The sequence below is a fragment of the Ciconia boyciana genome, chromosome 1 (assembly GCF_034638445.1).
Source record: "Ciconia boyciana chromosome 1, ASM3463844v1, whole genome shotgun sequence".
In the NCBI taxonomy this organism is placed as follows: Eukaryota; Metazoa; Chordata; class Aves; order Ciconiiformes; family Ciconiidae; genus Ciconia; species Ciconia boyciana.
Genome location: NC_132934.1, coordinates 103,230,418 through 103,373,966, shown reverse-complemented (window position 1 = coordinate 103,373,966; position 143,549 = coordinate 103,230,418). Strand labels below are relative to the sequence as shown.

At 47.5% G+C, this 143,549-nt stretch overlaps 3 protein-coding genes across 12 annotated transcripts; 2 read left to right on the top strand and 1 right to left on the bottom strand.

Moving 5' to 3' along the window:
- The first annotated feature begins 40,704 nt into the window (after nucleotides 1-40,704).
- On the top strand, nucleotides 40,705-41,814 carry GJA5 (gap junction protein alpha 5). Its single transcript, XM_072851622.1, has one exon. It carries the CDS (start codon nucleotides 40,705-40,707, stop codon nucleotides 41,812-41,814), a length of 1,110 nt encoding a protein of 369 aa, XP_072707723.1.
- Nucleotides 41,815-60,382: 18,568 nt separating this feature from the next.
- ACP6 (acid phosphatase 6, lysophosphatidic) lies at nucleotides 60,383-68,299 on the top strand. Of its 3 annotated transcripts, none has more exons than XR_012046075.1 (10): nucleotides 60,383-60,629; nucleotides 61,428-61,556; nucleotides 61,643-61,773; nucleotides 62,426-62,505; nucleotides 63,313-63,400; nucleotides 65,020-65,152; nucleotides 65,886-65,986; nucleotides 67,348-67,443; nucleotides 67,652-67,813; nucleotides 68,135-68,213. XR_012046075.1 is itself a non-coding variant. In XM_072885843.1 (10 exons), exons 1-10 carry the CDS (start codon nucleotides 60,438-60,440, stop codon nucleotides 68,273-68,275), a joined length of 1,200 nt encoding a protein of 399 aa, XP_072741944.1. In that variant the 5' UTR covers nucleotides 60,383-60,437; the 3' UTR covers nucleotides 68,276-68,299. The 3 variants fall into 3 exon arrangements, 2 of the variants coding, with proteins under 2 accessions (XP_072741944.1, XP_072741936.1); XM_072885843.1 differs by having other exon boundaries at nucleotides 60,383-60,572; nucleotides 67,648-67,813; nucleotides 68,135-68,299; XM_072885835.1 differs by having other exon boundaries at nucleotides 67,648-67,813; nucleotides 68,135-68,299.
- Nucleotides 68,300-74,242: 5,943 nt separating this feature from the next.
- Nucleotides 74,243-135,186, bottom strand: BCL9 (BCL9 transcription coactivator). Of its 8 annotated transcripts, XM_072885792.1 has the most exons (10): nucleotides 134,925-135,185; nucleotides 107,573-107,711; nucleotides 89,557-89,639; nucleotides 86,258-86,564; nucleotides 84,370-84,686; nucleotides 83,260-83,449; nucleotides 82,676-82,775; nucleotides 80,012-82,241; nucleotides 77,781-78,041; nucleotides 74,243-76,411 (listed from the first exon to the last, which is right to left on the bottom strand). In XM_072885792.1, the coding sequence occupies exons 4-10, from the start codon at nucleotides 86,308-86,310 to the stop codon at nucleotides 75,294-75,296; spliced, it is 4,269 nt and encodes a 1,422-aa protein (XP_072741893.1). In that variant the 5' UTR covers nucleotides 86,311-86,564; nucleotides 89,557-89,639; nucleotides 107,573-107,711; nucleotides 134,925-135,185; the 3' UTR covers nucleotides 74,243-75,293. The 8 variants fall into 8 exon arrangements, with proteins under 8 accessions (XP_072741893.1, XP_072741929.1, XP_072741865.1 ...); XM_072885828.1 differs by lacking the exon at nucleotides 107,573-107,711 and having other exon boundaries at nucleotides 74,243-76,375; nucleotides 134,925-135,186; XM_072885764.1 differs by lacking the exon at nucleotides 107,573-107,711.
- Nucleotides 135,187-143,549: the final 8,363 nt, after the last annotated feature.

Sequence of the window (143,549 nt, the reverse complement as noted above, 5' to 3'; positions counted from 1 at the left end):
TTAGCTGCAGGCTGGGGTTAAACCACGACAGGATCACTGGTTATTCGAGCACTAACTAAAGAAAAAATAAACATAAGTTATTGCTTAGTTTAACACACGCTGATGTTGCTGACTCAAAAACAACCTTGGGGATTTTTAAATGTTCTAAACAGCTTCCTCATTTTGCAAATCTTAAATCCAAATTAACAAAACCTGTATTTCATCTCATCTGAATGGGTAAAGTGATGGTAGAAATGAGAGGCTGGTAGCAGGTTTACTGATCCCTAGTTAACTGCACTGTTACATGAAAGCAGAAGGTGGTCCAAAGTGGTAATGCCATGCTTTGAAAGACACAATGCTTTAAAAAGTCCTGTTTCCCAGCCCTGAGTAGAATTCTGGGCTAAATCAACACCAAGAAAGGATTTAAATAAAATATAAATAACCATTGAGAACTGCTTAAAAGTTTTTTACTAGGCACCAAAAATACACAACTGCCCAGTAAAGAAAGAATAGTATAATTAAAAAAACACAATCAGATTTAAAATGGAAATGTGAGTGGCTTTAAGTAAGTAAAACACATATAACAAATAGTAAGAGAGGAGAAGCTAAATATAAATTAGAAGACAGGAATTATAAAAAAATGATGATGGAAGTGAAAGGGAAAGAAAAAACTGACAAAGCTATGTTTTAAAAAAATAAATTAAGAACAAAATGAGTCCTAATCATGGTATTGATCTGTTATCGGATGGAAATGTTAGATTATTCAATAATAATGCAGAAAATAAAAATGAAATCAATAAATACTTCTATCCTACTGCTGGGAAAAGAGAAAGTAGATGATGAAGACATTGTTGATGACGTCTATTCTTGTAGTATCTCAGAGGAATTAAATACCACCTACTAAAATCAGGCATTTTAAATCAGCAGGACTGGATACCTTGCACTGAAACTTATTTAAAAGAAAAAAAAAAGCAAGCTGCACAAGATGTCTCTGCACTATTTATGCTGATTTTCTGTACTTCTTGGTGCAATGGGCGAGTCCTGGAGGAGAAGAAAAGCCATAGTCTGGCATTTTGTAAAGACTATGTAGAAGGGCATAATTATTTTATAATTATGTCATAACTGTAATTACTCACAGATAACTACAGACCTGTGATAGGATCTCAGTCCTGAACTAAATAAGGAAGTGGCTAACACAGAACACAGGGAATAAAAGGAGGGAAATATAACTAGGGGCAATCAACATGGGTTTACAGAAAATTCACCCCATTGAACTGCGTTAATACTTTTCTCTGAGGAAATTGCATATACCGTTGTTAAATATAACAAAGCTAGTACAATATACTTAAGATCCTGGAAGGCAGTTTCCCTTCTATCACATGGCAATTTGATTAAAGAACTTGCTTGACATAAAAATAAGATAGCAGTCATTAAACAGACCATAAATGACCTATCACACTGGTCCCAAAATACAACTGGGAACTAGAAGTGATTGTTTTGTTTATAGTGTGTTTGTACCAAGATCCTGGAGGGTGTTTGGCATCACGATATTTTTAGTCAATAACCTGGAAGAAAACATCAAACATTTTTCAGATGTCACTAAGTCCAGGAGAGGGATGAATCATGAAAAAGGGGACTGCTGATCTAGAGCACCCCTGATGGCACAGTGAGTTGGGCAAACACTTTAGCATAAGGAAGGTCATGTCTTGCACATCCACAAGGAGCTCAGCTGTAGCTCTGCTATGGGGAACTTTGTCTGAGGAAATAGTGACTCTGTGGAGGACTGAGCTCAGGGTAGCTGAGGAGCTTCATATGAGCTCACAATGCAACACTGTGCTTGATAGGGCTAACGTGATCCTTGGATGTACATGTAGAGGTAAGGTGTGTACATATATTACCTTAGTCCTGCCTGGTTTATTCTCCAATTTTCATGACAGTCCTCTGCTGTCAAAATCTCCCCATTATGTCTTCTACATGACCCCTAACTCGGCAAATTAGAAAAAGAGTGCTTATTTTCTGGTTCAAAAGTCAGCTTGCTTTAATGACTACCTGCCAGCTTGAATGAAGAAGGTACCTCCCAGGACTGTCTTCTCACCTTGTACTGATCATATGAGATCTTAGATCTACACATGTGCTGCTAGTATGTAATTTTAAAGGCTTAAATCTGCTCTAGTCCAGCTCCCAAAAATAATTTAGGATCTGTGAGGTAGCCCAGAAGGCAATGTCACGAGTGGTGATGTACAGCATCATCCTGGGAATTCTTGCTCACACGTTCTGAAAGCTGGTCCCATCTGCAAGCAATGTCTCGTGTCTCAGTCCTGGAAAGATAGCACCCATCTTTGCTGTCCATATAAGGGAAGCAGTTTGAAGGACACAGGCAAGACCACACAAGAAGCAAATGGGAAGCGAGAAGACTAGAATTACTGCAAAGCAGAATAAGAATAGCAAAGAACATTCAGCAGAAAAGAAAGCAATAAACACACTGCCAGAGCACAACCCATACGTGCTAAAGGACAGCTCACAGACAACTTGAACAGAGATCCTGCCTCCTTCAAGTTTAATACAGATGGTGCCTCACAAAGCACCTAGGTGCATTCGTATCAAAGGGTATCATGCATCAGCACCTGAGCTGCCTATAGCAGACTCGTATATGTCCAGCATGAGGGTGCCAGCAACCTCCTGTTTATTACTGTACTCTTTCAACTCTACTTATTGGAGTACAAATGCCAATCCTCACAAGCTGTCGGTGAACCTACAAAGACTTATGAACAACCAGCCACCGATCACGTACCCAGAACAGACCCAAAAAAAGAGACTCCTGCAAATTCTCTTGGATGCTATTTGCTGTATACATTGTCATGCCTGTCAAAAGCCATGGGACTGTCCTACAAGTAGATTTTAATTTAGCTGGAAATTGATATTTCCATTAACAGGTCTCCCTGATGGCAAGGACTTTAGTCACTGATGAATCTCAGATGTTGAAGGTTGGAACCACTTCATTTCCTCCAAACTAGTCCAGTGCTGTTACACTCTCTGAATGTATTGCCTATCCTGCCAAAGCATAGAAAACTTGGAACTGTCCTAGAAAACATCTGTCCTGGGAAAAGCAAAGGCTGCCAAGGAATTAAGGAATGGGTACTGATTTCTGACCTTCTTTTCAAGAAAGGATGCCTGGGCAAAAAGGCAAGCAAGATGCAATAAAAGTCTTATTCATGGAGCAACAGAACAAAATAAATAACATAGGTTTTCTGCTAGTGCAGGGAGGAGAGCAGGCTCAGGCTGGGACTTCTAGAGGCAGCATTTAATCTAGCTTGTGTCCCTTAGAGAGAAGATAAAACTTCCGTAGACTGCCATGGAAGGAGATCTGTGAAAATGCCAAGTGCTTCTGATGATCCAGGCTTGACTCCCTTTTAGGCAAGATATTTAACAGTGACAAAAATAAAAATGGTTGGACGCAGACTACCCATCCCTGACCTGTGGAGCCCACTGCCACAGACTGGGTCTGAGCCCCAAAGGACTACATTTATCCAAGAGTACTCATGGTTTCAACAGCTCTGTGTATGTCACAGAAGGGGGAATGGGCTTCTTGGGAAGGGTTTCTATCTGAGCAGCAAAGTCTTCATGCAGCAGGGACTGCGCGTTCCTTTCAAGTCATTAACTCAGCTGTTTTGCACAGCAATAAACCCTAGATAAGGAATCAGCCAAGAGCAGCGCAGATTGCCAGAGGGGTGGGGTAGAGCAGAGGTCCCTGCTTCAGTTCCTGAAAAAACCTTTCACTTGTACTCCCCACAACTAGATATCTGCCTTGGTGGCACAGGTCATCTGTGAGCAGAGGCAGCCCTGGTACCACTGGAAACAAACCCAGGGAATAGGGTCATGGCATGTTTCTGGCGAGAGCCATCAAAGCCAAAAGCTGTAAGGACTGGCGAAAGCCTCCTGGGGCCCGGCTGTGCGAGCACAACCGTCCCGACCGTGTGCTGGCTTGCAGTGATAACATTGTGTGCTGAGGTTGGCACTCAGTCCAGGTGAAATCAGAAGAGGAAAAGCTTCCCACCCTGTGCAGCCTCAGCAGTCACATCCACAGCTCCTCGCCTGCTCACCACCCCTCGCCACGCTCCACCCAGCTGGCCCTCCTGCGCCGCAGGGGACACGCTGCCCTGCCTGGCTTTCTTCCACTGTGTTGGGGTAGGGCTGGTTCACAAGTGGCCATTGTGTTTCCTAGGAAGTACTGTTACAGCAAGTACCTGCTCATACCAGCTGCGCGCGAAGGCTCAGAGCCTCTGCTGGCACGTATTAATATTGCTCCAACCTCCATCTGGTCAGCGCTCATCTTTCCAGCGCTGTTCTCACAAGTTTCTAATGGTACGTTGCACCACCGACACTTCCACATGCATGCTCTTGGACTCTGCCAAAGTTTAAGTCTGCAGGGAATAAGGTAAGAAATTAAGCAAAACCCTGGCATCATGGAAATATAGTTTTTCCACTTTCTTTTTCAGAGAAAAAAAATTAAAACGTCCATTGTGGGGAGGGAGGGAAAGAACTCATTGTTTGGCTCAGAAATATATGAGAATAACTGTTCAAGGTTTAACGTTTGAAACATACGACAAAGCCATAGGTGACTGTATGCAAAGAAATGCCTTGGCTTGGCCAGAGGAGAATTAAAGCAACACTGATAAATGATGATTAATACCTCTTATCACTGAGCACCTCAGCAGTCACTAATGAAGCCTCATTTACAGTGGGATATCACTGCAGCATAATCCAATAAGAAGGTGAACCAAACAGTCCGAGTTCAGGTGAGAGGCCTGCATCTAGCCCATGCCCTCTTCTCCCAAGCAAAGATGGTGCCTGGTTGCTCCCGCGGGGGACTCTGACTTCTCCCACCTTGTACAACCAGACAGCCAGACCCATGGGTGCCACCACGGACAGCGGAACAGCCCTCTGGGATGAGGGGCTGGTGGCAGCTCCTCTTCGAAACATTGGTGCTCACCTCCACCATCCTCAGTGGTCTTTCAGTGGTGGAGGTGGCTGCCAATGTCATGTAGATGGTTACGTGAGAAACAGGAATGAAGGGGGAGCAATGCTGCTTACTGGAGCAATAACATTTGAAAATTAAAGAGGGAGAGTGATGTAGTTTGGCTGTTTGCAGGCTGTTCGCACAGGGCAGGGTGAAAAGGAGTAATGCCTTGGGTCGAGAGGGGATGCCTTCTGCTCTTTCTGTGAGGTCCCAAATCTCAACCCCGTAGCTGCCAACAGTGAGCCAACCTCTGACTGTAATACCAGAAAGAACTGCTGTGATCATCTAGACCCACACCTTCAAAAACTTGGGTCAGAAGACCTGGCAGAAATCCTTCCCATCTCTGCAAGGGTCTACTTTCTGACAAGAATCCAGCCACAATTTAAAAGCCTCCTGTGGAGGATCCTCCACAACCCTCAGTGAGTTTTTCTAGTGGTTAATTACAGACAATGTTAAGAAATAGTGCTCTTTTTCATGACTTTTTTCCCCAGTTTCAATTCTGGTTTTTGGATCTTATTACCCTTCAGTCTGTTAGACCATAGAAAGTTTGTTCCCCATGTAAGTATATATAGACACTGAAAAAAGTTAGCCTTCAGCTTTCCCTCTTCCCTTCAACTCTTCGACCTCTTTCACTGGAAGGCACGCTTCCAATTCTTTAATACCCTCAGGCATTGTCCCTGAAACCTCTCCCATGCAGGAACCACCAACAAAAGCACTAAATAGAGTACATGGGAAGTGACCATGTTAGTGCTAAATGACACATGCACTCAGCCTCTCCTAGAGCTATTCATCTTGAAGTTATTTACCGAAAGCTGCATGAGTTCCCCCAGCTACAGCATCATCCTGGAATTTTGTCGTCAGCCAGTAAGCCACTCCAGCCCCCACTTCTTCCCTGTCACTGCTTCCCGAGACAAACTTGCCAGCTGATAAGCATAGCCTGTATTCCTTATTCTTTGACGTGACTTACAGCAGCTAATGTTATGCGCGGCCCCATCTTTCTGAGTGATCCAGACTACTGCAGTAATGTATTTTTTTTGCTAGCTTACTGATTTTTGAGTCATTCCTACTGATCAATGACTATTTTGCTGTCTTTCAGATCATTAATAGTAGAGTTCAATAGTATACAGCCACAAATGACCAACTTTACAATGCTTATTCCCCCTTACAATTACACTTCTCCATCCATTTGGAGGACTGACAGGTTTCCTGTAAAGTTCTAGTGTCTGTGTTGCCAGAAACAGCAACAACAAAAATCTCTAAAATCACTATACCAGCACTATCTATTCCTGGCTCAGTCTACCTAGTGTAATTTGATTGTAAATGCTTTAAGGTAAAGTTACCATTTGATACATGTTTCTGTAGGGCCTACCACAAGTGGGTCCCTAGTTAAGAAACAGTAGTCTTCCTCTCTGGCTGGGATGAAAGCAAGCTTACGCACATGCTTAGCTTCATCCTGTGTCAGAGGAGCTAGTCTCAATGCAGACTAAAATACAGGCTTTCTGTTTTTGCAGGATGGCACACCAGGCAGATGCATAGCATGCAACAGGGAAGGTGAAACAGAAGATTAGACAGTCAAAGCTTTTTTTATACTGTTGTAAATACAAACCTCTTCTCACATCTTCTTTCCAGTTCTTAAATACACAAATATGGGATTTTATTCCCATGCCTGGTTGCCTCAGGGGCAGTACACAAATTACAAATAAGGAAATGTACAGATTCTCTGACTTCCAAAGGATTTTTGAAGATTAACTACTTAACCCCTAATTATACTGACACCAGCTGGCTAATGAATGAGGTGAGGCAACACCCTTGGCTGGTAAGATTCATGATGAAAAAAGGTGCATTATTGCATCCCAGGGAGGAGAAGAGCTCATGGGACTGGCATCTCACTGAGCAGATTTCCCACCTGGGGCAGAGTCCCAGTAGTCTGTATCTACAGGAATGTCTGCTCTTTCCCATTTTATTGTAGGATCACTGTACGAGAAGGTATGAAATCCAATGGCTTTGCTCAGTGTAAACAGAGTCCAAGTGACACAGGTCTTTCCTGGAGAGGCACTTTGCCCCACTGTTATAACTGACTAATGTGAGAACAACCTACCTCCTAGAAGATTTCACTTTAGCTATGAGGGGCACTTTGGTTTCCTGCATCATCCAAGCGGTTTGTCCATCTGTGTCAGACCACACACCAGAGAGGAAGCTAGCACACTCCAGGCTGCTCAGGTTTGGTGTTTCTGACTGGGAGCAGAGATGTGGGTATAGGGTGAAACAGTAGTCACTGCTGTCAGGAAACACCAGCCCTTGCAACGTGCTACTGGATATTAAACTTTTAGTAACCTTCACTTTAGTCTCTTGACTAGGACCAGGAAATACAGAGCAGTGTCTTACAAGCACTTCCACCCTGCATACTCTGCACCCCAAGGTATACTGTGGCCTATGGTGACAGACCCATGAAGATTTTTAACACAAAGAGCCTACATGCCAAGAACGGCTTCAGAGACCCAAGCTGCAGTACCATTGCATTCAAGCTAGCAAGAGAGGTGGGGATGTACAGAGCATCCACAACTACTGCATATGGCACTTGCCCTGTGATCCACAAAGTAAAATAGCAATACATTCCTTTGGTCATATCTTCCTTCACATTACTTTTGGGAATACAGACTTACTCAGAAATCTGATACAGAGGATCCAGAACATGCTAGAGCCACAGCCCACCCAGATGAATTCAGGATAGTTATCCAGGGGATAAATTATGCTCTCACTAAATTTGGAGAGAGCAGCAGGACTTGGGGACCCATCATTTGTGTACTTGCCCCACAGAGGCCCTTAGCCTAGCTAGCTGAAAAAAATACAGTATTTATGGAGTGTATTCAATGGTTGGGATACTTCTCCATTGTACAAAACACTGCCAATACTTCTCCCACATTTCCCTAATTATTTTCTTCCTCTTTCCATCTTTCTTTGTTTTTGACTCCTTCCCCTTTCTGTCTCCCTCTGCTTCAGCTTGACTGGGCTTTCATTTCTTCTTTACCCCATGACTATCTTCAATACCATCTTCTTGGATGATCCACACCAGTAGCACCAGGCACTCCTGTCCCCCCTGACTGATGGGCTTCATCCGCCTACAACAGCATATCCCAGTAGTATTAGGCCTGTATGGAAAAGCAGACATCTCCTCATTACTGTTAGATCCTTATTGCTTCATACAGGAAGAGCCTGTTTATAGCCTGGAGCCTGCAAAGACTTCTGGAATCTGAAATGCTTTCTCCTTCCATTTTGAGGGCAAGCAGCTGAAGAGACCAGGAATCCTGCCTCACAAATATCTTGACCTTCCAGATATCAACCTTACCTTTAGATCCTGCAGCTCAGCAAATGTGCTATCATATATCCCAGTGTTTACCCAGCCTATGCAATCTGATAGGCCACCTATATTGAAGGGGGTGATTAACGTCTAAGAATGGATGAGAGGTGACCTTCCACACAGCCATGATATATTTTTGGAAGGGCAAGGGAAAGTCAGAAGGGCTTACTCAACTCTTCGATCATTTAAGCTTCTGGTTACCAAATAACCACCAGTATCCTTTCCATAAACCCATTTATTCTTAGCTACATGAATCCCCATCCCCATTTCTGCAACATTAGCATCTACTCCTAAGCTACATCTTTCCTCCCAGCTACACCATCCCTCAGCAGTTCCAGTAACCCATTCCCCAAGTGCTCTCCTTTTCATGATTGAAGACACATCATGCATCTTGCTTGCTGCACCCTTCTCTCACCCTCCACAGCATCTCAATCACTTGACATGAGCAACCAGTAGGCCAGAGTTTGAGAACTGCTACTTCTAAGCCCCCACAAAAAAATTGTAGGAGAATCTACTTAATTCATGGATTTCTCATAGCTTCTCTCATTCCCCTGTCAGTTGTTACATTCACATCTGCTGCTGCTAACTAGCCTCATTTTTAGCAAAGCACAGCAGGAGCTAAAGAAATCTGAGTCTGGTAGAGTTACAATATCAGAAGTACTCCCCCACTTTCATTATCTCCATGTCCTGCTTTTTATTTTCTCTTTTCCCTTTTTCTTCTCCTCCTTTCTTTTTTGCTGGCATGGTGAACTGTTACACTAGGTTTGCAGCAAACGTGAGCTGGTTAGTGCTGAGTGCAGGAGCAGCTCAGCTAGTAGTTCACATCCCCTCATTGCTGCACACTGGACAAAGAGTGAAGGTGGCTAGCGCTGGGTGCCTCAGAAGAGCACTAGCAAATACCAGCACCCTTAAGGGATGCCACATCGGATGTCCATGGGAAAACACTGATGGACGGCATGACTTCAGAAGGACATGGATATCTCACACCTATCTGTTGCATCCATCTCAAAATAGGACTCAGCGCCTTGTTGTCTTTCCTGGTCTAAGTACATAATGCAGAGTGTTTTTGTCAAAAAGCACTCCAGAAATAAAAGACAGTAAGCCAGGCTGGTGGTGACGTGGCCCAGTAGGCCACTAATTAGGACATTTTACTAGAATGTGGAAAAAAACCAAAAGAAGTAAAGGTCAACACTTCCTCCAGTTAACCTTAAGTGTCTTGGGCAAATGTCTCTGCCCTTCAGGCTGGAGCACATTCTAGGATGAAATTCACTCAAATCTGACAAGGAAGCTCCTTAAAATTTCAAAGAACAATAACCAGACAGTTAGATAAAGTGCAGATGTAAATCTTGGTCTTACATGGGCAGATTACCAGAGGGACATAAAGGAAGTGCAGTTCCACTTTTTACCACCATGACAGCTTAGTCTAACATTACGTACACTTCATTTCATATGCTCTGCTGATCCACTGAGCAAACTTCAACATCATAGCTGCCTCCTTCTCTACCAACAGTGGATTTCAGAGGTGAGGGGGCTACATGCTGTTTCCTGTCCTCCAAGAAAAGAAGGAAATTAAATCTGGTCATTTACCTCCTGGTCTTAGACACTGGCCACAACACTTACCTTCTCCACCAGCCCCGCATTGTGCGCCAATTAATCTGGTGTACCTTCTCTGAAAACCTGTATGAGATCAGGCCCTGACAGAGAGATAGGCAGAGGGAGAGCTTGCTTATGGATCCCAGTGGGCTGAAGCAAGAACTAAAAATCAAGTTCCTCAGGCTGTTACCAAATGCAGACTTTGGGGACATTACTGACAGATACCACAGACTTCCAGGGTGAGGTAGCATCAGCAGTGTAGGAAATCTAAGTACTGGTCTCAAAAGCTAACAGCAGGTGCCAGGTGGCACGCTGGTACACAAATACCTTAACAATATTCAGCTGCCTAACTCTTAGGTGGGCAGATAATCAGTATTCATTTCAAGGGGAATTAGGTGTTTACTGTCTTCAAGGTGTTGTGCTCCTGATCCTGCCTAGCATGAACAGGGTCAAGGGAAAAAAAAAAAGTTGAAGTGCAGGGAAAGAAATTTTGAAGGCTTGGAAAGAGGCATAAAGGTGAGCAAGCAGATGCAGAAAGAGTCAGTAAGTAGTTAAACACCACTCAGGAAGATGGCAAGTGTGAGGGGATAGCAGACAGCCATGAAATGGAGAGGCTGAAACCTGACAGAGAAGCCACAGAAGGAATATGAAGCTGAAGAATGTAAGAGGGTAAGGCAGCAGGACCTGGGAGGCAGGAGGCTCGGGACTGCAAGCAGCACTGCAGTAACTGAGGACAACTGAGCTTTTCACTTAGTGTAGGCAAAAAGTCAGGTTTTAGAGGAAAAACTGGTGAGATTTGACAGGTCCGTATACAAGACAGAGCTTGGATACAGTAAAATGTGCGGTAATCCGGATGTCACTGTCAAGGAGAACAGCGGAAGTGCTGGGGGTGATGAGGAGAGGTGGTCTTGGGAAAAGGCCCACGTTTCCCACACATCAAGTTCCAGATGTTGGTAGGGGATGATGGAAGACGGGAGAAGTGGGGAGACGCTGGAACAAAGAGATGGTAGTACAAGATGTTGGACAGAAACAAGAGAATAAGAGCAGAGGGGAAGAACACTTCAAAAGCAGAGGAAAGATCAAAGCTGGTAGGAAAAAAAATGAGAGACTCCTAAAGGTGGCTGGGGCAACACCAGATATTCCTGTGAGAACAACTTTGGGATTATGATATTGAAAATAAACTTCAAGGTATCCAAGCAAGTATTGGAGAGGAACTTGGCAAAGATAATGTGAATACAGGGAATGCAGGAGTTTGTTCCATTCTGCAAGTTTGCAGCATGTGGAAGTGATTACAGGGATGATTACAAGACTAGTGCTATATAAGAGATACAGGATAATAACATTCAATGAATAACATAGTACAGAGTAGAGCTGCAGCCCAAGAATAAAAAAATATGCTGAGCTGCATAAGCCTATTTTCTGAATAAGATGGAAAAGTAAAACAGCAAGTCAAACAAACTTTTCATTGATTTCACTGGAAGTTTCTGTTGTTAATGATAATTCCTTCCTCTAAAGAAGTCCTTTGTTTCACCTTTCATAATTTAAAATAGTTGGATCAGTGAAGCTGAAATCAAATCTTCAGCCATGAAAAAAGTGAAGGACTTTGGCCCCAACTTCTTTGATAAAATCTTCAGAAGTTTTTCTCCAGCAAGGAATTTTAGCATCAGGACTTTTCTCTCCAATTCAGGAAGAAGGACACTAAGTCTAGGATACTTTTAAAAAAAAAAAAGAAAAAAAGAAAGAGAAAAAAATGCATTCTTAAACATCCAAATTTCTCACTCAGAAGGAAAATTCTTCTTTCCAGCCAGTGCCATGACAGGTTTCGTTGTTCTCCTATAGTGGCGAGATACTGTACACCAATTTGGCACCAGTTACAGGTTCCAAAAATGACATACCTGCTCAGTAGTTGCTTATTGTTTTATATTCAGGGGTTCTTAGTTCAAACCCATAAAGAGGGCTCTCCCAAGTGTATCACTGCAAGTTTCTTGCCTGTTAAAAAAAAAATTAAAAATAGCTTAAAAAATTGCCATGGGCCTACAGGTAGCAGTTACACATTGAAAAATAATACCTTCTTTTAGTGATAATTAAGATTTGTACAAGAACTACTTACATGCTTAATACCCCAAGAGAGAGAAATAAGTTATTTCTGGAAAAAAAGAAGGACAACAAAAAAAACCCTGTGCATTCCTTGCCATTATCATAACTCTGTTGTTTATAGCTCTGGGTACTAACATACTGCAATCACTTCACATGGCTTACATTTCCAACTCCACTAGGTACTGAAAAGTAACAGCTATCCCAACTTCTGCAAACCCCTATTTTAACACAAAATTCATGTGCTGCCGTGCCAGTCATATTGGCACACCTGGTGCTCTGTAAACCTAGGAGATTATTCCACCCTCGCCTCGTATCACGTTAGGGCTGTTTCTTTGTTACCTTGCTCTGGACCGGAGTCCCACGCTGGTTGCTGGCTGCAGGCGATTCAGCCTCCCATGCTCTGCAACGTTTTCTGCAGAGCTGCTCAGGAGATTACACCGGCGATGGCATTTTATCAGTGCTGCTACAAGGTGAGTGCAGACACGATAAAGAAGCGTTAAAAGTCAACGAGGTGCCATTGACAAGGATTGAAGCTGGGCTCACGCTTCCCCACCGATCATGTGTGCGCTGACGCTGTGCAGCCCAGTCATCTTCTCACCAGCTGCTGCTTTGGCAGGCGGCACCTTTCACCCTCTCTTTTCGGTACGCAGCCTCCCATCTAGCCAGCCAGCTCATCTCCGCTGGAAGCTGTCACAGCATCAGGCCTGCAGGGAACAAATCTTTTCTTATGAACCCCCCCGCAGGTTCCCTGGTGAGCATTAAAAAGATTTTTCATTGCTCAAACACGCTGATGGAGGGGTAGCCTGGTTGCTTTAGTTCCTCCCCACCACTCCCTCCCCGAGAAGAAAGATCTGCTCCCTGAAGTGACTGCTTTCCAAGGCAAGAGTTCGCACATGCTGCCTGGAGCAGAGCAGAGCCCCCAGCAGCATGCCTGGCATACACCCCACAGAGATTAGCCCCCTGCGCAGGCAAGCCCCAAGGCTTGGGAAACTTACTGTGACTAACAGCTGTATTAGGACCTAAGTCTTTTTCCACCAAGTTTTCAGGGGTAGGTGAAGAAGCTCATAAGGAATTTATTTCTTTTGTGCAACCACAGTCCCTGAGCTGGAACCACACAAGCAGCCAGCAAGCCGTAGGCTTAACCACACCACAGGACAATACATGTTGTTAGAGCAAAAACATCCTGGCTCCGTCCTTGCCACAATGACCATTAACCCACATAGTAACAGCAGAGATAGCCTGAGTGGCTGCAGACTGATCAGAGTGTTTCAAAACAACCTGAAACTCAGGAATCTCTTCCATGACCTACATAACAAGGATCCACACACATACCAAGGACGCTCCCACTGCCTGAGCTACCACAGCTGAAGTCCAGTAGCTCAAGCAACACTGGTCTGGAGAGCAACCAACTCACAGAAGCACCACTAACAGCTCTGGCACACAGCAAACCCCCCACAACCATTGCAATGAGCTAAAGGACTCCATTATATTCCCATGAGGCAGGTGTGGTTGGCACAACTGCCCCCTTCCCAGCTGCTGCCAGTGAAGTCCTTACCAGCAGCCTCAGCCCAGAAGCCCAGGTCTGAAAGAAATTCTCAGTTCACCTCCAGCGATGCCCTGCCTGTGCAAGGTTGAGACGCACTGAGCAGTTAACTAGGCAAGCAGTATCTTGCCAGTCCTCTGGCACCCTGAATTTACATTCAGAGAGAGAGAGAAGAGAGAGCTGCTGCTTCTTGATGTGTGTTTGCTGGAAAACACCTTCTGAGATATCCATGCTTTCTGTTTCCTAGTCTTCCTAAAGACACTAGGGGCAAGAAGAGTCTCTCCCTGCTCCTTGAGGTTCGACACAAACACGCATCCCACCATGCAAGCGGTAGGCAGCACAGGCAGAGCCCCCCGCTCACTCCCGGGAGAGCAGGCATGGAGGGAGTAGTGCTGAGAGCACCGAGTCGGGGCCAGCCCTCACCACGCCGTACCATGCTTGCGTTGGCAGGCACCACTTCCCGTGCTGTGCAAAACAGATCTGAGGCTCCCAGGAGACCTAAAGACCCAGGAATATCATTAAAGGGGATCTTTCTTTCCCAGAAGAAAAAGATTTCCAGTACAGGAACTCCATCTAAGGTCACTTAGCTGTGGATGTTGCACGGGGGGAAGAGGCTGTGACAGTATCTGCAATGTGTATCACTGTAGGAATATCTGAAAGCAACAGTCACAGGCTATGTGCAGTAAAGGCCCCACTCAAATACCTAGCAGATGCTATTTCAGCTTAATCTGAAATGATTTCTCCATTGTCTGTAATTTCTGTTTCTCCCTCCACCCTTACCCCTCAGGACAAAGCCTTTGTCCAAAGACAGGACTGTGCCTCTGCCAAGTACCACACTGGGAACCTCAGGGGTTTGTCCTGCTTTGGATTAATTTCTTTTACATGATTTTATAAACACACCCAACAGGGCAAAAATGCAATCCCTGAACCAAAAGGTACTGGAGAATGATGGGCAGGTATACTGGTATACGTGGGGAGCGACAGACGGAAACCACGGGGGCCTTCGTGCCAGTACCTCCTCAGTGGCTCCGAGCAGCCACAGCTGGTCCAGCCTGCAGCGTGGGCAGCTGCCAGGTTCCCCAGTGCCCTCTCCACGGGGGACACAAATGCTGGGCCCTCCATCCTCCCTGTCTCTGGATGCAAGCAGGCCTGCGGGAGCGAGCAGAGCATCCCTCCCCATGAGACCCTGCTGCCAGCCAGGCTTCCTCCATCGCCTGACGATGCTCTGCAGCCTGTGAAACGAGCCTTTGATGCTAGAAATGCAGAATTCTTCCAGAACTTCAGCAGTTTTGGAAAGGAAAAGAAAAAAAAATCTGATGGAAAAAAAAAATATTGAGAATAGTTTCCTCTGCCCAGTGTCTTCCCCTGGCACCGTGGGCCTTGCGGCTAGGCTGGGTGTCCCCCTGCCAGGTTTTCGGCCTCGGCAGTGGTTGCATGGTGAGTCCCCGCCCAGGCAGCCAGGTCTGGCAGCCCCCAAAGCCTGCTGTCCCGGGGCATGGCTGTCCTCGCCCTGTCTCCCAGCAGGCACCCTCGGCTCCTGATTCCTCTGTGTCACCAGTCCTCAAGCGTTTTAGTTGGGGACCTAGCAAGCTCCTGAGAACGCACTGCCTTGCAGGTTTTGCCTGGAGCAGAAGCACCTCATGGATGGTCGTTCAATGTCTGCTCCCAGCCCCAGGCAAGAGCAGCAGGTTTGCTGGTCTGGCAGGCTTCCCCCTAGCATTTTCACAAGCAGTTGCCTTACCTTGTTTGAGCTTCAGGGAGTTCAGTGTGGGGTGAAGGGTAGGTCAGCTCTTATCTCATATCTACATGTGCAAATGGAACCCTACCAGTTCCCTTTCCAGCCCCCAGAGTTCCTGCCCGGCGGCACAGCGAGGACCGCGCTTTCCCCCTCTCCTGGGGCCTTTTAGCAGGAGACAAGCTGTGCCAAGGAGCCACAAAGATTTCCTAGGGGCCCCCCAGCTTTAAGAAAAATCCTGGGGGTGTCTCTGACCTTTCTCCTCTGCAGCCTTTGACGCAGGGCTCATGGCTAGGGGAAGGAGTGGAGCCACAGCCCCCCGCCCCAGGCTGGTGAGAGCAGCCCCAGGGTGATGCTCAGGGACAACAGGCGCTGAATGAAACCCACACACAGGACCCTGCAGGCCCTGTGAGATTCAGAGATTATGGAAAGCCACCCTGGCCCCCTTCTCCTTCTGGAAAATGTTTTTAGTGCAGCTGAGGTAGATGCAAGAGCTTGAGCTATGGGATCTTGCAGTTTGTTTAAGCAAATACTGCTTTTGTCAGTTTTCCAAATGTCTGTTCACACACAGACTGTCCTAGCATCCTGCCAGGGCTCCAAACATTCATCTATGGAGAAATTTTCTGGGAACCTGTGCCTGTATCCTTGCCTCGCCTTCTGACCATTTTAAGACCAGTCACATAAATACGAGCCCACGTGGAAATGTAGGTGTCAAAGACTGCGTTCTCCAAAGCCTTGCAGATGTATGTGACTTAGGGAGCCCTGCTCAGACCACCACCACCACCTTGCCCTAACCACAGCACATCACACTCAGCTCAAAGTCCAGACTAGCAAATCATATCTATATCCCTCACGGGCAGAGGCTACCACAGGACAAAGACACCAAAACTGAGTGGGGGTGGGTGGGAAAGGATTAGTGGAGCAGGCAGAGACAGTTGGTCCCGTGTGTTTTCTTTCCTTAAAGATAAAACTACCCCAGTCAAATGAAAAATCAGGAACAATGCAGGAATTTTAAAGAGGCCCAGGCTGCCACCTGACTCAGCGTCTAGGCAGGATATCGATTAGCAAGGCTATTCTTTATTCTTCTGCTATTGTTTAAGACTGGACTCCCTCATGACAGCAACAGGCGTGGGAACACAGCAGTTTTGGTGTTAAAAAGTGCTTTTATCCCTGAGCTGAGTAGAGGGGTCTCTGGGAACCAGAGATGGTGTGTCTGATAGTCAAGGAAAGGCTTTCAAACCGAGCGCCTTATTCTGAGCTCTCTAAGGCCTTGCTAACAAACCTGAAGCACACCAATGCGATGCAGCACACCCCCAGTCCAGCATTTCTTCTGAGTTGTGTTCAGGCTCCGACGAGTTCAGAGAGGTGCAGAAAGAAAACAACTCTGCCTGCCTAAAATTCTTGGATTTTTCCTTGAGACCCAGTAGCTGCTGTGACGGCAGCTCCTATAGACATACCCACCCTGGTTTTAAACGAGCCAGAGTGGGTTCTGTAAATGGTGTGGCACAGCACAGAGAATAGGCTCACCCCCCATGTCCTCATCCCTCCTCTTGAGCAGGTTTTGCTAGCCAGGTTGGGCTCCAGCCTGCAACGGCTGCCACAATAATGTCAATAATGTCAGTAGGCGAGGGCATCTCCTCCTTATTCAACGGAACCAAACAACTGTAGGGTGGCATGCATCGTTGCCACTTAAACTATCCAGGTGCCTGCAGCCCACCAACAAGCCACCACAAGTCCCTACCAAATGAACTGATGGACAGTTATACAGTTTCCTGGTAGTTCCAGGCAGGAATAAAGCAAAATCTTTGGTTTCCTGGTAATTCTCGATGCACTAAAAAGCAACATGCTTCAGTACTTGAACACAGCTGATTTGACTGAGTAGGGGGCAAACAGTGACCACCAACCCGGTTTTCAGCCAAAATATTTCTGGCTCCCCTCAGGGCTGTACAGCTGGCTCCTGATTTTATATTCTCTGTAGGTTTGTTCTTCATTTGCAACAGAATCTCACATGTACAAATGGGGGTCTTTGTTTTCACCTACCCTTAAGATAAAATAAAAAATGAAACTCCTTCAGGCACTGACTGGACAAACATCAACATACAAGTTCACTTCAAAGACACCCCAAATGAAAGCACACAATGCACTGCTGAGTGGATCTCCAGACATAGGGCATGCTCCCTGTAGACAATAAATATTTATTCCAGCATCTAGAAACACTCTGCAACATTGCTTCACATGTCTGTGTAAGAATACACAGTTTGGCAATAGTGTGACTGCACCAACTTTTTATGCAGGCTTTCATGCTTCAGTTTCATTCTTCCCATGCATTTTTCACCTTTCCAAAGTTTAAAACTAGTCAGGACTCAGCCAAGATTCTCCTCCTCCAGTCTGTGACAAATGGACAACCAAGCTAAACTTGGACTTTTTTTAATAGGTGATAGCCCCCCTTCTACAAGAACTGTGTTAGCCCACAAATACTTTTTTTCAAAGATGATGGACATCCTCTGATGTTATCTCAGGACTGGTTATTTATACTGCCTCCATGCCAGCTTGTACTCAGTGCCTAGCACAGAGCAAGCTACACTCCAGACTGGGAAGCTGAAACACAGAGCCTGGCTCGCTCTGCCCATACAGGCACCATAGACATGACAGGCTGGAGCCACTTGGCTCTACGAAAAGAAACCCTGCTCTAGCACTAACCTGCACATCAATCCAGAGATAAGCAAAGTAGCTACTGCATCAGCTCACGAGCTTAGCAAAGATGTTGATTATGTCCTTATCCACATATTTGGGCAGTCAGGAGTTGAGGAATCCATCATCTTACCCATTACTCCACAGTCCAAAAAGCAATCCAATAAATGCAGCACATTGCAATTTAAGGAACAGCTCCTCTCTCCTTGAGCTCAGTGGCATGGTCATATTTTCACTGCTTACTTTCTGACCTTCTTCCTCGTCCAAACTTAGCTTGCTCTCACACAGTGAAGGTGCATCTATAACTCACAAACTCCCAGGACCAAGGCACAGGTTCCAATATGATCCCGCTGTCATCAGTACTGTTGAACGGTCAGTGTGCTCCCTGACAATTTCGCTCTAAGCCAGTGATGCTCTCCCAGGATGGTTTGGGTGCTGGCCTGACTAATAACAGCTCCCACAAGGCAGCATGGACAAAAGTGCCCCATTTGGGGTCTGAGGGAGGGCAAGGTGAGCCAGACGGACATAAGCTATGCCATGTCATTTGCTCTCAAGATCAGCAGAGCAGTCTCTCATCAGTATTAAGACATTGTCTTTTGGCCCCATATTGATCAAACCCCAGAACCTCTGCCTGCAGCAATAAGGCCCACGTTTGGGCGATCATGCCTCTCTTGTCAGGGAGCTGGTCACCAGAATGCTTCCTACAACTTTTTCCATGAGGGGTTAAGTTTACTCAGGAGCCTGGAGTACTTAAAGATGGATGTGCTTCCTCTGCCAATGCAGCAGCTCGTACTCCTGTGAATTTCACCTGCTACCACGCTGCTTTGTCTCCTGGACATTTTGGATTACTCCATCACATGAGTCCAGGCTACAAGCCCCACAGGACTCAGGGCGTGGTGTCTCAGACCAGGAGACATGGCTCTTTAGAAATGCCTCAAAAATTCCCTGGCACATGAAAAGAAAGATGTCAATCTATGAACCACTTCAACAATTGTTCCCTAACTGGAACGGGGACTCAGAGGCAAGGATAGTCTATGTGAAACCTGGGGAGAAAGTATCCTCTGCCAAGGGAGTCCCAGTCATGGTACAATCTTCCAGAAGGACACAAGCAAATCCAGAATGCAGGCATCCATTTTTTAGGAGTCTTTCTTGTTGAGAAAAGCCTGCCATGAAAATAAGTCTTTATACACTTTTCTAACAAGGGAAACTCAAGCAACCAACACAAAAAAGCTACTCTGACAGAGCTGCCTACCTAGAAAAGCAAATAATATATATTTTTAAACATAGAAGACTCTTTCTTGGTGAGTAATCTGACCCCCCAGATTAGGAATGTTATGGATGCCATGGGGCATATGTGCCAATGTATAATATTACTCAGCAGATACATACATAGGTAGATAGATACATTTGAGCTAGTTGTGAATTTGGTCATGTTCTTGTCCCTATCCAGGTCACTACTATATATTTTAAACAGCATCTGTGCTACAATATGCTTTGGAACATGTCCCTTTATTAATTTTTTTCTGTGTTAGACTGGCAAACTACTTCAGTAATTTCCTTCTTTTTACTTGTTCATGATCTATAACAAAGCTTCCTCCTCAAACCAAGGCCACTTGGCCTCCTAAATAGCTTAATGTGAGGAATTTTTGGAAAATAGGATGAATAATTTCTCCTTTTACTACTTTTCTTGATATGCTGAAGAAATCCTGTACACTGATATGATTTACCTGTACAGAAGCTGCTGCACTGACCTCGACCTGCTACAGACCATCTGCTCCCAGCAACTTATAATCATAGCATAATTCAGGTGGGAAGGGACCTCAGGAGGTTTGAAGTTCTTGTTCTTTAACTTCATCAGCTGAGACCAGCCTTTCTTTTGGACACCAGTTTCCCCAGCAGTTCATCTTTACTACCAGCACTAGACAGACTAGGAGTCTACCCTGGATTCTGGCAAAGCTGAGGAGTGGTATAGCTCAGAGGGCAGCCTATTATCAGACAGAGCAATTTGGAGGCTGCTCCACGTAACGCAAGAAGCCTCAAACAGTCCCAGAGCCCAGAGGGCTTTAAGATGGCTTAAGGTACGCGAGGGGTGGGTTTTCTCTGCTGTGTCCCCATTCTCCTCACTGCAGCTTACAACCCAGTCCAGAATGAGTTCCTCCGTATTAACCACACTTACTATGTCACCACCCGTTCCAACAACTGGAAATGCTGCAGGGCATTTCTGACCACCACCAGCTGCGTTCAGCAACTTGGACAGGAGGTAACAGCAGAAAATTAAAGGAAGCAGGAGGCCCCAAAATTTCCATCTTTGGAGATCTCTGGCCATTACTAAGGCCAGATAATACTAATGTTGGCATCACAGTAAGTTTCTTCAGCTCCATCTTCTTCCTTTTTTATAGCTAAACCATCTCACAGCTTTGTTGCGCTTGGAAACAAAATGTGAGTTCTCATCCAGTTCAGCACCAAGCAGATTGCCTGCACAAAGCCAGACAGATACCAGTCCACAGATCACCATTGACCGCTGTGTGGATTCCTGTAATGCTGGTCTATTTGCTTACACAGCTGCAGACTACTATTTCACATCACATTGGTAGCTGAAAGATAATCTTGTGTCAGTCCTGTGCCGGAGTTTCTGTGTGGGTCCACTTTTCAGAGTGGAAAATAATTATTTTTAACTATATGAAGTAATTTCTCAAGGTATCTTTTTTAGTGCAAGGATGATGATACAGTTCTGAACAGAGGAGGAAAAACAGGAAGGATTGCTCAGGTGGAAGGAAAGTTGTGTGACCTGGATTGGAAGGAATTTGACTGGAAGACTGGAAGAATCTGGCTTGGATTTGCCCAGATCTATCAAATGGGAATGGGAGAAGAATTTCTCTCAAAGGTTTTTGGGATGGGGCTCTAGGGAATGCAAGAGAAAGCACCTCATGTGACCAGTATGGACAGCCACAGGAGCTCCAGGAGAAATGCTGAAGTCTGGTGTTAGATTTACTTTGGATTGTGGCACTTGGGGAGTTCTCCAGCTTTTAGGAATCCAGTGGCATTAAAGCACTAGCAACTACTCTCAAGGCAGCATTCCTCATGTTTTCCAAACAATTTGGGAACTGCAAATCAGTGCAGATTTCTCAGCTCAGTAATTGTGATGTTGCCTCAGCATTTTTCTATCAGCATATTTCAAAGCCCTTTAGATGTTCTCCCCAAATGTAGCCATCCATCCTCCTCCAACAAATCTCAGACTTCACTGATTATTACCAATAAAATTATTGATGTTAGAAATGCTGACGCAGGAAGATGAGGCTATTTAAGAACATTTTACCAGATGTTAGTTGAGTGATACTACATAATTTCATGCAGCACATTGCAAAACCTCTTTCTTCCCTGCTGTGTTAAATTGTTACTTTCCCTGAGAGAGAAACGTGGTTCTTCACAAAACTGGCCTGAGAGGAAAGTGGGGAAAGAGTGTGGGAACAGCAGACAACATCAAGGCTTCCCATTTCTCTATTCTCTGCTTCTTGTGAGCAATCTTGCATGGCTTTTAACCACTGCCATTCCTATTCTGAAGTGCTCTTTCAGTGGGTACATCCTGTGGTGTCCCTGGTTTGGTGACAACACTCCTAAATACTGAGTGCATTGTCAAAGAATCAGTCTTGGGTTCCGCTTGGTCTGAAAGAACCAATTCATTTTTCCCCTTCGAGAGGCATAAGTTAATTATAGGAAGCCCCCACATCATACCATGTGGGTGTCACATGCAAAAACCATCTATCCTACTAATGTGCATTGCTTAGGCATCTCTGTTTCTCATACACACAGAAAGCCAAAAACCGTCATCCCCAACCAGGAAAAAAATAACTAATTATTTTAATAGTTATTTTTATCATATCTCAATTGGGGGGGGTGGGGTGGAATTTTTTAAGGAAAATAAATTTTGTTTTTCTTACCAAGAAGCCAAACTCTGTATTTGAGTACAGAACTGCAAGATTCAGCTCAAAACCAGTGAATTTATAGCTACGTCAACTTCTTTCAATCAAGTTTAAATATCTCTTCCTTTTCTGCCATTTTAAGGAAAATAATAAATATCAGCAAAAAACCACAATCCTGTCTGACATCACTTACTGGTCAGATTTTATCACCAGGTTTCTGCACGAGCTCATATAGGGGTCTTAGCACAGTGCAAGCCCACTTTGACCATCTGTCCGTCACCAAATCAGAGAGATGAAAAAACAGCAACCCACAAATGAAACATTTCAGCACAGGCTAGCAATTTTGCATATAGTTTTCTGCTAGGTGTCCCATGATCACACTTCATCTTTGCCTCTGCTAGTATTAAAAAGAAGAAGCTACAGCGTGCAAAGAACCCAGTGAGAATGCAGTGCCTGGATTTATACGGAGCAGTCAGAGTTAGGACCAGAGCAGAGTGCATCACGCTATGTATGAGGAGCAAGGGGAGAGAATTTAAATGAAATTAAATGGGAAGCTAAGTGGGGAAGGCCCTACGTAAGGCCATCGGCAGGACTTCAGTGCTCAGAGAATTTCTTAGCCCCCTCCCCACCCCTCGCAGCTTTAAACATGAGCATTGCTTGTGGCCACCTGGAGAGCCAGCATGGCTCTCTGCGTGGCCTCAGCTGGCTGCTGCGGAGAAGCCAGGGCACTCGCTTCCTTGCCTTTGTGGCTGTAGGTGACTAACGTGCACACCTGCTTCCTCTGCAGGCTGTCACCTCTTCTGGGCAGGGGGGCTGTTACAAAAAGTCAAGCAGACGGTGTTTTACCAGGAAGCCCAGATGTCCAGAAACACAATTAAGGAGATTTGAATTGACGAAATCTTTCACCCTTCCAGAAAGCAAAACTGGATACAAACCTTTTCCAAGCTTTCCTCTAATAAATCCTCAGGACACCAGGCTGACAAGTATAGGCGCCTGGTGCATCCCTGTGAGCGTATTTACCTTTATGCAGCCACACAGAAGGTGCACCATGAAGGAGCAGGGCTGCCTGCTTCCCTCGCACTGCTCGAGTCGACCTCATGGCATGCTTTGGAAAGGAAAGCCCCTTGTAAGGCACCTCCCCTGCATGCTGTGCACCACAACACTGCTGGGAGTTAGCTTGTGAGCTCTTGCAAACAAAAGAAATATCATTTTATTCTATGTGCGCGTGTGTGTGTGTGTGCACATGCATGCTTAGCACATGGATATTTCATCTTCTAATATAAAATGTACCCTTCTAATCTGTTTGGGCCAGCAGTGTCCTCCTGCCCCCTCCATTTGCTGTAATTTGCATTGTTCACAGAAGGCTTCAGAATCCAGCCAACAAACATCACAAAATTGGTCGGAAGAACCATTACTCATAAATTTGTGCAATTAATTAAGTTCTTAATTTTACCCAAGAGGTCATGTCTTGAAATGCTTTCAGACCATCACAAAAGAGAACAAGCTGGCTGGGAGCAATAAGCACCATCTGAGAATCCTCCCATAACTCAGGCTGTTTACTTTTCAGTTTCGCTCACCACCGTCCAAGCACATGTCTCTTTTTCCTCAAATCCTTTTACTGTTTCTTCCTTTGAAGCTGACTTCCAGGGAAAGCTCTAGAGATCTTGGCCTTCAGAGCAGACTCAAGTCCTGATTTCTCTTCCCCCTGCGGAGAATGTATAGAGCAGGCTGAGGTCCTTCTACCCCACAGCAAAGCTAGCTTGCTTTGTGATGAGGTGTGTGCCTGTGATTCTTTCCACACTGGCAATATTGCTTAAGCAGCCTGTTTTCTAAATCCTCAGGCTTTAGAGCTGGGAGATCTCGCAGCAGCACAGCTATCTAACCCCACCTCAGGAGAGCACGTCCCAGGAACGGAATGCTGGAACTGGCACCACATGGCAGCATGTCACAGCCTTCTGGGGTGAGAGGTCCCCCGGCATTCAGCCGCCTAGTAACCTCTGTCATCCCAGAAGTTTCTGAGCAACCATATTGGCTCCTGGTAGAAAAAACAGGAGCCAATACAGGAGCCAAACAGGAGCTTCAACAATCTACAAGATTTTCCAGTCTATGACATTTGTACACAGAGGGACCTTTACCCACACGAATGGCCCCAAGCCGTAACTATATCAAGTTCCTCACATGACCAAGTCTTTGCAGGATCCCAGCCTCAGGGACTACCAAGAGTCCAACAGTCCAGAGTGACTGACAAAAAGACTCTCACAGCATACAGTCAGGGTTGAAACACTACTTACTAGAACAAATTAGTTCTGTACAAAAATAGTGCAATAGTGCGAATAGTGCGAAACAAAATAGTGCGAATTAAGTGATACCAGTCCAGATGACACAGATTCCAAATAAGTGCAAATAAAATATTTTCCATGGCCAGAACACCATCACGTGATTTGCACGTGGCATCCCTCACAGCAGAGGTGATGGAGAAGTATATCGACTAGCTGCTGTCTGCCTCGGAATTCCCCCAGCAAAGCTGGCCTGGCTGGCAATGTCGGGTGCTTAACTTCCAGGCTATTAAATCTCATTGAAGTCAATGCAACTCAAGAATGTACTTAAAATTAAGTAAACACTTATGGATTGTAATGAACTAAGATGCTGCACTGCCCCGTGTGCTTCTCTGGCTGATTTGTTTACCAAGGAAATATCTCAGAGGTACAGAAATTAGAGAAACCTTCCAAAAGCTGTAAGAATACTTTAAATAAATGCAAGATTGTTGCATTTACATTAAAACTACCAAGTTTAAGACCGAGTTCTTAGGCCCTTCCAGAGATTCATGCACTCACTTTGACCCTTTTATAAGCATCTAACCCGGATAAATTAAAAGGAACATATAAACCGAGATCTTCTACCACATGCCAATACAAGACGCATTATTGCCCTAGGCCTCAGAGAAAACTGTATCTTTGCATTCCTGCTTTTAGTTAAGCTAATGAGGAGAAGAAGGAAGAGAAATTTTGAGGTGGGCTCTTCTTCCTTTCATCTGAAAAGCGGTTACTGAGTTGTTCAAAGCTTGTGTGTATAGCTCTGCAGGCTCAGCACCTCTCAGCACCTGACTTTCTAGAGACTACTACTGCACCGTTGAAAGGAGAGGCGAGTTCTTCCTATATGCTCCCTGGAAGCAGGTTAAACACTCAGTTAGCAGAGAGCCCTCTGAAAAAGGGATATGGCTTTGCATTAAGCAGAGTTTGTAAACACTTCTCAGTTACTTGTTTTATTCTCTTCTTGTTTTCTTGCAAATGATGAAACTCCTTAGAAAGGCTCAGGCAGCACCAACACTTTCTGCTTGTGAGTCTAATAGTTTGGCTGTCCATTCTTCTCACCAGCCGCATGCCAGCGTGTTTTCAATGACTTAATGGCACTGCTACTTTGGGGTAGCTGAATGGGGAAGCAGACTGCAGCTGCTTCTGAAGGATATAAATATTTTTTACAGTCGGAGGGCTCCAGCAGTCCAACAGGATCAGGGACACCTGGGCTCTATTCCTGGCTCTTCTGCAGACCTGCCGTATTGTTTTGGTCCTTTCAGTAGCTCTAAATGAAGACCTTTTCCTGACAAATTTGTAATCTTATGTGTGAGGCTTCCATATGAAAATTTGAGCCACAATAAGGAATTTGAGGTGATGGGGCTAGCCTATGAATGCAAGCCCGGGCATTGATTCAATAACAAAATCCCCCAAAAGCCATTGCACTGGTGAACACCACAAATGCCTCACAGGCCAACCTTACTTGCACCTTTACCAGTTTGCCATCTGCTCCCTTCAGATATTATTTTATGGCTTTCCTTTTTGTTTTCACCAAGGCCTAAACAGGAATGAAACTGTGAGTCTTGTCGCTAGCCCTTTTAAATAAATAGCTCTGCCATCACTCTAATAAGTTTGACAAGTTGGTCCCAGGCCCTGGGCAGGAAGCTAATAAACTTCAAGTTGCTTTTCTATTGTTTTCCTAAAACAATTTGACTTCCTTTCTGATAGCCTCAAATTCCTTCAATAAAAATAGAGTAGCTGGGAGCCAGAGGAAGAGCTGAACTTGAGCCAAGTTGTGCTTACAATGCGGCCTGCGTAAGATCACATTTTTATCCTGATCCACGAAGACTCTTTAAAAGAATAGCAGGCAGACAGCTGCCAGTGCATGTCAGGAACAGCTCGGGAGCTAGTCTCCCCCAGCATCGGTCTTCCAGGCTTGAGGGAGTCTCCAGCCAGTGAGCCAGTGTCAGACCATAGGAGGACGTAAAAGCTCCTGGGAGCTGACTGGGTTTTGCTTATGCTGTCCAGAGTGTCCTCCGTCAGACACGGATCTCTTCTGGTAGCTGAACACTGACAGAGAGGTGGGCTCCAGCAAGACCAAGGGGCTGTGCTAAAGCTCACCCTTCAGTCAACTTCACCTGCTCCTGCTTCTACCTGTGCAGGCTCACCAAAAAGAGGTAAAGGTCTGTTCTTTCTTTTATTCTCACTTTGGGAAACATATATATGTATATATGTATACACACATATAGTTTTGTAAAGCAGCAATTCATCTAACTGGAAGTTTACAGGACAAGATGAATGTCTTGGTGGCTAGGTAGATGAGGACTCCTTGCTTGGAAATGACTTGCTGATCCTTTGGCCAGATCCTTTACGCTCTCCATGGTTTGGTTCCTCCACCTGTAAAGCAAGGAGAGTGTTTATAGGAGCGGTAATTACATTATCATTCGCAAAGCACTTCTCAACTGCTCAGAGATGCTGCAGAGTTGAGAAGTGGAAGCAATAGCTATGAGAGTGCCATGCTTTATTTCCAGTAACATAAAGCTGACACCTAAGCATTTACTTCGGGATATAGGGTCATTTCTCCTCAGTGAGATGAAATCCTCTCCAGTTTTTCTTGCTGAAAACTTTACTGGCAAATGAGACTGATACACCGTGACATTTCACACCTTGCTGTTTCTTGTTTCCTCTTTTCTCGCTCTGTGCTGGTTTGGTGCTCTGGGCTGGGAAGGGGGAAAGGTCCATCTATAATGGAATAATTTGGGATTTTTTACTAAATAAGGAACTGTGACTATGAAACTGTTCCCCCCTCATTCAGGGGCCCATCGTCACATGCTACTCCTGTTCCCTTGGGCCCAGCCTGTCCTTGGGAATTTGCCTCCTGCTGGAGGATGCCTTCAAGCTGTCTCCAGAGGTCTAGTGTGTAACAGAGAACTTCCCTCTCCCTCCTTCTCTTTCAATCGTATCCACACATGGGGATTTTAGATAAAATGTTTCAGCAGGAAGGAAGCATCCATTGGTGCTTTAGAGAAGGTACTAGAGGTGCCTGTCCAGCATGGGACAATATGAAGAATCAGAATAAGTGCAGTGCTGTGGCCAGGCATCAGAGATGAAGTACATACAAGAAGTTTCTATCTCAACCGCTGTTGGGTGGTGGTTTTTTCTGAAATTTCCCAATGCAGTAAATCTGATGTCCCTCTCCAAGCCCAAAGTTCTCGGTAATGGCAGGAAAGTACAAGACATTTTACCTTCAGATAGTCTCTTGAAGTTCTCAAATCTCAGGATAGCATCTACCCGCATTTGAAACAGCCTTCCAGCAAAGCCAGATGCTCCAAGAACATCTGTTTTATGTGAAGAAGCTCTTTCATATGTGAGCTCTCATCTATACGACTGCATCTTTGCAGACCTTGTCTATGCATTGTGTTGGCTTGCCTTTTTGTTTGTTTAAATTCCTGACACAGAATTAATCCTTCATTAAATATCCATGGGATCAATGCCAAAAAACTCATCACACAAACTCTGTTCAGGATTTTCCTGGCTTCTGCGTGAAAGGGAGCAGCTCTGATAAGGAAATAAGGGAAGTACAGGAAATAGAATGAAAAAGGGACCTCTTGGCTTATCAGGTTCAATCCCTTTGAATAACAGGCAAGTACAAAACAAATGGCCTTTTCTAAATTTACTAAGCTCTGTCCTAAATCTCATTAGGTTTCCGCCCTCACTCGTGCTACTAGAATGCTGTTCCAGCACCTCCTTCCCTGCTCTGTTGCTTAGAAACCTTCTGATTTCCAACCTAAATTCATTCATGGCCAATTTATATCTATTTATTCTTGTGCCACATTGTCCTTTAGCTTATGTAGCTCTCCTCTCTCCCTAGCACTTACTTTCCCAGCCCCCAATTCCTAAAAGTATTTATAGGCAGCAAATCTCTCCTCTCTTAACCTTTGTTCTGCCAGACTAAGTAACTAAGCTCCCTTACAGTATTCACCCTGCAGGCACATCACACCGTGTTTTAATTACTTCGGGTAGCTGCACTAGCATGAAGTTCAGTGCAAAATAATTAACAGAGAAAAGCTCAAACTGGTACCGCATCTATTTTCAAATCAGCTCAAATATCTCGCTGCAGTCACTTCTGTGACTGATAAGTAAACATACTCTTGGCCGAGAGACACCCTCTGTCCCTCTGATCACCCCGTTGCCTTTCTTTGCACCTGTTCCAGGCTGAATATCTTTCTTGAATGTGGGTGAGCAGCACTGCACACACTATTCTGGTGGGGTCTCACATCTTCTTGGACGACATTAATCTCACTCGCTGCAACTGGAAATACTGCTACATCCTGAAAGCTCACTTGCCTTTCACCCCTACACAGCATCGCTGGTTCCTCCTCCTTTGGTGACCTTCACCCAGGACTTTCCCCGCCTCGGTCCTGCCAACTAGGAACTCCCAATTGCTAAGAGAGATTCCTGTTACTCTCTGAGCAACAAGTTCCTAGTGTGTGACTTTGCACACTCCCATTTAACCTCACCTCAATCACTCCAGTCACAAAGAGCCTTCAGCTCTCCTAGTACTGGAATCCACCTCTGCCCTGCCGATACCTCCCAGCTTTGTTCCATCAGCAGATTTCATTAGCATTTCTACTCTCAGTGCCAAGGTAATTAACACAAATATTTAAAAAGATCAGTCCTAAGAGCAATCTTTGAGCAGCCTCACAGATAATTTCCCTTCAACCTATGAGGGAACTGGTGTCTCAATTCTGCCAGTCTCTTACCCACTTGAGGATTTCTCTAACAATCCCTGTCTTCTTCAGCTGAATCTTCTCCACTAATTTGCTTCTTCTGGGACACCATATCATATGCCTTACCCAAGTCCAGGTAGAGAAGGTCTGCTACGTTTCTTTTACCTATAGAGTCAGGAATCTTACCCCAAGAAAGCTGTTTACCTTTGATCAAAAGATGGTACATGTTGTCCTATTTTCCCCTTACCTCCTGGCTTTATTTCTCCTTTCCTTCAAAATCCGTTCCACAGCATCATAAACTGCTGAGATCTGCAAGCTGCACATGGCAAGCTGTCAGCTGTTCTCATTCCCACTGTCTGGGGGAGCATTCTCTTCCACTTGCTCTCCTCACTCAAGACATACAAGTTTTGCATAGCAGTCTCTTGGGGAGGGGAGGAAAAATCCTTCTTCCCAGCTTACCAGTGGGCAAAACAGCTATTTCTCTAGCTGCGGAGCTGGAGAAGCTGCCATGACACCTCTGTTTTCCGTTGAAGAGGGTGCAGTGGAGAAGAGAAGGGATGACACATTGAGGGGCTGGCTGAGGTATCCGTACATCTCTACTCACCTTTCTGTCTTTTGCCTCCCTGTCTGCTTCACCCATTTCCTTTCTGTGCATCAAAATTCAAATAGTTACCAGCACCACCAAAAAAAAAAAGAGCTCGTAACAGTTAGTTACCTCACGTGCATGATGCATGTATTGGACACAAACCTTCTCCCCTCCCTCATTCATTCAACAGAACTAGACTGTATCTGCTGGATTCAAGAGATTAACTCTGTAGGAGAATGAGTATGCCACTCAGGAACAATAGTGGGATAGGAAACACAAAGGAGTGAGCAGGGAGAATCAGACCTGATCACCCTGAGTGTACAGCAAAGCGTCAGCCATGCAGGGAGGGGATTACATTTCAGACAGCTCACTCACAGGACCTGCCTCTCTATAGCACGTGAGAAACACTTGACAAGCCTTAGCTAGCCTATCCCAAAGCCATCTGTGAGCTAGATCTGTATTATTAACACCTTTTTTTGGACACTTCTATGATGAAGTCCTTGACAATTTCACTGGCATAAAATCAACAGGACTTTACATATAATAATGCTTTACGGAAATTGCTCCAGAAAGACGAAAGAACACAGTGATATTCTCCTTCCCATGAAATTCCATCACAGGTATAAAACTGCCAGGCAGGAGAGGGAGAAACAACTCCAGAAACATTCCCATTTTCTTTGAAGTCACAGAAGGCCTTTCAATAAAGTTAGAAATGAAGTGGCAAATGACTGTGGGTTTCTCCATACCAGGAGTTTACTGAGCTGCTTTGGGAATTTACTGTGCACTGTACATCCTGCACTAACCATCAGTGAGGATTCAGCCCCCTTGAAAAGGAGTTGCACTCTTAACTTCAGGGTGAGAGTGTCCACGTAGGACATGCCTCCAGAGGTAGCCTTTGCACAGCACTGTCCCTGCGTAGGCTGGCTTTCAATCTTGTGACTAAAGGGGATACTAAATTAGTAGGAGAACAATTATTAGATTATAAGAGTTGCCAGCCCTGTGTTTTAGTCTCTGGACTGCTTTTGCTTCATGATCTACACTAGCTTCTGCATAGGGACCACTGGGCAATTATGTTCTGGATGGGAGATATCTAGCCTAGGAAGGATTTGCACCCACCAAAGCTTGTGTGCAGCAAGCCAGTTCTCAGGGTAGCAGAGTCTTCTGTGCAAATCTCACTCTCCTGACACTGGTTCTTTGAGACCAGCCTTCATCAAAACCAGAAGGCACCTCTGATTCGCCCTCCTCTCTGGGGCCTGATGTGCAGGAATCAGAGGCTTGACTTGACACATACATCAAATACAAGACCTTCAGACACTTGATGTGCCAAAAGCATTTTTTAGAAAGGCCCAAATGCTCATGCATCAGACTGTGTGTGTGGGGAGGTGGGGGGGTAGGGTGGTGGTGTTTCAAGAAACACATCTCTTCACAGGCAGGTTATTCTCTATTTCTCAGTAAGGGGGCCTGTAAAACCCTCCTGAGAAGCATCAGGTGCCCTGTGGGACAAGGCTGCAGCTGTGCTGGGCCCCTGGTCCAAGCCAGCAGAGCAAGTCCTGTGTTATTTGAAGAGGTGGAGGACCCTGCTCCACATGAACTCTGCTTTGCCAGATTAAGCTTGAACGAGTCAGAAGAATGTCCTTCATTGACGTCTTGCATGGAAAAAGCTTCCCAGGGTCTGGCTGGCGTAACTGTGGGGCAACTCTGTCTCTTTTCGTTTAAGAAAGGCTTAGACCATGGCATGTTATCTGGGGGAGGAGGTGTGAGGAGCAGCGGTCGCAGCAACTGGAAGGGACAGCGCAAAGCCAGCAGCGAGTGCATCCTGTCGGCATGGGGAGGGTGGCACGGGGAGAGGCTGAGAATGGAGAGGGAGGAATGAGATCCATGGTCTTTAAAGGAAAAACAACAGGAAACTAGGTTTGAAAATAGAAAGATTAAGCTGGAGGGGGTGGGAGAGACAAGAAAAGTAGGTGAAGAAAGGAGAGGGGGAAAGGCAGAGAGGCAGTGGGGAAGACAGAAAGTGACACAGAAAGGGGGTGGAGAAAAAGAGAGGAAGAGAGAGAGAACCATATTAAAGGAATAAAACCAAGCAACTGAAAAGAACAAGGAGTCCAACCCAACTACAGAAAGGAAAAGTGCTAAAGCAAGGAAAGGAGACAGAAGACAAGATACTGGAAATCAGGTAAGTAACCATGAGGGGAAAAAAACGAACTGCAGAAGCATCGATGGCAGATCAAGCTGTTACACTCAAGGGGAAAACAGCATGAGGGGAGAGGAGGACTTGGTGAGGTGGGAAAAGATGGATGGCCAAAAATAACTTAGGAAATTTACTTTTTCTTTCAATTTCTCTCCAAAACATTCCCAGTGGTAACAAGATGGGCTTGGGACATATTAAAAATTAAACTCTTTTTGCCACAGGCAGCTACAAAAATTATGAGGAAGCCTCCCTGCAATGAACATGGATACCAATAGATTTCAATGTACAAGAAAGCAGGATAAGAGCCCCAAGTATCCTCAGACGGTATAATGTACAAATTGCCGTTTCTGTCAGATCCCATTTCAGCATGCTGTCAGGCTGCTCAGGGGAGGGTGGTGAAGGGAACTCTTACCTATGAGAGGCTCTCAAGGTATAAACACTTTATCAAGTGTCTGCGTGAACCGCCTATATTCCGAAGCGTGCAGGATGGTTTCAAAATATTGCAGTTTCTTTTCCTTGAGAGTATTGCGTCCTGGCTGGTCTGTGACATGGAGCCTGGGAACGTAACTCAAATGTAGAGAACTGCCTTGCTCGTATCTCCCAGTCACCCGTACTGCGCGTGCCGTGGGGGGAATGCCTTTCTCCTCCATCCCGACACTGCCCAGGGCAGCCTCAGCAAAGAGGCACACAGACCTAAAGGGACAAACGCCCTCTCCCACTAGCAGCTGCTGCTTCTTTTTATTTGCCTTCCTAACTTTTTTCCCCTTTTTGTACTTGGAATAATTATTCAATTACATTTCCATAATTTAATACTTCTAGCATTGCCACTGCATGTTTCAAAGAATAGCGCAGCACAGTACCCCTATATGTCCACCTGGAAAGAAGCAATCACAATCAGTGTAAAGGTTGCCTGCTAATTGCCACCTCTGATCTGTAGTGACTCCTTTGATTTCCTAAAGGGTCATTTTACTGGCCGCTTGTCATGTCTAATGAGCTTTGTGGCACTCTGATTTTCACAGCTAAGGTAAACTGAGGCAGTGCCTCTGTCCCTGAAGTACTGTAAAAACCATCAGAGGATCATGTAAGTAGCATTTCTGGACAAACCTTAGCTAAAAAAGTCATGGGCTGAATGAGCCTTAATTGTTGAACTCTTCCTCCATGCTAATAAACCTGTCAAAATACCTTGGTGAAGCAGTATGTGCGAGAGGTTTTCCCTACTGCTGCCTGTGTGATCCTCTCTTTAAGGCTAAAGAACTTAATGCACATAATATACATGTGCATATGCGTATGCAGCTAGGAGCAGGTTAAACTGTTATTCAGAAGCCTCACAGTATTCAGTATTTGCACCAGAAGCCAAAAAATTCTGCATTTGCTGGTCTTTTCAAATTCTGCTCTGAGACGAGTGCAGATTTCTAACTTTCTGCCCCCTTTCCTTGGGAGCAGAACAGTAGTTTAGGAGAATTCCTGAGGCTTCAGGGTTTAAAATACTCATCAGGCTCCGGTCGCTTGGGAACTATGTTAAGTATTCCTGCTACTATAACTATTTGGGGTTGTTGGTTTTTTCCCACTCAACATTATATATTATCACAATATTTTAGTATTACGGGCTTTCACATGAAAAATTTAAACCTTGCCAGAAAATACAGCACTTCATACCATAGTCTCTCTTCTCTTTTTGACCTTCAGACAGATTTCACACATTCTGCACGTTTGCCCTTGTTTTCTGACTTATCTCGCAGCATTGAAAATAGACAAGAAGGAATGAGTAATTCAGCACTATACCATGTCATTAGGGAGCACATTTCAGAGACTGCTCCACACCTCGGGTGCTGTTGTATGAGGCACAAGGACAGAGACTTAAAATTAGAAATAGTTCCCAGGAGGCACCAGAGAAACTTCAATCTTTGGGCTAAGAATTCATAAAGAGGGAAAAAAAATCAATTTTATGGCTATTGATAAGCAACAGGGAGATCTCTATGCACAATACTCTAGCATGCCAGCTCTTTCCTGAAACAAAGAAATATTCATGCCACACAGTAAGTAATGAGCATAGAGATGCATGCTTCTAAGTCCCTCTAGTGTATCCTTAAAGAGCGGTCAGTGGTTTTTAATGTAAGAACTAAGGGGTTTACACTTACATTTCCGTCTTTCTTCATTATCTTTGTCATTATGGACATGCCTTGAGAATGGTTGAGAATTTCCACACGAAACTCCTCTCCCTTAGAAGCAGAAAAGCTGACAGATGCCTTGGTCAGGGCACAGGGTCACTCAGGAATTGAAGCAGCCTGGTGAGGGTGGCTGCTGCAGAGCTCCAGGGTCTTCGACTGCATTCGGATGTCTGGTGAAGAAGGGAGGGAATAGCGGGATGGGAGAAAAACTGTCTCCAGTTTAAAATCAGATAAAGCTATCCAAGAGGACTGGAGTTAATTCTTGCTTCTTACTCCAATTTCCTCTGTCATGATGGGGCAAATCACTTAAGCCACATTTCTTCACAAATGCCCCCTCAATGGCGTCTCTCTTCTTCTGGATATCTGACTCCTAGATGTGGTCCAACTGCTGGAAGTGATAAACTCTCCCACTCCAGCATTAACCAGACAGAGCTCTGCTTTGAACATACATTATATAGTGCTAAGTACCCTGAAAAAAAAACCCAGATTAGCAACATCGCCAAACAGCTTCCAAAATTAATGAACATTTTTTATCTTAGTCTCTCACTGCCTTAGTTCCTTAGCTGTAAAGTTGATCTAATACCATCTCCTCACCTCTGAGTGGCAATGAAAATAAGTAAATTAATAACTGTGAAGCAATCAGATACTGTTGTGATGAAAGCCATAGGAAAACCCATGAGGAAACTAATAATTCTGTCTTTAGAACTGGACATGAATAATGTACAGTAAATGAGGCACAGGCCACCCACTGAACAATGAGGAGAAAACAAAACACTGAATAGCTGCTGTTCAAGAAAGCCCCAGCCAGGCTGGCACAGAACAAGGCAGGCATCCTGTGCAAAGAATGAGGTGACAATGTGAGGATGTGGTTAAAGACTCATAGCTATGAGGCACAGGCACAAAGAGATTGAATTAAGATTACTGAGAACAGTAACTCTAGCATTTCCTAACTCCCTACTGCTGAGTTTTGCAAATTTAATATTAGTTGTTTTTAAAGCGGGGGTGGTGGCGCATATATATATGTACATACACTGAGTATATACAATAATCGACTCAAGCTATAGCCAGACTTCACCCTGAATGAGAAATTAAATACTTGAGGCAAGGACACAGCAATGAGGCTGGAGTGTGAAGAGAATCCTACGATTTTTGGAAAGAAGGAAGAAATGAGATTTGACAAGGTAGTACTAAGTGGGAAGTCGATAGTCACTGAAAATTTCCCCTTTCTAAAGCTGAAAGCATTAACAATCTGGGTGCTGTAGGGAATTAAGTGGTCAAAACTGCCAAAAAGCTGAGGCAAGGCTCTGTGGGGGGAGCTTGACTGTAGGAGAGCAATGGGGAAGTGATAGGCAGGGAGGCACTGGGGAGAGGAGGGAAGAAAGAATGGGAAAAGTCTGAATGAGAGTCCTCACCTTCTCCCACTACCTCTCCAGTCTGTTTTATTTCAACACTATAACAAGTTGCAGCTCATGCAGTCTATGAACCAGCCTAAAATCACATGGGCAGGTTTTTTGCTGCTATATTGGGGCCAATGTGATGCCTGCCATCACTGCCACGTTTCCTTACACCAGCCTCCCCCTCTGACTAAGCAGTGCTTAAGATCAGCTTCTCTCAGCAGGAACAGCTTTACTACAGCAGCCTCCAAATTTTTCAGCATGTTTCTGTTTTCCAGAGTTCCCTCTGCCCTGTTTGGATGTCCCCTCTCCTGTATACAGCACTGCCCAGTTTAGCATCATCTGCAAATTCATATAGGTCAGCTTCTCCCTGCAAAGATAAAGAAACTGGAAAGAGCACCAAGCTCTGTAATCCTGAACTGGATGCTCTTCACCCTGTTAGTTAACGAGTAAGCTGAGTAATACCCATTAGCCTCTTTGCAGCATTTACGTCAGAGAGAGAATGGATGTTTTTTTCTAGCAAAAAGCACATGTGAGCCTTCATTTAGTTTATCCCAAGTCCAGTTTTGTGACATTTGTTGGGCTCTCTAAGGACCCACGTTTCTCTAAGGCAAAGAGAGAATTCCAAGAGAATTAGAGGGTGCTCCCTGCATGCTAAGTGTAAGCCTGGATACCACTGTCGTGTAACTATTTGATGCGAGCTTTTCAAACACAGTGGGACAAATTAATTCCTCAGCTTGACTCATCTGAGTTCAAGGTCTTTTCTGTTCTTGGTCTCCTGCATCTACCTCAGGTAGAGCTTGGCCCTAATATTTGGATATATGAAAGCACAATTTGACCCTGGCCAAGGGGGGGAAAATAGCATTAGATGTCCTGGATAGACAAATAATAAAAATTAAGCTAGCTGTGATTCTGCAGCTTCCACCATCGCTTCAGATGAAAATATTCTACATAATACTGTCATCTGTGTGTGTAACACATCCCTGATGTACACGCTTGGAGGTGTTGAGTGATTTCCCTCTGTCTGCGTCTCTGTGTGCGTCAGGGTTGTGTGTGTGTTCAGGAGGTGACAGGTCATTCAACTCCCTTATCTTCTCACCCACTCTCTTTTTTGTGAACTCTGAGATTTTCCACATTTGGAGAGAAGGGGGAAAGCACACCTCATCAAGGAATAACAAGCTGTCTGCAACTGCAAGCAGGGCCAGTGGTCTGGACACCAGTGTGACCCTTCCAGAAATTGCAGTGAACTCAGGAGGAGCAGAGAGACAAGAAACACTGGATGTCTGTCTTCTAGGACAGGAGCTGTTAACACTGAGCTCTGCCTCTCCTGTGAGATTTGAGCACTGGAGTCAAAGTCACTCTCCCTGATACTGGTTCAGCACAGGACTTTGAACCCAAGGAACTAGAAAGGAACCTATGCAAACTTGTCAGATTTTTTTTTTAAAAGCATAAAAAAGTACAAACCTATTTAGCCCAGATCCGTGCACAGATCAGAGTCACAAATTTGGCTAAAGAATGGGTCTATTTCAGGCAGAAACTTATCATAAGCACATGCATGCATATATGAAGCCAGAGGGATAGCACTTGCACAAAAAAGGCTAATAGGTCATTGCTTGTCTATTGTATGCATATATGAAGGAGCTAATGTCAGTAAACAGTGAACAAAAAGATACCTGCTAAGGTGGGCTTCAGCATCGAACTGTGTCACAAAGCCTCTGGAATTCAAAGTATTGCACCCATGCTGGACAGTGCATTTCTAACTTTATTCAGCTTTTAATGTTGTAAGCCATGTGCCCCCAAAATGCTTCCTCACCAGGTCCTGGCAACAAAGGAGCACTGGATAGGTATGTTGAAAAGGCTGCTTCTTCCTTTTGGGCACTGACCATGGCTGTGGGCTCTGCCAGGAATAACAAGAGAACCTCTGGTTCTTCCAGGTGTACCTGCTATAGAAGGGTAGCACGAGAGGGATTTCTTTCAGGTCACCAAGACAGTATTGTCCTGGGGCACAGGAGATAGATCTGTAGAAGCAGATGTTCTTGTGCTGTAGCAGCAGTGTTGTGTCACTATCACCAAGTCTAAGAGGCAATGCTGCACAGAAGAAAGGACACAAGTTTGCAAGCCACAACCCTTGAGCTCTGTCCCCAGACTGCCACTAACACAGTGACCTCAAACAAGCAGTTTGCCCTTTCTGTACCCCAGTGATCACCATCTGCAACATAAAGATGACAACATCTGCGCTGCATGGGGTGCTGTGAGGCTGGACTACTGCTAACAGGGGCCTGGAGATCCTTAAGTAAAACATACAGCTGTATAGCAAAGCAGCGTTAACTGACCCTCAGTGGAGAGCTGAAAGTGTCCTTCCTAAGTATCTGCAGGTGTGAGCATCCAGTTTTGCAGTGCCGGGACCACTCAGGTCTGGCTGCAGCCCGACAGTTGTCAATGCAGGGGAAAAGATCTCTGCCCTCATACCCCCACAGTAGCTATCTCTTGTGCCACATGCTTGCCTGGACCTGCTATGATGTGACACAGCTGGAGGAAGGAAGGCCACAAGCAATTCCTAGGCACTGACCATGCCACAGCTGGCCTGGATGCCCCGCTGCATGGGGCTGTCACTTCTCATGTGCCCAGTACCTAAAGGAGATAGCTGCCTCCCCATGTGGGAGCTCAGAGGGGATGGACTTGCTGCATGGCCTCCACACACAGCCCCGTGTCTAGTGTGTGAGCCTCTTCGCAACATCTCGGGCCCCAGCCTTCTAGTTCATTGGGACATCTCATTAACTATCAGATACACACATTTGTATCCAATTGAGCAAATCACACACGCAGATTGGGCAAAAATACAATAGCTTTGACTTCGTTACTTTCCCCCTCCCTGGGAACTGCGCTTCCCCCACACAAAGGAGACTTCCTCAGAGAGCCTCTCCGTGTGCCTGGGACCTGCCAAGGGGAAGAGGTGAGCCCAGCGAGGGAGAGCAGAAACAATGTCATAATCAGGCTCTCCACTTTATTTTAGAAACATGGCAACCTCCTGTCACCTTCCTTGTGGGAAAAGTTAGCATGAAGTGTCAAGCTCAGCTATTTATATCACTGCTGATAGTCTCGTCTGTCTTCTAAAGAGGGGAAAACTTTCTTCCTAACAATTCCAGGGGAAATAAATTCATATAAAGAAGAGGATTGCGCAGGAACAGTCCTCCTGCCTTTTTGGTGTGAATTTCCTAGCTGTTCCCCAAAGCCCCGGCTGGTCCATCCAGAACAAGCATGCTGGCCGGAGCAAGTGGCAGTGATGCAAAATGCTCGCCTGTCATTCATAGCGTACAGCACCACGACGAGGACAGGCAAAACTGCTTCGAGAACTACAGACACTTCCCCTCCTGCAGACAAAGGTAGCGCAAAAAAAGGATGTTGGAGAGCAGCCCATTGCTGGCGAGCCAGCCTGGTATACTGGCAGGTGCCACCCCACTGGGGTATTTTTATCGTGGAATTTAGCAGTCACAAGGCAGCCCAGAGCTGGGTGGACTCCACGCCTGGCCTGTGGTGTGATACTCAGTTTTCCCCAGCTTTAATAGCGTTCCAGGTGATAATTAAGCCGGGACGGCCACGTCACTGGGTTTGTGCCAGGCTGCGCTGGTCTTTGTCACATACACGTTTCCTGGTGCCAAGATCCCACGACTGTGCACAGCTCCTTTGTTGATCCAGCAGAAAGCTGACAGCCAAAAGCACGGCTGGGCAGTGGCGCAGCCCACAACTCTGCATGAATATGCATGACTCCACTGTCAAGACAGTCTGCTATCAGGTGCTGAGACCCCATGAAAATACCCAGAGGTGTCTTTCGCTGAGTCATGCCAGAGTGAGATGAGATTTGTCCAACTGAGTCCAAACTAGGAACATAAAAGGCCGCAGATGCTCACACGCTGAGAGGTCAAAGCATGCAGGGACAACAGTAGTCTGGGAATGAGGAAAGAGAACTATATGGAAAATTCCCAATAATAGTAAAGCCCCGAGGAGAAAGGCTAGGTTAGAGGCAGTCCTGCCTAGCCAGGAAAAGCTGTCAGGAGGTAACAACAATCCTTCTTTGCTTGCTGGCAGCAGAGAGGTAGATTTTCTGTTGCTTTTCTGTTGCTCTAGGAGGCCCTTGGTCTGGCATTGCAAGACTGGCTCACTAATAACTAAAAAACATCTAAGCCAAAAACACTGCTCTAGGAGGGAAACTCCTCTTGGTTTCCAAAACCTGCTCTCCCGCAGATACCTACCCCCTTGCAGCAGCCATCTTAGCAATCTGTGGGGCTGTCGCAAGATCATCAGGATTAAACCCATCATTCTTTTTTTATCCAGGGGGTTAAATGACTTGTCCAGAAACAGCCTGTCAGAGTCAGAAACAACATTGAAGCAGGCTCTCCTACATCCTCACATTGCAATCATACTACCAGCCCACCAAACCCTTCCTCCCATCAGACCACCTACCAAACAGCAGTTCCCAGGAGCTGCTGGTCCTTGGGAGGCATTTCAAAGGAGGCTTTTTTCTTTGCCTGTGTCATTTGAACTGTGAATTTTGTCTCAGAGCTTAAGAAAAGAGGAGGGAGCAAGATCCACCATTCAGATTTTGCAGCAGTTCCCTCTCAGAGAGGCATGACAGGGTGACAGCAGATTAGATTTGCAGGACTGGTCCAGCTCACCAAAGTCTTTACACTCCCCAAAATATTTGCAGCTTGTAAAGGAAACACTTACAACTGGCGACACCGCAAAACCAAAGCAAAACCTATGGGCAAGGGACAGGTGGGCAACAGGAAAGGTTTTCTCTGCATTTCATTCAGTGGTGGCATCGAGCTCAGAAATTAAGCCCAGAGCTGCGAGCCCTTCACGTTCCAGGTGTCGGTGCAGGTGTTACACAAAGGCGACACATGAAAGTTCCAAGGCACTGCTCAGACCAAGGTGTAGACTCCAGTCTTATCTCCCAGGGGATCAGCCCATTAAGGATTCCCCAGAGCACAGTCTGCAGACAGATGAATACTGCTTTAACTACACAGTCCACAGAGGATGCAATATGCAGACCGCAGTGAAAGGACTTTCTGAACCAAGAAAACATCTGGCTCACCCTCAAAGTTTTGGCAGCCTGTTTAACAGGTTGTAGTTGGATTATGCAAAAAAGATGACTTTTTGTTTCAGTAGCTGAATCAAAAAAAACCCCAACACATTGTTTTCAGTGGATGCGAAAAAGTTTTCAGCAAGCCAGATCTCATTCATTTCAGGTCAAATTAAAACATTTCCTTTGACACAAAACAAATCATTTCACTCCATGCACTCCCAGTTGGGCGTTCCCTAACCCTCCTTAGAACCACTCTCTCCTATTTTCTCCCACAGGGGCTGCATCCAGGTCTCCCTTCAGGACTTCTCACCCCTCCTGGTGAGCAGAAATGGGAGACTGGAGTTTCCTCGGAGAGTTCCTCGAGGAGGTCCACAAACACTCCACTGTGGTGGGGAAAGTCTGGTTGACCGTGTTGTTCATCTTCCGGATGCTGGTGCTGGGTACAGCAGCTGAGTCCTCCTGGGGGGACGAGCAGTCTGACTTCATGTGCGACACCCAGCAGCCTGGTTGCGAGAACGTCTGCTACGACAAGGCTTTCCCCATCTCCCATGTCCGGTTTTGGGTCCTCCAGATCATCTTTGTCTCCACCCCATCTCTAGTGTACATGGGCCACGCGATGCACACAGTGCGCATGGAGGAGAAGAGGAAGATGAAGGAGGCAGAAATAGAGGCCCAGGAGATGAAAAACAATGGTGACACATACTACCAGCAGAAGTGCCCCGTGGCAGAGAAGGCTGAGCTGTCTTGCTGGGATGAATCGGGAGGCAAAATCATACTCAGGGGCAGCCTGCTGAACACCTACGTCTACAGCATTTTGATTCGCACTGCCATGGAAGTGGCCTTCATTGTGGGACAGTACATCTTGTACGGGATCTTCCTGGAGACCTTGTATATCTGCCAGCGGGCACCTTGCCCCCACCCTGTCAACTGCTACGTTTCCCGTCCCACGGAGAAGAACGTGTTCATCGTCTTCATGCTGGCTGTAGCAGTGCTCTCTCTATTTCTCAGTCTGGCCGAGTTGTACCACTTGGGCTGGAAAAAAGCCAAAGAGAGGTGCTCCCGGTCTTACAAACCCAGCCCCAGCACGGCCCCCGGCAGATTGGAGTCTGCCCCGCAAGTAGAAAGGGCCCAGATGTACACTCCTCCACCAGATTTTAACCAGTGCTTGTCAAGTCCCAACGGGAAGTTCATCAGCCCCTTCAGCAACAAGATAGCCTCCCAGCAGAACACCGCAAACTTCGCCACCGAGAGGGTCCATGGCCAGGAGGATGCTGCTAGTGAAGGGCCCTTCATTAAGTCCAGCTACACGGAGAGTCCGGAGGTGGCCAACGAATGTGCGGCACCCGCCTTCCCCGAGAACTACTTCAATGAGAAACGCCGGTTCAGCAAGACCAGCCGTGCCAGCAGCAAGGCGAGGTCGGATGATCTGTCTGTGTGACCTGACTCCAGGAGGGATGAGGAGGAGCAGCAGTCTCAGCGCTTAGTAAAACTTCTGCAAAGTGGACTCCAGACTCTTGCCACTAACCTCCCTCTGTTTTAACACCCTCTTGTTCCTTTTCAGTGAACATCATGGTTATATTGCAGACAGCACCTCTCACAGCTTAAGGCAGGGGCAGCCACTGGGAGACACGCATTGAAGAGAGGCACCAATCTTGAGATGTGAAGCTCTCGGCCATATTTTCATCATGGGACCCACAGGGATTGGAGACTTGCCATCCTTAGCTTGGTAGAGCACAGGCCAGCAGACTCCTGAGGCTGCCCAGCAGGTATTCACTGCGACACTGTATTCAACAGACTGACTGGACCTCAACATCCTTGCACCTTCTTTGGTGTCTTTTCAGCATTTGCTACATCAGCTTGGCAATTATACTGAGCTGAAGCTTCTCTCACCTGCAGGGAGCAGAAACACACCGGTAGGCTTTCTGAAAGAAAGACTCTCATCTGCTTTGTTCTCACTCTTTCTAATCCTCCCTTTCTCTACCTGAGCCCAGATATTTTATACCAGTTTACCTATACAATAAATCCTACTTGAATTTTTTGACACTGTGTATATAACTCTTCCCCATAGATAAGGACGTCCGTGGTCCCCCACGCACATCTGCCTCATGTCTAACATTGGAACCCCTTCCTCATTCCTAAATCAGCACAGCAGACTGGCCTTGGGGCCCAGGGATATCACTTAGATGACCAGTTGATGAAGACTAGGAAATTTTCTCAAGATAACTTAAGTCATCAGTTCTAAGCAAGACATCTATTAACAGAAATAGAGACTCTCCTGTGAGAACAAATATCCTACTAGTAAAAAAGGAGGAATTACCATGTGGAATCAAAGTGATTTTTCCCCTTTTTAAACTCATCTTTCAAGCAACATGAATGCTGCTGAAAGGGTGCTGCCAGCTGCCAACTTGAGAGAAAAAACATCCTCTGTTTATCTGCAGAAGAGGTACGGCCTGTGCCTTCTCTCACTAACCTACCAAAACACTTCAGAATCTTTTGCTAGGAGCAAGAGTCCTCTCCAGGTCCTGCACATCATTCAGCTCTTGGCTGCTCTCTCAAGCCTTCCAGCCAGCGCAAGCCAAGATATTTATCCTCACAGCAAGTCCCTGTTCTGCCATCAAGTCATCTTCATCTCCACTCCATCCCTAGCACATATGGCATAAGAAACCACTCATGGACCAGCTCTTTCCACCACTGTAGCCTCTCAGAGCAGACATTGGGGCCCAACACTGCACAGTGAGCCTGGTGGGTGAGGTCTGTAGGCAGCTCCCACTCCAGATACATTTTCTCACTGCAGAGCTGACATCCCTCTTTTAAAGAGAATTGCTAAACAGAGCTAAGCTGTTCCCTGTTGTTTACGCTGTGCTGCCCTTTCAGACACGGGCCACAGCTTCCCAGCGTTGGACTGCATGAGCGAATGGCCCAGGACCAGCTTATGAGGGGACCGAGCCATTCCCTCTCTTAGGGGCTGCTGAGGGGGATTGTGAATCCTTGCTCCCGATACATAGTTAGCTTTGGTACAGTTCCCTGTACATATACATACTCACACACAGAGGGGGGGAAACCATTTTTTTGTTTGTAAGGTGTTTTATATATGTGTATTTTTTAATCCTGAAAAGACCTGCGTGCTTTCCTTAACATGAGATTTTAGTCAATCGTGCCTAGGTTTCTCCTAATAAAGTTCTAACTCCATCTCTCCTTGTTGATGTTTCTCCTCTCACGTGGCTGAGAATGAGCTGCTAGCATCAATCAGGCTGCCTGCCAGCCTCTGCTGCTCAGGGATCACAAAAATTCCCATCGCCCAGAGTGGCAGGGATGAGGGGAGGGTTTGGCCGGGGGGATAAATAATAAACATTGGGAAATGATTGATTGACTGGCTAACAGAAACCCCCTCCAGCTCCCCTGCCTGCCTCTGCATTACCAAGGAAGACTGGGAAGAGCTGGCCAGAGAGCAGAGCTTCCATCCTCTTGCATCCCCTAGCACACCTCTGCACCCAGAGAGGCCACCTGCGACGTGAGGCCAGCTCAGCAGGAAAAGGGTAGCAAAACCTGTCCCCTGAGCATCTGATTGCTTGCCCGTGCAGTAACAGAGCCCTGAAAGGGCTTTTTAAGAGGCAAGTTCTTGAGAGACATTGAGAATCCACTGCTACCCATCTCTGCAAAGAGTTCCTGTGGGTACTCAGCTCTCTTTCTTAAGATGTAGTTGTCCAGCCCAAAGAATAACCTTTCTTCCCCCAGCTGATGCCTCTCCTCTGAACTTCATCCCTTGCTCCCACTTTCCAACTTTCACAGGCTCCCTCCTTCTGACCTTGGATACCCCTGTCCACCCAAAGGAAGTGCCCTTCCTTCCTCTCTGCACACAATCTCCTACCCCATGGGACTCTGCAGGCTGGGAAGCTGGAGGCCTGTAAAGTACTGGGTCCCACCAAGAAGCCTGAGAGAAGGCATAAAGAATGAAACCTTAATTTGATGAGGACACAGACACAAGGATCTTCAACTGTGTTAGAAACTGCAGGGACCATTTAAGATCAAGGAAGCCTTGATTTAGGGGTTTTCAGCCCAGAAAGGAGGATGCCACCTGAGCACCCACAGCCACACAATGCAGCAAGGAGGCAGGATTAGTCCTAGCAGGCCTGGGGTTTTTAACTGGCACGTGCACAGCCCTGAGTATGCCTGTCCCTTCGGGTGCCACCTTGCTGGGAGAGAAACGCAATGAGTAAGTCAGGAGCTTATTAAAACATATTCACAGCAGATCACTCCCCTTGGAAAACTTGGCTATCAAGTGATATTGCTGCTTCACAGGGCCACTCAAGCACTAACCCAGGCCTTGTTTAATAAACTATTCTTGGTTTACAATAAGCAATAGCCCAAACTTTAAAAACCTCTGTGCTACAGGCACTCAGAAGGGTAGTGTCTCTGCTGGAGGGCAAGGTATAGCCAAAAAATGAGGATAAGGGTCTCCTTCATGCCATTTCAGACCTCTACGATCCAAGCATGTTCACAGGTGGGGTTCTGGTGATCTTTGAGACCACAGGAGTACAGCCATCCCAGCTCTCTGTCTCCCAGCCTAGAGAATACAGGCATCAAAGCGGATAATCTTCCTGGTTAATGCCTTAATGCCTCCCTGGTTCTGTCTTCTAGGTATAACAAGTGGGGAATATTTGATGGATGGATGTTTGCACTGGCTGACAGACAATAAACTTGCGATTCTTGGAATCCACTGTCAAGGCCAGTCAGGCTATCACATCACAATAGGAGCGCATTTACTTCAGCCAGCGAGCAGAGAGGCTGGCCTGTCATTTCAGACAGATTTTGTATTTATTGCTTTGTACCAGATGGATGGATGGACAATCTTATAGTTGTGACCTAAATCAACATTATATATTAAATTCAACCCTTGGATAGGCACTCAATCTTTAAATGGCAGCATTACAAAGACAATGCTCCGAGGGAGGAAAAAGAAAAGGTGAGAGCTTTTCATTCTGCACTTAATCCCTCTTTTCTCCAGAGTCTTACCTGCTGGGGTCTAGTCAGCCACTCAAAACTGTGAATTCTCCAGCAAGAGCTGGAACCAACAATTAACAGAAATACCATCCCCAGTCATCTCCTTGGTCAGGACACCTCAAACCATTTCAGCATTGCCTCCTCTAACTGGTGTCTGAAGGAGACAGAAGTCAGTTCTGATCTACAGCCTTGTGCTGATCAGCTGCCGAGCCCAAGATAGGAGAACAGGGAAGAGTGTGTTTCAACCAAGCTCTTAAAACAGAAATACTTAATTCTATAAAAGGAAAAGCTATATATAAAAATACATAGAATGCCAAAACTAACAAAGCAATGAATTGAGACAAGGTCATGCCTGTAGTCTCTCTCCTCTCTCCAAACAGGACAGTGGGACAGTTGAGCGAGCGGAGACAAATGAGGGAGAAATTGAGAGAAATACTTAAAAGTAATGGCTGATCTAGAGCACATGGGTGGAGCAAGTTGTTTCCTCTTTCAGAATATGTGAGAAAGGCAATACTTAAGCAAAGTCAAAGCTGATAACATTTAAGACTTAAAAGGGAACAGAGAAAAAGATGCCAGACTACACAATCTCCCCTCAAATGCTCTTCCACAAAATATCACTGAGGCCGAGGGATTAGGAAGATCCAAAAACCAAAGAATAAAAGCACTGTGTGTTCATAGGAACGAGAACATGCTTGACTGGACTGCAAATGGCCAAAGTACGAAGAATGCAGAAATTCACAATTCAGCGTAGCGTAGCAGAGAGCCCGACCCGCAGCAATGGCAAGCACGACGGACCACCAGCATCAGCAGGAGCCACGGAGCGGCAGCTCTCCTGCCAGTGCTGCTGCCGCCCCCCGGGAAGCCTAAGGCGGGCACGAGGGGAACTGCTGTCCCCAGGGGAGCCTGCTCTGCCACTGCTGCTCCCTTGGGAGGCTCTCAGTCTGGCCAAAAGGATGCCCAGGGTCTTTATAAGCCTGGGCTCTGCAGGAGAATCGAGGTACAGACAGCACACGATCTCTCTCATTCTGGGCCTAAGAGTAGCTGGCACCCAATTTTCTACTCATCCAAGCAAGGAAGAATGACTTTAAGAACTGGCTTGAAGCTGAGAGGCAGCTGAAGGGATATAGTGTCAATGTTTCAATCATATCCCACTACTGGTTTTCTCTGCTCAGTAAAGCTCCCAGGGAAGTCTGATGCTTTTCTTCCGACCTGGGGAACTATCACCAGGTGCACACAAATCAGAAGTTTCCCAGTGGCAAAAACGATGACAGAAAAGGGCAGCAGTGTCTTTACAAATGGCATTAAAATAAACAAATAATGCAACCAAACAACAAAAGCAGGCAGCCCTTTTCAGGGCCATAATATCAACTGGGAAGTTGTTAAAGAGAAAATAAAAAAAGAGGAGGGGAACCAATACCTGAGCAACATAGGGTGGGAAGCTCCATACTGAGTTCACATCACATCCAGCTCTCAGAGCTGAAAGAGCTGGTCAGGCTATGAGGAGCTCCCAGCTGTGATTAAGACTGGTTTGCAGTAAGAAACACCAGGATAGGGACTGGTCAACTTTTACCTTTAGCAGTCAGGTGAGAACTCAGCCTCTTCCCTCTTTCCCCAATAAGACCTCTAACTGCCCCAGGGAATTCTGGCACCTCCTCCCAGCAGGGATTACAGGAGGGATCCTGTACAGGACTGACGCCAGATTTTGCACCCATTTGTGAATAAAGCGCAACATTTCAGTGATTAGGTTACCAGCTGCAGCAGAGGTGCAGATGGACTGAGAATGAGGATGGAGAGTGGCAGCTTCTTAAGATACACTTTTTAGGGGGACAAACTGTGACTGAAGTGCAAAATTAATAGCTTTGCTTTTGCCATAAGTGTTCATTGCTTACATGGTCTAGATGATTAAAGATCTTTCTGTGGACCACAGGAACTGTAATTATATATATATATATATATGTATATATAAAACATTGTCATGAAAATTTGATGACAGGAAAAGAAAGAGGATCAAATGAGTTTATAACACTCACTCTAGCCAAATAATGCAGAAATGCTTCATTTTTCCTCCACTGAACATTGGTTTACATTTTTTAAAATGAATTTGCTGAGACCACATTCACATACCACCATTGGTTTCCCACAGACATTTCAGCAATTGAGTTTGACGGGCAGCAGAGTTCTCAGAAAACGAATGTCAGTCATGGAAACTAAATTTTACATTCATATGGGCCAATATCCACCCCAGAGGCAGCTCTGTGTTCCTCCAGCCATCGGGAAGCACAAACAATATTGCGTAACCAATCCTGCCAAACACAAACCAAGCAATGCACCTCCACCGGAGAGTACGTGCAATTAATACACACCAAAATAGGTTTTAAAGACAGTTATGCATTAGATCAGTAATATAAAACATCTCGGAGAACCGTGATGTACTGGCATTCTGCTGGTGGAAATGGTGGTTGCTTCAAACACATTTTTAGCTCCCTTCCACTAGTCCCTAGGCATTGCCCAAGACATAGCTGGGAGTCCTTGATGCCCATGCAGGAACCCCACAGCAGGATGTATGTGGATAAGGGGCGCAGAAGACCCCACTTTCCTGGCTGCTCACAAAGTTCCCATGGAAGGTTCGAGTCCTTCAGCAGCTTCTCCACATGAATGCTTTTCACCATTTTGTGCTCCCGCACACAGGGTTTTGTCACCACCTTGCAAGGCCTTACACTTCCCAAGCACAAAAGTAGCAAAAGCACCATGAAAGCACTGTGGTGCTGGCATAAAACATGGTCCCCTGTCCTCTAACGCAATTTGCCGCGCAGGGCTTCGTAGCCTACCTACTCACACAAAACCACCAGTCTCTGGATGAATAAAAGCAATCGTACCACATTTGCTAGCAAAAAAAAGTATTCCCCCAGAGCAAGCCAGGAAGCAACATTCAGAAAAGTTGTGATATTTATGTATTCCTTTAAAATTATTTCTGGACCAAGGCCTGTAGGACTGCTACATTAAGCCACTTTCCTCCCTCGAGGTGGCTACATCTTATTAGCGGATTAGGCACTTTTTTTCTTTTTTCTTTTCTGTATTACAAACTCCATTTGTCTGGCCTGTGACAAGCTCCTGGGAGGCAGTGGCCCCGCTGCAGCGTTTGCAGAAGCAGGGCCAAACCCCCTGCAGACCACTGTTATTTTTCAAGAGGACATCTCCATCTCTCAGGGCTGGACCACAGCAGGAAAGTGTTCAGGGATTGCTCTGAGCTTGGTTTTGTGACTCGCTATTCATATGCAGGAGGTCCTTTTTATCATAAGGTTAATTTAGACAGGAAGGGTCAGGACAGATGGGGCCAAGCTAGAGATCAAAATGAATTGTTAGGGACCCACAAGAGAGTTAAATTTTCTTGTTCTTGTTGGGCATGAGCCTAACCTTAAAAAGGCATGTCAGCGATGGTCAGCTATATGACAATATAAAGAAAGCAAAAGACACATCAAGAGATTTTTCTAGAAACTGGATATGGTCGGCTGGGACATGACATTTTTAACAGCAGCCCCAGCAAAACCCGGCATGCTCATATTCAGCTACACACAGGGTTTCACTAGAAATCATGTTAGCCACCAGCTCCTACCCTTAAAAGGAATCAGATTAGCAGGGAGAGGCAAGCCTGAGGTCAGAAACTTGCTGCTATTTGTTTGGGTTTGTTTTTTAAGTAAATGCCGTGCCAGCTCTTCAGCCTGGGAACAAAGTTTGAGGTTGAAAAGTGCTCCTAACAGAACCAGTTTGATGGGTGCCAGGCTACGGGCAAGACGTTTCAGAAACAAGTGTCTAAAATTAGCCATTGCTAAATCACGTAGCCCAGTGAAGCCATGTTTGGTTCCCACCTTGCTTTTCTTACACTTCAGCCCAGATTCAAGAAAGCACTTAGGTACACCTGTATAGCAGAAGTTACCATCACCTTCGCTGCATAACATGAATTGGTCAACACTAAAGCATATGTGGTAGCTGGCATTTCACTAAAAAATTGGCTTTTTTTCAATTCATCTTCCCCTTACAGATCATGAGAACTCTTTTCTCACCTATTTTTCCTCTGAAATTAGGCTTTGGATTATTTTTCCCCTGTGTGGTCTTGTATTTTCTTAGGATATATATTTCTCTCCATATTTCTAGTTTCTCCAGATTCCTTTCATCTCTGGCATTTCCAGAGAAATGCCAAATTTGAGGACGTTCTGAAAAGTTCATTAAAGTACCCAGTCCTAAATCAACAATAAAGACATCCATAAAATGAAAGAGAACTTGGAATAATCCTCACTGATTCCTGATGGATATCGCTGACCACACAAGCACATCACAGCTCCCAGCACAGGGAGGTACCTGAGAGTCCGAGGAGACCCTCAGCAGCACACACACTGAGGTACCTTAGCCTTTTTCCTCTTCTAGTGCATACCTGTGGGTAAGGGGAACAGCCCGCTTCCTATGGTGCAAATAGGCTATAGCTTTCCAAAGTGCTCCTCGCTACAACTCGAATCAGGACTGCCACTGCCTCGTGTATTTCTAAGCAAGCAGCAAGGCTGCAGTGCACACACATACATGCATCACATCACAGCATCACACATCCATACTGTCTCAGACCCAGAAACACAAATACAGACAGGTCCGGCTGCACCATACTTGCACACAATGCCAGCTCCAGCATTACCCCCAGCATCTCTGCACCATAGACTGGCCTGCAATGGGAGTCCACAGCTTGCTCTATTTCACTTACAAAGACAAAGTTAAGATGCATTTTAATCCTGATACGCAAGTACTTACAATGGGGACAACACCTCTGGCAACCGATTGCTCTCCGAACAGAAGCACTCTCATAATGACAACTATTACTTTAATTAACAATTGGAAAGCACAGTCTAGGGATGAGGTAATTTCTAATTATTGCAATGGGGTTTGAAAAGGTATGCACTGGTACTAATAGAAGTTACTGACCCCACTGGAAATTACTGGTTAAGCTCCTCTCCCCTACACTAAGCAGACAGTCAGACTAGTCATCGCAGCATTAAAACCTACAAATCTGTGAAAAATTCGCTGAGGTCAATACACTGAAGTTTGTAATTATTATTTTTTGTCCACACTGCTGCTGTTTGTTTCAATCCATTTAGCAATATTCATTAGCTCCCCACTTCAAATTAGGGTAATTGAGGGTAAGAGAACATGTAATAAAGTTTTTTACTACGGGAGACGTGCCCCATTCCCTTCTCTGATTCATTTGTTGACTCTGTTGACTTGCAGTCATGTTTTACCAGGAATCTTTCTTCAGAAATGCCAAATGCATTATGAAAAACGTTGTGCTGTCCCTTTCTTACAATCTTACTATCACTGAAGATTTTAAATCATATGTTCCTCTTCCCTTTTATTCTATTATTTTACAAGGGAAGGATATTAAACTCCGATGCCAAGACTGTTTTGCCTCTGACCCTTTTTCATGGCTGCAACCACAGACACTAAAGACCTAGAAAAACTCATGTGTGTCACCAATCCTTAAAATAAATACTAAAAAACAGTCTTACAACAAAACCGATGTTAACCATACCATTGTCTGGGATACTTCAAATTCTTCCTCTCAAGGAATCTCAGTCACTCGCATTAAATGACTCCCAATTGAGACATGAGAACTGGCAGCAATGTAAATACCCACGGAGCACTGGCTGGTGCAGCTGACAGCCAGATGGGATCAGAACGGCAACAAAAGATAACACTGAGTCCGGACAAGCAGCTCTGGCACCAGCCTGAAGCTTTGGAGAGTGCCCTCAGGTTCCTACTCCAGCAAGTTTTGTGTCTGACAACAGGCAAGTCACCTGAGCCTTTCTTTGCCTGAAATTCCCATCTGGAAAATTAATATAGCAGCCCTCACCTATGGCTAAGGAGGTGCTGAGATCCTACAGGAATGCAATATCCTGAGACAGACAAGAGACGGACAGGGGAACCAGAACAAAAAAACTTTATGTCCAAAGGAAAATCAGTTGCAGAGGAAGAAAAAGCACGATAAAAAAGTTTAAATTCTGTGTCTGTGGAGCTACAGTAGAACACAGATATGGCACCGTGTGTGTACCCATGCAACATGCACAAAAGCAACACAGGACTATTTCCATTTTGTAATAGCAGTGTTTTTGTAACCATGAGGGTCCAGGGCTGTCAGGCAAGACCTGAAGGAAAGGTCATATCCCTCATTCAAACAGCTACTAATATAGCTTGAAAAACAGCTGAGCTCTTGCATATACAAAGCCTTCTGCGTGTACTTTACTACCTTCACAGCCTTCCTGGTGAGGCAGGGAATAAGTGTTATTCCCATCTGCCAAAAGATAATCTGAGTTTGAAAGGCCTACTGAATGCTGCATGTGAAATTACACTGACTTTGATTCAGCTCAAGTTCCCAGTGCTCCCTCCAAAATTCTCATTGTGTGTCAGGACCCAGTTTCAAGTTCATTACCTTCATGTTTTGAATTAGCACCTACCATCTGCATGCAAATGTACTATTTGCAGCTAACATTTCAACAGCTTTCAAAAACTGTGAAAACTCTCAGAAGAGATGCAGCTCAGTCCTTCCAGCACTGTTGCATGACTCGGGTTCCCGTGTGTTGTTCTGTGTTTTGCCATGGATTCACGGCATCACCAGGGCACAGCATTAAATCTCCTCACAACACTGTCTCTCCTGGGCGTGCACTAGAAATCACAATGATGTGTGTACGACTTCACTGGGGAATGGTACAGATTAACCACTGTGAGCTGCTTTGCGCTGCATGGATGGAAGACACTACAGACATATGAACTATAAAGTTAAAAAGGGATAACTATATCTTTCTTCATTAAAAGCATCAGCTCCCAGTTTGTGTTGGATTTCTCTTGCTGATTGCACATAATAAGCACATATACAATGTGATTGCATATATACACGTCCTTTGTTTATGAATGCAAAAACCCCATAGTATGTCTCATTTCTCTGCTAATTCTTGATACGAGGAGCATTCACCCTATAATTGTGCAAGTGGTATCACACCAGATCTGGAGACTGCCCAGCCTCTGCCATAATTCAGCTAGTTTTGTGCTTCCTTATAGCTGGTGGTAGGGACCTAACTACTGTTGTCTCCCTATTCATTTACACCATCCAGTATCTGTGTCAGTCCAATATGCAAAATAGGTTTTTTCCATTTGACCGTATGAACCATATTAAAGAGACCTGCCATACATTTGCAATTAGGCAGTGAAAAATAAAGTGACAAGACTCAATGTCTGCTTTGAAAAAGCTCTGTTTAGGACAACAAAACTGATTTTTACAAACCTGTGGGGAAAATGCAGTTTTAAAAAAAAAAAAAACGGGGTTTCTTCCCAGGATATGAGAGCTGCAGGACCAAGAATAGAAGGATGAGTTATAAGCCTTTCAAAGCAGAGATTTATCATGGAAATTCTGACAACCGTCAATGTGAGCAATGCCGCCAGGCACCACTCACAATCCACAGCATCTTTCAAACCTGTCGGGGGTTTTTAGAAAGGGCTAAAAATAAAAGCAGAAATGCGGCAATATACACATACACACACACATATATATATTATTGTTCAAAAAAGAACAGGTGGTCCTGCCAGCAGTGTAAACATAGATGACTCCTGAAAACGGCTAACAAACGCCCAGCTAAGCAGTCCTTCCTAGCCATACAAGCAGCACATTCAGAGCTCTCCTTGAGTTCTCCCAGTCTGCAAGCCATAATCATCTGGGATCCTGACTCTCTGTCATGACGAGGCCTGAGGACTTCCAAACGTCTTGATCTCCTTCACCCAGCATATTCACACAATTCCACCCTCCTGACCTCCTGCGGATTATTGCCCTTCTGAAAATAACACACATGGAACAGCTGGTAGGGCCAGAAATGTCTTGAATGTAAATAGCACGGGTCCCTGAGACGAGGTTTATGTCCCCTCTTCTAGCTCCCCACCACTTGATCTGACCTCCATCCTCATATAACAAAGAGGAGTATATACTGATGGTGAAAAAGGATCAGGGTGCTATGGAGATCCCACAAGGACTCAAACAGCCAGTCTGGGTGACTGCACGTTGAAACCCATCAGGTCCACCACCTGCAGCGAAGGCAAAGAAGAAAACAGGAAGCAGCCCTGGACTCTCAAAACATAACCTAAGCCTGCAGCAAAATAAAAGGATAACATTTTACCCCAGGTTCCACTTATGTCTCCCCAGCCCATGACAGGAAGAAGACAGAGTTCACGGGTTGTGTCACACACACACACAAATCCTACTGTTTGGTCACTTCTGTGTGAGTATGAAAGCACAACGAAACAACTCACTTTGCTAGGAACCCACTGTAAGGCTCAAAATGATCTCTCTGTAGCCCTTCTCCTCTGGGTGCTTAGGAAAAAGCAACTGTAATCATTTACACTTGCACCATCTCCTTTTAATTTCATATCATTCCAAACCACTCGGTGTAATATATATTCACAAGAAGCAAAGGAGGTGGTAAAGATTAAAAGTGCCAAATGCTTAAACACTGCCACAGGGGAGCACATCTGCCACCGCGTCAGAGCACCGAGCCTCAGGATGCAGCGTCTCAGCCACAGTGAAAGACTGGCAGCTCTCCCACTGCACCCGGACAGCTCCACCACGCAGACACGAAGAGTCCACCTGACATGGCTGGGAACAGCTTATCCAGCTTGCTTCTGGAGGCTCCTACTTATCTGTGCCTTCATTTGCAGGGGAAAAACACTCTTTCAAAGTTGAAGAGAAAACTGGCCTGCTGTTATCCCAGAGAGGTGCATAATTGAGTCGGCATGATGCCGCAGACTACCAAATGCAGCAGATGGCTGTAGGCATCATCCAGTTTAGGATGACAAAGTTCGAACAAAAGAAAAACAGAAGGCAGGGAGCGCATCTTCTGCGCTAGGTTACAGGGCAGGGGATGAACCTTCACACAATCAGTACGTCGCCCAGCACACAGCCAGCTTCCAGCTCTCCCACGGCCACACCGGCAATGACCAAATGCCTAAGCCCATAATTCAAAAGGAAAAGAGAGGGAAAATCATGTGGTCCCAGGGAAAAGGGACAGGAAACAACTGACTGTCTGATACCCTGTTTCTAAAATCCACAGAAGAAAATCTCCGAAAATGTCCTCATGATACTAACCCTAAACGCCACGACTCTGACTTCCAGGACTGCCCCCCATAACCTGCAGGAATTCAGAAATAAAATTATGACCTGCAAGTGTCGACACACACCATTTCACTGCTGGAAGGTAAACTGCTGACGTGAAAGCATGCAGAAAAGGAGCCAAGATGCATAGATCCGTACACTGTACCATGAATGGTGCCTCGCAGGGAGGGTTTGGTCTGCAGTGGCATTTAGGAGTTTATTTTTGCCAATTCCACCCCAAAGGATCACAGAAATTAGGAGTGGAAACATTCCTTCCATTTTCCCAGGCGCCTTGCTCACAAAGCAGCTGGCTATAAGGTTCACAACAACAGACAGACTGGAGTAGACAAGAGTGATACAGCTCCACAGGAGGCAATACAGCACACTTGAACAATTTATAAATAAATCTCTGCTCTTTGCGAACGCAATACAGCTTACGTGCCCAGACTGACTAGTTTATAATAGCCACTGTGGTCACCGATCCTTGCAGGACACAGAGACATCATCAGTAGCTCTACAGTCGGGAATGGTGAAAGCTCTTTTGGCCGCAGCGTAAAGCAGTCTGTCATTCTGAACATGAATACTTCATGTATTCTTGCCCATGTTGCAAGAGTGAAGACCTGCCAGTTACAACACCCGAGATTTCAGTAGCCATAGTCACTTCAAGGGACCAGAGCAAAAGCACCTTAATTGCACTCAGAGAGCCAGTCATGGGAACATTTTGGGGTGGAAGGGGTATTTGGAAGGGTAGCAAAACACTGTGCTGGAGCAGAGCAGCAGATACTCCACCCAGAAGCGGCTCTGGCAAGCAAAGTACCTGGCCATTAAGACATATTGCATGCACTCCCTGCAGTTCACAGAGCTGCCCCAAAACAGGCACGTGCCCCACAAGACCGGGACAAGGAGACGTCATGCTTGGCATAAGCTGCTCGTGGCTCACTTTGGGCGGTCACACCAGCCTGGTTATGCCACCCTCCTCCAGCAGCCAGCATCACTGCCAGGTTCCCAGCGCACCTGAAGCCTGTGTTGCGTAGAGCTGCAGGATAATGTTTCCAGCCCGCTCCCCTTGCTGAGCAAAAAGCACTGGGGAAGGAAACAAAGAAGCCAAGGCAATATAAGCCTATTTTCTGACCCCTACCATTCAGGGGGAAAAAACCCCACCTACCTAAGCGGTGCCCAAATTCTATTTGTCTCTCTACCGCACAGTCATTTTACAGTAAATCTCTGATTTACACAACAGCTATAGCCTTTTGTTCAGGGAGAAGGTGTTTGCCTAATCCAAGAAACAATAAAACACTGGAACTCATCAGGCTAAATTGTTTCTTTGGTGGGTACTTTTTAAATGCTATTTAATTTCAATCCGTGTCATGGAACAAAAATCTAATCATGATAGTTGGTCGCATACCTTATCAATGTATCAGCCACACAACAACTGCGTGGTTTGGTTGAATTATGAAACTTGCTATGACTCAGTTTCCTCTTCAAGAAAATGAGGATGTAAATGCAAACTTATCATATAGGAGTGTTCTGAGGTGTGATACATTTGTGAACACTATAAGAAGGTAAATGATAGCAACGGTAATACTTTGCAAAGGTAGCAATCATTGTAATTTGGTTAAATTCCATCCAGGAGGAAATTTGCACTCTGCTTGCAGAGAGAAAGCTTTCCTGAAACTTGCGTGTTCGTTATAGTTCATTAACTTCCCCCAGTGAAACAAAGCTCACCCACAGTGGCCATTGGAATAGCCTTCTGCTCCTCGTCTGGTCACAAAAAGCAACAGAAGGGTAAAAATAACAGGTCCTTTGAAAATGTTTCTGTAAAGATGATGCATCTTAGAATAAATTTCTACACAGTTGGACAAAGAAAAAAAAAAGGGCAACACCATTTGCTAAAAAAATTGACAGCCGCCTGCTATTTTGGAGAGCTCTCCTCTAATTGCATGCACCTGCTGTGGCACGGTATATTCTAAAATATATCTCAACAGTAATGCTGCTTGGCAGCAGCCAAGTCCCCCCAGGAGGGTCCCTGCAGTCCCAGTCTTCGCAACTTCACAGGAATTGGGGTTTTCTTCCAGGATAACATTTGAATGGTAATTCAGTAGATTCACTGTGAGCCTCTTTCCTTGTTCCACCTCTGCTCATTTCTATCACATCACCTCTTGCTCTCTTCCTCCTCCTGTCCCTCCCCTTAACTACATTTTCCTATTCCCTCTCCCCCCAGCATCCTTGCCCCCCTCACCCTCCCACAACACAAGATTTAGGCTTGATTCCTCCATTTGTTATTTTCTTGGCTTCTGAAATATTTTTTCCTTTTCTCTCTGCTCTGGTCGTGCCTTTGTGTTTCAAATGCTCTAATCGCAGAAAACCGAGGTAACCCTTTCAGAACAGCACTGCTTTGACAGACACGAGGAGATCACCAAATCCCCTCATATGCACATCCCGGCGGCTGTGCCAACCTCTCACCACCTGCAGCAGCTCCTCCCTCTGGCCTTTGTGCAGGTCACCATCCTCTCCCTCCTATTGCTCCTTCACCCTTGTCCTGCCCCCTGCACACACCAGCTGCCTGTGACTCCTCTGGTGCCTCCTGCCACCATCCCTCCAACCAGAGGTCCTGTGAGCTCTGCTTGAACCAATGCTAGGCACTGCTCCTAAGAGACAGATAAAGGCATCTTCAGAATTGACACTCAAGGGACTTGGTTTCTATGCTCAGGTCTTCCTCCCAACACAAGGCACGTTATTCAGCTGTCTTTGCCACAGATTTCTATCTGTAATGTGGTATTTGTACTCCTAAGTGGTTTGAGGATACTTGCCTGTAAAGTCTGGCAAGCAACGAGCTGCTCTGGTGACCGGGGTCATAGATGAGTTTCCAGCGGGTCCCCCTGGGAGCAGGAGATCCTGAGTCTGCCAAGTGGACATTTACAGGCATGTGCATTCAGCCTGCATTGAGCTTCTTTCCCAGCCTGGTATCAGCTTGGCGCCCGTGCCACGTGTACCCACACGGGGCTCCTCTTTCTTTCAGGGGCAACCTCACGGGAAACAATCTTGTCTCTCTTTTCAGGATTTCTTTAATTGCCTGCAGCAGAAAAAACGGAAAGCAGGACAGCTGGGAACCAGGGAGAGGTAGATGAGATAGGAGGGTACACTGGGGATGGGGACACTGTGTCCTCTCATCCTCACTGTCCTAGCTGGCCCCAGACAGCACAGGCAGCCTACAGGCTGCCAGCACTCGCTGTAGGTGCCGAGCTTGTGAATGCAGTGGGACCAAGCAAAGGGTCTCTGCTGGCATACAGGGCTGCTGATGCCAGGCCAGCAACCGTGACATCAGCCCTAGTGTTAAGTGTCAGGTATGGCTTTCTGACATTCACCCTCTGTGTCACCCAGGGCGTGCCACTGGCAACACACCAAAGGAAAAGTGGCAGGCAGCATACAGATTACCAGAAAGCTCAGAGTCCAGGCAGGCAACAGACCTGCACATTTCAGACCAAGCAGAAAATCAAAATCTTAGAAATAGAGGCAAGCCCCTCCCCAGAGGAAGGGATGCTCTGGACTAGGGCAGCAACGAAGTACAGAAGGGACTCCTTTACCCTTGTAACAAACCGTAGGCACTTTATGAGGCTCCAGAGACACCAACACCTTGCTGCAGCAATCTCCACTCGGTAGCTTTCCTGAAGACCTCATTTACTGTAGACACCCTCTTTGGCCCCGTCTCCACAGCATTTTTCTGGTGGGCTACCTTTCAAAGACCACTTTCCACCAGTTCCAGCATTTCAGGAAGTGCTCCAGCTCCCAACAGACAGCACCCGCTTTCAAACGGGAAAATCGGAAAGAGGGAGATAGTGAGTGCAGTGTAGTCAGGTCTGCAGTTGTCTATGGACACGCTAAAGAACTGGTCTTTACAGACAGTAAAATAACTGTTTGATAGCTTCCATCAAAATCCCGAATTTTTGTAAAACTTCCCCTGATCTCCTTAGAGAGTTTTAAATGTTGGCACCCTGAAAGAATAAAGAGAAACAGGGGGGTGAGACAGAGAGGACAAGGGTAACCAGGAAAAGGAGAGCACCAAGAACCATCAGCACAAGTAGGAAGAAAGCAGGGAGGAGGATAAAAGAGGTCCTGGGTAAAGTAGAGATCCAGACCTACAGGAAAAGGAGTACTGGAGCCTATAACATGCATAAGGAGGCAGGATGGCAGACAAGGGGTAACACAGGAATCCCTAATAAATCTAAGTCAAGTCAAGCAGATGTGGTCTAAGGAACAAGCAAACTGCTTATTCCCTGATAAAAATACTACTTATGCAAGACTGATGTCACCACCAAGTCTTGAACCAGAAGGTTCACAGGAACCAAGGAGACGGGAACCTGTCAATTGCTTTATAATGTCCAAGAAAGGCTTTATGAGTGCACAGCTCTCTGGCTTTCACATCTATCAAAGTTATTAGCTACTATGCTAAAAAGATGCTAAATGGCATTGGAGAGTTAATCTGTGCAGACTCACTGGTCCTGCACATTACTGCCAGGAAAGGAGAAGCAACGGTTTGAAGAAACAAGGGGTGGAACGTGTACCTCCAGGCACCGGGTTCACATTCACCCTGGGACAGCTTCGCCGAGTGCTGCCGGGGGATGCCAAGAGGCAGCTCCAATGTTACAAACAACGCCAAACCCCTCCAGGTAACATCAGGTTACCTACACGGTGGGGCCATGCCTTCACCCGCCTCACTGCTGCAGCTCATCTCCGGCCCTGGTAACGGCAGCGCTGGGTCGGCTCCCAAAGCTGTGGTGGGAGCGAGAGGCCAGGTGAGACTAGGTCAAAGCCCACTGCTCCCCTCCCAGGGCATCCAAACTGAAAAAGACCTTGTTTGGCATACTCATGGTGGAAAAGGCCCTCATTTAAACAAGAACACCAAATAAATTGCCATTGCCACATTTAGCACCAATCGCAAACCTTTGCTGGTGAGGTTAACGGGGTGACCGAGTACGGGTGGGGAGAGAAACAAGTTACAGAGGTAACGAGCCGTTCCCTCCCTCGGCGAAACGCTGCCGTTAACACGTGAACTGGAGGGAACTGCGAGAGGGAAACGTCTCCCGCCGCTCATGCGACATCCACAAGCAAAGGGCCGACGGAAGGCCAAAGCGCTGGTACAGGTGAGCAGCCCCTGTGAGATGGGAGCCAAACGCAACACCCTCCCCTCCCAGCCAGCGGCTGCCAGCGGGAGGGCGCAGGCAGCCAGATGGGGAGGCACCCAGGGACCCCTCTCCCTCCTCGCAGGCTCTTCCCTCTGAACCAAATTCAGGGCACCGGTAAGCACCAGCCTGAGCTCTTCCACCTGAACACGCCACTCCCGTGGCCAAACGCGCCTTCAGAGGGAAAAGCTGGAAGGGGGAAAAAAAACGGAACCCAGGAGGATTTCTCCCTCCCGGGAAGCCGCACACCCGCACCCAGTGAGCCAGCCCGCAGGGAGCACCCGTCCGGCCGTTTCCTCACGAAAAACTGAAGTAAAAAAGAGAGAGAGAGGGGAGGGGGAGGGGGGGCAGCAGCAGGCAGGAAGGCTGCAGGGCGACAGCGCTGCCTCCCCTGAGGAGAAGACGGCGGCGAAGCCCCGCTGCTGCACCCCAACCCGCGGCTGCCGCTGCCGGGCGGCTCCGGGGCGGAGGAGCCGCAGACCCCACCTGTCCCCCCCGACCGCGCCCAGCCCTGTGCGCCTGCGCACGGCGGCTTCCCCGGCAAGCCCGCCCCTGCGGCGCGGTGCCCGCTGGGAGCTGTAGTCCGCCGCGGTACCCGCGCCGCTACCGGGAGCCAGTCAGGGGACTCCGCTTCCCGTCGGCCCCCGCGCCCCCGGCCGGCGCGACGCGTGCGGCCGTGCCCCGGGCGCCGGCAGTGGCAGCGCCGCCGCCATGGGCTGGGGCACCCGCCTGGGCCTCCTGGGCGGCCTGGCCCTGTGGGCGCAGCGGCGGCGGGCAGCGGCGGCTGCCGCCCAGGATGGCGGCGTCGGCAGGGAGCGGCGGGAGCTGGAGCTGAAGCTGGTGCAGGTGGTCTTCCGGCACGGGGCGCGCACCCCGCTGCGGCCGCTCCCGGGGGCAGCGCCGGTGAGGACGGGAGGGGGCGGGCGCGGGGCCGGAGCGGTGCGGGCGGCCGGGGCTGGGGAGCGGTGGTGGCTGCCGCCCTCACCCCGATCCGCCGAGCTGCTGCCTTGCTTCCATCCGCCTGCAAATGGGGTTTTTCCCTTCCCGAGGCAGCACCGGGAGTAAATTTGGGGAAGAGGTGGGAACGTGGAAGTTAAAAGCGGAACGGCGGTAGCTCGGTCCCACTGCCGGTTAGTGGGGCGGGTGGTGGCAGGGGGAGCAAGCTCCGCGGCGGCTGCAGGGAGCCCTCGGAGGAAGGAAGCGGGGACGGGCGAGCCGCAACACAAGTTATTGGGGTTCCCAGGGACAGCACCATGAGCTGTTCCCCGCAGCGCTACACGTTGCGGCAGGTACTCGGCAAACGTGTGCTTACTTGCCGCGGTGTCATTGCGATTGATCCATCTTCCCCACAGCCTCCAACGAGGCAGCCTCTTGAGCTGGCAGGTATTCGTTCCGGTAGTTTGCTAAAGAAGCTTTTCAGTGCGTAACAAATAGCAGCAGTAACGATTTCCTACGGGTTCTTCTCCTGCAAGGGGAGGAAAGCAAGTACTGCATTTCCTGCACATCATCTGTGCACGATGCACAGCAGATCAGGATACAGCACTGCTGTCGCTTCTGTATGGGCTGTATGAAGAGATCCGTTCTCTTTGGCTCTGTGCTGTGTTATTGGCAAGGCAGCACAGAATAACAGTGCAGCATTGGTTTAGTGCTCTTGAAAGTCCTTGTTTTTCACTGAAGCACTGTTTGTTTGTTTTGAAACAGGTGGAATGGCATCCCACTCTTTTAGATGTGCCTGCTCAGACTAAGTTTGATTACGTGGTGACTGACCTAAATGGAGGACCTCAACCTCCCTCAAGCTATGAGGAGAGATACAAAAAGACCACATTCAAGGTGAGGCTGTCTTTCACCGTGGTTCCTGCTGTAGACTTGTTTATTTCTGTATTCCACTGGAGACCCTTCTTTTTCTTTGCATTTAGGGTGGTGCAATTGCAGGACAGCTGACAACAGTAGGGATGCAGCAGATGTTTGCACTGGGGGAAAGGCTGAGGAGAAGCTATGTGGAAGAAGCTAGCTTTCTCTCACCAACATTTAAGCCTGCTGAGGTTTTGTGAGTCTCTCAGTTTCCTCCTGGACCTTCCCTTGCTTCCTCCCTCCTAACAAGTAGCCCTGTGCTAGGGAAACTTTCTGACCAACATACCCTTCTCCACCCTGTATCAGACTGGCTGGCCCCTGGGCCTTCATCTTTGCTCAGCCTACAGAGCCCAGTACTAGGACTCACTCCTGACACAAAGCATCCAATTCCCTGGCAGTCCTGAGAACGATGCCAGGGACAGATTCATATCACCTAGGTTTAGCCATTGACAGTGGTATTATGCACCTTTATGGTAAGTGAAGAGAAACAGGCATTTCTGCAGCACAATTTAGCTCACTGTAGATTAAATAGCTAAAGTTCAGTGAGATGAAGGACACCCTTGTTGCTTATATCAATAATGCTGGGAATGTCTGGTTTAGGATGAGATAAAAATTACACCAGAGAAGTCCCAATTTTTTATCTCCACTGTCTCTGAAGGGAAGTTAAAGGGCAGTTCAGATATAGGTGTCTATTTAAGGTGTCTATAGAGAGGCAAGATGAATCCCACCACAGGTTTCCAAAGCCACAGTGAAAGCAGAACCCTCAGTTCCAGCAAGTCCTCCCCAGCAGCAGCCACGTCCACATGAAGGAGAAAGTGCTACCTCACAAACTGCTTTCTCTCTTTCAGCATCCGTTCCACTAATATTTTCCGGAATCTGGAGTCCACACGGTGCCTGCTAGCTGGGCTGTACCAACAGCAGAAAGAAGGTTGGGGAGAATTCCGACCAGTGCCTTTCCTTTCTCAGTCTTCCCTAGATGCGCACACCTCGCACATCCCAACTCTCTGGCTCCTGGTTGTTACTTCTTCCCCGGTTCTTCATGCCTGGCCCTCATCCCTATACTCTCCTGGTTCTGTATGTTCTTTATCAACTTGTCACTTGCTCCCTCTCTTTGTGTAGCTTTCTGCTGGTGCTCAGCTTGGATCTGTTGCCATGAATGCTGCCATTTCAGACCTACTGAGGAGGTTAGCATTAACCCACTTCAGAATCAGGAGGGCAAAAGTTCCAGGTCCGATGTTTATCTGAAAAAAGTTTCTCAGAGAAACCCAAGTATCTCAGCCATAGAAGTACCAAGATCCTTTACAAGTTTGGTATCTGGAGTAACTTCAGCTGTATCCTACAGCTGACAACTACTTGTATGTCCTAGAAATATGCTCTGGGTTTTGAAGATCTCGCCTCTGCTCTCTCTGTATTCAGTTCCAGGAACAAATAGCAGAAGTGACTTGCCGGAGCTCCTTACACCTCATGACACAGAAACTAATTTTTGTCACATACAAACACTAGAAAAAACAAACACACAACTAGAAAGCTTTACAAGGTGCATAGCAGACATCCCTGTGGAATTAAATGCTGTGTGCACAGAAACAAGCACAGTGGCTTGTGTTGCAGGTGATAGCTCAGGGGGAATTGCTAGTTGACAACAACGGACTTGAGCACAAAGACTGTGGGAGTGATTAAAGCAGTCTAAAGACACACATGCACTAGTGATCACAGAAACTTCCTTCTTGTTCCACAGGATCTGTTGTCATTGTCACTGATGAAGCAAGCTCTGAAATCCTCTACCCCAATTACCACAACTGCCAGCGCCTGAAATGCTTGAGCAGGTAATTGCCAGCCATACCTCCCCATATGATTTCACTGCTGTTTCATTTCAGCAGTAGTAATTTAAAACAGCACGTTTTCTTCCCATTTCCCAGTGTCTTCCCCTGCCACTTACTGTTCTTTGGGAATGGTTAGCTAGTTGTATAAAATACTTGGTGAGCAGAGTTATATACCAAGCAGTGGCACCAGAAAAAAAAAAAAAGAATATAGAGACTTTTCCTTGAAAGACCAATTTAATTTAGTCTGTGTCTAGCAAACACTCATTACTAGCTAATGTATAGCTATTCTGCGGCATTGCTGCAGGGCAGAATTAGTGTCATCTACATCCCTTAACAAGCTTTTCAAGCATGAACATATTGGGCCTCCTTTTTATATTCAGCTTCTGGTTTGGGGGTTATTACAACATTCCTGTCACATTCATACCTTGAAGAAACTGAAATATACTCAGCCTTGACACATTTAACAAAGACTAATGAAGTAAAATAAGGAACATCCTACACAGAAAGAACATTTATGTTTGCAGAGTCGAGTACTCTAAATGCCTGTGCCAGGTTGGGCACAGGGTGGAAACTGAACAAGAGAGGCAAATGTATTACAGTTTGGTTGGATTATACATTAGCATATTTTTGTCCAAAATTCAAGAGTTCTCAGAATTCACTTGCAAAAGCTCATTATATAATGCTTGACTCTGCAGGCAAAGGGTTTCTTGACAGTAGTGAGGTGATGGCCCATAGGAGCAGTACACTCAGCCTCCTCTAGTAACATCAACTGTCCAGAAAGGGAGTAAAGTGCAAGCTCTTCTGCTCCCTGCCCCCCCAGCCCACCAACTGAGCATATTTTGTGACCACATCAAGGTGGATTTTTTAAGCTGCAGTAAGAAGCACTGCCTCAGCTTACAGGCTACCTATGCCAGAACTTCTAGCACACCTGATTTCAAACAGAAACTAGAACTGTTCCTCAAAAAAGAAAAAAGCAAACTTCAAAAACTTTTCCCACCTCCTCCCCAACAGATCAGGGTCAGAGAAAGCAAAATCTATGCAACATATTTTGCTTGAAGTACATGGCCAGCACTGATATTCTCAGCTAAACTTTTTAAAATAAAATTTAAAACAGTGTAGAGAGGCAAATGGCTGATAATAAAGCAAGAGATGAATTTAAGCTACAAGTGAGTATCTAGGTGTTTCCCTTTTCCCACACCATACAGCAATCAGTTCAAAGCTTCTGCCCTTTCATGAGGCAGTTAAAGGCTACTCGCTGAAGACACAGACTTGTACTGTTCCAGTATGACCAGATCTGTTAACTGATACACAGCCCTTGCTTATGGGAACCACTTCTGAGGTGTTCACATCTCATCTTAATTTTTTCCCCTGCCTCTGGGAGACCAGATAGCCAGCTCCCATCCTTGATACCTAGAAACAGTGTCTGTCCGCTCTGCAACTTGGACTCCCAACATCAGGAATCCCTCAGTATCCCATGATGCTTCTCTTCTACCTCTCACTGATGGAGAGGTGTCTCCACCTCCCAGTGGAGACAACTCCACTGGGCTGGGGTCACAAAAAAACCCCCAAAGATAGTCTGATGTGGGAAAAGTTTTTGTTTTGTTTTCTTAATTCCCTGACAGGTGCAAGTTGAAGAATGCTCTGCAGCAGCCAGGTATCTCTGATGACTTGAAAACAATTAAGGAGAAAATGGGTATTGATGGTGATAAGTCTGTGGATTTTTTTCTCCTCCTTGATAACATTCTTGCTGAGCAGGTGAGCTGAGCAGTTCTGCTGCACTGTCACAGAAAGAAACATCCCTTTACCATGCACATGGAGGAAACCACAGAGTATCAACACCCACTGATACCAGTGGGTACCCCAGTAACTTTCTATACAATCCAGAAAGTTTATAGAAATAGCATGGCCTTTTTAAAAAGCAAGATGTGGAGTCAGCCTTGCTCTAGGATGGATGAAGACTCATCTCTGGTATTTATGTTCTTACCTTGAAATCCAGTATCTCTTTCAAGTGTGATGAAGTAGAGCTAAGAGAGCACTTGGGCCTTGCTTACCCCATTACAAAGTGCTTTCCCTGTTTTGGCAGTCAGTACCTAACAGTCATCTTAATCCTGGTTCCAGCATACTACCCATAAGCCAGATTGCTCCTGCTACTGGAAGGGAGCTGGGCATATTTGTACCTCCCTTAGTACCTCTTTTTTGCTGGAGCTACTGGTAATTGGTCTGGCTGTCAGTTGAACAGCTCAAGGCGTTACACTCCCTTCACATAGAAATGTATCCTTAAGAACAAACATCCATCCTTTCAGTACACAGAGCAAGTCTCTACATTTAAAACCATCCTAGAACTCTTCACATGAATACCATAGTACAATACTGTAGAACAAATGCTGTGACATGAACAGCTGTTTTCTGTGGGCAGTCATCCATGTGTCTTCAGGCTGGGTTCAGAAGGGGTCAAACCCTATTGTTATGCTACATCTTCTCCTTCCAGGTGCACAATTTGCCAAGCTCCCCTGTGCTGAAGAACTTTCAGCAGACAGTTGAGCGTCGATCTGTTGATTCACTGCTTTTCGTTCTGGAAGACGGTTCAAGGTGATTGCCTGTATCCATGCCTCCAGCCTTGGGGGTTGTCTTAGGGTTACCCAGGGTGGATGAACTACACCAGCTTACTGCAGCAGATGGAAGTCCTTTCTGATCTGCTGCATTCCCCCACCAGAGGCTACTGCCCTCTCATGAGGTTTGTGCCTCAGCCATCTCAGTGTAAAGTCCAGTGCCTTGAGTCAGGAACACGAGCTAGCAAAAAGGAGTCTGCACCAAGGAGGCCAGGATGTGGGCTTACGTCCTATTTTGCTGACAGTCGTGGAGAGAGTAGTCTCCGAGGGACAGTAGTAAGCCACTGAGGTAGGCAGTGAATGCCTCAGTTGCCATGGCTGTTTAAGTGAACCTGTGTCTAAGGCAAAAGCAGAAGAGAATAGGAGATGCTTCCAGCCTGAGCGCTGAGGCTGCACAGGCGAGGCTGCCCTTGCAGATGCACAACTACAATCTGAATTGCAACCTGGGAAGTTTATCCCAGGGATGGCACCTGCACAGCTGGGCTGAGAAGTGTTGGTGCTAGTGGAAAAGGTGATGCCAGGCCCGCATGCATGTAACTACTTGCAAAAGAGTCTGCTGCTACATGCAGTTAATTACCTCCTCCACAGTTGTTTGTAAAGGTGGCCGAGTTGCTAGCCTAGCAGCCATTTTCCTTTCAGATTCATTCACAGCTGCCATATTCACCAGCTCTTCTCAGGTGGTGGTATAGGACTGCCTTTTCTGTTAGGGCAGTTGCCCTTAGCCTTTTCTTTAACTTGTGTTAGAGATCTCGGGTACTGAAAGACTGATTTCCCCCACTACCACAACACCTGCGAGAGCCACAGTCACTCATCCTCCATGTCCACCGATGTATTCATTAGGTAGAGGGAGTTTCTTCACACCAGAAGTTGTCTAAAGATCTCCTTGTTCAATACAGGGATAAAAACTAATTTTTAAATATAGCTGCCACCTTCTTGAATCCTGCCCCTCCCCTTCCTGCCAAAGACCCCAACCACTTCAGTTGCTGTTTTGCAGTCAACTACAGTCATCTTCCCTAGCTGAAAACCATGCATCCAAAAATCACAACTAGAGAAACAACATAGCATAGAGAACATCAAGGAGTTTTTAGATTTCCCTTTATGTGGGCCAAGCCTCATGAGGCTGCTTGTTAACACCTCTCCCCTCCCAGTCTGCAATCACATTAGAATCTGTGGTGACTCTGCAACTGCTGAAATAAAAAGTAACCATAGGAATTGCATTTAATAGTTCCTAGCTACACTCAATACATGTTATCGTTTGTAAGAGAAAAGCAGGTTCCCAGGGGTTCATTTGAAATTATTTGAAAGTTTAAAAACTAGTAGATTTATTTCTGCTTCTTTCAGAGAAGTTCTTCAGATGAGTGTTGGTCTCCTTTTCTATACCTTACAGAAGAACATTACAGAAGCAGTAGATCCCTCATCTCCAGCTGAAAAGGCCAGGTACAGGGCAGATCTCTTCCTCTAATTGTTATACATTCTGACTTGCTGTCAGTGTGAAAAGCTGGTTCAGAAGGATGTTGAATGTGTGGGGTAAAGAGAATGAGTGCTCATCTGCTAGAAAAAGCATGAGTGCCACTGGCTATCCATGGAGGAACACAGCTAACATTTTAGGTTTGGGGTTTTTTTTCCTTCCCTTTTTATCAGAAAGCTCGTTCTCTATGCTTCTCATGACATTACCCTTATTCCTCTCCTGGTGGCACTGGGCACCTTTGATCGCAAGTGGCCACCTTATGCTGCAGATGTGACCCTGGAACTGTATCAGCACCGGCAGTCTAAAGAGTGGTTTGTTCGCTTGTCTTACCATGGAGAGGTAAGATCCCAGGGGAAGACCCTTGTACAAATCTTGAGCTTTTGGTTTTGCATTGCATGCGTGTAAAGGTGTGAAACAAGACTTGTTCCGAGCATGCCATCAAGTCAGATAAGACACCTATAACACATCCACAGTAGCCAAGGTATCTTTTCTGTTGAGCTGGCTATTGATCTAGTGTGAGTTTAGGCAAAGACTTTGAACCTCTGCATCTCTGTCTTTGCCTCAACTAGCACATTTCCCCACCGCAGAATGCATCGGTATCAGCAAAAAAGGGCTTTGCCAATGCACGAGATCTGTGATTTTGTCTCTTTGCCTTTGCAGGAGCAAGTGGTGAAAGGATGTAGAGCAGGTCTCTGCCCACTCGGAGAATTTCTAGAAGTTCTTTCACAGTACTCGGTCAGTCCAGAGGAGTACAATAACCTGTGCTCCCAAATGGAAGGGAATCAGCAAACTGACTCATGATTAAGTTGTCTTAAATTAAAATTAGTTTGTTACAATCTTTGACTATTTTTTCTTTATATTCCTACCAGCCTTCCCTATTCTAAAGGTATTTTAGATGAGGGGACTTTTTCCTACTAGACACAGGGTGGCACAGTGTCACTTTTCACTGTTAGCAGCAAGATGAAAGAAGCTGCGTAACAGAATGGCTTGAGTTCACTTCTGAGGTAGCCAAACAGAAGCACGGAGAGGCTGAAAACAGCAAGGGAGAGAACAGACCTTTTTAACTTGCCCTGCTGCTTCAGGAATACAAGAGAAAACATACCTGTTCCTCATATGCTGGGACTGTGGGATGAAGCCCAGCTTGCTCTGTGCTACCGGACTTGAGAGTTTTGACATAATGATTGCTTTTATATATGGCGAACTGCAGAAACCACTGTGCCTTTCCTTTTCTTTTGTCATGTTGGAGGTTTGCTCTGCAGACAGATGAACCTCCCAAATTGCAGCGCATTTAGCTACCCCATCTTCTTGAGGCCATTTTTGTGCACACAAAACCTCTCCAAAGGGAGAGAAAGCCTCAAAACCTCTTCCCTGCACTCCTGTGATTACAGAAATTCTGCTGTGAACATGCAAAACAACCACAGCGGGCCAAGTACAAGAACATGCACTCTTGGTGAACTCTGCTTAATGTGCTTTAAACAAGGAAGTCCGGGGAGCTGCTGTTGACTTCAGCTTTGGGCAGCATTGCATCTATTTTGCACTTGCTGAAACAGGAGCTGAAACAACTAGCATAGCCAACAGAAGTACTTCTAGCTGAGATGATGACACTTTTTCCCTGTAAGACAGTACTAAGGATTACTATGTTGCCAAAATACCCATTTTTCAATCAGTAAGTAAAACTTGGATCCTGGCCTACTTTCTTTGGGATATATAAAGGCTAAAATAGAGGGACCACTTATTAAAATGGGCCTGCAGTTTTGGTTCTGCGTTACCCGTTCTCACTTAGTGAAAACAGACTGCAGTGATGTTAATGTAAGTCATTGACAGATATGTGACTGGAGGCTCTATAGTACCTTCTCCCTGACAAGCGTGGGCTGGATTTACCTCTACTCTTTCATTAGCCTGCCCCCACCACAATTACATGTTGACACCACGCACAACGAACAAAATAATTTGAATACTAAATACATTGCTGGAGGTCTCACTGAACTGCTATTAGAAGCTGTCAAAAAAGCAAACAAAACATTGTTATTTTCCACCAAGTTTTTATACAGCCTAAAACCATAATGCCATTATATAAAAATCAATGGCCTACCCTTGCTTAAGAACAGTGTGTTCTGCTCTAATCAAGCTCTCTCTCTTATGCACAGTATAAGTATTTGGAGAATGGCAATGGAAACATTAGGCATACGATTGCAAGTTATTTGTGAGGCACGGACTGCTTGGGAAAGGGCTATCAGGGAACAGCATCAGAAGCTTTGGCCATACCAGTAGACAAAGGGGGAATTCACATACGTTCTCCTAAACGAGATAGGAGCATCTCCCAGCAAAACTGACCATCAACCAAGTTAAAAACTGCAACACGGTCAAGACCCACAGAACTCAGCAGTGCAAGCTTTCCTAGTGCACGTAAGATTGTTAAAGGGCACTGCATTCACACCGTTAAAATAATCATATCACTCTAGGCAGGGTAACATACATTTCAGTAACAGCAGCAGACCTCAGAAAAACACGCCAGCTTCTTGGCAGTGGCTAGGAAGAAGCCTCTACTGGGAACAGGTTACTTCATCATTGTCTCTTGCAGGGTTTCTGCAGTGCCCTCTGTGCCCCGCTCCAGCTTTACCCTTCCCCTCAGTGTGGAAGTGGTTGGGCCATGCATTGGTCTCATCCCACTGAGCAACTCCATGGTAGTCATGGCCCACAGCATGAAGGAAGTTATTTCTGACCACAACTAGCGTAAATAATGATTTCAGAAGAGGACTGGTGGGACAGTGGAAGAGTTTTAAGACCAAAGAACACAGGTAAGTGGGAAGTGCTGAACTGCAAAACACAGCATGGAAAAGCTGAGGCATTTCTGAGAACGTGTAATAAAAATTTCCAGAAATTAACGATTTCCCAAGGAACCAGTGCATTTACATCAACAGGCCAACTCTTTGGAAGAACTGGGAAAGACACAAATCCTAGGGGACACAAAAAGAAATCCAAAACTTTCTTACCCTGGGCTGTTAATATGAGAACTGCTGACATGAGCAGCTAACACGTTCAACCTCAGGTTCCCTCAGACTTGAGCTGGAGCTGTTATCCCAAGTTAGTCTCCCTCCTTTGCTATTTTAGTCCAATGCAGCTAATGCAGGTTGGTCAACTTAAACCTAAAAGACTTTTTTTTTTTTTTAATTTTGCATTGCAAACCTATCCTCATACAGTATCTTTCATTTAAGGCAATGTTAGTATAGTAGGTAATTGGCAGGAAAGATGTCAACTTAAACTTAGGGTTTTGTTTTCTCCTCATGTAAAACATCCTCTTTTAAAGTTTCCAGTATCCCAGACAAAACAGCATCACTTTTCTTTCCTGCCTCATGCTCTGACTCAAACAAAAACAATCGTAAGCTTAAAACCTGAGTGTGTAATGAGTCATGAGGACCTACATCTCTCTGCATGAAAGGTTTGCTGTTGAAAGTCAAAAGGAGATCAAGAGGATAGTGAGCTTGGTGTACTTGTCAATAAACCAAACATAATAAAGCTAACAGTTTGGGTCTTTTTAAGGCCTGAAGAACACTGCTGATAATGCACTTTAGCCTTAAGCAGAAAGAGCATCATAAAGCTAGGTGTTGCACATCTACCACAACAAACAGCATTAACAGAAATGATGGAAAACTATGTGGACTGGCTAAAAACTGAAAAACCTTTCAATTAGAGGTCACCTCACCAGAAAGATGACACAGCACATATGCAAGACGACTTACCTTTTTTAGGTTAAGAATTACTACCAATCAATACAGTGAAGTGCGCTCTGCTAAATACAGGCCTATATCAAACATGGATCATTTCTCCTTGAGAAGTATCAAAATAGGGAACAGGTTTCAGCCAACAGCCTGCCAAGGCTGCACGAGGAAAGCATTCACCATCATGAGTGCAGAAGAGCACCACCAATGAAACGTAGCCTTTTCTGCCACCAGAATCAGAACCAGCACAGTAGATGGTCAGCACACCAAGCACCACAAAATTAAGCCCTGTGTATACTATATTTGTAATGGCCCCAACACTGGCACAACAAATGCTGCGTTCCAACAGTAAGAAGTGTGCTTAGGATTCACACTTACCCTCAGGAAGAGTCAGGCACCCACATCTGCTCCAAGTCAGGATACATGTATTGTACCAGAAGCATCACCAGCATTCAAATCCCAGCCAAGACTGATGCAGACCAGATCTCCACATACTGGTCTGTCTTCTGAAATGTTACCCATTAGATACCACTAGGAGGTCAGGACTAAACTCCTAAGGCTGGCTACTTGCTTGTCATGTTCTTTGGTAGATTAGCTAGCCCATGATACAGGTACAAAGCTCGAGTTTATTTGGACGGTGCTTAAAACTGCCAGTGTACTTCACAGATGACCTGTTTGCAACAGTCTACTACTTTAAAACAAACAGATTTCAAATATTTGAAACTTTTGATTTAGCAGGCACATTACTTTGTGTTTCAGAAGTTCACCATCTGCTGGGTTTACCTTTTAAGTCTCTCCGTGCTCCGGCTGCGCAGCCATCTGGGATGAGATAATTTGAACAGCAGACTGTTTCCTCCCATGTTACTAGAGAGGAAGAGCAGCCAAGCATGTATGAATAAAGTCTATTTCATTCTTTCAAACAAAGGTGGAGGAGGATGATTTGAAAGTTAAAAAAAAAGAGAGGAGGGGGAGGGGAAGAAAACTAAAAATGGCAACCCCACTTTCTGTCTTCAACTGCACCATGACTACCAGAGCTGAGTCACAGTTACTATTGATTATAAATAAGCAGGAGAGAACAGAGCCTGACTTACAGATCCCAAGGTGAATTTGCAAGGCTGGCAGATAGAAAGCTTTTTCATTTGTGAAGCAAAAAGGGGAGAAGTAGAATCAGAGCAAAACAAAGAAGTTCAGTCTACATCTACAGAGTTGTTTTTCCGACCGGAGCCAGCTACGGCATTAGCATCTCTTGTCCATCAGCTGGTGCAAACTGGGCAACGTCACTGAGGTTAAGTGCACAAGAATCCACATCATCCGCATTTTCTGTAGGAAAAAATCTTGTTAAGATACCAAATGCCAGCATGTTAAGTCAGACGGACACAGAAGGAACTTTAATTATCTAGCATCTTTAAAATGTATCCTTTCACTATCAAGTGGCTTTAAACAGTGAATCCCCTATGCTAATTTTTCTAGAATAAGTCACAGTCACCTCAAATCCTTTGCTGTTCAAAATACCTCAACAGGCATAGGAGGCACAGAGAAAGACTGTTTAAAAAAACCCAAACCCTCCAGGTTATTTCTACATCGATCAAGAAGTTTGCTTTGTTCAACATGGTAAAAACAGTCGTGGCAGAAGTGGCAACACTTAAAAAGGTTGCACTGTGACAATTCCCATGCAAGGTCCGCAAAAGGGAGCTGTGCAACCATTTAAAGAAGAGGTAACTCTGCTCTACAGAAATAACAGTTACTGTGTCATTGTCAGCTCTTTCTAAAATCTTGACAAGCCCGTGCTTCAGGCACGCTGCTTGTCTTGTTAGAGGGAAGCACCACAACATACATCCTACACTTTGTCAAAAGAGTAATTCTCACCCAAAATCATTGTAAATTTGCATGACAGCACAAAGGTGAATTTGGAAGCAGGCAACAGAAGGCTCTGAGGCTTGCATGCCTCCAACAGTGCATGGCTTCACTCATTTTGTAACACTAGCAACGAAACTTTGGTAAGCCGGCCACCGACAGCAATTCTTTTTCCACCTGTTAAGGATCAGTTAACTCTGAAAAACTCTCACGCACAAGCATATTAAAGATACTCATTCTCTGTATGAAGTTTCACACTAATAGCTAGCCCTTTGAGGAAACTACTCATTGAAATAATTCCAAGTAACAGTAAGTGGAAGGAAGAACAGAGATTACACACTCCATGTACAGTGCTGTGGGACCAGAGAGCAGCCAGCCACAGAGCCCACACCCTGCCCTGCAGATCCACATCTGGCTCATCCCGGTCTTCTCCAGGAGCAGGGCTCAACTGCCAATCCATGTTTCAGCATCCAGTCTTTCACTCCTCACAGACAAAGCCATAAAACCTTCTTGCTGAAATTCTCTCAAAAGGCAAGTTTGAAAAGACAGGGGATTAGGAAGTGATCGATGAGAACTGCGGCAAAGCAACAATTTACCCAGCAGGGTTGTCTTGATAAAAATCTGCTCACTGACGATTTCTCTCTCACCTTTGTTATTTAAGTTCATCCGTTCCCCGCTATCTCAGCCTCTGAGCACTGGCAGTCAGAGACCCTACCCAATCCAAAGCCCCCAGGGGGACACACAGCCCCAGTACCCCGCACAGCATTGGACTCCGGCACTTAGGCAGACGGACACCGCTGCTTAGGGAAAGCTCAAAACCACGTACCTTGTAGTGCTGCGAACACTCACCAGGACGAAGTGATGGAGACAAGTTTCATCTACTCCTTTAGCCTCAACAAATTAAGGAAGGAAGACTGTAACTATCATCCCTGGGGCGTTCTGAAATAAGACCTCACTCCGAGGAAAAACAAGCTCAGTTCAGGATTAAGTGAACAGAATTGCCTTGCAAGGACCATGCAGCTGCCTACAGACTAGACTTTTAGGAGCTGCCAAGGCTTACCCCACCTGGCCTCTAGGCTGGCTGTGATCATAAGGAAGAGCAAACAGTCATCTGGCCAGCCGTCTGACATACCCAGAAACAACTGGACTGGATAAAGACGACAGTTCATTTTTGTAAGAAACAATATATTTTATTTTTCTGACACCACAGCCCTGGCAAGTGGTTTTGTACCAAATTTAATGGAGGTTACACAGAACGTTTTACGCTGGGGAGGAAAAAAAAAAAATAACCACAAAAAAAATCCTGGATAACTTTTAGTGTCTGTTCCACTCCCACATTAATAAAATCACTTGGGGTTTCTAAGAAAAGGAGAATAGGAAACAGTGAGAGAGACTACTGTAGGATGTAACAGTGTCCAAGTCCAGCCCCTTCCTAAAAGTGGGAAGAGTCCCCACATGAGGAGAGGCTCTCCTAGATTTACTCCCCAAAATAACACAATGTATTGCAGCTGCCATAGGAGGAGACAGAAGGGGGACGGAGAGAGAGAGAAGCCTATTTAATAAAGAGTGGGAGGGAGAGACAGAAGGTGCTGGACAGCACGCCATAATTTGAAAAATATGTCCTTAACTTATTATTTATTTCTTTTAAAAGATTCCCCTCACTGAACTTAAGTTCCTTTTTGTGCTTTTCATTAATACTCTGCTCTGAGGTCGTAGTTTGGTTTATCTATACATTGGAGTTGAAGGAAAATAGTCCGAAGTTCTGAAGATGGATTCTCCACCTAAAGTAAACACCCTAGAATCCCATTCTCCTCTCACCCCAAAGACTAAAGTCTCTGCTAAAATCCCTTTTACAATATAGTACAGTACACAAAAAACCCCAAAAATAACCGAGAGTCCTGGGAGAAGCCAGTCCGAAGGACGTAAACATACAGAGAATGGTGCAACTTGTGACAAATGGCAATTCTCAAAATACAGCTACAGATTCTCAAAGCAGGTGCCGTCACGGGATACCCAAGTCCACAAAAATAATTTTTAAAAAATAAATCTTAAAAAAAAAACAACCTGTTAAAATGAATAATTTTTTTTTCAGGTAATTCCATACATTCGAGATTTCCCAAAGCGTCCTCTGGTCTCTTTTCACCTATTGCATGGCCAAACTGTACTCCTGAAGCTCCCAAAAAAGCGCTCAGGACTTGGAATCTCATCTTGACAAGGATCAGAACATCCAGTCTTATGGTAGCAGCTTAAAACATCATGTTCCCTGGGTTTCCAGGGCCTTGGCTAAATCCTCCCATGCCAACGTCAGCAGCCATACCTCGGGGCCTCATCTGGGGGGGAATCATGATGTTTTGTTGGGGTCCCATCATGCCCTGCATTGACATCATCATACCAGGTGACCCTACAGGGCCCGGGTGGCTGTACAGCCCCGCAGGGGCTCGGTCCTTGCCTGGGATCATGCCCACGGCAGCCACGGGGTTACTCATTAGCGCGGGCTGGCCAGGCATCGCTGTTTGTGCTGGTGACATCATGCGGTGGTGCGGCCCCATCATGCCTTGCTGCAGGAAGGCAGGCGGTCTCATCGGGTTATGACCTGGCATGGACGGAGCCGTCCCGAGAGGGATATCCGGAGTTCCCACTGGCCCGGGGCCTCCCATGCCAGGCAACGTTAGTCCCATCCTCGGGGTCTGCTCTGCTATCATCCCCTGCATGTGGGAGAACCCCGGCCCAGGACCCTGCGGCTGCTTGCGGCCTGGCACCTCCCCACGAGGGAAATACTGTAGTGTCTGGCTAGGCTTCTCCGACGGGATAATCCTGGACAGGTCAAACTCGGGTATTCCTGTGGCTCCAGGACGGATCACCTCCTGCAGCTCTGGATCAGTGAAAACCGAAGGCATATTGTTTCCAAGAACAGTGAAGGAGTCTGGACCGCCAGGGCCTCCAGTCTTGCAAAGTGCTGGATCTGTTGAACTTTGGGGCAGGTTGGTAGAACGCCCCAGAGGTCCTTCTCCGTGGAAGCCCATTCCCGCTGGGAAGTTGCCTTGTCCACCACTGGGCCCGTTGTGTGGAAATGGCACCTGCTGTGGAGGGGACTGTACGGGAGGGAACCCCTGTGGGAAGCCCAGGCGTCCTTGAGGTACCATTGGAGACTCCTGGGAACCGTGCCCCATCATCGGGTTGTGTGACATCAGGCCGGGTCCCACGGGGACCCCATGAGGAGGTATATTGGGTCCCATAGCATTTGGAGAGGGCATCTGGTTGTTATGGGAAAGAGGCTGGGTCATTCCCATTGGGCTAAGGGTTGGCATTGGACCCACTGGGTTTGGACCTGAAATTCGAGGATTCTGAGAATTAATGCCCATTCCTAGGGAAGAAATAAGGAATCACATTTAGGTAACAGCCAGTAATAATCAATAAAGCTATCAGAGAGCTTTCTGCAAGGTTACCAAGTCTGCACGCACACACACACACAAATTAGTGCTAGTAAAAAAAATATCAGTAGTGGCTCTGGAAAACATTATTTTAACCAGAAAATTGATGCCCCCTGCACAGCTGCCTCCCTAAGTTTGTCACTGCCCTATCAAAAAGTGACTAAAGCCTACTCTGTAAGTAGGATCTCAATCCAACCCATACCTTTATTATTTCCCTGGCAGTCTAGATGATGCAGGCAGTAACAAACATGTCTATGACAGATTATCAGCATATGGACACTTGTCCACTGGGAGGTGACTTAATCTCCTTTCAAAACTCAAGAAGTTATAAATCAGGCAACCCTTGTAAGACTAGGAGGCAGCGATCAATGAGGTTAATGAGCTATCATCATGAACTTATTCAATTAGCCAGCTTCCCCAGGTATATTCAGCCACTCTGATCATTACTGCGTGAAACAGACAGCAAAGCTACAGGTAAACTCATTAAGAATTCATTACCAGTTGCCACTCTCATGAAACATCCACTGATCCCCTCTTTCAACTATGTTAATTCAATTGGGTGGAGGGGCTACAGCCTACTTTTGTATTAAATATGTACCCATGAACATTAAGCTATCAGCAGGGATTAGATTTCTCATATGAACATGCTCACCCACAAGACAGCCCAAAAGGACAATGTTTTATTTTACTTTCCCTTTAACTTTCTCAGGTAGGGACCAGGACAGTTTCCCTCAGTCCTGGCTGAGGTCACCTGCCATTACACATTCCCTATATGAAAAGATGTATGCTTTGAGAAAGCACTCTAACACTCTCTTCTGTAACAAAAGCAATCCACAAAACCCAGGAAAAGACCAGATGATTCAGTGTCAAAAAAAGAAAAAAAAAATCCCCCAAAACCAAAAAACCAAACTGTGAAGCTTCTATGACACTGCCTTAAGACAGGGGAGGAATGGTTCCGTCTGCATAACACGTTGTAGGTCTGACCGTTATTCCCGTGAGCAGCCTTCACTCGCACAAGTAATTCCAGTCTGCCTGAGTGGAAATCTCTCCCATACATACGGGTTTTCAAGATTAGACACTTCCTGAAGAACAGACACTTTCTGGACAGAAAAAACTGGTTGCAAGGAGAACTTCCGTCTCCCCATTTCAGAGAATTGCAACTACCTTCCTTAAAAACAACCCATGGCTATATATCCTTCAAGGTTTTTCCCTCTCACCATCTTCATCTGATGAAGCTTCCATAAAAACCGCCCTCACTGTACTGCCTGATAGCTTGGACTTATGTTTCTTTGAGTTTCTTACCTGGTACGCTGTTCATAGGTGGCAAGTTTGGGGAGCGTGCTGGAGGGGAGTCATCATCCGAGCTGGCCACAGTTTTGATGGCATCATGATAGAGCGGTGTAGAGCTGGGCATGGCAAATTTGGACATCCTGGACATCATAATGGAGAGGGGATTCTGGGAGAGGGTCGGCTCTGGAGGCATTGTGTAAGGACTGCTAGAAGGAAGATTTCCAGGGAGAGTCACAGGAGCAGACTGGCTGACTGTAGAAGGAGGTGGACCACCTGGGGGAGGGGAGAGGAGGAAAAAAAACAACAAAAACACAACTTTTTTTTTCCTTCTTATTTCTTTCTGAAATCCTACCCTTTTCTCCTAGAAATCTCAAAAACTAGAAATCCCTTTTATTGCAAGAGACCACCTGACTAATGCAGTCAATGCCTGTGAAAGGTAACCAGAAAAATAAGCCTATTGGTCAAGACGGTTAACATTTGTTATCCTGGATTCTGCACTTCTACTGGAACTATCTTGAGCCTCTACAAATCCACACAAAGAATTATCAGGAACGTCTGAAAATCCTACTATTCAACTTCCATGCACTGAAGAAGACACTTACATACCAGGTCTAGCCATAAAAATCCAAATCCACAGTCAATTAATTGTTCCTACACTCACCAAATGTCAACTGTAACTCCTTTCCCTTTTTCTTTAGGAGGTATCAAACAAGCACAAAAGACAATCGGCAGCACAATGAAAGCTGTAGCAGATATTAAGCTGAGACATGCAGGCAGGTTTCTGACAAGCTGCATCAGCAGCTACAAGTAAAACTCCTTGTTTATATTTCATTTCAGGTTTTACATACACATATTTACTGCTCATTCCAGTTAAAGGAACTTTCTCTGCACCTATTAGCTTATATTCCTCTGCTCTCCCAAAACTAGAAATAACTTAATTGCACTTCCAACCTCCTTTGTTCTTCACCGATGAATTTCACACCACCCAAACCACACGTGAAGGAAAGATGCTAAACCAAGGTTCTATCACTGAAAATTCACCACACGTTCCTCGGCTCACCCCAGAAAAAAGAAAGGAGAATAGAGAATACAAAAATCCTGCAATGCCAAAACATTTATGCTTTGGAAGGGCTGCATGTAAAAGCATTCGTTAAGCACAAGGTTAGGCAGGGACCAAAGCATTCGGTTCTGACTTGTAGGCGCTTGGGCTCACGCCGGGCACGGCCTCAGCAGCCAGAACGTATGCTAACATCCAGGCTCCCCTCCCGAGCACAGAGACCCGGCCAGCGATAATCCTGCCGGCTGGTGCGAGGGGTTAACCCTCCCCGCCACCGCCGCTGCCGGTCCCCCGGCCGCGGCAGGCACGTCCCGGCCGCCGCCGCCGCGCTGTTACCCGCAGCAGCACTAGAGGGCAACGTGGGCAAGCCACCGCTCCCGGCCTCTCCCAGCCGGGCCCGCCCGGGCAGGGAGGCCGCCCCGGGCTGCGGCGCTGGGAGCCGGGACCGAGGGGGGAACGTGCTCCGGGGCAAGCTGCGGGAGGACTTGGGAGCGGGGAGGAGAGGGCAGAGCTGTGCCGCCAACAGCCCGGAGGCGTTCAGGAGCAGGTAGGGCAGTGCCGGCACCTGCGCCCCGAGGTCCCAGGCGCGGCACGGCTCCGGCGTGCTACCGAATGCTACGCAGGGTGGTGTTCAGCTCTCTCCGAAACGGCTGAAGCCTGAACAAACGTTAGCACACCTCCCTCTCTGCGGTGGTTAACCTAGAAAGCCATAACCGTACCGGAACCATATCTAGATGCACGAGTGGCTAACTATGCTCAGCATCAATTTGTAGGAGCCTTTATTTCAAAGCCGTTTCATAACATCAGCAGGAACTTCACAAAGCTACAGCCACCAGGAGCTGTGGCAGAACAGCCACAAACCCCTCCGAGGAGAGACTTCCCCCATCAACACCCCACATCTTTTCACACCTCTTGACCCCACCCTTTCACTTTCGTGTCCTCCGAGTGACCAGCCCTCACCCCGGCACACGGGAAGCGCGCTGCAAACCCACAAACACAACAACAGGAGGAAAAGCGCTTGCGCTCAGCTCACGTAGCCACCAACCAGACCCTCGGGCCAAGCACCGCCTAGCCTCGCAGCACTGCCACCCTGCAAGAACCCTCCTCCCTCTCCCCTTGCTGCACACCTCGGGGTAACCCGACGCAAACCGAAGAGCCAAGGCTGGCTGGCAGAGGCGGCACTCACCCGACTCCACGTTCCCCAGCATGGCTGGAGAAGACATAGTGAGAGATGCCTTGTGGTTCGGGGGAATCCCAGGGCTCTGCAAAGGAGGCTTTGGAGACGAAGTCCATCCGGGAGAAGGTGCGGGGAGAGACGGAGACTTGAGGTGGACAGGAGAAGCAGCAGCAGACCCCAAGACAGGGGGGGACTTAATGGAGGCAGCGGCAGCTGCGGCAGTGGGGCCCGCAAGCATTCCTGCCAGCTGGGAGGGCGTCTGAGGGGACTTGAGGTTCCCCGAGGGAGACCCCATCATGGGAGACTGGACCTGGCGCATCGTGGGGGATTTCAGGGGGTTGATTCCTGGCGAATGCACCTGACCAGCTGCGGAGATATCCAAGGGCTTGCGGCCAAGGCTGCGCTGCGCAGGGGGAGCAGTGTTGAGGCTATTAGGGTTACTGGCGGGATTGAGAGGTAGTGGCGGCATGTGGCTGAGCCGGTTGTTAGTCCTTTGGTCAGGCCCGATCTGTTCTCTGAGATTTCGGAGACCAACTCCTGGGCCCTGAGACATGGGAAGGAAAGGCCTGGGACCCATGCCATACTCCTGCTGCGGGTGCTCCCCAAACGGCAGCGGCACCATTTTCTGCTGAGAGGAGAGCATCTCCGAGACACCGGGGCGCAGTTTCATCATCTCTTCAGGCCCAACTCCTGCCTCCCTCAGCTTCTGAGGGACCAGGGGTGGGTTGGAGCCCATGCTGACATTCATACCCATGTCCCCCTTCATGCTGCCAGGGCCCATCCCGAACTCCAGCTCCCTGCTAGAGGCCATTTGTGGGGGTATTCCTTTCGGGAAGTCCCCCCTGGAGGGGCTCATCGGCCCTTCCACCGGCATGCGAGGGAAGATGGGGTTGTTCCCGGGCTCCATGTGTCTCTGGGAGGGCATCATTCTGTTTATCTCCATGCCGGGCCTGATGCCTTCCATGTTCAGGCCAGGAGGGAGGCCCATCTGTTTCTCAGCCAGCTGCTGCTGATAGAGCTCTTCGGGCAGGCCCTGCGGATTGGGGAACCGCTCCCCTCGGCCAGGGCCGCTGAAGACACCCTGGCCCGGAGGGAAGTTTCGGCCATCTGGGATTTTTGGCACATCGTCTGGCCAACTAACTCCCGAAAGCCCAGGCCGGGAGGCAGGATTCGGGACACTGGGGCCCTCCATGTCAGGGTTCATCATTCCTGCAAAACCAGGCAGGCGCATCTGGCTCCCGGGCATGTTGGGATGAGGGGCCATGCCCCTGGGAGGCAGAGAGTGTGACATGTTCATGCCTTCAGGGAAGGGCTCTGGACCCCCAGGTCCCCAGCCCTCCCCAGGGGCCATCTGGTAGGGAGGAGGAGGACCTCGGACCACCCCACGAGGCCCATGCTGATGGACCATCATGTCCTGCAGGGAACACTGCTGCACAACCACCTGCTCTTGCTTTCTTCTCTTCTCCTCGTAAAACTCCTGCTGCAGCTTGAGCCAGGCCACCTGCTCAGGAGTCATGTGGTCCAGGTGGTCTGGGCCTATGGGTCCTGACTGGGAGTTCATTGGTGGTGGCCCCATTTCATCTGGGGAAAAGGGCATGTCCCTGTGCCCTTGAGGGCCAAACGGAGCCCCTCCATCTGTCCGAGACCCTGACCCTTTGCCTAAACTTTGGGATTGAGCCATCATGGCCTGTATCGGCCCTTCAGGTTTCTTTTGGGGACCATCCAGCACCCCAGCATTTGGGGGTGGCCCCCCGCTTTGCCCTCCCGCAAACTCCTTCTCATCAGGGAAGAGCATGCGCTGTATGTCTCTCAGGGTCTGCAACGAGCGCTCTCGGTGCTCCAGCTGCTCCTGTGACAGTCCATCTGGATTCTCACCCAAACTGGACGGGTCCCCACCAGACACCTGCTGGGGAGGACCTTTGGGGTCTGCAGCGGAGCTATTGCTACCTTGGGAAACTGGGCTAACTGCTCGATTATTGGGGGTCGAACTCTGCCCAAATCCTTCTGTCTGCAACGGGGTAGAGTTGGCAGGGCTGCCCACAGACATCCCTTTGCTTTCCACGCTGGGACTGTCCTGATCTATGGGGCACGGGGGGCCAGTGGATTTGGATACCGGTGCTGACACGGGTGGAGTCGGCTGCATTTTGGTGTTCTGGGGAGGGTTCTGGTCCTGGGCGGTGGGGGGCTGCGGCTGCGGCAGGGGCTTGGGTTCAGTCCGAAGTGCAGTGATCTGGGGGTTCTGCAAGAGAAAGCTACATGTTGCCACTCATTCATCTTAAGGTCGTGTCACATAAGCAGAGGTGCAAACAAAATGCCCTGTCTCAACACCACCAGCCCACACTTTGCAAGGAAAGATAGCCTTCCTACAGTGATTACAGAGCAGCATCTCGGCCATGCAGAAACATATTTTGCTCAAGTATTACAGCAGGTACCCCTTGCTTCTGTGCTAGCTCTGCATAAGCAATGGGTCAGAAATATAGTATCCAAATATTGCAAGACTCAAGCTCTTCTTTGGATGATCCAAGACATTTATTTGCAGAAAGCTAGGACAACAACTGTCTCTTTTCCACCCTAAAACTTATTTCAGTGTGTAAATAATCACCCATCTCTCTGAATCACACACACAAGCACATTTACCATTTCCTTTCCCACCCACATGCAGGTATTTCCTACCAAGGGTACAGTGTTTCGTTCCGCCTTGCTGTTTGAGATGTTCTGGATATGAAAGGACACGATGGTCTCCACCTGTCCCTTCAGCACAGCTTCTGCAGCTCTGCAAAGACAGACAGATGCATATATCCAGTTGAAGCTAAGAATCAATTTTTCTTAACCACCCTCCCTTCTATCCTTCAGCCAGCAGAAGAGAGAGACTTAACCACACATTTCACTCTAGATGAGTAGCAAAATAAAAATGCTTACATCGACAAACTCATCAGCATTCAGGGCTCCTGTCTCAGTTTAAGCCATCCTGGCTGCTACTCACTGCATGAATTGCAAAACAATATCTACCAGCATTTGCCAAAAAAACCCCAAACAAAAAAAACCCCAACATACCTCAGAAAAATAAAGAATCACTTCTCAGAGGGCAAAAGGTAGTGACATTCTCCACTCCAGCCCCTTCAGCATCCCCAAAACGAGTAACAACTTTTTGCTACAAGAGCGCACTTGATGGAGAAAGTGCACTTGAGAATCTCTTAAAAAGGGAGCACAAATATAAGCTCTGCTCCCTGAAGACATTCAAGCATCTACCTACTTACTTGTTGGCCATCTCAGTAGAAAAAACATAAACCACTTTGGATGGAGTCTTCTGCCCACTTGCTGGCTCCAAAGCAGCAGTCAGGACATGGGAAGGTGTGGAAGACCTTGGGGCTGAAGCATTTGAAGGAGTCATGGAGTGTGGTGTGTGCTGAGAATCCTGGGACTTCACATGATCAGCAGAATTGCAGTCTGGAAGGGGAGAAAGAGGAAAAGAGGGGAATCACTACCTTGGGAGCTCTTTGGAAACCATTTCTGGAAACCGACCAGAGCTTTTCCTCCTCTGAAATTTCCCACTTCTCCCCCAAGCACTACTAAAGGCAATTCTTCTATTACACCATGCATCTTCCCTCTAATGCCATGCTGCCCCTCAGGCACCACTGGGAGAAAGCTCATCTCATCCTTTTCCAAGGCAAGTGGCAGTTCCCAGAGCTGACCACTTTGAATTCTCTAATGGCCACACAGAATAGCAGGAAAACTACACACTAAAATGAACAAATATAAATATGTCTGCGCCCAAGGAGAACACTCTGTGCAAAACTTTACGTTTTTTTCCCCTTTAGCCACCTTAGCCAGGTGACCTAGAAAAAGGACAATAAAGGAAAGATGGACAACTGCACATCTAGTCTGGTTTTACACTGCCTCACAGAGGCAACGTTGGAGCCAGGAACAGAACACAGAAATCCCAACTCTCTGGCTTGTGTTACCAGTCAGGGTGCTACAGGTTATGTATCTGTGTTGACAAAACAGGCTTGCATATTGTTCAAAACCCCAGTTACAACAGAGCAGTTCCTGAAAGGCCAAAGGCCAGAAGGAAACCAACAGGTTGCATTTGTACTTTCAAATCCTCTGGGGGAGTTTCAGAGTTACAAAGGAACTTTCCCACCAGAGTCAGGTCTGCACTTTAACTGAGCGTGAACAGGACGTTTACTGATGCCAGCTATGACAACCTCTCCTCTTCGCCTGCTCTCAAGACCTTTAGACTTCATTGGCTGGAACTTACAGAACCCCAGGGAAATAAATGTTTCGCTAACACTTGCATAGTGATTCTCCATCTCACAGAGGACTCAGACTAATTGTCTGCACTTGCGCACGAATCCTAGCAAACATACCTTTGATTTCAGGGTCATCATTAGGAGTCCCAGCTTCCCTCTGTTCAAAGGAGTCTGCCGAAATGCTCCTCTCTCTCTTCCCCTTCCCCTTGGCACCATTTCCAGCTCCATTCTTCAGCCCCATGCTCCCACCTGGGCCAGGGAGCACTTTGGGGGGGTGACCTCCACTTTTGGGGTCACAGGGAGAGGGCTGGGATTGGCTGGTGGAGCCCCCTTGTTTGCCCTGGTTGGAAAATTTGGAATCCAGCTGGGGGTTGCCAGACGGGGACATCACTGTAGGGGGACGGACCATCACCTCCTGCTTTGATTTGGGGCTACTAGGGACAGAGCAAAAAAAGGAAAAGAAAAAAAGTGACAAATCACACCATGGATTCATTCAACCCTGTAGGAACAGATTAGAGAGAAGCAGAAATGACGACTGCCACCTTTGCAAGCTAAGACAATTGCTGACAAATAAAAAAATGCCTGCAAGCTTAGAGTCACGCAGGTGCTTTTTTTGAACATGCCCTGAAAGCGTTATTATCCAAGATGGGATCTCATTGCTCAAGAAGGCACCAGGGCAAGCTACAGACCTGCCAGATCCCAGGAACTGCTGTCACATGAGGACCCACCTCTGGGGCTTCTGTCAATAAAGACAACGGTTTCTATGTGCACAGAGAAGCGCCTCACACCAAGACCAGCTCAGAGTAAACAAACAAGGCACAATAAAGTTCACCTCGCCGCTCTCCTGGACCCCAACTATATGCTGCAGCTCTGATCAGAGTAGACCCCCCCCCCGCCCGCCCCCTCCCTTGCACCTCCCTATCCAGTTCTACAGGGAGCACAAGGAAAACCCAGCATTACTGCAGCATTCATCATACATTGGGGCGAGCTGCCAGGAAAACACAAACCTCTGACCGTGAAAACAATTAAACCAGCTACAACCTGCCTCTGAATAAGGAAAGAGAAGGATACCATCTCCCTGCACACTCCTGCAAAATGGGGCAGATGAAGCCGCTTTAATTTGCCAAAGGAAATTCAGAGTCTTTCCTTCCCTCTTCCATTCAGCATCCTAAAAATATTTCATTCCTCTGGGTTTTACACACATATTGGCCACCCCTTCCTCCTCACCCTCCAGTTACGCCATTGCTATCGGATCATCTGCATTGTGTTTTCCCATCATCACTACCACTTCCAACAGGCAGCACTTGCTAGCATCCTCACTGTGGGACTCGCACAAGCCGTTTCCTCCTTTGGACAGACATCTGACTCACAGGCATTCCCTCTGAATTACTCTTAAGCTCCAGATGACCTCTAGGAGTAAATAATCAAACTTGAGAATGCTGTCAATCAGACCATTGTAAGTCCCTGGACAGTGCTTCGCTTCCGTATTTTTCCCCTTCCAAATTAGCGGAGGAGAGATGTTGACCTGCTGCACTGGCAGGTGAATGATGCAGAGGATCTCAGTGCACAGCTGATCAGTTCTCCAGGCTGTTCAGGCCAATAATACGGAGGAGGCATTTTGTGTGAAAGTACAGAGAGACCTTCTGCTGCCCAACTACCCCTCGGGGAAACAGATAATTAGAAGAGGGGGAAGAAGAAAAACCCAGATAGAAACAGCATATTTACTCTCCTACAGCCTATTCAGACACCTGATGGGAGGGAGGAGGGCACAAGGAATGTGGAATCTGCACCTCGTGGGTTTACAGCTTTCAGCTCATCCTGAGCCTAGCAAACGTGGAGGCTTGTCAGCACCGTGCAGCCAGTGCTCAGGTCCTCAGCGGGTCCAATGGGAGCACAAAGGAGGACCAATAAGTCACATGCACCAGTCCTTGGCTGATCCTGCGGCAGAGCAGGGACAGCATCATGCACCAATCCAGAGCAGCTGACTGCAGGCTCTTTTCCTTACCTCTGTGTGTTGCCTGACGGGGAGTTCCTCACTTTGGGGTTACTGGAATGCATTGACAGAAATCCTGAGCTCACAGTCTCACACGCACGCAGATGGGCTCTCGTCAAGTTCCTCTGGGGAGTGTGCTGCCAGAGGCAGCGTCGAAGCACTTTCTGCCACCCGCTTCTCTCAATGCTGACTGTCTGCTTGCCTTTTTTCTCTTTGCTCCTCTCTGGTTTTGCACTGGGCGCTCCCCTCCTGCAGCTCCAGCATTCTCTAGACGCGTGCCTCCTGCTGCCCAGGGGAAGTCTCGCATCTCCAGGGCACACTTAAAACCACGCCACAAGAAGAGAAGAGAAAACCAGTGAGGAACTTTCCAAGCAGATGTGTCTGGTGTGAAGCAGTAAATGGCAATTCTTCCCCCATTACTGAGCAGACACCGGAGAAGAGCTTTCAGATGGCTCAGTACAGCTGTGTATTTCAAACCGGAGGCAACCCTGGCTGACCATTCAGTTTACAGGCAGTGAGGCCACCTTCCCTTCATCCAAAGCAAATCACTCTGGAGTCAACAAAACAGGGAAGCGCCTCATATCTGGACACTTTGATTCTGCACCTGTGCTCAGCTTGAAGACACCTCACAGCAAGTCAGTAGGAAGCCAAAGTTACAAATCCCCAACATGACTTAGCTATCCAGAATTCCCCTGTGAATGGCTGTAATCTGATATTTCTTAAGAACATAAACTCTGCTCAAATCTTTTCTGTCTCCTTGGTCCAATACAACTAGACATATGTTCAATGATGTGTGCTAAGGGTTGCACAAAGGGAGGAAAATAAAATAAAATGCCTTCCTGACCACCTGTAAGCAACCAGCTATGCTGTGATTACTCTGAAAATACCAGAGGTTAGTCACTCATTATATCCATTAGAAAGGCCAAGAGATCACTAGAGAACTACCCCTCTAAATTTGCTCAGCAACACTATACAGACTATTGAGACTTAAAAAAAAAAAACACAACCAAAAATAAGCACTTTTTCAGCTTCTTTCTAAGAAAGAATATGCATGACGCAGGCAATAAGGCACATAAAACTGTTTCTGGAGGAGGAAACTATTGAACATTACTGTTCACATCCTTTGGGCTAAATTATTTTGGAACAAATTTCTGTGTTGTTTATGTTTCAACAAAATCTCTCCTGTTCATCTCACCTACTCAGATGCAAATCCACTTAATTTAGAATCTAACCAAGATTTATTGTTAATGTATTAAGCATTGCTAGTTAAATATTATTCAAATGTAAATATTCCCAGTATTCCTTCTCAGCACCAAAGAAGCAGTTTCTCCCTGTGTATATCAAATGAAACAAAATAAATCTCACCAGACTGGGAGTGTCTTGAATTTTATGAGGAAACTACTGTTCAAATTGCATTTAGAAAACAAGAATTGGTTTGCTTACATGCTGACACCAGAGGATTAAGAAACACAGGCATTATATGACCACCTCTGGCCAAGGAGAATTATTAGTAACTTGTAGTACTGAGCACCATGGTTTTCCGGTTCCCCAAATTTATCTTGTTGTAAGGTTGTGCCATTACACTTTTTAGTGACTTTGTACTGCTGTACTTTAACATGATAGTGCTCCACACTGCAGTCGTTCCATGAAGCTCTGCATCATCTCCAAAAATTCTCCTCTCTACCACATGCCTCCTTCATGACCCAGAGAAATCATCCTGCTCCCTATTCTCACCTCCACTGTGCTGCATGGGCCTGTCAATGTAGGGGAATGTTTCTGCAATAAAGGTCTCATTTTTAATGCCTCCTATTAGGCACAATCAGATGAACTCCAGTCTGAGCCACACACTCCACAAGATCCACATCCTCTCTGCGGCTATCAGCTGGTTTTGAGAACAATGTTGGAGTTAATCTATTACTATTGTTAGTACTATCATACTGTAATTTGAGCTGGTACTATAAAGATACATTAAAGACAAGAGAGAACACCTTCACAAGTATCTAAATCGTACCATCTTTGCATGCAAATTTGGCTCCTATGTCTGTTTTGACAACAAAACCATAACATTATCAACAGCACCCAACTCCACTTTTCAAAAGAGATTTATGCATCTGTAAAAGTCAGTGGAATTCAGTGATACTTCGGGGTCCTCACTTAAGGTGAAGGTGTGACTGAAAACACAATGAATTTCAGGTAAAAAAGAAAAAAGGAACAATAGCATTAAAGTGAGCAGAGCTTAATGCTAAAAGCAGGATGCGGATGCCTGTGTGATGAAAAGTATTCTAGTTGTTTCATCCTCTGCTTTTCCACTTTCGATATTTATGGATTATCATGTTACTTTTTATTATAAGATGAGAATTTTCTCAGAATCCCAGTCTTGCACAGTGCAATGAGAAAACATGAAGATCAGAATCACACTGGCTGCACAATGTTTCTGACATCACCAAACTTTCAAGTACTTCACAGGGGAAAAAAACCTCCAGTTTTTTAACCCTACTTTTTGATTATCCTATATACATGTATCTTCCATCTATTAGAACTGATACGCTCTACAAGGGAACTGTATTTTCCAATCTCAGTTTAAATTTCTTCTTACCAGAGAGAGCCATAAAGGATACATCAATATATTCATTGGTGGAACAACAGCAACTCAACTTCCTCTGCTTCTCATTTCTGCGCACTGGGAATGTACCATCTTTTATAATGTGAAATGGAATGCCTCATGATTTTTCTAAATGCACTTCTAACATATGTATGTCTGGGAATCTAGGGCTCAATAATGGAAAAGCTCTAGAGAAATGTATTTTTGCAGCTGGAGTCTGCCTGCCATAGCAAAGCCTTTATCATTGCTCTAAAATTAGAGGTAGGGTCACTGTCAGTGAATGGTCAAGCCACTTTTCAAGACATTTTGGCAAGCTACATCCAAGGCTGTATTTTCAGGATTGCTTTAAGGTATGCCAGGCAATGGCTGCAGGGAAAAGGGATGGTTCAACTGTCTACTCATTCTCACCACCTCTCTCCTGACCAGATAGGGGAAAGATTTGAATGGGAACTAACCCAAGGGAAACAGCAGAAATCTCTATTCAGCTGGATCAGTCCCCTGATCTGGTTGATCATGTAACCACATCAGTGCCACTGCAAGCTCAAAGGAGGAGGTGAGAACAGGTGAAAAGTAGCCTCACCCCACTTGGTTGCAGCTTACAATTTAGATGGCTTAAAATGACTTCAAACCTCAATTACAGAGACAAAAAGAGATGGACCTGCATTTGTGGAGATAGGATAGGTCCTCGCCTTTCCAACAAGTAGCTTACCAAGACGCCTGGTGTCACGACACAGCAGTACTCATTGTGGAGGCCATGAGTTGCAAACCACTTGTCTCACAAGAAAAGATCACCTAGAAAAAGAAGAGAAAGGAAGAGTTTCACCAACAAGAATACAAAGCCAAGCTGTGCGTCCCTCCCATGCATCCAGCCACAGAAGCAGAGGAATCAAAACTTGCTCTGAACCACTGACAAGGAGAAGCCTCTGCTCAGACTGGCAAGATTTGTCAGCACCAAAAAAGCCACCATCAGACTGGAAGAATCTGAAGATGCATGCTGCACACGGAGGGGAAATAGGTCAGACCTGCTTTAGCACTCCCACATTTGAGCTAGCTGGATTCCCAATAGTTCATCTGTGCTTAGAGAAGCTGGCACAAAGCTCGGACATGTAACCTCCCCTTCTCTGCACCCATCTCTCTTCAAAGGCTCACCTTCCCCTCACTATGAGCCCAGCAACTTCTGCCAAACCCCTGTGCTTCGTATACACAGCCTCCTCCACAGCCAGACAACGTATAAATAAAAACATCAAGCATCAGGTAAAGCCAGGCAATCGCTCAGTCACATCTAGGAGAAAACCAGGCAGGTTTTAGAAGGAAGAAGCACTATCTACTGTTCTGGCAGCTCCCACTTCGCATCGTTTTGCTACAATACAGGGAGAAGGGAATCCAACTGCAAACCTTCCCAAGTAAGACATACTGCAAGTTTGCTCAAGACAGAGGGGTTAGCCCCACCTTGCACTACAGTTATGTCCTACAAAGCCAAAAGAGTTCATGGCCAAAGAACTGATCAGCCACACTTTCAGTAACAACCCGGAGACAACCCTGTGTCAATTAATGTCCACTCACATGTTAAAGCAAGTTTAAGTGCCTGAAAGTTCCATGATACAAGGAAACGTGGGCTCTGAGGCATGGCTCAATGGTAAATTTGAGGTCAGTAAAGAAAGACAGAGCAGCTACCTGCCAGCTTCTCCCTCACCCACTGTGAAAACTGGAGAGGCTGCAAGAACAGTATGAATCCAGACAACATTCATACTGTCAGGACCAGCATGGTCTCTCAGAGCACTCTCAGCTATTTACACAGCACAGACAGCCTTGCAGTTAAAGTACGACTGCAAACTGAAATCACTACCAGAGGTTTTCTGTGTAATCCCAATGCATTCTGCTGACCAGATCTCCCAACAGGAACACAGGAGCTGTTGCGAGGCTCAATTAGTTACGCATTGTGAAACCCTGTGCATATTCTCTTCCCTCCAACATTCTCCAACTATTATCTACTGCAGCTTCACCTTAATAATGTAGCAATGTGCTGCCATGTAATCCACTTCAACAAAACCAAACTACAAAGCTAGTCCCAAACAATGCAGCTACATTCTCCACCCAGTCCAGCCAAATCAAACAATGAAATCATCAACATGATAGACCATCCTTATCTAGCCAAGTCATACCTGCAGACAGAAGCTTAAACAAACACCTATCGCAACAAGCTGCTTCATCCAGTAAAACCTACCACAGCAGCACAATCATCCCTGAATCCAATTACCCAGTTATATCTCCTCTCCCCTTTCCCCCACCCCACCCAACAAAACAATACAAGCCAGTAAGCCATGCCAGTGCCAATACTGACACACCTCTATCAAAGCAGCAACAAAAAAAAAAAAAAAAAAAATCACCTTTTGCCTTGAAAGGGAAAACATGTGAACACCAGCACGCATCAGGATGGAGAGAATCTATCACAGCAAACGGTCGGGGCTGTATTGCTTGAAACATTCAAGTTCAACTTGGCAAAGCACCAGAGCAGGGCAGCCTTACAGACCATCGCTCAGGACTGCAAGAGGCACACAGATGATCAGACACAATCCATCTTTAAGGCTACCCAGCCAAGTTATTGCAATGTAATTCTGTCCCCTAGTTTCCCATCTCTGCTGCTCACCTGCATGGTCCTAGCCCACAGTAGGCACAAGACAGCTTGCTTCACAGTGAATTTAAGAGCAAAAGGGTGAGAGCATGTACACAAGCAGCTACCACAGAGTAACTAACAAGACACAAATGCACACCTTAGCTTACATTTTGGTAACTTATTCATGAACCATCCCTGTACTTCTGTGAACTAGCCACCATATTATTGTACTGCAAACAGAAGGGAAAACACATCCAAACTAGCTTATTCCTCCTTTATGCCCTTAAACTGCAGAAGCTTGATAGAGACAAGTGGTCAGGTACTTGGAGGCATACAGCATTATGGCTGCTTCAGCAGGAACAGCTGCAGTTATCACTGATTCACTTCAGTCTTTTCTCCCTCTTTGAGAAGGAGAATGTGGAGAGATGAAATAAAGGCATACCAAGCAGATAAAAGTATCAAACTTCTGGCCTTACTGTGACACGAAGCATTAAAGGCAAGAAATCTCTTTCTCTGTGTACAAGAGAGAGCACACTTCTTTTTTCCCCGCGGCCTTTCTGAGACTGTCAGTCTGTGCTGGACTGAGGGTGGCAAGAGCCCAAAGTCAGCATGGAAAAAGAAGAAAGGCTAGAGACCTGCTGCTACAGAAAACAAATGATGACTTTGAACGCAAGCTGAGCCAGCACCCTGAATTGTAGCTGTGGTAGTAGAGTGGGAGAGAAAGAAGAGAGACAGTGGAGTAAGAGACTGCTCCGGCAGCTTCAGGAGGGACGAAGAACAGCAGCAGGAGCTGTTTGAGCAACTGCTCATCCTGACAGCCACCAGGAAGCAAACCTCTGCATGTGCATCCACCAGTGGATTCCCTGTGCGACTGGAGAGGTGGGGTAAGGCAATGAATCAACAGACGCGCTCTTTCAGCGCAATTTTACTGGGAAGGGCACATCCTATTTCTCCGACCCTCATTCAACCACATAAGAGGGAGAACAGCTGTCCTGGCAAAAGGTGACTCCGCGACACTCAAGACACCCCAAGAGCTACCACTGTTTTTCACCACGTGCTGCGCTTACCGTTTTTGTTAAGCATTTGCTTATTTTGCACACTTGCAGCTGAACTGCACATGTTACTTTTTAATAAAGTACTTGATTACACACCTCATTGATAAAGAGGGCAACTGGGAAACAAGGAAGACACCAGAAGTGTTATTTATTCAATGCTTTTATTGAACCGTCAGACTCCCTTAAGATCATATAAAAGCAAAAGCACAGAGATAAATTGACATGAGTTTTCTACACCCCACACATCTCCCCATGACACTTGAGCATAAAGGGACACAGGACACTTCAATGCCTTGAAGCAGGCCCAATTTCTAGATATGGCTCCTACTAAGGGCTTTTAACTAAGCCTTTAAATCTGCCCCTACCTCTTACCAAAAGCCGTCCTCCTCATCCTTTCCCATGAATGCATAAAGCATGTGCTTGTGATACAACTAGTATTGGACCCACCAGTATTCAAATAGGTTTGTCAAAAATGCCTTCTGTACACCAAATGTGTGCTGGACCCAGGAAAGCAACTTCAACCAGCCTAAGTCTATCCAACTCTATCCCTTCCAGCCACCGCTAGCACTTGTTACCCAGCTGAAAACTAACTCTAGATAAGATATGATTAATTTTCAGGAGACAAGCTTCCCATTTCAGCCAACCAGGTGGCCACATGCTCACTGGCACAAAGGAGGCAGCAGTGACTGATGGCACAAGCATGGATAGGCTTAAGCTGGTTGTTCAAACACACTTGCATCCTTCTCCTGCCAGGTCCCTCCGCTCTTTTTCTTAAACAAGGGCAGAAAATACATCGCGTACCTAAAGAACTGCTGGGGCTAAAGACACAGTATCAATAAGCATGTCATCTGGACACAATACAACTCTGCTTGTCCAAGCAAGTTATCAGTAGATGGCCTGACTACCTACTGTCCCAGTTCTTCACATTGCAGGGTTTGCAGATCTCATCCTTTAATCAAACTACACAGTTATCACACAGTAGACTTTCCGCTGATTTGCTTATGTGCTCCATCTGCCAGAAAGGCAGTGGCCACTTGCACCACGGGCACCTCATCTACCCAAAACAGCTGCTGCTTTGGGGAAAATACCATGTTCTGTCATTCCCTAGTAAGCCACAAATCCCATTTACTTACAAATCATTTTCTCAAGAGCTATCTTGTTAATACTAAGCTGATTAGATAGCAACTTACAGCCAGTCACCAATTTCTAGAAGGTCCTAACTTATCCTGAAACAGTATAGACTTTTCTATGGTTATGCCTCGGCAGTAAAAAACGATGACATACGTAAAGTCCTCACAGTTTCCCAAAGCCAAGAATTCCTCCTTATGCACGTCAGAGAAATCACTGCTAATCCCAAGTCTGCACAGCATTACCTCTTTGCTCATGGTCTTGTACTAGAAGTGACTCTCAATCAAAAGAAGAATCGAGAACTTGTCACCTAAACTCATTTTGCTACATGAACATGGAGACTACACGATCTTCACCAGGCTCATTACAACATCCACAGAGAAAATAACTCCTCTTGTACACATGCTGTGTACGCATCCCTCTGTTAACCTCTAAAACACGGGCAGATTATTGCCCACAACTACCTCCATGCCTTGAAGCACAGAGAAAGGGGCTGAGCAAAGATAAGCTCACTTAAAATTAACACCTTGATGACCTACAAGAACATTGACAGGGAAAGAGCAGGCGAGACTCTATGCCATTACAAGGAAGAGAAGTTACTTAGAGTAGCTCAGACTAATTTAAGAATTTAGGACCACAGGATAAACCTCCCAGAAACTATAAGAATATACTTAATCACCCCCATGCAAATTCAGTATGCGTGGTCATATAAATGTAGTTCTGCTCAGCCTACCTGCGCCTGCCCATCCACATATCTTGAGTAAGACTGTGTAGATACACTTCCTCCCACGCTTTTTCCTCCCCAGCTCCTATCACCACACACATGGACATTTCCCAAAGACCCAGTCTCTCCTGAAGTCCATTCAAAACAGAAAGTCCAACTTTTTGCCCACCATCCTTAAAAAGTGTAGTCAAGACAATCACTGACAAAGCACAACGCAAACTCGAAGGCTCAGAGAACAAAGTGGTTTATGACATTTCTCATGTAACCATCCCCTGCTCTCAGACAATGGTACCTCCACCAACTATTCTCTTCCTTCCTCCTTCTGACAAGCACATGGGTAACCAACAGTAGCCATGATGTAAAGGCTGTTTAAGTAATTATTCTTTTTAGTTATTTACAGAAATAATTCTAAAATAATCTTTAGCAACAGGCACATTGTTCACTACACTCATAACCATCGCTTTTAAGATCTGTGAGTAACACTAACTTTTTGTCAAAAAGACAACTACATGTCTATTAAACTTTCTTTTTAGTGCATCTAACAATACTTCAGCGTGTTTTTAATACAATAGGGATGAACAGCTGTCCTAGACAGTTTCTGATTTTGTGCAACTCTTTCCCAACTCCTTCCCCAAAGTAATGGAGGAGACAGACACTTATGGACACTGGTGAGCAGATTAAAGGTGTACACAGCCAGACACTTGAAGTCCCTTTCAATTTCCCAGATGCTATTATGTAAAAAAAAAAAAAAAAACAAAACAAAAAACAAACCAACTTGAACTACTTGGTCCACCTGGGACTAGGACAACCTCTTGGCAAATTCCGACACGGTTCCAGAAATAAGTTTGGGAAAAAAAAGCCAAAAGAAAAACCTTAAAAAAAAAACCCCAAAGCCTAAGCTACAACTATCCGCTTCTGTACAGGAATGCTATGAACGCTTCCCCTTGCTACTCACACCATTTCAGCTTTGCCAGCATTAGTGGCATTTGCAGGTGTAGGTCAGCCAGACTGCTGCCAGGGCATTAGGCATGCTGTCACATAACCCGTAACGTGCCATGACGTCACACTGACCTCAGCTCAGCCTTGGCGTACTCCAGCGCAGCTGCCAACATCAGTTCAGCTCCACCTATGTTAGCAATGCTGGGAGCAGTCTATGTACTTTACATGGAGCGTCACTTACCTTAGCAGCAGCCTGTCTGCTTTAGAGTTCCTACTATTGTTAAGACTGATCAAGATCAAAAGCTCTAGCAGTAAGGGATTTTTCAAGAAATGTTTTAACAGTATTTCCCTAATATATGACAGGTTTCTGCAGCTTACTACATCGTGTTAGCAGTTAACAGTCCCAGCATCAGTCAGCATTACATGCAGGAGTCCGGTAAATAACGCTAGAGCTTTCCGCAGGCTGCTTTACATAGCTTTGCCTTCTGTCAAAACTTCATCTACTTTTCGGGAAGTAGGTAACATGTTCGGAGCCAGAGGCAATCTCTTTTCCCTTACTTCTCTGGATTTATTTTTTCTAAAATTTAAATAGGGACATCAGCGTGAACAACCATAGGTAAGACACCTGCATCAAGCTTGCCAGCAGCCCATTCTTCAGAAACTAATCTGTAGAGAGGGGCAGGGGGGGAAGGATGCGGAAATAATGGATGGGAAGACAGGACCAAGGAGACACCAGTTTGTTCTTCAACATGTAGTAACACCACAGTGTTTAAGCAGAAGGCTTGGGAGAAATAAGCCACCTATCAGTTCAGCACGGAAGAAAACAAGCACTTTTTCTTTTCATTGCAGCATCCCTTCACTAGGCTTCCAGAATGAAAGATAAGAAACAGTCCTCAGGCATAACTCCTCAGGCTGTGATCTTGTCAGTTTTCATAAGCTAAGTGGGGCTGGGATGGGTCAGTACAGGACAGACCTCCTCCGAGGAAAACACAGTGCTACAGCAAGCAGTAATTCCCCAGTATGCTGCAAGGGGACATCACACACAACGCCTGTCAGAATTACTGGGGGTAACCCACACCCCTTCCTTCATGTTAACCTTCACCTTAACAGGTGTCTGGTGTCTCTCTCTCTCATCCCAAACAAGCAGTTTTTCAAGGCTCCCCAAAGCATTGCTACCTTCCAGCACTGCCTGTGAGACCAGTTTTCATTCAGGACTGTCACCGCCAGCTATCCCTCTGCTCTTCTCCCTTACATGAGCGCTCCTGCTGTTTTATAGCACCAGGCGCTCACACCTGGGGAGCTCAGCACTGCAAAGCAGGCATTCCCATGGAGGCGAGCTGAAGAATTACTATATCCCATGCAGCTTACTGCTGGGTAAGATGTGTGTCAAGGGATATGCGTTCCTGGTGCATTGAACCTCTCATTTCTTTGCTTTTAGACCCACATTAGGCATGTTAGATGTAGTACAACCTTCAGCGACACAATGCAGTGCTTCCGTATACTGGTTTCCTAGTCGTTAAATGTAGGATCTTCAACATAGCAATGACTCTTCTAAGGAGCAAGGCACTTCAAAGAACTCCAGCAAGCAAAGACTGCACGTACACAGTACTCCACGATGCTACATGATTATATCAAAGCTGCTGGGATGAAAAACTGACATTTCATAAATAACATGAGGTCACCTAAAAGATCTCAAAACACTGCATGTAAAAATGTTATTTTGACAAGAAATTAAGCAATTGTATAATCAGGTATATTATCAAATCTACTGCTTTGACATGATCTTATAAAAGCACGAAGAGCACGGATTTCCAATTGCTGCGGGATCCTCCCTCACTCAACACAAGATGTATGCGTTTAATATTCTTCTAGTTAGCCACACATGTACAGCAAAGCCTAACATACTTCAAAGTATTTACTGTACTGTATAAACAGAGCGCTATTTTCAAAGACTCTTAACTGTCAAATCAAAGCTAGCTTTCACAAGAACATTCAGAAGCATTTCTGCTGGATGGTGGCTATTTGCCTGACAGTTTCAACTTTCTATATCCCCAACCACAAGAAGGTTAACATTTTTTTAATATATATATTTTTTTATTTTTTTTTTTAAAGAGACAGAAGAAAGCATTTTCTTGTTAACAAGCTGTCAAGCCCTTTTGGCCTGAAGTTCTTTACTCCCTTTTCATACATACGTATAAAATGTGGTGGAAAACTTCAATTCCGCTAGCAGAAGTTCCGAGAAGAGTTTCTCCATACATGAGTGCCTAAACTCTCCATCGTAACAGCTCTCACTGCAGAAGCTGTGGCTGCTCACCTCGACTGGCTACAGCTTTGTTTTATATTACACTGCAAATACATTTCTAATCAATCCTCAAACAAACCCAGATTGGTATGTAGATAAAATACTGCCATCTCACAGGCGGTGGAACAGCGATTATCAAGACACCTCAAGAAGTCAGTTTAGCAAAACGCAGAGAGCATAGCTCTGAGCAACCTGAAAAAGGGTCTACTGCTTCATCTTACCTAGTGTTTTTATCAGTGAACCACTAAACCAGAGTTCTCCTTCAGGTTTTGCATAATTCTATACACACTGCAAAGGTGGCAAAGATGGCTTCACGCAACATACACGAGCAGACTTACAGATTTAAAGCAATTCGTAGAGCATAAGTAACATGGTTGAGTAGATAAATCACAGGCACATTAAGAGCCAGGTTCTGTTGTCAAGTTCACCACCAAATCCAAACTAACCTCATTTTAAAAGAGCCCATGGGCCCCAGCTGCCCTACTGACAAGGTAGAACAGATATCTGCACCCTTTGTTGAGAAGGCATAGAGGACAACAGGCACATGGAGATCATCCGGTGACAAGATGGCTCAGCGAGTTAAAGCTCCCTTGCTCTGCTACTATGCAGACAGCCCCACCAGAAAGCTAAGTAGCAAGAATACAGTGGCACTGCTTTTTTAAGAGGCCAAGCAGCCATGAAAACAGGACAACCAGCTCAGAGTAATTGCAAACACTAGGAGTTGAGCAGGCAGCTGTATGGCCATCCATGCCTGAGCCACAACTGCTCTGAACTCAATACAGGAAGCGGCAAGCTCTCCCTCAATTCTATATGCAGTTAAATTATTTTGTATATCATACACTCTTTTTGCCATAGATTGTACCACTAAGGAGCACTTAAAATCAGTATTGTTTTCAAGACTACAGCACCCAATTTTCAGGGAACTCTCAGAGGACATTGCTCTACCACCTCTCAGCCCTGCTTTGCCGAAAGAAATTATGTCACTGGTAAAGCATACTTTCCATTTTCCTTCCTTCGAAAGGATTTCATTGATTCTGCCAAGACTTTAAAAACAAACAAGTCAACCACCTTACAGTTCCACTTTTCATCTCCCTTCCCTATTCCACAAGCTCCTTCTCAGCAGCCAAACAAGGAAAAGCTCACCTCTTGCTTTTAAGTCTGCCTGAAAAAAAGGGATCGCAGAGCATGTCTATCTAATCTAAAGAGATAACATTCATTCTTCAGATATAGTAAACTGCAATTTCATAACAGTCTTTAAAATAAATTCAGTGAGTGTTGTCAAAGTAGACCAAAAAGAGCACACTAAGATCCAACTCTGCCGAAGAGCAGGTAAGAACAACCCATAGAAGTAGGAGTAAAACAAATGTAAAAATTCAGGTAGCAGCAGTTCACTTTTCTCAGTAGCCACAGTTTGGTAGCTCAGACCAGATTTCAGGATAGGTCACCAGGATCCAGCCAGAAGCCTATGCAGTTTAATGGCACATCTCACACACTGATCTCAATCAATTTTCCACAGAAATGTGCGAGAACCCCACAGCAAATCCAGGCACAACAAGCTATTCCCTCCCTCTCATTCCCAATATAGAAGCACATCTGTTAGAGCAGAATAAAAATTAAGGTTTAGACCACAGGCTTAATACCTCTTCCAAAATTTCTACTGTCACTGATTATGATAATTGAATATTCTTCATATTCCTACAGACATCTGATCCTTTTTAACTCTTGTTGAATTCTTGCTCCTGATGATTCTCACAGCATGAGTTTCACTGCTTAATTGCAACCACACTAAATAGTCTATCATCAATTTACACTACATGTTCTGTATCATCAGTCTTGAAGCAGCAGAAACTTTTCCATAGCTAAACCACCATACTCTTTTTGCCCTGTCTAAAGCTTCTTAAAGAGGGTTTCTCTTTTTATACGTTGTGTATATGTTCAGAGATGAGAAACATTTTTGGCAAAAAGAACAAGGTAAGCTGAAGGAACTGTTCTCAGGTAAGGGAAGCTGTAACAAATAGGTGTAAATAACGTTTAGCAAGTTTAGCAGACTCTTAGGGGTATAGTTAGATGAGCATTCCTTTGGCAGCAATGCCAGCTTAAAGAACTGCTGCTACCAATATTTACTTCCACCCCTGCACCACACTGTCTGATGTGCCCATACAACCGTTTGCGTGGCCAAACAGTGAACCAGTTTGGCAAACTGATGCAGGCTAAGTATAATCATTTTTTTTTGCCAGGCTACTTATAATCCAGATCAGTTCCTTGATCTGTTTCAGCACACAGCTGCTCCAGCAGCAGTACCAGCACACACAGAGGGGTGGTGCAGAGTTAAAACAGGCAAGCGCCAAGGTCTCCTCAAAAGCCAACTCTAGCACCGAAAGAAATGCTCACAGGCATAGTGTCAGAGGGCGGCTTGGCTTACAGGTAAAGGTGCAGTCACAAAGTAATTTATATTTTTGAAGAAGTGGGGTTGTAAAGTCAACATTGGAACAGTTTGTCTGGATTCAGCACACGTTCAAATGTCACCTTATGTTTTGCTATTATGTTGAGTTAACTAGCATTTGTAAGACCGTTTGCTCGAGTTCTTCAAGATTATCTGGAATTCCTAATTATGAATAAAGTTCCTGGTCTTCTGCACTTGTATAGTCCCTACCACAAAGGAGGTCCAGCTCCAAAATGATTACACTTTTAAAACAGAAAAAAAACCCTAAAAAACAAGTAAAGGTACAGGGGAAAAACTGTTTTAAATATGATAGGCAGAGCAGTGCTCAGACAAAAATTCAGCAATGAAGTCTCCTTCCATTCACAAATTGCTCTGAAAACCTGAGTTAACACCTTCATTTTGCCAGCAGAAAGACTAGAGGGACTCTAGCAGAGCTTGTAAGCAGGAAATCCAAGCCCATAGCAAATCTTGCTGGGTTAAAGGACTTCGTATCTATGTAAACAGACCACAGACCTTACTGAAGCACAGAGATTTCTGTGAAGTCCAAGGCCACGCAAACTAGATAGAAGGATTTTATGAAGGCTGCCTGCATCGCTCTGAAGAAATTCTGGTAAACTTCTAAGAAGTGGAAGAGATCAAACCCTGCTAGGTAACACAGCTGACATTTAAGATGGAAATTAGTTTGAATACTCAACTTGAGTGTAAATTGCTCCACAGGATAAAGTTGTTGAGGGTTGGGGTTTTTTTCCCCATTTAATTTATAAAAGACCAACAAAATTCCTAAGCCATAAGCACAGTTTGTAAGGCAAAAGAATTGACACAGCATGTCAGGAACTCAAGAGGAAAAAAAAAATCTAGAAAGAAACATGTAGAAGTAGGTATGGAAAGTCAACATATCGCAGAGTAGCAAGCCTTGAATAGCTAGGAAATACGGCTCAAAGGTACTCCATTCTTATCCACCTCAAACATATAAACTGTTCAGAAAAGCTCTTGTATATGAATATTTTAGCCTTGTGGCTTATAGTTGCCTTAGTTTCTATATTTGGATATTTAGTGACAAACGTAGTTTCTCTGGCTGTGGACTAACCCTAACTGAAAACAATCCAAGTACACGAACTGTAAAGATGAAATGCAAGATGAGGGGGAGGGAGAGGGGGAAACACAGGGAAGAAAGAGTCCACATCCTTTGTATTCATAATATACAGAACAGATCTACAAAGTTTCTGGTTGTATGAACAGAAACCTATTTATTTTCTTTCACATTAAAATTCAAGTCCTGCCTAGCTTAGAAGACTGTGTTGACCGATCACAAGAGAGGAAAGCAAAATACCTCCCCCAAAACAAAACAAAACTCAAAAAGACACCTATACACACACCCCTAGCCCACAAAAAGATGGTTACAACAGTACTGTCACAGTCGACTTCCTTCACACCAGAGCAGATCGCAGTTTCTCCCAAAACATCTTTATTGCATCTATGAGCTAAATAATCTGCGTTGGGGAAAACTATACTGGAAAGTCAGCAACAGAACTTTTACCAAACATTGCCAAAAATCAAGTACATACACACACACACAAAATACATCCCCAAAAGAATTTCTAATGTTAACCTGACCAAAGATGAGCAGCTGAATAGGAGGGGGACTTAGACAAAAACTTGTTTAGGGTGGGGTTTTTTTTGTTTGGTTTTGTTCACACTTATTTAACGTCAATGATTGATTAACATTTTGGATAAAGGAGGTCTTTGTTAGTGATTCAGCATCTCCACCCCTTCAATTAAGGTGTTAAGAGTTCACAACAGTGCAGCGAGACCCAAGATCCCCAGACCCCTCTCCACAAAAAAAACCCAACCCAAAAAACAGATCAACAAAAAAAATGCACCCACCCCACTGGGAAAATTCCAAAATCCCAAAACTGACATCGTTGCTAACTCCAAGTTAAAAAAAGAAAGCTGCCTTTCTTTTGTTGTTTGAGGAGGGGCCAGCAAGGGAGACAGGGAAAGAATATGAGCCCTTGAGCCATTTTTATGCTCCGAGTAAGAAAAAAGGACACATTCATTAAAAATAATCTCTTTGGAGATCACTGTTAAAAAAAAAAACCCACACACACCACACAACAGAGCCATCATGCCAACTTGTCCGAAATGGCTATAAAATCTCACCAAAGCAACCCTTGTGATTCCCAGGAGAAAGGAGATCGGTCTGCTGTGGGATACGGGCATATGCACTTCTGCTAGGACAGCTCTGCTGCAAGCGTAGGATGAACACAAAACAACTGTGTGTTAGCCTCAATTTAACTTCACCCGTTCAACATCTGTAACACCCCACTGTAGACAGTAATTGGGCATTACAGCCCTAATATAAAGCAAGAGAGAGGTAAACAAAAAGAAGACAGGAATAAAGCTGTTTAGGTATGTTAATTATTTCATTCCATACCCTGTGATTGTTTTTTCTATTATTTGACTTCGTGTAATGCCTTGCCTAGCTTTCCAACACTTGTTTTTGTAATATTTTGAGCAATCACTGACCAAATATTATCTTCCAACAAAACAGAAGAAAAAAATCTACGTCACTTTCTTTTCCTCCTGCTTTTAAAGCTCGATACATTTAAGGATGCTTTAGAACATCCTATGATGTCTGTGTGGGCTTTTCACAGAGAAATTGAGGACAAAATACTTTCAAGGAAAATAAAAATGTTACTGGAACCCCTCAAAACTGGAAGAACTGTCTCCCCCGCTTCCTCCAACTGTATTTTGACAGTAGAGCAACTAGTCACCAACAGGGAGGCTTAATGAGACAAATTTGACTTGGCACAACCTTTTCTTCTCTGCCCCAAAGTCAGTGAGGCTAATGCCCAAACTAAGGAGATGTTACTTTACAAGGTAAGAGCTACAAGACTTGATACTCCTCTCCCAGAAAGTGAGGTTCATGGTTATTTCCAGACCAGTTTCAAAGTCCAAGTTAGGTTTGGCATCTGGAGAATAAAAGCATCTTCCCTTTCACATTGGTGGGCTTTGAACTGTTCCACAATCTACTGTTCCACTACCCTACTGCCACTTCTTATTTCATACTTTCTTTCTTTGCTGCATGACAATTTCCAGATTTCTCATTTTGTTTACTATTAAACCACTAACCATGTAATCATCCCACCTTAATATTTTATACTCAAATAACAACCCACAATTGACTGTCACATCAGATTCTTCCCATCTGTGTCCTCATGCTTTGTCTAACCTCCCAGAGTAACATCCACCTTCCACATCCCAAACATTCAATTGTCAGAGGCCTTTTTAGTCCTGTCATCCCATCACCTACAGAGTGGCCTTGGGGACAGAAAAGTTGGACAGCACAGAAATACAGAGTGGTCTCTCTCATCCTAGAAGTGAAGCTTTGCTGCTTGCATGCATCCACCTGTCCCACCATTTCCCTAAGCATTTGGGGTCTCCAGTGTTGTTCCCCCCCCGCCATCATCCAACCCTTAACCTCATGAACTTGCAGTACCTCTACAGATTTAGCCTCCCATCCCACTGACAGCCTCCCATGCTGCCTTTGCAGTAGACCAGAGCATAGACTCCCTCTCATGCACATACGCACAGTGGCTCTTCTCTACCTAGCAGAACACTTCCAAATGAACACATTTCCCCTGCCTTGTCAGATACTGCTTTTCCCCACGATCCCTATATACAATATCCCCTCCCACACTCTTAGTATCCCACAAACTCCTCTTGCACAACTACCCCACATACCAGTTCGACACTACATGCTTAGCTTCCCTGGATTCCTGCTCCCCTGAACTATCTACACAGCTTCCCAGCTCTGGACGGCTACAACTCCCTTTACAGCCACGTGCACCACCTCCCTCGCACTGAAAGCACTTCTTACCCCATATTCTGGTTCTCAGTGCTTCCCCATACCACAGTCCCACTCTCCCATATCCTTTTCTCCCAACCACTGAAGTCCCAGCTCCTCACATCCTCCCATCACTACATCCATCCCCTCGTGTATCAACTTATTTCTCCTCAGCATACCTCATACTCCACATTTCTTCATCTACCTCTCCACAACCCTTCCTGCAGACACCCATATTTCAGCTCTTCCTGCAACAAAGTCCCCCATCCCTTCCTCACAGCACATCCCAGATGATCTAGTGTCCCACGTACAACCTCCCACCCCCTCGCTGCATGCTTCACCTCACACCACACTCCCTACAGCAGACCTTGTGCCCCAGCCCCTCGCTCCAGATCCACTGCAGAGTCCACACACCCAGCTCTCACCCCACTGGTACCAGCTTCTTTCTCTTAGGACAGCCCGCACCCCCAGTCCCAACAGCCTAGCCCTGGTGTTGCAGTCCCTCCTATCCAATGTCCCAATCCCTCACTGGGATTAAAAACTCAGAACTACCTCTCTAATCCATCCAACACTGTCCTCTCCATACAGCACAGCCCCTAGGGCACCCCAACCACATCAGCGCACCTCAGCGCAGCAGAGCACTCTACACAGCCACTCATACAGCATGGCCTCCAGAGCACCCTAGTGCTGCAACCCACAGCACCCCACACCTCTCCACACAGCACTGCCCCGTGGGCACCCAGTGTCCCCAGCACAACCTAGGGCACCCCTCACAGCACAGACACATGGCTATCCCATGCACCCCACTGCAATCCAGAGCACCCCACACATCCCTCCACACAGCAGAAGCCCTAGGGCATCCCCTGTACCACAGGGCACCCCACACACCCCTCCATGTAGCACAGCTCTTAGAGCATCCCATGCACCACAATGCAACCCAGGACACCCCACACATCCATCCACACAGCACAACCTCTACGGCATCCCCTGCAAGCCAGAGCAAGCCATGCACCCCTTCATATAGCACAGCCCCCAGGGCATCCCCTGCACCATAGTACAATGCAAAGCACTCCATATGCCCCTCCAAACAGCGCAACCTCCAGGGCTTCCCATGCACCACAAAGCACCCCACACATCCCTCCACAGAGCACAGCCCCTAGAGCAACCCCTGCACCCCACACGTCCATCCACAGGGCACAGCCCCTAGAGCAACCCCTGCACCCCACACGTCCCTCCACAGGGCACAGCCCCTAGAGCAACCCCTGCACCCCACACGTCCCTCCACAGGGCACAGCCCCTAGAGCAACCCCTGCACCCCACACGTCCCTCCACAGGGCACAGCCCCTAGAGCACCCCCTGCACCCCACACGTCCCTCCACAGGGCACCGCCTGCGCCCCACACGTCCCTCCACAGGGCACAGCCCCTAGAGCACCCCCTGCACCACGGAGCACCCCCACCCCGTCATTTGGGGCACCCCAGCGCACCTCCTGCACGCCAGGACACCCCACATGGCCCTCCACGGAGCGCAGCCCCGGGGCACCCCACGCACCTCAGAGCATCCTCCACTCCCCGCCACGCAGCACACCCCCAGGGCACCCCACACCCCTCCGCGCAGCGCAGCGGAGCCCCCGGGGCACGGCACGGAGCCGAGCAGAGCGCCGGGGGCCGCCAGCAGAGCCGCCGGGGCGCCGCCATCCCGGGGGCAGCGCTCCCCTCAGCCGCCGCCGGCGACCCCTCCCCGCGGCGCCCTCACGCCCCCCCCGCCCCCGGGCCTCCCCCAACTCTCAAACTTTGGGCGGGCGGCGGCGGCGGGTGCCGGTGGTCGCCCGGTGCCCGCCGCGCCGCCTCCCCCTCACTCACCGCCAGGCCGTGGGGGAGGGGTGGGGGCCGAGGCTCCTCTCAGCCCCGGGCGGGAGGGGGCGGCGCAGCGTCTCCCCCCGGCGACGGCGGGTCCTTCCCCCTCCCGCAAACACACACAGGCTCCATTGTCCGCCAGCGCCTCCCCCCTCCTTCCCGCACACATGGTACCGCCCATCGCAGCCCCTCTCGCCCGCTCCCCGCCCGCTCCCCCCTTTTCCCCACACCGTTCCCCCCCTCGCCTCCCCTCCCGTCGCGTCCCGCAACCCGGAGAGAGGAATGGTACCGCCCGTCGCGCGCGCCCCCCCCCGGGAATGGTACTGTCCCCTACTCACTCCGCCGGCGGGACCGCCTCTTACTCCCCGTTCCCGGCAGTGGTCTCGCCCGGCCCCCCGTCCCGCCCCTCCCCAGCGAGAGGGCGGAGACTGTATCCCTTCCCCCTCGCACACGGTCTCCTCCCGCCTTCGCCTACACAGTGGTAGCAGCCGGGCTCTTAAAGGGACAGCCCCGCCGCGCCGGGCGGGCGGGCGGGCGCCCCCCACCCCTCCCCGCTCGCCGCGGCACCGCCCCCGCCATTAACATAGCCTGTCCCCCGCCTCGGGGCGGCCCCACCCCCTCCTCCCCTTTTAAAGAGACCGCGCGCCCAGAGCGCCTCTTAAAGGGACCGCCCCTCCTCCCGCGCACCCTCCCAAGTCCGCTCCGCGGAGTCGAGCGCCGAGAGTACCTCCCCCCTCCCGCCCCGCTCCGCTCCCCGGGCGGGGCCGCGCCGCCGCGGCGGCGGGGGCGGGGGCTCCGCGTGCCCCGGTGCCCGCAGCCGCAGGGGAGGCTCCCGGTGAGCCGGGGAGGGGCCGGTGCGGGCCCCTGTCAGCGCGGGGCGCGGGAGCCGGCGCCCCCCGCCCCGCCCCGCCCGGCGGCGCGCGAGCACCTCGCGCTCCCCTGAGGCGGCGCGCGGGGCCCGCCCCCTAACGGAAACGGCGCGGGCCCCGCGGGGAAGGAGGGGGGGACGCCCGCCCGCCGCCAAGCCCTGAGGCCTCGCACGGCCCCCGGGGGAGGCGCACGCCGGGGCCGGGGGGGCTGCGGGAAGGCGGCCGCCCGGCCCAGAGCCGGTGCCCTGCCAGCCCTCCTCAGCACCGTCCTGCCCAGAGCCGCCTCGGCTGCCAGGGCAGCTTGCGCCACGGCACCTCCGCCGGGCGCCGCCTCAGCCTCACGGCAGGCGCCAGCTGCCTGCGGAGGGGCTTCCGCACACTGGGAAGCCGAGGCGGGCACTGGGCATTGCAGCCAGCCTCCGGCACAGTCGCCATCCCGAAAGGGGCACTGCCCAGAGGCGCTGGCTCTGGCGGGGAGGCAGCACCTTTACGGAGCAGCGCGTTCGCTCGCCCCGCTGGCACCAAGCGTAGCATCTCCCCTCCACGTATTTCTGAAGAAGGAAGGGGACGGCTCGCCATCGGCAAGGCAGGAGGAAAGCGGGAGGGAACTTCTGGAGGAGAAGCATCGTTCTCCTACCTGGTGGCTGAGCAACCGGACTCTGCCCACCAGCTGCCAGCGGGTTGATGGAGCCGCTCTGAGAGATCTGAGGGCCTTTTCTGATGGGAGAAAGCTCTGGGTTGTGCAGCAGCTTGCAGCTAAGCAGGGAGGAACCAGACAGTAATGACAAACAGACACAACCTATCAACTCCTAAATGTGCTCAAGGGCCCTATCCTGAACAAATGCTCCACGTTTGGGGGATTAAACATCAATGTAGTTTGAAACCAGCTGGCAGGTAAGAGTTCTGAAGATTTGTAGCAATCCCCCGCCCTTTTCAGTCTGCGACTTACTCTGTGAAAAGAGCGCTTTCAACATCCACTAATCCTCCTTCACCTCCACAAAATGTTCTTAAAATGGGCGATCTTGTGGGTTGTAAGGAAGAGCTTTCCAAACCACCGGTGACACACAGATGCACAGAACTGCTGCAGTCTAAGGAGAGAAAGCAGGCTGATCATTTTTGCATATCCACGATGCCTGAATAACCTGTTTTGCCAATACAAGAAAAGTGAATAGAAATGCAGAGTGTTTTCTCCCTCTCCCTTTATCCTCAAACGACCCACTCTTTACCCTGTCCAACTCCCACTTTTAAATAACCCAGCTCTTTGGAAGAAGAGCTTTCCAGCACTGAGCATTCACACTGGGCGTGGCTCTGGCAGATAAAACCACCTCCTCTCCCTGCTCAGCCCTCAACCCCTAAGGGGCTTTTCCTTTTTTTTGGCCCTCTCTCCTCCTTCCCTTGTCCATGCCCACTTGGTAACATCGTTAAAGAACTCTTTACAACTTCCTGAGCACTGCAACAGTAGCTAATTCACACCTCTCACCCTAGATAGACACTCTTCCTTGAGGGGGATACTTCTTAACGCCGGTTTTCAATCCCTTCTGATTTGCAGACCAGACCCCCTAAACGTTTCCCGCTGGACAGACTTTCAGCCCACTGATGCCTCTTGCTTGCTTCTCTCCGTTACTTTTTCCAGACAAGTCCCTCGGGCTACAAGTTCCCAGGATCTACGACCCGGAGCTGGAAACCCATGGTCTCTGGCCAGTCCTTCCAACTCATCCACCGATGCTAGCCCTACCTGTACCTTTCCACCGATCACGGTAGCACTTTCTAAAGCTGAAGTGTTGGTGAAACCTAACTGATCAGCTCCACTTGAACCACCACCTTTCTTGCCATCGGTTCAGCCCGCTCCTTTACCTGACGTATAAACCTTCCCTATTTTTACATTGATATGGGTCTTTTTCAATGTAACACCTACCACTCCTCCTCTCCTTTACGCATCCCACACCAGACAGGGCTCAGTGGACTGAGCCCAGGAAAGGTTCCAACAGCAGTAGCTGTACAGAGTAGACCAGCCAGGCAGCAAAACATGGTGTAAGGAACAGATATGCCTCACGGTGCTTTAGACAGAAGACCCAGTCCTGCTCTCACCAACATCGGGGACCCATCGTGGGTTGCTTAAAAGGAAGTTTGTTTCCCCTGGGCAGTAGAGCCTGGGATTCTTCTAAGGAGCCTAAGGAAGCCAGGCACCCAACTTCCGTTTCCTGAAGGTACCTTTGAAAATCCTACCCTGTGCTTCAATCCTGACACATGCAACAGCAGCGATAAAATACGAGGTGTTAGCGGACTGCCTTTTTTGTTCTCCTCCCTCCTCTGACCCAGTACTTTGCTGTCTTGTCCCTTGCGGAGTTAGACCGGGGAAAAGGAGCATAAAATGCTACTAGTTTGCAGATGCTGTGGTTCCTCCAACTCCCCTCCCATCCCCCCGACCCCATCCCCCCACATTTCAAACAGTTATAAATGACTGTGCAACTCTGCAGGCAGCGGTCTCAAATAACCACACCAAGCCTCTCCCCTCCAACGGCTTTATGTCTCTTCCTTCCTCTCTTTGGGGCTCCGAATAGCGACTATCAAGGTGTTTTGCTTCACTCCCAAGCGTTAAGTTGCTACTTCACCCACCGCCTTTGGGAATCTGCCACAGCAAACTGCCACAAGCAGTGAACTCCCAAGGCAGGGATTCTCAGCTGAGAAATCCCTCCTGCTGTCCTTGAAGGGTTTTACCATGGGAACTGACAACAACAGGCTCCCAAATGATCTTAACTGCGATGACAGGTTGTAAGGCAGGATTTCAGGTAGCAGAGCCTCAGACCATGGGACCGCCACTGCCAACCTCGAGAGCATCCCCCCATACTGGGGCCTTGCCCTGCCTTGGCCAAGCTCGTAAAAGCTGCCCCAGAGAAGCCAGCTGTCCCGGCTCTTTAGAGCACTTCGGCAAATCCAAGAACATCTTGGAAACATTACAGCTCTCACCACACTGCGTACACTCTCCTCACAACTCCCTGGCTGTGGCAGGGAGAAGATCAGCCTTTCTATTCAAAAGCAGGGTCTTCTTCCATTAGAGCAAACCAAGCCTAAGGAAAGTTGCTACAGGAGCTCCAGTTCTGCAGAGCAGACAGATCAGACGAGATAGGCCAGCCAGCAAAATACATTTGCATTACACTTTCTATATATGGTTCAGAGCATGGCACACCCCAATCGCGGCTTTTATTCTCTTTAAGGGCCCAGCCCTGCAAACACTTAATTTTACATGTGTAAGTAGAGTCCCACTGAAACACAGTGGAGCTACTCATGCAAATAACGTTAAGAGCGTGTAGGGCTGTGGCTCCATTTCACTATTCCATCTGCAGCAGACCCAGTTTAAGAGAATCCTGCTGCACTCTCTCACAGTTATTGCCGCTCACTTGTGCCAGTTAAACTATTTATGTGGCCACTTACAGGTGAGCTGTTTAAATGATCCAACTTTTTTTTAAAAGCCCTACTAACAAGAACAAATCCTTAATGCCAGACCAGCTCCGATGTAGATTTCATCCCCACAAGCAGCTGAACTGGCACAACTGGAGGAGGTGGAAACATCTGAGGAACAGGAACTTTTGAAGATGGGATTGAGGGCAGGCGAAATGGCGACATGGAGCCTTCGCCTGTGAAGACTGGAGGCATTACTCTCTTCTGAAGTTACACCCTGCTCCTGACCATCCACTCTCTGAAGTGGAGCCTCTTCCACACAGTTGTTCCACACGAAACAAGTTTCACCTCAAATGCAACAGCAGATTGAGCCTTTTCAGTCGTTAATGCTTAAAAACCTTCCCTCAAGAAAATCTGTCACCATCAAGAAGGATCTGCCAACAGTCACTATACACAGGATCAGGGATGTGCGCTCGCTCCTCCTTGCAGGTAAAGGATGTAGTCACCATGAGCATCTGTAGCCAGTACACTGCTTCTTCTGCAGTCAAAGGCTCCCTTGCTATTAGCTTTGACATGGCACATTTGGGCCATGCAAAGTGTTCCCTACAATTTTTTTCAGTTTATGGGCTATTTTATCTCTAGCAACTCTGTGCTGAAATTGCATCACATATTTCCTGTCTGCTGAGGCAAGATTTCCCTCTTTCAGTGTGATTATAACCTTCCAGCAGGGAAGCTCCACTAACTCCTTAAGAGCTTTGCTCTCTATACTGCCTCCCGACTTCTGCATTCATGTACACCTGTGCAAAGTGGGTGTAAAACGCTATCACTGTTGGAAGTGAAGAATACACATCGTTAGGAGGATGTTTTGCTTTGTTTGTTTGCTTTAGGTTTGGGGGGTTTTTGCCCTCTTCTCGCTCTGGTGTAAATGATCAGAGGAGCTGCAGGACGAGAGCGAGATCAGGCTCTATGAAATCTTTTTCACAGGAGCTTTGAGTTTTACATGGCTGCGTGCTCTAATGAGCCTTCTCGAAAGGAAACAACCCATTTCTGCAAGGAATCCAGGTGATTACGGTTCGCATACCGCCGTGATCTCTCTGCATGGGCACAGGGGAGCTGCCTTCATGAATCTTGCTGCAGGATGAAGTCTAAAGCTGGACAGTGTGAAAGAGACGGGAAAGGACCACAGGGAAGCATAGTTTAACATCCACTGTTAACTTGGAAAAAACCCCTTCTCTCAGAAAGTCTTTTATTTATTGTAAATCATTCCTAAAAGATTAGGAAATCAGGCCTGGGGGAGGGGGAGAGATTGTTGTGCCTTGCTTTCTAGTTCAGTGTCTTTTGGTATTAGACATTACCCTGACTCTCCCCAGTTTTGCTGAACCTTAGTCCTGCAAACATCAGAGAACATTCTTCACTTGGCTCGGGTGAACAGTCCCTCTGTACCCTGATTTGTGTGGGACTTCACAGACTCACAGAGGAGGGAAATGCATATATATCCATCTCAATGTTAATACCCATATATATACACGCACACACACACATCCCCCCCCAAAACACACATACACACACCCCTACCTCTGCCCCCACTGCTGGCATAAGACCACCTGTAGCTCACCTACACCCATCACTACTGCCTCACTGGCTGCACAGTGCACAGGGCTCTGTTAGGAAGGAGACCGGCAGATGGATCTGACCAGCACTGGCTGCACAACATCACCCTATGTCAACAGCGTACAGATGACAGCAAATTCAGCTGGGCAAGAAAGGCCTTGCTCTCACTTTTCCTATCTGCACTGAAAAGAGAGAAACGGTTGATCTTGTGTTTTCCTATTCACACATGAACATCCAAACAATCTGAGCCTTAATCAAGTTTGGGCTGGAGCATGGAACTGGGCCTATGGTTAAAATACTCTTCTGGATCTCCAGAGAGCCTTCTAGTTGATCTGCCCCCCTTCAAGACATTATCCCACATCAAAACTCTGACGCGATGAACAAGTTCCACATATTATAACATTCCAATTGCAGGAAGCTCTTGCCCTATTTAGAAAGCCATCTCCCGAGTCAATAAGCAGGTATGAGGCAAATACCACGCAGCCATAGAGATAAACGCTCAGCTTTATCTCCTATGATTAAAAAAAAGGAGAAGAAGAAGGAGGAGAGAAGAGACACTGAATCAGAAAGGAAATCAGGTAAACAGAATCTGGGGAAACATATGCTCATGCAACACATGAAAAATATGAATTCATACTAAACAAAGGTGGGAAATTTTGGCATACAGGAGACCCCAAAATCCATGTTTGCCCAGGAACACTGCTCCCATTACACTGCCCCCATGTTTTACAGGGAACCGCTAACACACACCGAGTGCTGTGGTGCCGCCAGAGGAATTTGGCTGTGGAATCGCCTGACCCTTGAGCCTTTTAAGATTCTCAGCCATGACTTTACACTCCCTTTGAATGTTCATGATCGTATTTGACTTCAATGAGAAAAGACAGGGCAGCAGCTCAGGAAATTGCCAAACTCACCTCCTGCTTCCACTCAGCCACCTGCTGAGCCTAGTCCAAGACAGCAAGCCCCCTTGCACAGCCACGCAGCTACGTCCTCTGTAATGCCTGCCCCACAGCACCGGGGCACACATGTGTGTGCTTGCACGGCGTAAAACCAACCAAACAAAATTTAATTCCCAAAGGAATATTTCTGAGAAAGCCATGACCAGCTGAAGAAAGTACCTTTCATTAGGAGCATCCTTCTCAAGGGATAAATAGAAGGAGGCTAAGTCTGCCCTCAGACAGACAGAAGAAATCATGTGTCGCCAACACATACAACAGCCCTCGCCCTCTTGGCATAACAGGCTTTTTGTGCCTTCCTGTGCTGCTCCTCCAGCATCCGGCTGCGCAGGGTACCCGACTGCTGTACAACAGGGCAGCAGCGCAGACGGGTTACACTCAGGGACTACAGCTGCCCCTACAGTCAGCGCACAGGTGTTTGAGGGTAAAATTTTGCTCATGTCTCCCCTGCAAGGCTACAATAAAATAAAAATAACTTCAGCATGACTTCCTCTCTAGATTGCACGCGAAGAAGAAACCAAGCCCCCACTGTACTGCAGACTGGCCCATTAAAGCGAACGGTTACATTCTTGCTATGAAAAAGTAGGCGTTGTTGTCTGTTTTGTGAGGCAGAAATCAATATTCCCGCCTCCTCTCCTTCTGTTATTTCACCTTGAGATACTCATGCTTAGATAGATGAGATCTGAATCTTACTCACTGTTACTGCAACTTTTCTTTCTCCAGCATTTCACAGGGTCACAGATGTTCTTGGAGTCCTAACCTGCCTGTAATTTACCACTCAGCTCCCCAAACTGAACACCACTGGTGACTGAAGTAGTGACTGATTTTCCTTCCAAATCACACCATTGCAGCTATTTCTAACTATTTATCTACACCCTCTATCTCAGTCATTTTGCTCCCTGTGTGCTCCAATAACAACCCTCTCTCTGCCACAGCCTCTTTCTTCTCTGGACCCCTATAATTCAGTCCCTGGTGCGAGCCTCTTCCACACCATGGCCATCTCATATAAATGATGTTTTATTGTGAAATGCCCCTTCTGCTCTCTGTCTCCCTTTAATCTAACGGGGGTGGGGCATGTAGCTTGGTTAAGTCTACAAATTTGGGTGTGGGGGGGTGAGGGGGGAAGGACCTGGGTGACGGATGCTCAGCCCAGGCGAGCCTGAAGCAATGTTGGCTGGGGAGAAACAAGCAGGGTAAGATAAGCTAGCACCATACCGCAACAGCTGCTCCTTTGACTAGGTTTCCCTTCGGCAGTTCAGATTCAGGGGCCTGGATGGGTTCCCGCAGATCAGGTAGCAATAATGCCAGGCTGACTGGGCTGTTCTGATGATTCCTCTTGGATGCAGCTCTGTCTACTATCATGCCTGCCTCTGTCACCTAAGGATTAGACAACTGCAATATGCTCTGTTTGGCACCATGCTATAAATCCATTCATAAACTGAAGGCAGTGCAGAATTCAGCACTCTGTTAGATAAGCCATGTCTCTCACCCACGATCCTTCTCACATTTGTGCTCCATTTTTATGCCATCTGACCACTGGTTTCCAGACAGATTTTAACATGTTCCTGTTGACCTCTAGTGCCTCGCATACCAGAACCCTCCCCACCTGAGAAATCACCCCTTATATTTCCTAGAAGCTGTAGAAAAGACATCGGGTATTCTCGCATAGGTACCTAGGAGAGTAGAGCTGAGAGTTGTTCAGTCTTTAATTTGCCATTGTTTGCTGGTGACAGTCTGATGAAATTGCTTGAGTTATAATGAAGACAGTTTTCATTATCTGTCATTTAAAAATGTCAAGGGAGCTTAGACTGAATGGGTAGGTGCTACCTGTTGTTTCAAATAGCTTTTGATGAAGGAAATACATTTCAAAAGTACCAGTCACTGATTTACAGGTGCTGTACAAAGATTACATAAAACAGTGAGATCCCTCCAAAGAAAGCAAGCAGATTTCCCTCTTGCTCTTTAGTTTAGACATTGGCTTATCATCAGTGCGGTGCTGATTTTCTTCTGCAGTAATCATCGGCGGCTTTCAGATCTGCAAGATCCTAGATGATAGAGGACTATACCAACAAAAACAGGAGTCTTCGTTATTAGAGGGCACTCAAGAGTTTTGGCTTAGCTACGTAAATGCTTCAGCTACGTAAATGCTTCACTCTCATTCTTCTCCATTTTTACTTGTGCACTTTTATGGTGCAAACTCTGGACCACTTTAGCAACAGATGTCATGACTGGACATAATTCTGCCCAAACATTTTGCTAGTCCCTCTCTACTGAAGGTGTTGGCCTCTTCACAGCTGAACTGCAATAACAGACTGTGTGAATGTTCCTAGTCCATCTGAGCACAAAATCTGCCAGCTTATTTTAAATCATATCTGTTTATTCCCTAGCATGAATACATCTGCTTACAATACCTGCCTTGCAGGTCCTCAGAGACACCTAGGACAGCATGTTTCTTTTCTGCCTATATCCTTATATTTTAGAGCATCCATTTAACACGTGAGATGGTGCTGCATAGGGGACCTGCCTTAGTAATGTAACTCTGATGGGACACACACCCTGTGCCTTGGCTTGCTTACAAGATGGGCTGTTCCTACACACAATCCATATCTTTTGCCTGTCCTTTCTGTCAAACCAAGGCAAAATGAATGCCAGGAGTCCAGCCAGCGTGCAAGGAATGCAGGTAATACTCTGGCTACAGTGTCTTCAAGAACCACTGGCATTTTTGGTAATTGCTTTTATACGAGTATCCAGCATCAAAGAGTGTAGCATGTAAACATCTAAATGCTGAGGCACAGGTACCCTCCCCTTAAGAATCAGACAACAAAGATTGCTGCTGCTTTGTCCAGTTAACACAACCTCAGCCTGCCTGGGTCCCGTGCAAGTCAACTAGCTTCCTCACCCAGGTCCCCGTTTCCCTCGTGCGCAGAGACTGCAGTGTCCCCTATGGTGTCCTAGCTCTTGGTGGTGTATATGATGTTCAAAACTAAGATTTGATGGTAATAAGGAAGGAGAGAAGGACCGAGCCTTAGGATGGTGGACTCTGAAGTCACAGATGTGGGGAAGAAATAAGAGTTGTTCTGAGACTTGATCATTTCCACGTCTTGTTTCCATTAGGACAATGTTTCCCAGGCACGCACTTGAGCCATCCTTACAAAGCATTTCCCAAAGAAAAGGGTTTATGATCCTGGCAACAGGTTCCAAAAAAACATGTCCCCAGCTCCCTGCTGCCATAAGCAAGCACAACTCCAATGATTTCAAAAAAGCTGCACTTTCTGCGGCCCTAAGGCTATAACACTATAGTAAACAAAGCCAAACACCGTAAGCCAGATGCTTTAAGGTCTGAATTCAAGTTTTCAATGTCTTACACATATGATTCCCAAAAAGACGGCTGAAGCCACACCTGCTGGCTGTCACAGAGCTCTTTCACCCACCGGCAGAACATGGATCCCAGGGCCTCATCCTGAGGCAGAGCGATGGCTGGCGGACCTCAGCCTGCTCCTCACGAGCACTTCCCCTTGAAAGGGCAGCGGTACCCCACTCCTCTAGGCTCTGCGCTGCGTCAGCGCTCCCAGCCTCCCTGCTGAGTCCTCGTGCCCTTTCCAAAAAGAAATGCCACACCCCACTCTAATGGCCATAAGGATGAGTTCGAGCAATAAAATGCTGATACCAAAACTAAATGACCTTACAATTTCAGCTGCTTACCACTCCGGTTTCTTCACTTCCCCATCATACAGCTTGTTTTCCCTTTACATCTGAAACATCCAAACAAACACCGCTCACTCCAAGCAAGGGATAGCTCAAGGCTGTTGCCAGACTAGGTTTGGGATCCACTGGCACATGCTGAAAGCAGACCCACGGCTCAGTTAGACGACAGCATACATCCTGAAGTAAGAAGGATGTAATGCTGGATAGTTGCTGAGCCCTGAGTGAACACAGCAAATGAATGGTCTTTCCAGCTTCCGAAGTGGTCCCTGAAGGCCAGCAGTAAGGGACTTTGGCTTGATAACATAGTCTGGGGAACATACTGCACACAGATCCAGTGAGTAATGTTGAAAATCCATAGGCAAAGGAAGTGTTTTAAAACAGAGGAGGAAAATCTACTTGAAATCAATACCGTGAAGGTCTCTAAAAGGAAACACTCTGCAAAAAAGGACACATTTGCCACATATAAATCTTTAATGATATCTTGTAGTTCTAACAAAGCCTTTAAAGAAAAAAAACCTAAAGAAAACAGATACTGTAATACACCTGATAGAGCAATCATCCTCACATGGCAAAATATGATTTTCACACCTGGTAAATGAAATGACTCTGCTGCATCTCGAGGCCAGGCTTAGGGGCTAAGGTGAGCTGTTAATGGAAGGTTAGAGACCACATAAGGGCTCTTCAGGGAGCACCTTTCAGATCCTCTTTTCATGTGCAGTAGCGCACAGTGATCAGAAGGCACTGGTGGTACATACTAAAGTCACTGTCACTGACAGTGGTTCTAACTGTGCAGTCGCCAAGTTGATAGCTCGGGTTAAGATAGCCAGCTTGCATGCCAGAGCTTCTCAGACTCAGGGTAAGGCTTCCTCTCTTGTAAGAGCAATCCTGTATTCTTTCATCTGCCTCCTGGCATGCCTTCTGCAGCACACCAGGGTTAACCACTCACTCTCTCCTCACAGACGAAGAGTGAAGCTATAGAGCCGAGACAACAAACTTTTCGACCGCATAGAGCTAGATCCTCTGAGCCATTAAAAGAAAAGCACACAGTGAAAATCAAGGAAAATACTGATCACAGGCCGTGCTGGCAGGAGCCCGATGGCATTCAGAATCTGCCCTGCATCAGCATGCGAGACTGCTAGATCCAGGCAGGATGGCTACGCAGTTTGCCAGTCACTCGGGAACAAGAGAGAAGTGAGACCTGTGGGGAGCCAGCAGGCCCCAGAGGTATGGATATTTACAGCAAAAAATCCAAGTGGAATCAGCAAGAGGAAGAGGCAAGGAGAAATGCACTAGATGCTCTAGCACCAAACAAGACACGTGGCTTAACAAGATGCTTTAGAATATCTGGCTCCATAAATTAGACTGTGATTCCCAGTTCTTTAACTCCCAGCTCCTGCTGATTTCTGTGGATAAAGGGGATGTTTGGCACTCCCAAGATCAGACGCCAGATCGAATGCTTTTCAAGAAGTACACAGTATGTTCCTAGGGGAAGAATGAGCTAGAGCTAAGCCTTCAAATGAGCAGAAGGAGAACCTCCTGCCCACAGACAGGAAAGTGGTAACCTCCTTCACTTCCTTTGTGGCTTTAACCTAAACCACAACTCCTCCCTTTGGGTTAGGAGTCTCTTCCACTCATTCAGATGTTTGTCAGCTTGTCTCTAATATCCAGCATCCATCGCTGCCACACAGGAAAAATAAAGCTCTCCTTCTTTTTTCCTCTCTCCCACACCCCTTTTGCAGTTTCTTTCCTAAGCAAGAATGGCTTCAAGGCACGGCAAAGCAAGTCTAAACTACAGCTCTTCAGGCACAGGCACAGAAATTAGCAACTGCAACATGAGGGAGCAGGGAGAAAGGAGACGTTGGCATACAGGCTACACCAACATTTGGGAACGCTGGCAGTGAGGAAACGTTGCTGCCAGCAGGAAGAGTGACGCCAAACCAACTCACGGGGCTTTTCCAGGAGTGCGAGCACTCCTTCCCAGCCTCGGGCGCAACATCCCCCCTTCTTCCCCAAGGAGTTTCAGAGCACGGACGAGGTGCTGAAAAGCAGGGGGCGGAGGGGGGCGAGTGCAGGGAAGAGCTGTGAAGCCACGGAGGAGGCCTTTTTCCCATGCACACGGAGGTGAGAAGGCCGGGTCCCACCATCCCCAGTGTGGGGCATCCACTAGGGAGAGGCGGCAGCTCCCCCCTCACTGACATCCCATCATCTGCTGAAGGCAGTTTTAACCATGTGAGAGATAGTGGCTCCCACTCAAAACCCTCCTGGTCCAAAGGCTTGACCTTATGATACCCAGGTGATTCCAGGTGTTTTTAGGGAGAGTTGGGCCTTGTGAAAGATTTGAGCAGTACTGCACGGGCATTTTTTTCTACCTGACAACTGCCTATACCAGGTAGGCAGAGAGGTACTCGGGGGTAACCTCTCCCGCTGCTCCCACGGCAGCACAGCGGGCAGCCACACGTGGTGTTGAGCGATGCAGTCGCTCCCTTGTCACCCCCCACTCCCAGGACAGTTTGGGACTATTTAGGGTGAAGGGGAATGCTTTTCATTCCTCCAAGATTTTCAGAGATTTCAAATCATTGTTCTATACCTGATCAGGGAAAAAAAGAAAATGTTTTCACCGCTTATACCTAGAAACTCTGAGCAAGTGAATTAAACACAATATTTAGTTTTACCTTCCTGAAGCACTTCATTTTGACAGCTTCAAAACTTTTCTCCATTTTTTTTTTCAAGACGGGACATGAAACTGGAATCAACTTTTCCCGAAAATAGCAACAGTTTTGGCAAATCAGCAATTTTCTAAGAAAAATGTATCACCAGAGAAAAATCCTAACAAAACCTAGTTCTATTATTTCCTCCCAGCACCACACAAGAATATGCCTCCGTGGTGTAATTCAGCCTTAAGTTTCATAGCAACTCTGATTCAGACATATTGCACACACAGATATTAGAATATGCCTTTGACATCATGCAAGCAATGCAAAATAGTGTATATACAATATGGCCAAGCAATGCTGCTATGGAAACCCTTGCTTTGAATTCCCGTATATGGGGTGCTTAAATTCTTATCCCTAATATTGCTTCAACAGAATTTCGTGTATTTTATTTCCTTGCTCAAGTCACCTCGCTCCTTCTGGACTCTCCACCTTGGAAAAGAAAGGTGTTTTTGTGGGTGAAGCAGAAGGTGATGAGATCTGTACCACATTCCTGGTGCTGCCATACACACCAGCTCCATGAGCTACAGCAAGAGAAGGAACTGATTTGTGCCTCAGTTTCTGCAGCTGTAAAATGGAAATAAGCTGACGTCTTACTTTGGCTATGACTCAAATGTGCTTTGAAATCCTTTGTGACAGCCAGAAGATGTATGCATCCTTATTCCTATTTGTTACTTTCCGTAGGCGAGGAGTTACTGTCCTCTACAGACCTATGCTGATGATCTCTCTATATTGAAGAACCAAATCAGGAAGTACAGTCGCCCACTCATGTAGCGAACAGATAAGTAATAAAGCGGCGCACTTGCCAACTCCTAAGGAGGTGGTTTCTTAAAAAGACATAGGAAGCTTTCGTGTTTTGAAGCTGACTAATTTCAGAAAGTTCCTGTTTCGCTCTCTTTTTCTTAAACTTCTTCAAAAAACGTCTGTTTACCTGCTCTTCTGAAGTGTCTTCTGCTAGGGAGGGTCAGACAGGCTAGATTAGAGGTGACAATGCTGGAAGAAAAGAGGACACTTCATCTGTCCATCTCCTCCATTTGCAAGGTGCTCCTGGTGACCCTACCAGTACCTTTTGGGTCTCACCCCAACAAGGAGAGGACGTTGCAGCCAGCAGCAGCCATCTGAAACTCTGCTGACCGCTTTGGGGTGCAGCACATCCCGGGACACATGGCACCACCTCCTGCAAACTTTGAGCAGAATGTGCAATCTAATAACGCTCACTCAGCAGCCAAAAAAACTCACCCATGCAATCCAGTGATCGCAAATGCAGATTAAGTTACTTGCATTCGTCTGACGGTGTAATTGCCAGACTGCACATTCGAATGAGTATTTGTTTAACTGTGTGATATACAGATAGAGCTTATGCACTTGAGGCCAAATTCACCCCTGTTGTAATTTCCCTAACTCCAGTAGCAATTACTCAAAGGATTAATTTGGCCCACAGTGTTTCCTAGTATATGTGATTCATCATTTCTTTCCTATAACAAAGAATAATACACTGTTTCAATCAGTGGTGATGTCCTGGCCTCCTTGAGGCTGCCGGACTCCCTGTTTAATCAGACATAAAACAAATCACTTGCAGAGGCAGAGGCGTATAAGCATGCTTTAATTACAATATTGTAACACCAATTAGAGATCTATCTAATCGAGGACTCAGTACTTCCTACTCGGGTATTACTCCCATGTTGGGATAATTACTGCTAATTAAGCTTGGAACTAATTAGGCCAAATGATCTCATTTATACCAACATAGATGACTTCTAGGAGTTCACATACACAAAAAAAATCCAAGGGTGATTTTATCACTCCTGGACTCATCAGCACTTTGCTTTTGAAAGGGACCGTCCCTCCCCAATGGATAAGCTCTGTTAAAATTAAAGTCCCAGATCTCAGATGATCTCAGATTCTTCCCAGGTAGAGAAATGCTCTCTGAAGGCGTTTCAGTTGGTCGGCCCAAGTCACCTTCTGCTCTAACAGACACAGTGGATTAACAGAGCTGTGTCCCATCACGGCCCGGTTTATTCAAAACCTACAGACCGCTCTCACTCACTGGTGGTTACAACTTCTCAGTGCACTTAGCACTACCTATACCACCACAATTGCTGCACAGAGTAAGGTTTGCTGTAGGGCGCTGTGCAGTGTTAAGACTTACAATAACTTAAAAAAAAAAAAATTTTAAACACACAGGTAGCCATATGTACTTGTTGCATGATTTGCGTCAATGCTGCGTATAATTAGAAGTTACATCCCAACACTGTTTAGTAACAGTGGCTCAGCTGTGCTGTATGTGATGGCTGAGGGAAGAGGCTGACTCTAGCTAACGGAGTTCCTTGCAAAGCCTGTCTGTGCTACAGGACTCACCATGCTCACAGTCTGCCTGTATCTAACAAAGTTGGCTTTACACTGCAGTCAGAAAAATAAAGGACAGCCCATGAAGCTGTGTTTATGTTGCAGCTTCTCCTCCTCCCCTCCAACCCCAAAATTTCTGCACCCGCTCAGCACTGAGATTCTCAGCTAGAAGAGACACTAAGGCAACTACCATTTAGACCCACTCTTGGCTTATGGAAACAGTCGCAGGCAGTAGGTAGGGTGTTCCCTGCCTAATGTTGACATGGCTGAACTGGTGGGTAAAACAAAGCTTAAAAACAAGACCTTTGACCACTGCATTTTTGTCTGGGTATTTTGGGGACTATGAGTTGGCCAGTATTTCAACAGTTGCTGCTCACCCGAAGATGGTTTGCACAAGTAGCATGACTTCCTCCTGCAGTATTCGCTCCTTTCAGTTTCACGGCTGAGTGGAAGAAGCATGCCACCTACCACAATACCAGTCCCACCTCTCGAAGTGACGGGACATCTTTCAAACGCAAGGAAGGACTAGTATCCAAGAATTGGCTGGGAGCACCCATCCTGGCACCCATCCGTCTGCGCTATGAACTTTACAAACCTACATGGCCCCCTGTCCCTGGGTGGTCAGAGCACCTCAACACCTCTGCTAAGCCTGTCACGTCTGCCGAGCACGCAAACTAGCGGGTCTGTGCTATGGTACAGTACAGGTAAGTCAAGAATGGTTCAGTCACATTCACTGCACAGGCCATCTCTTTTTGTACATCCCTTCTTCCAACTCCTGCCTCGAATTCAAGCCTTTCAGGATCCACTTCAAGGCACAGCATGTAGTAAAAACCTGCTTTCTCTTTACTTTTGGCTTTCTCTCACCAGCTGCCTTTATTACTCCTAAAGCTTCCTCCTAAACACCTCATTTTCTTATGCTTTCTCATACTTCAGGCTGGAATCCTGAATCCGCTGAACCCAGGAATTCACCTTTGTCTCCAGGTCTTCTTCCAGCCTGCCCCTTTATCCTCACAGTGATCATTGTTCCCTGGTGAGTCACAGACACCCTCCCTTCTCCCCTCCAAATGCCTCCTGAACAATCTTCTCTTTTCCAAAGCCTGTCAAAACTGAGCCCAGCAGGATTCCCTACACCAACCTGACCTGGTTACAACACCTCCTGGAACTGATCCTCCAGCTGTCTGTGAAATTTCTGTGGAAGTGCCACTTCTTTATGCAGTACCATTAGCAGAAGATTAATAAATAATGCACAGGAATAACACAATCCCCAATAAACAATGTACTACTTCTCCTATTTTCTTAAGTGAGCAACATGGTTCCTAAATCTGATCTCCCCCTCCAGTTGTTACCCAATCCTCATCTCAGCTACCAAACTCTCTCCTCCCTCCCCTGGCAAGCCTGTCATTCCTTTCTTCCCAGCTGCCAAGGCCTTCGCTGCTACCTCCTCCAGCCCAAATACACTAGCAGACACGAATGCAAGCATCCATACACATATCAGGTTGCATGTTGAAAATGCACATGCTTCCATACGCTGCAATACAGTAGCCCACGGCCCACTGAATCATATTTATTTGGGTATCTGCTGGAACCCCTGCAGGAAGAGGTGAGCTGGAGAAGATCTTCTAATGGAAACAAAATCACTGAACCCAAAGTCTGAGCAAGACAGTGGTAGATAGATGATCAGGGCAGCGTTCAGCAGAAGCACACATTGGGCCCAGGGGGCCTCTCTGAATGGCATCTTTAGTGTTAAAAGGGAGGAATTCAGAAGCTTTAGATCAGAAGTGCATCCCAACTGGGCATTAGACTCTAATAAATAAGATGTTTTACACTGACAGAGTGCCAGAAACCTCCTAAGCTCTGCATACAGGCATCTCTTCAGTCGACAGTGGTTTGGATGGCAGAAACCAAGCAAACAAGCTCCCTACGTAACAGAGGAGGGAAGGGGAAGCAACGTCCTGGTGGAGGAACATCAAGTCACAATCATGACAGAAAGCACCATGAATGCTCTAATTTGGGACTACAGTAAGTCCTTCAGGACAGGGACTGTCTCCTTCCGGTGTCTGGACAGCACACTGCACAACGGAACCTCAGTCCCATATCAGCACTTCAGTATGCAGTGTACAAATATTTACTGTCACCAGTGGCCTGCAAAGAGAGGCCATCTCAGAAGGACCTCCCCAGGGGCACCTGCAGGGGACGATGGAAGTTTGAGTCAGCGACCTAAGACCCAGACCCGGGGAGCTCGCTGCGAGTCACAGTTCAGTATGTCCTCCTTCCAGACAGGTTCCCTCAGTTATTTTCAAACACTCACCGATTTGGGGGGTTTAATACGTTTTTTTCAGAGCAAGTCACATACTCTTATTCATGGTGTGCCTACATGTAGAGGTCCAGCTGGTGGCCAGCCCTCTATGGCCCTATATGGCCAACCCTATAAGTGAAAAGAACAGGCAGAAAGTGCAAGGAAACAGACACAGGCCAGAAATAATCGAAGTCTTGTTCTCTCTAGCTAGCCATGGGAAAACATCCAGGGTCCCAGCAGCAAGACGGCAAGAGAGTGGGGACACTGGCCCTGTCCCCTCCCATCCTGAATATCTGGGTTGGTACCAGCTGCATTTCCAAAAGGAAAGCAAAGGGGCTGCTGCTTACTGCAGGCAGCTGCCAGGTTCGTATCCTCAACCCTCTCAAGAGCCCTGGCTCAGGCTCTTGTTGCATAAGGCAGGAATGCATCACTAAGCCTGAGGTTTAGAAACAAGACATATTTATTTGTTATTATTTTCAGTTATCTGAGTGCAGTAAAGGTCAGAACACTTATCTTCTGGGGTTGGTTCCTGCTCCCACTCATGTGATTCAAAACCAATTGAATGATTTTTCCGTACTTCTCAGACAGAAAAAATCCAGTGGGAATGAAACCTGATACAGGGCATTTTCTAAAGAGGATCTGTGGGAAACGAGGATCCACCGCAATGGGAGGACGGGGGCATTCCTGGGTACCTCCTCCCCAGTCCCCATCAGACACAATGAAACACGAATAAAGATGGGTGGGGAGGCCACAGCTTTTTACCTAAGTTTTAACCTAAGCTGATCTCAAGGACTGGAGTGGACAGGTCACCTACGTGATACTCCCAGAGCTGCATTTTGGGTGAGAAGCCTCAAAGACATAGCTGCATGTCCTGTGCCCTGTACATGGGCTGCTCCATAATCTCCAAGATTCATTTATGCAAAACACGGGAAGACATGCTTTTTCCTTTTGCAGTGAATTACTTCATTAACCTTTCAGGAGCTTGCCAACAGTGAAGCAGAAGCAATGGGAAAATTACTCTTCTGGAGGAAGGGGACTTATGCCATGTTGCTAACAGCACATACCTGGGAGAGGCCAAAGACACCAGCAAATGATGGACCCTGATCTAGTAATACTCTGCCTTCCCCCTCTGCTCTCCCAGGCACCCTCCGGTCTCTGCCCTGCTCTTGCAATGGCCCTTCTCCTCTAGCTGCTGACAGCTCACAGCATGACCAGAGAGACAAGGAAGCCAGATGGGAAGGCAAATGAGGCAGAGGAACACAATTTCGGAAAGAGTCTGAAGAGAGACCTAGCCCAGAGGCAGAGCGGGAGGGAATGAGCAGGTAAAACAGGTGAAGCAGGTATGGAGAGGGAGAGAAGCAGCTGTGGGAAAAATGGGAAAAGGTGTACGGCAGCTTGCATGGCGTGCGAGGGATACCATCTCAGCATGCTAAGGAAGGGTCAGTCTGTTGCAGAGAGAGAAGGGAGAAATCAGGAACCGTCTGGTTAGGAGAGCTGAGGCTCGTGACTTTTATGAGCCTGGGATTGAGACATGCCTGGCAGAGGCAAATGTGGTGCTACCCAGAAACAGAGCTAAACTCCACTGGAGGCCAGAAAGTCACCACACCCTGTCCTGTAGGACACGGGATGAACTTCAACACATGGCCATCTGCGTGACCTCTTCGTGCCTTGCTGTCAGGGACACCTGATGAGCCCTGATTTGGCCGGCTCTCCCATCAGCCTAGCTGCAGCCACCTCTCCCTGCCCTGGGGAAAGGACTTCTCCACGCCACATGTCCCTGTTGTGGGATGCCAAACAGAGCCTATGAAGGGATATCCAAACAACCACCACCTTTCAAATGTCGCTGCTGGCCAGGATCCTTGCAGCCAAAATCCTGTCCCTGCAGGGAGGTGGTTAAATAGGCTGCATCCACTCCGGCTGACTCGGAGGAAAATCTGTCCCACATCAGACAGTGGGATAGCCTCTGCATGGGATCAGGTGGCTCTCTCGGGCAGATGAGAGAGGGGTTCTCCCTAACGCAGTGACCCTGCTGCCCCTGTCCCATCCACAGAGCAACCCTCTTCCCCTGCTAAGCACAGGTCTCCCAGGAACAGCGCGCAGCTGTCTTGACCCACTGGGTGCTGGCTTGCTGGCTCAACGCAACTCTCTAACAAGATGCAGAGGCCTCCCCAGACGTTTGGTGCTAGTCCTCTCCCCCCTCCATCGCGGCTTTCCCTGGCAGAGGATGGGACCCTGCACTCAGCTGGGAGCGATGCAGGGGGACAGTCACCCTCCTCTTGACAACCACAGACGTCTCCAAGCAGCCAGGCAGAACACAACCCACGTTTTCAGGGCAGAGTGTCGAGAGCCAGGGGGAAGTCGGGGGAGCGAGAGCAGGACAACGGGCCAGGACCAGAACAAGTCACGAGGCCATGTCAAGGAGGTAAGGTCACATCAGGAGACAAAATTTGAGACTACAGACTTCATCAGGCTCCCAGGGTGAAATAAAGCACACGGACATTGAAGTGACAACCGTGCTGCAGCTCAGAACAAGACCGAGGCAGCCCTGTCCAAAGCCGTCGGCGCACAAGCGGAGGGAGTCTCACCTTGCTCAGTCAGAGGGCAAGCTCCACCCTGCCTGGCCGGTGGCCGGGCCATGGCCGCAGTGGGGGGCTGTCCGGCCGATCCCACGCCCTGTCCTTCTCGCGCGGGCCCCGGCCAGCCAGCCCCACCGGCAGCTCCCTTGCGGCCAGGCTGCGGGGACACACAGCCGGGGACAACAAAAAGGGGTTCACGGCGGAGAGACACACAAGGGAGGAATTTGGGGAATAAGCTAGAGAGAGGCAATAGGAAGAGTGTGCGGCGCATGAATAGTGGGGGAGGGTAGAAGATACAGGGTGAGAGAAGAAAATGACATGAACAGAAGGAAGGGAGCTGCAAATAGAAGGGGATGTGGAAACAGCAGAGAGAGACAGATTGCAAGAGCGGTGGAAGTAGAGGAGACCTAGAGGGACAGAATATAATAAGAACTCTTAAAATGAGGAGAGGAGAGAGGAGAGAGGAGAGAGGAGAGAGGAGAGGGGAGGGAGGGAGGGAGGGAGGGGAGGGAGGGAGGGGAGGAGGAGGGAGGGGAGGAGAGAGGAGAGGAGAGGAGAGGAGAGGAGAGGAGAGGAGAGGAGAGGAGAGGAGAGGAGAGGAGAGGAGAGGAGAGGAGAGAGGAGAGGAGAGGAGAGGAGAGGAGAGGAGAGGAGAGGAGAGGAGAGGAGAGGAGAGGAGAGGAGAGGAGAGGAGAGGAGAGGAGAGGAGAGGAGAGGAGAGGAGAGATTTATGGTCTCCCAGGAAGGAAGAAAACCCTGCACTCTTTTCTCCTCAGCTTTCAAAGGTTTTGCAAAAGCAGAGTGAAGAGTTGTCATCCTCATTTTAAGAAGGGAGGAAGTAAGGCACAGAGACTGAGAGAGGCAGTGAATGAGTGAGATGGTAGAAAGGAGCTTCGCTGCCTACTTAAAGTCCTCCGTCAAAGACACAGGTGAAGAACAGCCTTGACTTTCTTCTCCTGAGCACACCAGAGAGAGCCCACTACCCAAAGATGGTAGAAAGAGGGCCTGCTAGAAAAATGAGAGATAAACCAAAGTAGCATAGGAAAAAGAGCAGCACCTGCTCTTTTTTCGCCAACACCAAAGTCTCTGGAGATCAGGATTTAGACATATTCAGAGTAAATTAAACTAGAACACACCAAAACAAGCAATGTCTGAGTGCTTGCGTGGAGAATTACCCGCGGGGAGAAGATGTTGCAGTGCGGGTTCAGGTACTTGCCAACCCTACCTGCTTACAGCCAGCTGCAAGGAAAAGAGAAGTGGGGTGCGCAGGAGGCTGTGCAACGGGGGCTCTGCTCCTGCAACGCTCACTAACACCTTTCATTTGCAGCTTTTTTTTTAAGTGTCTAGTATTTATCCAGTTTAATTTGCACCACCTTTACGTTTCAACTGCCACTATGGAAAACAGGGGGTTTGTGTGTGCAAACAAACACCAAGCCCCCAACACCATGTATGCCTGAGCCAAATATAGTTTGTAAGAGCCCTGGATAAACCAAATACCTGGTGCCTGTTTGCACTCCTGTACACACATGGGCAAACAGAGCTTCCCAGTTACCCACTGCACACAGGAACCCAAAGGATCCAGTATTTTCCTAACCGCAGACAACACTACTTTATGGCTTGCTAGCACAGGAATTGTCTAGGATTCCCTCGTCAATGAGTGACGAAGGTCTCTCTGCTATAAACTGATGTTAATGGCAGGTTGTGTACCTTGTTTGTTTATTGCTGAGGAGGAATGTTTGTCGTGGCTGTCAAGCTTATAAAAATATTTCCATGACTTCAGACAGCTTGGCATTTTTACATGCAGCTGAGAGAGTGGGTGAATGTACAGATGAAAAATTGAAGAAACATTATTAAGGGAGGAAAGAGAATATCTCCTAGCACCACCAAGACGGCTTAGAAAGGCCAGAGAGGTCAGAGACATTTCTGAATAAAATGCATTTTTTTTCCCCTGGGGGTTTCCGAAGAGCTGGCTATAATTAAGCATTACAATACCTTTCTGGAGTAGATAAGTCAGCTGAGGCCATCTGAGGTTAAAGGACTTGCCCGCGATCACACACAGCAAATCAGTGGCAGAGAGGAGAATTAAACCCAGCAGGATTAGCTTCTAGTACCCAAGTCCTACACACCTGGCTGCCGTTCAGATCAAAGGATGGGAGCTGTGCTGACTGTGGACCCCACTGTCAAGCACAGGTCCTCCAAGACAGTATAGCAATCGGGCGAAAAGCTGAGCGGCAGGCAACCACCCTAACTTAAAGATGGTAATTGTGAAAACAAGTGACAGAAGGCTGGGAAGCAGTGCCTAGTTACGAACCGTGGTGCCAAGTGGATTAAATATACATCGATAGATTCAATTACAAAGAACAGCATGCAAAATGGAAGTGACTGCAGTCAAGGACCCAGGATGGCAAGAAATAACCCCAAACTATAAACAGTTTTAGTAGGAAGAAATCTGTGCTTCCAGACCTTGTGGAGAAGGTGCAGCCTTCTGTCTCCAGGGGGACTGTCCCGGGCCACCCCAGGTAGTGAGCGGACAGTGACACCCAAGCCCCAAGGGCTAGTGAGAAGCCTGTGGGACTCAGGTTTAGTGGGCTGAGAGAGATCCGTATCACCTAATGTCTAGCAGCCCTTTGTTATCACTGTCACCAGAGAAGCCGGGGAGTGAAGTGGTGGAGAAAGTGAGCTATTCCCCATCCTCCCGGGCCGCCCCTGGCTCGCCGGGGCAGGGCTGAGATGCACCTGCTGAGCAAGGGGTAGGAAACCCGTTCCATGCTTCGGTCCGCGCTGCCCTGGGCTGGAATATCCGAGGACACCCTTGCTGGTGTCGATATTCAGCCCTGCATCCGTCTGTGCCCAAACGCACGTTCTGTTTTGGGGGACTCTGGAAAGTACCAGATTTGGCAGAAGGTGAGTACAAATCCTGACACCACTGACCAACTCAATGGTTCAGTGCTCCTCGTCTGTAGCGGGAACGGAAGCTCACCTCTTCGCTCTCCTTCTTCGCCCATGCATTTCCCCAGGGTTTCAAAGAGTTATGAAATTATCATTGTAACCCCCTCTCCCAGCTTCATCCTGCGCTTACCACAACACATGTACTACCCTGATCACTAGTAATGAGTTCATTTCCTCCTTCTTCTTGGAGCAAAAATAGCAAGGAAAATCATTCAGCACTCCATACACACAGCTGCCACCTGAAAAATGCAGGTGAATGCAGTTAAATGGAAAGGCAAGTACAATCTCAGACCATTTTTGTACCTGGAGAACGAGACCAGCAGTATTTTGCATGCAAGATTACAGGTCCATGTGCAGTTGCATTTTCACATTCCATTACTGCAATTGCACATGGCCAGTTACAGCAGCAGCTTACAAAAGCAATTGCTGCTAAACATACAAAATCCAGCCCCCAGATGCACACACGCAAGACTAAAATACTGGTCCTTATTTTTCTGCTACAGAAAAAACATGTATTTGCTAGTTGCCTGCCCCCTGCACAAACACCACACCAGTGTATTTCCTTGCACTTATACTTGTATGCTGATCCGCATATTCATTCAAGCCTTGCAATAACCTAAAATACATACAGCATTTTGCAATTAGAAGCATCCCAAAAATGCAAAAAAGCCCCAGTTTTTGCAGAAAAAATTCTTCTCCCAGCAAGCAACTGTAACCGCCTCTCCAGCTAGAATGTACTGTCTGTTTAAGGCTCCAGAGAAACACGGCACTAACCCTTTAAGACAGTAAGAGATGAATACTTTTTTTCATTTAAACTACAGGGGAGTTTTACCTAGATAGACTGCAATTTCCTGAGCTCGAGTCTGGCAAAGTGCCCAGGGCTAAGACCACCCCCGCCCCCCCCCCTTCTTTTGGCAAAAATTACCATGGCGTCTTTAATAGTCAGAAGTAGTTTTTAGGGATTTGTTTTTACAAAAGATGCCGAGACAAAACTCAGCTGTAAGCAAGCCCGGGTACGGCAGAATTTCTTCCAAGAGCTAAACTGATGCGCGACGTCCTAAGTGTACTATCCCCAAATACCCTACCGAGGGATGGTTCAGTACTGAGTCAGAGGGAAGCGGACTGAATCACAAATAGCCATTCCTGCAAACTGCCCCCCCCCCCAAGTTTACAATCCGAGCAGTGACCAGGTTGCGGTTAGCTTGGGAAAGCTGATGAGATCACAGTCTGGGGAGATACAGCCTCAGACAGCCTCAAGTTTTGTTAATCGGCTCCTTGTTTTGCGTGGAGACAGGGACAGCAGTTGTTATACCAGGTTTACCATATGTTTATGATATTGTTGTTATGGGAATACATGTACAGTCCGTGTCACTGGCAAGTTGTGCTGTTTACTGCTGGAAGGACAAAACAGAATTCACTGTCCAACGGAGCGCCGAGTGTGCACATACTTCTAGCAAAATTTATCGTAGCATGAGTCACACTCAGTGCAACACCACACGCTTTGTTCATGCGATGGTGTGCGAGCCCGCTGTAGTGTCTGCACAGGAGCACACGGCACTTCACAACCGTACGCAAGCAGTTCGGTGTGCTGCTCCTTCCCCGGGAGGCGGGCCAGCATTACCCCCATTTTACAGATTTCAGCAGGAAGATCGATCTGAGCTTTAAAGCAATTTGCCTAAGGCTGCCCGCCAAATCAGTGTCAGGATCGCAAGTTCTGCAAGACCTCCATGTCCGAGACCACCGTTTCTCAAACAGGACAAGTGAAGGATAAAGCAGGGATAATGTTAACTCAGTTATGTACATAAGTCCACGTCATATAGCAGAAACATTTGTTTCCCCATGTGTCCCAAAATGGTGTTTAGGGCAATGAGCTTGCTTACAGGACACAGGAATAATGTGTTTGTGTGTGCGAGACTTATCAAAACCACGATGCCTGAGACGCCTGCACCCTTAGGTGTAGGGCAGGGAGCATCAGTGAGTGGTGCTCACATCTCCAGCCCGTAGGAGCAATGTCAGTGGCTCAAGTGGCTCTGCCATGCAGGACCAGCACCAAATAACTGCTGAGGAGAAACCCTCTTGTCTGACAGCCCCAGCACCGCAAAATCCAGGCTGAAGGAGTGAAATACATTTTGCTTACTGCCAGCCCCACCAACTCCTGAGCCACCGCTGAAGATCTCGGAGGCGAGAGCAGCTGAGGCGAGAGCAGCTGACTGGAGCAACGCACAACCAGTTCAAAGGAAAACTGATTTACCCGTTTAGTCTCCTTCTAGACATCAGCAAACAGCATAAGAAATGGCCAACTCCCCTCCCCGCCTCCCCCTGCCTCTGGCCCTGACACGTTGCCATTTTCTGTCCCCGTCTCCATGCAGCTAGTCACATCCCATGCCGTAGTTGAGGAGCGGCGTGCAGGGTGTAATTGTGCACGCGATCTCTGGGGAAGGGCGGCATGGGATGCAACCGACTGTCCACAAAGGAGCAGAGGTAGGAGGCCAAGGCTGGTTATTGGCCTCGAGTCATACTTGCTGATCGGCGCGTCGAGGATTTTAAAGCGCATAGCTGATCAGATCAGCAGCTTGTCCTAGAAGGAGAAAAGTGACATAAAATATGCACAAGCCTTCCTTCTGTCCTGACAGCAGGTTGAGTTTTCAGATGATGTGGAAACAGCAGCCTGCTCTCCTCCCCCCAACATGGTCTCCTCTCGTGCCTTTGCTGCAGCGCTGCTGTCTTGTTCCCGACTCCGGAGACTCCGCTCCCTCCCCAGCCTTCGTGCCGAGGCTCAGGCTCTGGCCAGGGGGCTCCATGCCACTGTTTTTACGCCCGCTCAGCCCTTGGCCTTTCTTCTCAGCATGCCAAGCGGGGGCTCATTAGCGTTGCCTGTTGTTAAGCTTTTGTGGCTCAAGCCCATCCAGCACCAAGCTGGAACAAAAAGGGCATCAAATCCCCATCCAGGGGGGTGCAGAACTTCCCCACGCTGCCAGCCCAGCTGGAATTCAAACAGGTGATCCCAGAGGGGAAAGGCGGAGCACGCACGCGTGTGATCTGCGTGTGCGGGAGCAGCGTGCAAGCTCTGTCTGCAACGAGCAGGCGCTGCTTCAGCTTCTTCCCAAAGAGAGCAACTTCGAGTATGTTTGACCCAAGATCAATCCTCTGCATGTGTATGTGCATAACATTTTTATGGCGTCGCTTGTGCATGCGATGTCTGTGGTATGTGCCTCCTCCGTCACAGGAACGCTGCCGTGAACGGAAAAGCTAAAACATGGCACATACTGGTTTTAAGTCTCAGCTGCCCTGCGCCTCACATCGTAATTTGTGCTACTGCAAACTTGGCTGTCAAATACTACTGCTACCAGGCTGGTAGAATAAGCTATTATGTAAACTGAGGAAAACATGAGAATTGGGCCGTGTCTGTGCAGGAACCACGCTTACAAGGTGTGCACGTTGCCCCTCAGGAGGAAGAATGTGCTACACAAGCAGGTGTGTTTGCACAAACTTGCTGTTTCCATGCATGCGGAGGGGCTGGGTGCGCAGGAGCATTCATGATAAAGCTTTATTTTGTCCCCACACGTATTTTCACAAGAGACGAATATTTTGCCCTTGCTGTTGCCAGATTCCAACATAATTAACAGAAATTTACAAAGACATTTTAACAGAAGGTCCCCCTACCAGAGAAACCACCTATGGAAAAGGCAAGCCACACGCTCTCTCCCCGTCCTCTCAGCTGAAATCCTTGCCCGAGTCGCTATCACCCCTTGAGCTGGCTACAAAGATCTCTTCCCGCTACCAACTGCCCCAAACTCCGCCGAGTCAGAAAACACAACCTCTGTTTTCCTCCATGCCGAAAAGTCCTGCTACATCACGTTCAGCTTAGCTACGCTCTATCCTCGCTCATCTCCTGATTCAGTTCAAAATTCCCCCTCTTTTTAAAGCCCTCCAAGGAGCCGGTCCAAGGTCTTCTTGGACATCCTTCCTCCCCGCTCCCCCATCTGTCTACATCCTCTCTCCGCAGGTTTTCCACCCAGCATCAGAGCCATAGGTGCCAGAGCCTCCTCCTCCTCCTCCTCCCCAGGTCCAGCTGCCTGGAACAGGCATTTTCTCTCCCTACCTCATAGCCTGACAAGTCTCCTTTCAAACATGATCTGATACTTCTCCCCCTCCTGTGACAAACAACCTCAGCCTTTCTCCCTGCTTCTCACATACCTCCATCACCGGACTCTCTGACTGTAAAGCGTGCGGGATAAAGGTATCACGGAAAACATTACAGCAAATCATGGGGTTTTGCTTTGATTCTTTTTCTGCTTATTTATTTATTTTTTGAAGGGAGGTAACAAGTCAGAGAGAAGCTGGCTGAGATTTCTGCCGTACATTTTTTTTGCAGCAGCAAGATCCTCCATCTTCCTTGCTGGATTGAATAGGGTCTCAGGACAATTTAGACTCCCTCCCCCATCTCCCATTCCTGCTCATATTCTTCAACACATGATGCTCTCCTCCCAGCCTTGACTGGGAAAGCACATATCCTCACTCTCTCCCCCTCTTTCGGCTCCTGCCTCGCTTAGGTTGTGTCAGGACATTAGGATGACGAACATTTGTGCAGCTCCGATTCTTGTAGGTTATTTTTTAACAAAACAACTAGAATCAATGAAACCTGAATGATGGCAGATGACAAACTTAAAAGACCTCGCGAGGATGCACCTAGCGTACTGGGAGGCTTTCTGCATCTCACGCCAAAAGGAAAAAATAACCCTCTGAATTCTAACCAAAGCCAGTGCCGATGCTGTAGTGAGGCCGTGAGGGCGTGAGGATCGGGGCTTCTCTCCCCTCTGCCTTCTATTTTTTTTGCTCTTGCACATTATCACCTCACCAACAGTAGGTTAACAGGCACAAAACCTCCAGCAAGCAGGCAAGCAAGCAAGCTTCACATTGCTGCCCTCCCGCCGAGCCAGATATTTACTTGCTGATAAACGGCAATTGTAAATACATCTCATTTAATCTCCCAACATCCAGGAGGGAAAAAACATCTCCCATCCCCGCCGCAGACTTCCCGGGTCTGCCCGGCTCCGGAGGCAGAGGGATGGAGGACTGACAAAAGACCCCGGCTTCCCACCCTCCCCCGGGCCGCCCGCCGCCCCCGCCGGGCTTCACCCCGGCGCAGGGCAGCGGGGAGGGCGGCCGCCCCCGGCCCTCCCCCGCCCCATCCTCGGCCCGCCGCCCCCCAGAAGCCGCCGGGACAGAAGCCAACAGGTGGAAGGAGCTTTTTGTCCCTTCCGCGCTCGGTCCCGGCTCTCTCCCCCCACGCCGGTCCCGGGATCACCCCGGCCACCGCGATCCCCCCGCCGCCGGCGGGAAACTGAGGCACGGCGCCGCGGGGACGGCCGCCGCCGCCCGCCCGCTGCAAAACTTTCCGGCCCCCCGCCGGGCCGAGCCGGGCCGGGCCGCGCCGGGCCGGGCCGAGCCGGGCCGGGGGAGCCGGGCAGCGTGCGGGGGCTGACTGCGGCACACGCAGCCGCCCGCCCGCATGCACACATGCCGGCGCGCACACGCCGCCCCCCGCTGCTGGCAGCCGGGCCGCGCCGCGCCGCGCCGCGTCGCGCCGGGGGAGCCGGCGGCGGGGAGGCGGCCCCGGGGGCGGCGGCGCCAGCCATCGGCCCCCCGCCGGCAGCGCGGCGCGCAGGCTGCCCGGGGGCGGCGGGGCCGGGCCGGGCCGGGCCGGGCCGAGCCGAGCCGAGCCGGGGCGGGCGGCGGGGCCGGCGCTTACCTGCCTCAGGCGGCGAAGGCGCGGAGCGGCATGTCGGGGGGCGGCGGCGGGGAGCGGGACCCTGCCGGCGGCGCGGCCTGCGCTCGCCGGGCGCTAGGGCAGCATCAAGGCAACTTAGGGGGAACCCTTGCGGGGCCTATTGTCTGCGCGGGGCGGCGGGGCGGCGGGGCGGCCTCCCCCCGCGGGCGCCGCGGCGCTTGGTACGGCCCAGGCATTCATGCCAAGCGGCTTTCACACATGGAGGCTTGTCTCCAGTGGCTGCTGACAAGCCACAAACAAGACGTCCCCCTCCCTCCTCCTCCTCCTCCTCCTCCTGCCTCCTCCCTCCTCCTCCTCCGGCCTCCTCCATGCGAACTCCAACTCCGGTGACAGGCGGGCGGGCCGGGCCTCGCCGCCGCCTCTCCTCGCACCCGCACCCGCACCCGCCGGGGCGCGGGGGCAGGGAGGAGGCCGCCCGCCGCCTCCCCGGGAAAATGGCAGGCGCCGGCCCCGCTTTCCCCCCGCCGAGCCGGCCCCGGGCCTCGCCGGGAGGGTGCGGGGTTCCCAGCCTCCCGCCTCCCTCAGACGGCATGCCGGGCTCCCGCAGAAAAGCGAACGGGAAACGCGCGAAGTAGATAATACATGTCCACCGCATCCCTTCCTCGCAAGCGCCGCCGCGAACTCTGTCTTCCTCCGGCGCTCCCGCTCCTCGAGGGTCGTTAGCAGCAGGGGAGCCGGCGGAGAATTTGCCTCATTTCCCCCAGGGTCGCGCAAATAGCCTCGCTCGCCAAATGGTGGAGAGCCAGCCCCGGGGTCAGCTGCACCCCGCAGCCGCGAGCCCTCTTCCCGGCAAGGCGGTGGCAGGAGGCGGGAGAGAAGGGCGAGGAGAGGAGGCACAAAAAACAAGCCCTCGTGGGCTCCCGAAAATTTTTGCAGCCCCCGGCCCTGTGGACGGCAGGGGCGAGGCAGCCTAGTTCTCCAGGGGGAAAGTCTGGGTGTCTCCAGGCGTGGCCGGCTCTGACAACCCGAGACGCCCAAAAAGGGTCTCGCCCAACGGCGGGGCCATGCTGGGTCCGGGCTCGCGGAGATTTGGGCAAAGTTTTTTCGGTGACTTCGGCTGAGAAGGTTCCCTGCACGTTCAGGTTTGTACGCCCTCCGTCCAGCAAAAGCTAAACCAAAACATACCCGGCGTGAATCATTAAACTCTGTGCTGCCTTACGTATGGGTTCAGCAGGGTTCACTCGGCCCAGAAAGCAAGCCACATGACCGACTGTCATACGTTTCATAACGAAACCACAAAACTCGATCTCAAAAAACACATCCCTGTCCAGGGACAACAAAAGTTTTTTTTCTGTGAGTCTCAGCGGAAAAGGTCTGCGGAGCCCAGAAGAGTGTTGCACAAGCATCAGCTGGTTTCATTTAATAAATATAATTATAATAATGATGATAATAATCACCACTTGGATAGCCGTTTTTGTCCAATGATTTTAAAGACATTTTACTAACCCGGGCAAGTATTTCTATCTTATTAACAAGCGGTAAAACAGATTCAGGCAGATGAAGTGACCTACCCAAGGTCATCATCTGAAGCTGTTTCAGAAGGGAGAATGCACATTTTTGAACGCCAGAGCTCAATCAAAAAGCCACTTCCCAAAACCAGAGCTCCTACAGTCGCCCCAAACTCAAAAGCTTTATACCAGTCAGGGTTTCACTGTGAGAAATGTTAACCAGGTCTAATTTGTAGCTTGGATACTAGGACAGATGCAAATGAGGTGCTTCCCAGGAAAGAGAAATAGAGGTCAAGTAGGGAAGGAAGACTGCAACCAAGATCGACTGGGGAGAAAGGAGAAGGGGAAGAGCAAAGCCAGGAGAGAAGGCTGGAAAATCAGAGACAATCTTACACATTTCCCAGCTGGAAGAGCAGGGTAGAGCCAAGAGATCTGGATGAAAGGACTGAAGGCAACGTGGAGAATATAAAAAGGTGGAAGAGCGTACAGTCTAGAATTGGACAGGCAGGAAAACCAAATCAAACCATTTGCAATCAGGCACTTGGGAGTTGGTAGAGCGTGCTCTCACCAAAGCCTTGGGCAAAGGTGTCAGCCAACCCCCCTGAGCCGGCTGCGGGAAGCAGCGGGGGCAGGCACAGAGTCTTCAACAGGACTCACCTCGGCAAATGCTGGGAGCATGGCACTACAAGTCCTCAGAAGAGGATGGCTGCCACGCTCATCCTGTTGAAAGCAAAGACAGATTATACGCAGAAGGGTCATCATGTCCAGCTTCAGCTCCCGCAGTCTCCGCAACGGCAGGGTCTGCAGCCATGCATGCTCTACACAGCCATGCATGCTCTACGCAGCAAGGCTCTGACGGTCTCCTGAGCCTAACATCCAGCTCAAGATTTCTGAGTCTTTTAAGGGAGAACAAAAGCCTCTCTGTATTGTCACAGGTTGAAGCCTGATTATTTCAAGTACCCACATTCTACTAATGGGGAAAAACAACCCAGGGCTAAACTTACCTTCTCTGGGAATGGCTGCACCCAGTAGGTAGCCTTTCTCCACTGCTCCAAGTCGCACTCTTTCAGGTCGTTTTTGAACGTTGATGAAGATGACTTGGTCTTCTTTTCCAGTCCCTGGACTTCCTAATGCCTAATCAGCTCTGGGTGAGGCCATATCTTCTTGCAGCTGATGAGAGCTACTGCTCTTGGCAGGGTGATTTTTCCCTCTTCCTTCATTTCCATAACGTTTCTCTTCTGTTTACTTTCCCATTGCTCTCCTCATGGCCCCAATTCAGGACAGCATGTAAGCACATGTTTAATCTCATTGATCTCATGGCACTCCATGTACGAAGGAAAACATGGGTCCCTTTGCCCAGCGCCTGCTTATGAATTTTACATTAAAGAGACATGAGGTAGAAGTCAGAAGTGGTCGCTCGAGAGTGGACTGGAGCGGGGGCTTCCCCCTCCTCTCCGCTGAAACCCTGAACAGCCAGGCTGGTGATTCCTGCAGATGCTTCCTCTCGGGTGTGTGTGTGTGCCCAGGGAAGCCACAACTCTTGTAAGAAAATCATAACGCCTTTGGCAGAAGAGGTGAGCATGCCCTCTCTCTGAAACAGACAGCAGCTCGGGAGCTGGAGCATGTCCATGGGAGATGCAGACAGGAAAGCCCTGGGGCAGAGGAGGCAGGGCAGGCTGGGTCTTCCATATCCTCCATGGGTGCTTTAACCCCTTTGGACACTGCACCTTAAACAGAAGCATCAGCCTCTCTGGGGGCTTGCACAGAGTCCATCCTGGAGGCTTGCTCCTTTAGGCAAAGAGGCGTTTTGTGGCCGGCTCCTCCTGCTGCTGCTGCTGTGCTTAGCCTTGGCAAGCAGGAGGCTTTCCCAGATAGGTGCAGAGCAGAGCTGCTAAAGTCATGGGGCCTCACTGTCAAATCCGATGGGCCGGAGGGGTCTGGGCATCCCCAGCACGAGGCATCAGCTGAACAAGGGTTTGGAGGATCATAATTTGCACTCAGATGTCTAAAATTCACCTGTATCGTGCTTTAGGAGACGAAGAGCTTCCTTTTATTTGGCTCATCTCTGGGATTCATTTCCCTATCTGTCAGGAAGGAATTACAATGCCCCTTTCTTGCACTAATACTAATTTAGATTATATGGTGGGGGATTTTGAGGGGGAGTGGGGGGGAATAACACCTTTTCACTGTGTGCATGTACAATGTCTTGTATAATAGGATCCCGACCCCAGTTATATTGTTTCGGTGGCTGCTGTAAAACAAGTAGCATGTAATAGGATAGTCTAGCTTCCATACGTATGAATATACCTAAGTTTCCTTGTCTACTGCACTGAAGCATTCAGCTGTTCCCTCCTCTACAAATATATGAAGAATGTGTAAAACCCTTTACGTTCATCCTGTTTCCCGAGCAGGAATACGTAACACCTGCACCATATAGATGTTCTGCGCATGCAGGGTAGACCAGAGACCTTTAGAGCACGCTGGGCATACTGTACATATGCAGATCATCTGCACAGCATATGCCCAGCAGGTCTGACAATTTTTAGATTCATTAGACATAGTGCGTGCATGCTATACAGTTCACCTCCCCAGTGTGCTGTCGGCCTATCCTGAATTTCCGGATGTTCAGCAGCCCGGCTATCTGAAAGGCCTGATGGGCATGTGGAAACTCTGGATAAACATATGCAGTATTCAGATTTCATGCCGACAAAATTTCCAGGTGGAGAAAGATGAGATGTCCAGGGAAATATGCACACATGGAAGCTCATGATGCTGAAAAAGAAGAGGTGGTTCATCTGTACCTGTGCAGCAGCCATCCATACCTCTTCTGATCGATGCTGCTCTGCCTTGCCTGGTACTTGCTCTTCTCAGTCCAGTGCCCAGGCTGTTCTGAAAGCTGGGAGTTGTGTGTCTACGCTGCTACTCTGAACTTGCATGGCTCTCTCTGGTTGCCCGTACACACGCAGCCCATCTCATAATCTGTAGCCTGGTTGTGATTGCTGCCTGTCCCTCTGTCCCTTGGAGCAGACGTTCTGAAGTGCTGTGTTTGGTCACATTTTGCAGCACTTTGGAGAGTCTTTTGCTCAGCCCCATTAGTTTTTCCCATTGTCAATACAGCCCATCTAATTCCATTGCCGTAGATGCTTCATTCCCAGTCAGACCTCAGACAAAATATTCTTAAGAAAATCTCGGGAATCCCATTATGGCCAATTTTCAAGCCATCTGTTACTTTTCTTAAAGTCCCTGTTCTTGGATTCATGGGCTTATATGAGAATCTCAGCCTTCACTAATAAAGGAAAAGTAACTTTTCAAGCTCATGAAAGGCTCCGACACTGGAATAGCAGAAAAGGACCTTGAAATGATCGTGCATTTATTTTCAAGCCAAATTTCTGAGCTCATGCCCTGATTTGGCAGGTCCTGCCTCTCAGCGTTGCTTTCTGGGGGTGACAGTGCAACGTTCAGCTGTTTTTAGACCTTTCTGCTGGAGGCAGAGGATGTGCCATGGAGTGTGGCGAGAGGAGAAGGACGACTCTGGAGCGGTGCACCGGAGAGGTATCCTGAAGTCTTCTCAGCCGGAGGGGGGACTGTTCCTCTCGCACTTGCATTGTTTTATGGTGGTGTCATGCAATGAGATGGTGCCGGTTGTGGTTGTAACCAGCAGGCGGAGCTGAGCTGAATAAACAAGAGCGAGCTATTCATAGCCATGAAGAGGGCAGAGCACTCCTCTCCTAGCAACACAACCAGAAGAGCAGAAGAGCTCTGCCCAACTGGTGAAGAAATGTGTGCGCGAAATGTTGATGTTCCTCCCTTGCCAAGCAGTTCCCGCTCCATCGCCGTGCGATGCCTGGAGACCTCTCACCTGCCCTGCTCCCTCGCTCCAAAACCTCTGTTTGATCTCAGTGATGCGCCCGTGCAGGTGGTGGCAAGGTCTGTTTTCTGGGGTTTGATCAGCGAAAACGTCCTTTTCTGGTTTAAAAAGACAAACAGATGAGAAGTGAAAGGCGGGGTGCAGACCTGCGCCGTGGGCTGCGGCAGCCGGGAGCTCCTCACAAGGGTAGGAGGAGCAGGGACGCACACTGCCCTGCTGCCTGTCTCAGGGTGGGTACCAGACCATCCTTGGTCCAGAGTACCCACAACCAGGTGGAGGGCTGCTCTGTCATGCCATTTCTCTGCTCACTTCTTCTTATCGGAAGGCCAGTGACATCAATACCTGCATGTAGGGCCTGATTTTTTTTTTGGGGGGTGGGGTGGGAAATCCTAGGGCATAGCTCTGGAAGATTTGGGTGCAAGTATGTGATGAAGCCCACAGCAGGGGAATAATACCAGGTAAATGTGCAGGGACGTTTTTGCAAAGGAAGCTAGCACACCCAGCCGTTTGAAAAATTAGGCATGTAGTAGCAAGGTACTGACAAGTGTTCCACACACCTGTAACACCGCCAGTAAATCAAGCGAAAGCATTTGTCAGCTCGTCATTAGGAGAGTAATGAGGTAAGTACAACAGAATTTAGAGCAAGCAAAGAGGCCAGCATCTGTCGCAGGAGATATCGCCAGAGACAAAGAGGAGTCAAAGTTTAAAAGAAAACATACAGACTCCAACCAGAGGGAACCCAGTCCCTAACGAAGAGCATCCCTTGCTCTGACTGCTGCATGGTGAAGACATACAGCCTCTGGGAAGGACCAAGTCTGCCTTCGTCCTGCTACTGCCACGTAAAGATAGACGCAGAGTCCTCAGCCCTCAGGACCATGCGCTTGTGATTTCACCAGTCCATACAGGTAACAAATGCCCCCAAATCAGCATACAGGTATTTTGATCTCTGGCACACCACGATGAGCAGATTGTTTACAGATATCTTAGTTTTCCAGCAAGTCTTCAATCTGCGAATTTAATAAATCGTTGGGAACAAAAAAGGAGGAGGGGAATCATAGGCACAATTACAATGTCTATCTGAAAGCTGCATACTAGGCTTCCAGATCTCTCGCAAAACATGCCACCACTTGAACTCCAGGAGTAATTATCTTTTATGGAGTTTGGCAAGGAGAGAGGGCCTCAACTCATAGTTTGCCATTTGGTTGCGAACTATTTGCTAAATACCAGGAGAATGATCAAACCCAGGAATCCTGGGTTCTGCTCCTAGCTATAGGACCTAGAGGTTAAAATAGCAGAGGGGCCAACCCAGTCACATAGATTTAGCCCATCCAGGTGAAAGGCAGAGTAGCTGAAGGGGTAAGAGAACTGTATTCTAGTCTCTCTCTGTTTAATTTGGCATTGCAGGAGGCTTAGATGTGCAGGGGGTCACAGACCAAAGCCTTGGTCAGCAAATAAGGTTAGGAAGTGCCTTGAAATACAAATGAAATAGCAGGAGGGGAAAGCCAGTGATGTAAGGTGTGCTTGCTCCCTCAATGCAGCCTCCCTGAGTCTGTAGGAAATTCAGCCTGGGACTCTCACTTACTGTATCTGATTCAGCTAAGAGTATGTGATAGAAAAAACGATAAGACAAGAGAGAGCAAAGAAAAAGGAACAATTGATTTAATGCCTTCTTCATTTGTATATAAATAAATAAAGATGCCAATAGAAGGCTCTAGGCACCTTACCACAATTAACACAACCAAAGAGAAACCAAACTACGCACCACTCCCAAGCAGCATGAAATGATTATCCAGAATGTGCTCTGTCACCTCCCAGAGAAAAAAAAGACTTCCTCCAGCCCTCCCAGCCTCTCTCTCCAAAGGGTGTCATTTGCAGTATGCTTGCCCTGCGGACTTCTGCTGGGAAAGAGGGACAACGTGCTGCCGAGAGCCGGTGCTGCCCTGCCAGGGACCCCCTCACCCTCTGCCTGCCCACGGACTGAGGAGACAGGCGATGCTCACAGTGACTAGCGCATGGGAAGGGGATACAATCTGCTGCTCTTCTTTCTCTGGTAGTGCTTAGCAGGAAAAATGTTGTCTCGCCCAAGATCCTGTTGACACTGAAGAATTTTGTTGGCCCCGGCATGACAAGCTGGAAGACTTCTGTGTCCGAATGAAAGAAAAGAAAAGAAAAAAAAAAGTTATTTCACCGGCAGCTATTTTACTAGCAGGACTGTTACAAGCTCCAAGCTCATAATGTTGTTAGTGTTTCCCCCACCACCATGCAGTTTGAATTGTTTCTGTTTTCCATTAGCATCTCTTGCCCAACACTGCAGCTGCACACACACCCCTCTCCCCGCCAGCGGGGCTGGGGCTGGAGCTGACAGTCCTCCCGCTCCCGGCCCTCAGCTCAGCGGGGACAGCCGTCCGCCTTCTCCCTGCCTGCGCCCAGCGCTTGCAGCAGGCAGCCAGCACCGACACCGCTGCCCGTGCTGGGCTCTGCGAGGCAGGGGCATGCTGGGTGCCAGGGATTCGGGCAGGGCTGTGCGTGTTTCAGGTGCGGTGCCTGGGTTACGGGCAGCATGCCAGCCACTCGTCCTGCACGGCAGTGGTTGCACGACACGGGCAGAGGTCCGTGCTTGGGTCCAGGTGGATGAGCCTAGCTTACAGCTGTTAACCAGCTAAACCAATTGCTAAGTCGCTCTCAGAGCTGGGGCAGAGTGCTCCAAAGTCACCTGCGAGTGAACGGTTTGTGCCATAGGAGGGTGCCTCGTGTCCCCTCTTGCCAGCCCCAGTGATCCCCACCCAATCTTTCACCCAGGAGCCCCTGAGACGGTAGAGTGCATCAGGCCAGGACATAGACCAGGGACGGGGATGAGGCAGAGGAATGGCACGTACCTGTGTGTGTGTGTGATGGTCCAAAGAAACCCGGCAAAGCTGGGGCATCCAGCTAGGACCCAGAGTAAGAGGGCACAGAGGCTGGGTGCCACGAGTGGGGACAGTAGGGGAATTAAAACTTCAAACTGCGAACTGGTGTTTTATTGCTGACTGTTTTCCTGCCCAAATATCTGTTGCTATTATCAGGCAAATTAACAACCACGGTTGTTGGGAAAAAACTCTGCTGCAGTAATGGCTCTCTGCTGTTGTTAGCCTGAGCTGCCTGCTCCAGATTCAGCATGAGCTGGTATCTAGCCTGTCTAGGTTCTTGCAGAGATAGCGGTGGCAAGCCCAGATTGGCATAACGCACGGTGCTGGGCACTTCCAGGTGAAAAGAAAGAGCCTACCCGTGTGG

Excerpts from the sequence above, each read along its gene's own strand:
- GJA5 (XM_072851622.1), top strand. The coding sequence starts at position 40,705 with ATGGGAGACTGGAGTTTCCTCGGAGAGTTCCTCGAGGAGGTCCACAAA.
- ACP6 (XM_072885835.1), top strand. The coding sequence starts at position 60,438 with ATGGGCTGGGGCACCCGCCTGGGCCTCCTGGGCGGCCTGGCCCTGTGG. Across the intron at positions 61,557-61,642 it reads ACAAAAAGACCACATTCAAG|GGTGGTGCAATTGCAGGACA; the intron begins GTGAGGCTGTCT and ends CTTTGCATTTAG. Across the intron at positions 63,401-65,019 it reads CGCCTGAAATGCTTGAGCAG|GTGCAAGTTGAAGAATGCTC; the intron begins GTAATTGCCAGC and ends ATTCCCTGACAG.
- BCL9 (XM_072885792.1), bottom strand. The coding sequence starts at position 86,310 with ATGCATTCCAGTAACCCCAAAGTGAGGAACTCCCCGTCAGGCAACACA. Across the intron at positions 82,776-83,259 it reads TCTACTGAGATGGCCAACAA|AGCTGCAGAAGCTGTGCTGA; the intron begins GTAAGTAGGTAG and ends CTGTCTTTGCAG. Across the intron at positions 76,412-77,780 it reads ACCTATGAACAGCGTACCAG|GAATGGGCATTAATTCTCAG; the intron begins GTAAGAAACTCA and ends TTTCTTCCCTAG.